Below are 144,179 nucleotides of genomic sequence, written 5' to 3'. Positions count from 1 at the left end.
TAAATTTGACCCACGGTCCCCAAGTTTTAAATGAAAGAACTCAGGCTCTACACACCAATTCTGCCTTGTCATAGGTTCTGTGACTTGTTGAAGGGAGGCTTGCTATTGTGGGATGGGTCCCTCAGTGATCACCCCACCCCTGAAGGGTGGCCTGGCATTTGAGTACCAGCACCTTTTTCGCTAGAAAAAATGCACTGAATAACACACAAGTCTCCGAGGTGAAACAAATGGGAGAAAACTTAAAGAAACTAGAGACTCTAATCAAGTTGCCATTAAAGAAAGAAATTACACCTTAAGAAGAATGGAATATTTAGAGAATCAATCTAGGAGATTGAATTTACATTTTACTAGTTTTCCTAGATCCCCAATAATTTCGCCGGTGGAGATGGTTAAAAAATATTTGGTAGAGGTTCTTGGAATGTCAAGTGATCTACTACCTCCTATTGTGTAATACATTTTCAAAGTCAAAGTAATAGTGATAATGACTTAATTTCTCAAACACATAGGGGAGATGGTATGAACTTAACTTCCTTTATTGAATCCTCTTTGGAAGTGATTACTCAAAGAACTACTGTATTAGTAGCTTTTGCTTTAGAAATGGATCGTAACACCGTTTTGAGACTTTTCTTCAGACATTTAGATTCACTGTTTTTAGGATCAAAAATAAGAATATATCCTGATCTCGCAAGAGAAACTCAGAAAAGACACAAAGCCTTTTTAGGGCTGCGCCAAAGGACTTTAAGTTTAGGAGCTAATTTTGTGCTCAAATTTCCATGTATATGTCGAATACTATATCAATCAAAAAATTACGAATTTTTTGAACCTAAACAGTTAGAAGATTTTCTGACTTCTAAAGAAGTGGAGTATGTAAATGTGATAGTCTAGAATCAGAATGTAACACTGTATAAGACAGCTAGGAGGAAGTTAATGGGTCAGCAGCACTCCCAACTTGATTGGAATTTATTTAAAGTTACTTAGAAGTATTTTATTTCCTTTCTTGGATTGACATTTCAAATAATTTAGGACGAAAAAGATTAAGATATATTTCCATTTTGTCAAAAATAATTCTGATTAATTCATTGTATTTCAGTTTTCAATATTATATTGTTTTTGTGCTGTATAATGATATAATAATAAAGAAATTAAACATAAAAAAAAACTCCTGGTATCCTCCCCAAGAGTCACGCTTGAGCCAAGGGCCAGGTGGAAACTACTTCTCTGGGGAACTCGCTCAGATACTTCTCTGGGCTTTTCTTTCAATTAATTGAAAACTGGTTCATCAAGGTTGCTAACAGGCCCTGAGATTGCCCCTTTTCCACCCGGGCTAAAGCAGAAATATCCTTGGGCTCTACCTGCATCCCTTTACCAACCTCTTTAGCCTCCGTAATCACCTCCTCAGGCATCCATTCCATAGGCTCTATCTGTCTCTCCACCCTCTCCAGCTGCTCCCAATCTATCTTCAGCTCACTCAAAGGTTTCCTGTTCCTCTCCCCTAGGAACCTGGGAGTTGTAGTCTGGTTCACCCTCTCTAACAGAGTCTAGTGGCCTCCTCTGGTAGTTGGGGGCATTGCAGTGCTGGTTAGCCTTCCTAGAGGATTCAGGTGATCCCTCCCGAGGATGCTGGGATTGGTAGTCCCTCCATTGTTCCCACCCACGCCTGCCTCTCCAGTGCCCCGGTCTGGAGTTATGGCTCCTGGATCTGCCTAACCCTTCACATGTGTCACAACACTGAACACCAAAGTGAGGCTTGGAACATACTGAACACCAGAGTGAGGTTTGGAACACAAAGGAAGTTGTAGGAGAGGCAAAAATGCAAAGAAAAGAACAAACTGGAGCCACCTCTGAAGCTGACCACCGGAAGACAAGGTGAGACTGAAAGTGGAGTCACGACCACAGTCGTGACAATCGGCCGCCTAGAAGAACTCCGTATCGGTGTCAGCAAAAAATTCCTCATGGGAGGGCTGAAACCGAGCCTGCCTTAAGTATGAGGAACCTTGTCTTTGCCTGGAATGGTATCGAGATGCAAGCTTCACCCTAGACTCCTGCAAAGCTTCCTCCATCAATGTGGAGGGTACCCACATGAGCAGCTGTCAATGCCAGTACTGCATGCAGCACTGGCATCGGTGACCTCACCACAGTCTGAGGGCCCTGAGAGGCAGCAGGTAGAGGTATGACTGGTACAAGCACCCCTGATGCCAATGCACTGTGCTGTAGAACATGGCCAAGTTCTCCTGGAGCATGGCCTGAATGTGCTCATTGAAGTCTACATCAAGAAAGGCTGGGGTGTCATTTCAGAGACAGCCTGCTGATGTGCTGGTGCCGACTCAGATACCCATTCCCAGCTGTATGGAGACCCCTGCACCGGCACTCCTTGATAGACGGGGAGTGCTCCTCCTGGTGCCGCTTCTCAGGTACTGGATCCCTCGGTGCCCTGGCGCTTCCAGCACCACATGTCGACGGGGATCGATGCTTGTGTTTCTTGGGATTTACCTGGTGCCGAGCATTGACACACCTCCTCGGTGTGGGGTTCGATACTGACCAGTCCCAGGAGCCCTGCACAGTGGACGGCTCCGAGGCATGTGGAAACCTGCTTGTTGCAGCCCACTCCTAGTGTCAGACATGGGTTTAGCAGCCATGGGGACTTATCATGTATATATGCACATGATACATATTTATATCATGAACTGTTCCATGTATGTTATGATTCCATGTATGCTACCATATATGTATGCACCTTAATGCAATACCACTTGTAATTCCATGACCCAGAAATGGCAACCGCCATTACGGCAAATGTAAGCCACATTGAGCCTGCAAATAGGTGGGAAAATGTAGGATACAAATGCTACAAATAAGTACCTGATGCCAGTGCAAGCTCCAAAGCTGATGTCGATGGTGACGGACCAAACCTGGCTCCAAAAAGTTTCTCTTTCTGAGCCTCTGTAGATAACAGGGTTCTTTTTTGCATAAGTAAACAAAGAACACAGTAGAGTGATGATCTGGCCCCAAACACTGGAAGCACCATGAATGCAGTGTCGGTCCCAGAGACGGTCAGATTGCACCGAGCTCAGTGCTTGAAGCCACTGGGAACCTTTGAAAATATGGAAGGGAAAACAGCTGTGGCCAAATCAAATGATAGAAAAAGGGGCAGATCCCCAAGAAAAATGAAGGGAAAGCATCCTGATCAAAGCTCAGGCCTAAGAGGGCCTTGTGAGCCGGAGAAAAAGTAAGGAAACTTAAAAGTGGGGGAAAACTATCTAAAACCATAACGGGTACGGAAGAAACAATCCTGAAAAGGGAAAAATACAAAACAGGGCAAAAAACCCCCCCAAAAAAACAGAAGGGAAGGCACAAAAAAGCTGAAGAAGAACTGATGCACGAGATGCTGTGAGGAGCTGTGAGGAGCTGCGAGCAACGCGTTCTCTTTTCACTACAGATGAAGAGAGAGTTATGGTCTCACGCTCTCATGGCAGGTGGGAAGGCACTTGTGCATGTGTGGTGGTTGCGCTGGCGTGTGCTCTTAAAGATATAGTACACTATAAAAGCATTTGGCACTGGATGAGGTGGATGATATCACCCATATGTGAGAATTGTCTGGCCTCAGAGAAAATAATTTAACCCACCATTGTAAGCCTGCCAGGGACAGCAGAATACCTTCTGTATCTGACTATAACATGCCTTGAATTACTACTGAAAAGGCATGAGCTAAATCCTAATAATGAAACATTGTCAACCACTCTATTTCCTATTTTACTCAACTTCTTCCTTTTCAGGTTCTCTGCAAATAGGTGGGAAAATGTGGGATACAAATGTAATAAATAAATGAATAAAGACTGATCTCTCCACCTTCTCTTCTAGTGTCTCCATTCCTTGGCCCTCTTCATCTCCACTTATATTGTGTGATGTTTGTGAGCCCTTGGCCCAGAGGTGGCCGCGTGAGAATCACCCAACCACCTCTGGGTAGACCAAGTCCCCTCATAACTAAGAGTACTCCAAAGAACTGGACTGGATCACAAGTGGAGATGAACTGAGGCAGCTTTAATGGTAGCAAAAACACAAGGCTAAAAGGCTAAGGAGATATCGCACTCTCCAGTCACCCAGCTCTGAGCCACTTCTATCTGTTCAACTATTTCTCACCACTGCAATAAAGCTGCCTCTCTTCAGATTTCTACCTCCAACCACTGAAACAGCTCTCAGAATTACGGAGTCTCTGTGCCCTGGGGCAACACTTGTGAACATCTGACTGTGAATAAATTATCTGTAATTTACTCAATAAAAGAAACTTCAGAAAATAATAGAGACCAGGTGTGTACTGGTGTGCCAAGGTTATACTTCAAGATATTGAGGCTTTAAAGTTAAACAAGTCTTAAGAGGCTTGACAGACAAGCAGCCTAGCTACACAGTCTAACCTAGCTGAAGCAAGGCAAACATAAAGCATAAAATAAGGTAAAGTAGAACAGCCTAGCTGTATAGGGAAATCAAACATAAGCAGCCTAGTAGCGCCTCTCAATACTGGCTGCAGCAAAGCGTCACATAAAGTAGCAAGGCCTGAGCTGATGCTCCCAGGGCTGGTAAAGTAAAGTAGCAAAACCCAAGCCAGCGCTCCCAGGGCAGGCAAAGTGAAGTAGCAAAGCCTGAGCCAATGCGTCCAGGGCAGGCAAGGTAAAAAGTTGAAGACAAAGCTTTACTCCTCAGGACAACCCTGCTTGGAAGCAGACTTCCACTGGAACACAGCAAAGGTGAAAGCTGTAGGCAGAGCCTTACTCCTCAGGACTACCAGGCTTGGAAGCAGACTTCCACAGGAACACAGCATAAGAAGAAAGCTGAAGGCAAGGCTTCAGGCCATGGCCTCGCAAAGAAATAGTAGTTGGAACTAGCAGAGCCCCAGGCAGGCCTGGGCTCAATCAAGGAAAATTGCCAGAACCCTAAGCACACTCAGAAGCCAGCTTAAGAAGTGCTCAGTGCTGATGACATCACCAGGCAGTACTCCACTATTCACCCTCCTCCATTGAGAAAAATGGCCATTTAATCCTACTCTCTGTTTTCTGTCCAATAACCAATTTCTAATCCACAACAGAACATTGTCTCCAATGCCATGACTCTTTAATTTTCTCAGGAGTCTCTCATGATGAACTTTGTCAAAAGCAGTCTGAAAATCTAGGTATACTACATCAACTGGCTCACTTTTATCCACATATTTATTCAAGCCTTCAAAGAAATGAAGCAAATTGGTGAGGCGAGACCTCCCATTGCTGAATCCACGCTGACTCTGTCCCATTAAACTATGTTTGTCTATGTGTTCTGTAATTTTATTCTTTATAATAGTTTCCACTATTTTGCCTGGCACTGAAGTCAGGCTTACTGGTCTGTAATTACTTGGATCATCCATGGAACCTTTTTAAAAAATCAATGTCATATTGGCCACTCTCCAGACATCAAGTACTACAGACGACTTTAACGACAGGTTACAGATCACGAGCAGCAGATCAGCAATTTCATGTTTGAGTTCTTTCAGTACCCTGGGGTATATACCATCTGGTCCAGGTGATTTATCACTCTTTAACTTGTCAATTTGGCTCAGTACATCTTCCAAGTTCACTGAGATTTATTTCAGTTCCTCTGCATCATCACCCCTGAAAACCATTTCCGGTACAGGTAGATCTCTTATATTTTCTTCTGTAAAGACCAAAGCAAATAATTAATTCAGTCTCTCTGCTATGGCCTTGTGCTCCCTGAGCGCTCCTTTTACTCCTTCTTGATCTAATGGTCCCATTGATTCCCTCACAGGCTTCCTGCTTCTGATATATCTGAAAAATATTTTACTGTGAGTTTTCATCTCCGCGGCAAGTTTTTCTTCATATTCTTTTTTAGCCTTCTTTATCAGTGCTTTGCATCTGGCTTGACAGTGCTTATGTTGCTTCTTTTTTCATTCAGATCCTTTTTCTATTTTTTTGAAGGATGCTATTTTGGTTCTAATAGCCTCTTTCACCTCACCTTTTAACCACGCTGGCTGTCGTTTGCTCTTTTTCCTATGTGTCTTAATATGTGGTATACATCTAGTCATGGAGCACTTTTCTGTTCCAAATCCCCTCTCCTTTATCACTGGTATTGAACTTTTACTAGCAAGCTGACTTAGCAGCCAGATGAATCTCAAACAGCCACAGCTGCATGATATCTTCTTGTAACCTGATAAATATCATTTGTAGCCTACCCTTTGCCTTTGGAAATATTCTCTGCTTTGCAAGAGACATCCCATCATCCCATATAAAACTATGGCTCCTGAGCTTCACACTGACACTGCTTCTTTATATACTTATCTTGGATGACATCCTCTACCTATGCTTCTGCTTCTGACCTTTCCTTGTCTATACAGTCCCAGCTCTCTGTATGCCTTTTCTTTCTAGCTCTGTGACTCAATATCAATGGCAGAAAATAATCATATCTTCTATTCATTTTTCTTCCCCTTCTCCATTACTGAACAGTATATTGTTCTTACCCTGGGTCTATAACAACTTGTTGTTAAATTTTCTTCTTTCCTCTCCTTTACCCACTTTTTGCCATATGCCTAACTTACCAAACCCATATGACTTGGGTTAATCATGCGATGTAATCCTGTTTTGACCGGTTGTCTTACGTTTGTACAGCAGCATAATAAAAATATACAATTAAGGATAGAAAATAACTTGTCAATCAGACCCAAATTTATCATTTGGGCACCCATAAGTAGTATGGTGGGAATCCTCCAGCCCCCCAAAATCACTAGAAGTGCAGAGGGGAGTCCCCAGGCATCCCCCCTCACTTCAGAGTCAGCAATGCCACACCCACTGCAGCAGCAACTCAAATATAAAATTCACTGCAGGACCTAACAGGTTCTGTGCACTGATACCAGGCCTAGATTTACATATAAACTAGACAAACTATTGCTTAGAGCTTCATGTTACAAGGGGTCTCATGTTTCAATAGCATGGAAAACTATTAAACCTAAAATTTACTTCCTACTTAATTGAGGGGGCCTCTTAAACATTACAACTTGGGGACCCCAATGCACACAAATCCAGCCCTGAATGACAGGCCCTGTCAGTCAGCCCCTCACTGGGCTTTCTGTTACTATGGAAACCTAAGTAAAGGATGTAAGACACAGGAACCAACTCTGTGAGTGCCAATGAGTGCTGAGCACCCCCAATATCAAGCAAGCTCCTTAACTGTGTCAAGAGATGGGCCATTTGTATTGTGCATGGCACCCTCAATTATGTTGGCACCCGTAGCTCATGAGTTCTGGCAGGCCCTGGTTGAATTTTGTTTCAGGAATTACTGCTGTTGTGAGGCAGCACCACAACAAAAGATAGCAGCAATGCTACAGGCGAAGAAGGTGGCAGGGCCTCAATGGCTGCATTCCAATTCCTATAAAACTTTGGCACTGGAGGTAGTGGCCTATACCTAAATCTAGACCAGCTATCAAGTAACAAATTAATTGCTGCATATTTCTTATGTTAGACCAATAAATTACTATATTAAAATTTTCTACCAGAGTAATAAAACTAATAGCAGCTAAGGCAGAACTAACAGAAGCAGAATAAAGGACAAAAGCATAAAGGAATGAAATCAAGATTAGATAATTCTGTGCTGAGCAAGCATAATACACTAATATATGGCTGCAATTATGATAAGACAGTTCTGACAGATTCTTAGGAATTGCCCTCCAACTCTGTAGTGTTTTGGAACTATTTATGACTTCCAGCTAGCACCAAAAATAGTTCTTAACAACTGGTCTGAAGGTCAGCATTCACCTCAGGCTTCAGATAGATCAGTAGTTGTCAGCACATTTCCTGACACTATCCAGCATTTACTCAAGAAATGCTCCAGAACGAAGGTGTTCATTACCATAGTCACTCAGGGAAATGCATGTACCCATCACATGATATCTTTAATAATCATCATCTCCCTGAAAATTATATAAACGTGAACAAAGGCCCATACACAGATGACATGCAGCTACTCATACCCATTAAACCAGACTTACCTACAATTCTGATTGCCTGACTAACAGCAATTCAAGAATAGGCTAAAAATAGCGAAATTTGACTAAAGTCAAGTAAAAATGAGCTCCTGTGGGTTCCTAACACAAGTGGCTATACACCTAACATCAAGATCCATTTGAGAGGTAAGAATTCCCCCTTAAATCACAGATCAGGAATCTTGGGATACAACTGGACTCACACTAATGACACAAGTTCATAGAATCTTCAGGAGCTGCCTCTGTCAGGTGAAACAACTATGCTGTCTCTCTTCATACATGGATAAGGCAAATCTTGCCACAGTGATTCATGCTATGGTAGCATCAAGACTGGATTACTGAAATGTACTCTATATTGGTCTACCTACAAAGAATTTGTAACAGTGGTATAGCCTTGGATGGGCAGGGGCCCACACACTTAGGGATCAGGTCCACTGAAAACTTTTGTCTCCTTGCCATAGGTGCTCAGTATATGAAGCTTACCCTCAACTGTGACCTTTCCCACCTTATCAGAGTGGAGTAGCCTAGTGGTTAGTGCAGTAGACTTTGATCCTGGGGAACTTGGTTCGATTCCCAGTGCAGCTCCTCGTGACTCTGGGCAAGTTACCCAACCCTCCATTGCCCCTGGTACAAATAAATACCTGTATATAATATGTAAACAACTGCTTTCAATGTAATTGCAAAACCCACAGAAAGGCAGTATATTAAGTCTCATTTCCCTTTCCCTCCCACTGTCACCTCCACCATTGCTGCTGCTTCTCCAGACCAGCAGCTGCAGTGATGTCATCATTGGGTGTGTTCCACAGTCTCCTGTCGCTTGCCCTTTAAATCCCTGTGTGTGAATGTGCCTAGAGGAGCCAGCGCCAACCCACTCTCCCGACATCCAGATAGGGGAGCAGGCAGTCCTCCACACTAGGGCAGCAGCTTGGGATCCCTGGAGGAGCCATGAGACCAGACCCCAACATCCCCAATGCCACCAGTTGAAATAAGGCATGGAGCACTGCCATGGTCATGATAGGTGCATATAGAAGTTGTAGCCCTGTGACTGCTTTATGTTTTGTCACTGCTGGTCCTGAGAGGGAGTAGAAGATGCCGAGGGTAGACACAAGAGGGGAGAGAAAAGACACTCGATTGAAGGGGGAAAGAGAGAGAGAGAGAAGGGAGATGCTGGATCGGAGGAGGAGAGGAGAGACACTCATTGGAATGGGTGAGAGAGAAAGAGGGAAATACTGGATAGAAGGGGGAGAGTGAAAGAGGGGAGAGACTGGATAAAAAAGATGCTGGAATGAAGTGGGGAAGAGGACAAAGTTAGTGAAAAACTGGGGAATAAAAGGAAGGGGAATACAAGAGCCACGGAGAAGGAAAGAAGTGGAAAACTGTAAGTAGACACAGTAAAAAGAGGGAAATTTAAGACTAAAAAGTAAGAATTAATTAAATCTGGGCAGAGAAGCATTAAAATAAAGTGAAGAAAGCTGAAAGGAAAAGGAGGAGAGAGAAAAATGGCAAATGGGCAAGAGTTAAAAGATAGAGGAAAGCAGAAATGAGAGACTGGGACAAACACAATTAGAAAAAGTAAATGACTAGGCAACAAAGGTAGAAAAAAATAATTTTATTTTTAATATAGGATAAAGTAGTTGATACAGGTTAATAAATACTAATAAAACAACAAATAGAAAATAAGGTGATATCTTTTTATTGGACTTTACAAAATACAAAATATAAAAATATGAAACGCCCATGAACTTGGCCAACATTTTATCTTTACACCACACATACCTAGAACCCCCCAATCTCGCACCATCCCACCCCATCCTCCAACCCACTTCTCCCTTCCCCACCCCACATCCCTTCCACCAAAACAACCTCTATCTTATAAAAATTAGCAACTTAAAATCCTGCTACGAGCGAGTGGAGTGCCATCTGGGGCTAGCCAAGTGGGGATAAACGTTCTAGGAGACCATACCTTCATCACCCTAGAAAGTAACTTCCCTGTCCGGTTACCAAATTTATTATATTGTAAGCGTCTAAAAGAAAGGTGTTTTTTGGTATGCTCATGGAATAAAGAATTCAAGGCTGCAAACGTGGCCACCACCTGTTCATAATTAACCTTGGATGGATTTTTTTGATGGGCCTGTTTGGCTTGCTTATGACGACGTTCCAATAAAATAATTCCTTGAGCTAATCTTTTAGTACGGGCACTCATGTAACTAATTACCTCCCCACGCATCACTGCTTTTGATGCCTCCCAAAATAGTGTGGGAGTGTCTTGATGACTATTTGTTTCTGAGTAGCTGGTCCACTTCTGAATCAAGAAATTTCGAAAGTCCGAATTATCAGACATATAAGAAAGATATCTCCAGCGACCCAGAACTTTAGCAGGGGGTCCCAGTGTAAAATCCACCCAGAGTAAAGTGTGATCAGATACCACCATGGGGCCCACTATTCTAGAATTTACCTTTGAATATATAGAGGTGGAAACAAAAATGTAGTCTATACAGGACCACATTTGGTGAGCTCTGGACAAATGAGTATAATCCCATTGTGATGGATGCAGGAAGCGCCAGGGATCTACCAAGTCAAGCATTTTGCAAAGGTAGGGCAAACCTTTCCCCTTTCCAAAGGCACTACAAGCTTTGGGCGATGAGCGGTCCAAAGTTGAATCCAGGACCTGGTTGAAATCTCCCAGTATTATCCATGGGGCTGTATCATATTTAAGTCCCAGCTTAACCAGAGCATGAAAGAAACCCGCATCATATGCATTAGGTTCATAAACTGCAGAGATAACATTCTTGACCCATGTAATTTAAATGTACTTAAACATATCTACCCTCCGAGTCTTTTTCCACCAAACGTGACACACAGGGCAAGCCTCGCTTAATAAAAATAGCCACCCCTCCTCGCCGCCCAGTTGATGAGGAAAAATTACAATCCCCCACTCATTGCTGACATAATTTCTGATGCTCTACATCAGACAGCTTTGTCTCCTGCAAACAGGCAATGGACGCCTTATGATGTTTATGTAAAGATAAATTCTTAGTACGCTTAACAGATGTTATCCCCAAAACATTCCAGGATATCAGACGAAGTGCTGAGGTGCTAGCCATCCCCATTGAATAAGACCCGCGAGTCAGCCAAACCCAAAACAATAAGATGCCCCGGGTCTCCCAGCCCCAACCCAAAGGGCAACAGCAAAAGCCACAACAGTGTAGAGAATAAATCTAAATTGGAAGGATCCAAACCTTTAGCATCCCCATAACAGAAAATTAAACACAAACATACTCCACTTCTCATCTTCATATATACCCCAAGCATCTGGTGGAAACCCCAACCTGCCCCACCCCCTTCCCTCTACCTCTCCCACCCCCTCCCCCCATCCCTACGACACCCCATATCCTCCCACCCCAAACATTCATTATTGTACCTGATCTGTCTACGATGGACAGGGAAGTAGGTCCTTATAATTCAAAGGGGTCCCATCTCCAACCCCCCAAGCTTAGTGTTCATATGCCCAATCTTACATTTCCTTTCAAGGTACAGCGTAGCCACAACAGTCACCCCAGAGTACTTTGTTGTCGCAGCCCCCTCCAAGGGGCTTGCAGGTGTTTTCAGTGTCCAGGGCCTCCAGCAACTGTAAGCTTCTTGAGCATGAACTATAGTTCCCAGTGGATCAGAAGCTAATGTGAGGCCACACCACTGAATAATCCATAATAAAGTGAACTGTTGCCCTCGTAACTATATTGGTTATATAAGCTCAGCTCTCCTGTGAGATTATCCAACTTTAATGCATAATACAAGAACATTTCCCAGAACATACTGGAACCCAAACCCATAAATAACCAACAAACTGATAATTAGGTAGAAGTACCACCAAACTGAGTCTTTGTCATCCAGACCACCAGCCGACACCAGTCATCTGAAACTTCACGGCAGCTCTTACTTATGTAGTAGGACGATTGACCCAGTCCAATGCTGCTTCTGGCAAAGTAAAGGACTTCCATCCACTAGTTGTTTGCACTCTCAAGGTGGCTGGATACTGCAGGATGAAACACTGTTGTTTCTATACTAAGAGGGTGCAAGCTGAGGAGAACGCCCGCTGGCGGCCTGTTAAAAGACCGAGTAGTCCTGAAATATTTTAATCAAGCCTCCATCAAATTTTGTATCTTCCTTACAGCCCTTGTAGAGACGCAGTGCAGAGGCTTTTTGGGAGTAGCTATGGAATTTGGTAATTACCACCCGAGGCCGCAGATCTCTTGCTTGTTTCTGGCCCACGCGGTGCGCCCTATCCAGACGAATCGCTCCTCCGGCCTCAGGAAATGTCACCAGAAGCCATGTTTCAAGCGTTTGTTTTATGTTCGTTTCCGCTATGGATTCCGGAAAACCCACAAACCACTGAGTCTCACGGCGTGAACGATTTTCCAGATCATCTAATTTCTGTTGATATTCCTGGGTCAACTGTTCCAAACAAGCAACATACTCCGACTGAGCCTGCTGCGTGTCCTCCACTTCTGACACCCGTGTCCCCATCTCTCCTGTGCAGCGTGTCAATTCTGAAGTTAGTGCTGTCAGCCCAGACAGTTGCTCCGAGAGCTGTCAGGTCCGATATCATAGCATCTGCTGAGATCTGTGGCGGTGGGGCCGCGGAGGGTGAAGTCGCCATTTTGTTTTCTGTAACACGCTGCCACTCGTTCTTTCGTCGTGGAGCTTTTGGGGCCATCTCCATCGCAGAGCGTGTAAGAAATATGTCCATAGATCTCTAGGTCTACTTCAAAATTAAATTTCTCTCAGCTTCGGTCAGAGGGAATGTAAATATGCGTAGATTAGAAATGGGACCCCAAGCAGCTGGTGCAACACACATCCACCACTGCTCACTGCATCACGTGACCCCCTCATTGGACTATTTTTAATACATTTTACTAAATTTTGGAGACCAAAACCTCCTTGTTCAGTTCAGGATAGCTTACTGTAACAGCAGTATACTGTCCTGTCTCTGAGGAAGGAAGGTTTGGCCTCTGAAAGCAGAGTCTGGCTTCTTGGGGGTTCAATTTAATTTTGCCTACATACAGTATTTCTATTTTTAGTTTGTGATTACTTATTTTGTACTGGGTGAGGGTCTATCTGTGTTCTGTGCATGTGAAAGAGATCAGGTTTTCTGTTAGCACTGAATGTCCGTATAGGATTGGCTTGCTTAGTTTTCCAATAGGTGTACTGATACTTTAGTGCTCACCATATACTTATGGTCCTGCTTTTCTACATAGGCCCTTGATGTGCGACCCCTGGAAATTACTGCTATTATGCTATTCTAGAATTGCTCTGTACCCCCTAAGTGATACTATTTTGTATTATTTCACAATGTGCTTAGTACTGGATTTTGAATTTGGATTTAGATCATCCACCTTTCTCAGTAGTAGTAGATGGGCCCAATCAAAGTTTGGAAGGAAACCCAAGAAATTGACTGCTGATAACTTCCTGAAGGTCTTGTCCTACCCCCATGTGTATGGAAAGATGATGACAGTGTCAGAACAGGTTGATATCTGGAATGCATGCATAGCAATGGCATTAGAAAAAACGGTCCCTCCTACTCTTTACAAAAAAAAATGTTTCCCATTGTTCTCCCCAGAACTATGGGTCCTTAAGCATCAAGGACGTCAACTTGAAAGAAAATGACGAAAATCTCACTTAGAGGAAGAAAGGCTCAACTGTAAGAAACGCATGGCAATGTACCACCAGGCTTTAACAACAGCCAAAAAAACAATATTTCTCTCAACATACAGAACAAGCAGCAAATTCAACCAAGCAACTATTTAAAACAGTAAACGGACTACTGCAAACCCCACAACAGAACCAGCAATGATTTTGCCACGTACCAACAAAATTAAAGGTCTCCATCAAGGCCTATAGTCCCATCAAATTTCTCCCCAGCAAATGAAGAGAACACTCCTTCTTCCTTACCAGGCACATCCATCTGGGACTCATTCAACCAGGTCACAGAGGAAGTTCTTATAAACATCCTGAAAGGCCTACAATCTGTCCTCTTGATTCCTGCCCAGCAAAGATAGTACAACAAGCGCGAGCATAGGCCTCATTGAAGGGGGCCACAAAAATTGTTAACCCTCTCATGGAAGGGCAGCAGCCAACAATGCTAAAAAGATATGTTGGTGCAACCCCCTACTGAAAAAGAGCTCACTCAACCAGGACAAGCTCAAAAACTACCAACCAGTCTCTAACATTCCTTTCCTAGCAAAACTTACAGAAAAGACAGTCTGCATTCAACTCAATGACTGACTAATTGAAAGTAATTGGCTAGACCCATGTGAATCATACCTGGGTGCAGAATCAAGAAAGTTCTTGTGACCCTTCTGGATGATCTGCACAAAAATTGTGACAGGGGATCTGCCTCGATACTAGTGTTGCTGGATTTCTCAGCCACCTTCGACACTGTGGATCATAATAACAACATAAGACTATGGACTTTTCCTCCAGGAATTTGTCCAAACCTTTTTAAAACCCAGATACATTAACCGCTGTTACCACATCCTCCGGCAAGGAGTTCCAGAGCTTAACTATTCATTGAGTGAAAAAATATTTCCTCCTATTCATTTTAAACGTATTTCCATGTGACTTCTTCGAGTGTCCCCTAGTCTTTGTACTTTTGGAATGAGTAAAAAATTGATTTACTTCTACTCGTTCTAAACCATTCAGGTTTTGTAGATCTCAATCAAATCTCCCCTCATCCGCCTCTTTTCCAAGCTGAAGTGCCCTAACCTCTTTAGTCTCACCTCACATGAGAGGAGTTCCATCCCTGTATCATTTTGGTCACTTTTCTTTGAACATTTTCTAATTCCATATATATTTTTTGAGATACAGTGACCAGAACTGAACGCAATACTCAAGGTGCGGTTGCACCATGGAGCAATACAGAGGCATTATAGTATTTTCAGTCTTATTCACCATCCCTTTCCTAATAATTCCTAGCATCTTGTTTGCTTTTTTGGCCGCTGACATACACTGAGCAGAAGATTTCAGCGTATTATCTACAAAAACACCCAGATCTTTTTCTTGCGCGTTGACCCCCAAGGTGGACCCTAACATCAGGTAACTATGATTCGGATTATTCTTTCCAATGAGCATCACCTTGCATTTGTCCACATTAAATTTCATCTGCCATTTGAATGCCCAGTCTTCCAATTTCTTAAGGTCTTCCTGCAATATTTCACAGTCCGCACGTGTTTTAACAAGCTTGAATAGTTTTGTATCATCTGCAAATTTAATCACCTCACTCATCGTTCCGAGTTCAATATCATTTATAAATATGTTAAATAACACCGGTCCCAGTACAGATCCCCGCGGCACTCCACTGTTCACCCTCCTCCATTGAGAGAAATGAGGAACTTTTATCAAAAGCTTTCTGAAAATCTAGATACACTATATCAACAGGCTCACTCTTATCCACATGTGTATTCACGCCTTCAAAGAAATGAAGCAAATTGTTAAGGTAAGATTTCCCTCGGCTGAACCCATGCCGACTCTGTCCCATTAAACCATGTTTGTCTATGTGTTCTGTAATTTTATTCTTCATAATAGTTTCCACTATTTTGCCCAGCACCGACATCAGGCTTACCGATTATAATTTGTTTAGGCTTCTAGCATTTGTATACAGGCACTTAAAATTGTGTTTTTTCTTTTGATCTACAAGCTTCTTAGAAGCTGAAGGGGATAATGTGCATCCTTTATCATGCTCTTTCATTAAGCACACCTGGCTTACTTTCAGCATTGTTGAAACCTCTCTACTGGGGTTCCCTAAATGTCCTGTTTCCATAGTATCATTCAAGTATACTCCACACCAAAACATGCGCTCCTGGGTGACTGTCGGCTTTCTCCCTCCCATTCTAGTTTAAAAGCTGCTCTATCTCCTTTTTAAGTTAGCACCAGCAGCCTGGTTCCATCCTGGTGAAAGTGGAGTCCACCCTTTCGGAACAGTCTCCCCCTTTCCCAGAATGTCACCCAATTCCTAACAAATCTAAATCCCTCATCCCTGCACCATTGTCTCAACCACGCATTGAGACTTCGAAGCTCTACCTGCCTTCTGGGTCCTGCGTGTGGAACAGGAAGCATCTCAGAAAATGCTACCCTGGAGGATCTGGACTTCAGCTTTCTACTTAAAAGCCTAAATTTGTCTTCCAGAACCTCTCTCCCACATTTTCCTATGTGATTTGTACCCACATGTACCAAGACAGTCGTCTCCTCCTCAGCACTATCTAAGATCCTGTCTAGGTGATGCATGAGGTCTGCCACCTCCTCACGTTCACCAGTCACCCAGCTATATGCCTAATGATCAAATCACCAACTACAATAGCTGTCCTAATCCTTCTCACCTGGGCAGAAGTTCTTGGAAACATATCTTTGGTGCAAGAGGATAGTGTATCCCCTGGTGGGTAGGTCCTGGCTACAGGAGTAATTTCTACTTCACCAGGGTGATGCTCTCCTTTTAGGAGACCTCCCTCCTCCAAGGCAGCACAGGGGCTGCCAGACTGGACTTCTCTACAACGTCCCTGTAGGTCTCCTCTATGTGCCTCTCTAGCCTCAAGAGAACGGAACCGTTCTCTGACAGCTAGGAGCTCTTTGCATCGGGCACACATGTATAACCGCTCACCAAATGGGAGATAATCATACATGTGACACTCAGTGCAAAAGACTGGATAGCACCCCTCTCACTGCTGGACTGCTGTCTCCATCTTAGTATTTTTGAGCTTTTCAGTAATTTAAAACTTGCTAAGGTATTAAGGATATTAACCTAATATAAAAATGTATTTAGCTTATATGGTATATTGTGTGATTTATTTAGTGTTTTCTTCTTAGAAAATAATGAAATGTATTTAAAACTCTGTAAGAGCACTCCTTGCTTGTTATCCTAATTACAATAACTGACTATAAATGAAGAGTTGTGCTGGGGAAGGGTAGGTGGGATGAAGACTAAACTAGGTTCTTCTGTGCCTGCTAGAGGCTATCTGTTAATGCTGTGGTACAAAGTTCAAGTTTTAAAACTAGGAGAAAAAGAGTACGGAGATGGGTTCATAATGTTTGCTTTTTAAAATATTTTTATTCTGCCTATCACTAATCTACAATTCCTCCTTTAAAACCTAATCTTTAAGCTTCCAAAACACAAAGCAAAATAATGTTCACTTAACAGAGAAGAGTCCTCTTCTCTCAGAACTTCTCAAAGCACAATGCAAAATAACGTTCACTTGCCAGAGAAATGCCCTCTTCACTCAGAGCTTATCATACTTACAAGATCAGTGGCACAGTACTTACGGTTCAAATCCTTTTTGTCAAGCAGACAACAATCAATTCACTAACAGCAAATCATTACCTTGGACACTAAACTGTGGAGTGCCACAGGGATCCATACTGTCTCCCATATTATTTAATATCTACCTCAAGCCTCTGGCTGAGCTGCTTCATTCGATGGATACAAATATAAGTACAAAAGTACAAAAGTATTGCCATACTAGGAAAGACCAAAGGTCCATCGAGCCCAGCATCCTGTTTCCAACAGTGGCCAATCCAGGTCACAAATACCTGGCAAGATCCCCAAAATGTACAAAACATTTTATACTGCTTATCCCAGAAATAGTGGATTTTTCCCCAAGTCCTTTAATAATGGTCTATGGACTTTTCCTTTAGGAAGCCGTCCAAACCTTTTAAAACTCCGCTAAGCTAACCATTTTTACCACATTCTCTGGCAACAAATTCTAGAGTTTAATTACACGTTGAGTGAAGAAAAATTTTCTCCGATTCGTTTTAAATTTACTACATTGTAGCTTCATCACATGCCCCCTAGTCCTAGTATTTTTGGAAAGCGTGAACAGACGCTTCACAACTACCCGTTCAACTCCACTCATTATTTTATAGACCTCTATCATATCTCCCCTCAGCCGCCTTTTCTCCAAGCTGAAGAGCCCTAGCCGCTTTAGCCTTTCCTCATAGGGGAGTCATCCCATCCCCTTTATCATTTTCGTAGCCCTTCTCTGCACCTTTTCTAATTCCACTATATCTTTTTTGAGATGCGGCGACCAGAATTGAACACAATATTCGAGGTGCGGTCGCACCATGGAGCGATACAAAGGCATTATAACATCCTCATTTTTGTTTTCCATTCCTTTCCTAATAATACCTAACATTCTATTTGCTTTCTTAGCCGCAGTAGCACACTGAGCAGAAGGTTTCAACGTATCATCAACGACGCCACCTAGATCCCTTTCTTGGTCCGTGACTCCTAACGTGGAACCTTGCATGACGTAGCTATAATTTGGGTTCCTCTTTCCCACATGCATCACTTTGCACTTGCTCACATTAAACGTCATCTGCCATTTAGACGCCCAGTCTCCCAGTCTCGTAAGGTCCTCTTGTAATTTTTCACAATCCTCCCACGATTTAACGACTTTGAATAACTTTGTGTCATCAGCAAATTTAATTACCTCACTAGTGACTCCCATCTCTAGGTCATTTATAAATATGTTAAAAAGCAGCGGTCCCAGCACAGAGCCCTGGGGAACCCCACTAACTACCATTCTCCATTGAGAATACTGACCATTTAACCCTACTCTCTGTTTTCTATCTTTTAACCAGTTTTTAATCCACAATAGAAAGCTACCTCCTATCCCATGACTCTCCAATTTCCTCTGGAGTCTTTCATGAGGTACTTTGTCAAACGCCTTCTGAAAATCCAGATACACAAAATCAACCGGCTCCCCTTTATCCACATGTTTGTTCACCCCTTCAAAGAAATGTAGTAGATTGGTGAGGCAAGATTTCCCTTAACTAAATCCATGTTGACTTTGTCTCATTAATCCATGCTTTTGAATATTCTCTGTTATTTTGTTCTTAATAGTCTCTACCATTTTGCCTGGCACCAATATCAGACTCACGGGTCTATAATTTCCTGGATCTCCTCTGGAACCTTTTTAAAAAATTGGCATTACATTGGCCACCCTCCAATCTTCCGGTACCACGCTCGATTTTAAGGATAAATTATATATTTCTAACAATAGCTCCGCAAGCTCATTTTTCAGTTCTATCAATATTCTGGGATGAATACCATCCAGTCCAGGAGATTTGCTACTCTTCAGTTTGTAGAACTGCCCCATTACATCATCCAGGTTTACAGAGAATTCAATAATTTTCTCCTACTTGTCAGCTTCGAATACCATTTCCGGCACCGGTATCCCACCCAAATCTTCCTTGGTGAAGACCGAAGCAAAGAATTCATTTAATCTCTCTGCTACGGCGTCTTCCCTGATCGCCTCTTCTACTCCTCGGTCATCTAGCGGTCCAACTGATTCTTTTGCCGGCTTTCTGCTTTTAATATACCTAAAAAAAGTTTTACTATGTGTTTTTGCCTCCAACGCAATCTTTTTTTCGAAGTCCCTCTTAGCTTTCCTTATCAGCGCTTTGCATTTGACCTGACATTCCTTATGCCGTTTCTTATTATTTTCAGTCGGTTCCTTCTTCCATTTTCTGAAGGATTTTCTTTTAGCTCTAATAGCTTGCTTCACCTTACTATTTAACCACGCCTGCTGTCGTTTGGTCTTCCTTCCTCCTTTTTTAATACGCAGAATATATTTGGCCTGGGCTTCCAGGATGGTGTTTTTGAATAGCATCCACGCCTGATATAAATTTTTGACCCTCACAGTCGCTTCTCTAAGTTTTCTTTTCACCGTTCTTCTCATTTTATCATAGTTTCCTTTTTAAAAGTTAAACGCTACCGTATTTGATTTCCTATGTATACTTACTTCAAAGCTAATATCAAATCCAATCATATTATGATCACTGTTATCAAGCGGCCCCAGCACCATTACCTCCCGCACCAGATCATGCGCTCAACTAAGGACTAGGTCTAGAATTTTTCCTTCTCTCGTTGGTTCCTGTACCAGCTGCTCCATAAAGCTGTCCTTGATTTCATCAAGGAATTTTACCTCCCTAGCGTGTCCCTATGTTACATTTACCCAGTCAATATCGGGGTAATTGAAATCACCCATTATTATTGTGTTGCCCAGTTTGTTTGCGTCCCTAATTTCCTTTAACATTTCTGCATCCGTCTGTTCATCCTGGCCAGGTGGACGGTAGTACACTCCTATCATTATCCTTTTCTTCTTTACATATGGAATTTCAATCCACAGTGATTCCAAGATGTGTTTTGTTTCCTGCAGAATTTTCAATCTATTTGATTTAAGGCTCTCGTTAATATACAATGCTACCCCTCCACCAATTCGATCCACCCTATCACTACGATATAATTTGTACCCCGGTATGACAGTGTCCCACTGGTTATCCTCCTTCCACCAGGTCTCAGAGATGCCTATTATATCTAATTTTTCATTTAGTGCAATATATTCTAACTCTTCCATCTTATTTCTTAGGCTCCTGGCATTCGCATATCAACATTTCAAACTGTGTTTGTTGCTCCTATTTACATCATGCTTGACAGTACTAATTTGCAATCTTTTGTCTGATTTTTATTTAGGGACACCTGGAGGGGCATAATCGAACAGAAACGCCTATCTCCATGGGCGTTTATCTCCGAGAACGGGTCCGTGAAGGGGCGGACCGAATCGTATTTTCGAAAAAACATGGACGTTTATTTTTTTTTGAGCTGGGCGTTTTTGTTTTTCAGCGATAATGGAAACCGAAAACGCCCAGCTCAAAAACGAATAACTCCAAGACATTTATTCGTGGGAGGGGCCAGGATTCGTACTGCACCGGTCCACCTCACATGCCAGGACACCAACCGGGCACCCTAGGGGGCACTTTAAAAAAAAAAAAAAAAAAAAGGTAAAACAGCTCCCAGGTGCATAGCACCCTTTCCTTGGGTGTTGAGCCCCCAAAATCCCCCTCAAAACCCACTGCCCACAAGTCTACACCATTACTATAGCCCTAAGGGGTGAAGGGGGGCACCTACACGTGGGTACAGTGGGTTTGGGGGGCGGTTTGGAGGGCTCCCATTTACCAGCACAAGTGTAACAGGTGGGGGGGGGGGGATGAGCCTGGGTCCACCTGCCTGAAGTCCACTGCTCCAGTGACCTGCATACTGCTGCCAGGGAGGTGGGTATGACATTTGAGGGTGAAAATAAAAAGTTGTGAAACGGCATATTTTGTGGTGGGAGGGGGTTCGTGACCACTGGGGGAGTCAGGGGAGGTCATCCCTGATTCCCTCCAGTGGTCATCTGGTCATTTAGGGCACTTTTTGGGGCCTTATTCGTGGAAAAACAGGGTCCAGGAAAAGTGCCCTAAATTCTCGCTAAAAACGCATATTTTTTTTCCATTATCGGCGAAAGGCGCCCATCTCTGATCGGCAGATAACCACGCCCCAGTTCCACCTTCACCACGCGTTTGACACGCCCCCATCAACGTTGTCCGCATCCGCGACGGAGTGCAGTTGAAAACGTCCAAATTCGGCTTTTGATTATACCGCTTTATTCGTTTTTGGGAGATAAACGTCTATCTCCCGATTTGGGTCACAATATAGGCGTTTTTCTCTTTCGATTATAAGCAGGCTGATCTACTATGGTCTCTTTTGCAACCTCACTATCAGGATACCCTAACTTCCCTGTTTTGGTGATATCTTTGAAAGATACCTTATCCCCAAGCATTCGCTTTTGAGCGACTGTTGGCCTTTCACCCGTTTCTAGTTTAAAAGCTGCTCTATCTCCTTTTTAAATGCCGATGCCAGCAGCCTGGTCCCACCCTGGTTAAGGTGGAGCCCATCCTTTCGGAACAGGCTCCCCCCTCCCAGGGCCGTGCCAAGGGTCTGTGGTGCCCCCCTGCAGAAGATCAGTTGGCGCCCCCAGCGCCCCTCTGCAGACGAACAGTTGGCGCGCGCGCACCCCCTTCCCCCAGTGAAAATGATCGCTGCCCTGCCGTCCACGCTCCTCTCTCCCCTGCCCTCCCGCTCCCATGTCCCAACTGCCCGCCCTCTTCTCCCCCCCCCAAGATCCCTTTTAAATTTACCTCCGTCCAGCAGTGAAGGCGCAGCGTCAGTGAAGGAGGCGGCGCTCCCGTTGTCTCTACTAGTCTTCCCTTCGCTCAACGTCCCGCCTTCTTCTGACGTCATTTCCTTGACGTCAGAAGAAGGCAGAACACTGAGCGAAGGGAAGACTAGTAGAGACGTCGGGAGTGCCGCCTCCTTCACTGACGCTGCGCTTTTGCTGCCGGACGGAGGTAAATTTAAAAGGGATCTTGTTGGGGGGGAAAGAGGGCGGGCAGTTGGGACATGGGAGCGGGAGGGCGAGGTAAGCATGGTGCGGCGGGGCGCCCTCCTGTCGTGTTTACCTTGCTTACCGTGTTGACACGGCCCTGCCCCCTCCCCAGAATGTTGCCCAGTTCCTAACACATCTAAAATCCTCCTCCCTGTACCATCGTCTCATCCACGCATTGAGACTCTGGAGCTCTGCCTGTCACTTGGGCCCTGTGCGTGGAACAGGTAGCATTTCAGAAAATGCTACCCTAGAGGCTCTGGATTTGAGCTTTCTACCTAAGAGCCGGAGAGGAGTGTGGTAGCCGTGTTAGTCCACTCTTAAGGTTATCAATAGAAATCAAGCAAAATAAAACATGGAAAAGAAAATAAGATGATACCTTTTTTATTGGACATAACTTAATACATTTCTTGATTAGCTTTCGAAGGTTGCCCTTCTTCGTCAGATCGGAAATAAGCAAATGTGCTAGCTGACAGTGTATATAAGTGAAAACATTCAAGCATTACTATGACAGTCTGACAGGGTGGGAGGATGGGGGTGGGTCGGAGGTATGCATGGGGACATCAAAGCATATCATTGATATTCTAACAGGATGGGTGTGGATAGGTGAGGGGTGGGGTGATCAACAGAGACATACAGCTCTATGGTTTACAATACAGCCAGTAGGGCCCCCACCCCGGTGGGACAGCACTTCACAGAACCAGGACACTGTACCAGTGATTTCACAGTGAGAATACTGAAAGGTAACTTTAAAACCATACAAGAACGTAAGACCTTTGAAGTCAGAATGATTGAATATTTTAACACCCAACAGAAATGACTTAACAAGGATCTGGGGTTCCTAACCCATTATAAACCATAGAGCTGTATGTCTCTGTTGATCACCCCACCCCTCACCTATCCACACCCATCCTGTTAGAATATCAATGATATGCTTTGATGTCCCCATGCATACCTCCGATCTCAGACAGGGGAGGGGGAGGGGAGAAGGGGACTGGGGTGGGGATCTCAGAGGGGAGAAGGGGACTGGGATGGGGGTGTTCAGAGGAGAGAAGGGGACTGGGGTGGGGGTCTCAGACAGGGGAGGGGAGAAGGGGACTGGGGTGGGGATCTCAGAGGGGAGAAGGGAAGGGGAGGGGAGAAGGGGACTGGGGTGGGGGTGTTCAGAGGGGAGAAGGGGACTGGGCTGGGGGTCTCAGAGGGGAAAAGGGGAGGGGAGAAGGGGACTGGGGTGGGGGATCTCAGACAGGGGAGGGGGAGGGGAGAAGGGGACTGGGGTGGGGATCTCAGAGGGGAGAAGGGGAGGGGAGAAGGGGACTGGGATGGGGGTGTTCAGAGGAGAGAAGGGGACTGGGGTGGGGGTCTCAGACAGGGGAGGGGAGAAGGGGACTGGGGTGGGGATCTCAGAGGGGAGAAGGGAAGGGGAGGGGAGAAGGGGACTGGGGTGGGGGTGTTCAGAGGGGAGAAGGGGACTGGGGTGGGGGTCTCAGAGGGGAAAAGGGGAGGGGAGAAGGGGACTGGGGTGGGGGATCTCAGACAGGGGAGGGGGAGGGGAGAAGGGGACTGGGGTGGGGATCTCAGAGGGGAGAAGGGGACTGGGATGGGGGTGTTCAGAGGGGAGAAGGGGGCTGGAACTGGGGGCTGAAAAAAGGGGCAGAGAGAGAGAGAGGGGACAGATCCTAGATGGAAGGGGGAGCGAGAGGGAGGGCAGACCCTGGATGGATGGGAGAGGGAGGGCAAATGGTGGATTGAAGGGGCAGAGAGAAAGGGCAGGCAGTGGATGGAAGGGACGGCAGAGAGGGCAGACACTGGATGGCAGAGAGAGAGAGAGAGAGAGAGAGTGAAGACAGATGCTGGATGGAAGGAGGACGGTGAAAAGAAGATGAGGAAAGCAGAAACCAGAGACAACAAACTGTAAATAAAATATATTTTTTTTGCTTTAGGATAAAGTATTGTAGATGTGTTAAATGTTTATAATAGAACATGTAAATAAGGTAATCTTTTTATTGGACTAATTTTAATACATTTTGACTAACTTTCGGAGAACAAAACCCCCTTCCTCAGGTCAGGATAGGATACTGTAACAGCACTATACTGTACTGACCCAAGGACGGAGGTTTTGGCCTCTGAAAGCTAAATGTATTAGTCCAATAAAATGGTATTATTTTACTTTCTATATTTGTTTTATTTCTATTTGTTAATTTGTAAAGTGGTGATTGGTACTTGTTAGGTTTTTTTTTCAAATTTACATCTGCTGTCTTTATATTTTGCACAGTACTAGGGGACAGTTTCTGTTTCTGTGGTGTTGCATTGTATGCAGAGTCTGGCATTGGGGGTTCAGTTTAATTTTTGTCTAAATAGAAAGTTTATGATTACTTATTCTATAGTGGATTAGGGTGTATCTGTGTTTGTGAAAAAGACATGGCTTTCAGTTGGCATTGACTGTGCAGGATCTACGATCTGTACTATTCTGTCTGGTTTCATTTTACAATAGGTGAATTGATGTTCTAGTGCTCACTGTAGTGTTTAAGATGCTTTCCTTTTCCTTGTGTGACTCGTAGAAATGACTGCTTATGGTATGGTAGAATTGCTCTATAGGTCCTGAGTGTTTTGTATTCTCAGCATGCCTAGTACTGGATTTTGGGGGGGGGGGGGGGGGGTGTTAAAAAATGACCGGCCCCGGGTGTCAACTACCCTAGGTACGCCACTGGGTCAAACCACAAAGAGTTTGTATCAGCTCCAACTAATTCAGAATATTGCAAAACGACTGATAGAAGGCTGCAAACGGGGTGACCTGCAAAAACTACCACTGGCTACCAGTGCCTTGTGTTTGATTTTCAATGCCGTCAGACAAAATGGGCCAGAGTACTTAAAGAATAAGTTAGCTCTTTACACACCTTTTGAGACCGCTAAGATCCTCCTAAAGAGCATAACTATCTGTCCCCTCATCGAAGGAAATTGTTTGATGTGATACCTGTCAGAGAGACTACGTATAGTTCGAGACGACCTCTACTTTAGGAAGTAGGTAAAAGCCTGGTTCTTCCCTTAAGCCTTTAATACATAGGGTGACTGACTATACACCCATTATGCACCTGGACTAGCTTGCTACTCCCACTGTAGCTTAGACCAGTTCCTTATATCTTGATTAACTGTACAAAGAACTTGCCTTTAGTTTAGCCACCCATTTATTTATCCCAACTGACTCTGTACCGTGCATTTTGTCCCCATGTATATATCTGCATTTGGCCCCTCAGCTATATGGTAAACTATGTTGTGAAAAAGCATTAGTATCATAGCAATGTTTTGAATGTTCTAATCAGGGGGCATAGCCAAACCTTGCGGTGGAAGGTGACCAGAGCACAAGGTGGGGGGGGGGGGGCACATTTTAGTCTGCTGTCCCGCCGCCTCGCCCCCCCCCCACTGCCTTGCCGCTCCCCCTCACCTTCTCGCTACTTCCCCTCACCGCCTCGTTGCTCCCCCCCGAAAAAGCAAATACCTTTGCTGGCGGGGGTCCCCAACCCCCGCAAGTCAAAGCCTTCAGCGCCGGTCTCTGGTGCAGCCGCGTTCACTACCCTGCTGTTTCTTCTTGCTGATGTCCTGTGCACGCTCCTTTACGTGAAACGAGCATGCTCAGTTTCACTTAAAGGAATGTGCAGGACGTCAGGAGGAAGAAAGAGCACAGGGCAGGGAACGCGGCAAACCAGAGACCAGCGCTGAAGAAGGCTGCGGCTGGTGGGGGTTAGGGACCCCTGCCAGAAAAACCAGGGGCCCAAATGAAATTTGGGGGGCCCAGGCCCCCTTGGCCCCACCTAGCTACACCACTGGTTCTAATTGTGTGCTTATTAGATATTCCATCACTATTATGTTTACATCGTATTATATCTCTGTTATTGGAATTTCATTGCTGTTAAATATGTATATTTTTGATCCTGTTTCATGGTAGTCCTATTATTAGGTCTCAATTTGCTGCTTTCAAGTTTTCCTCTTTCAATCTGTCTATGTCTTTACTTGCTCATTCTACTATTGTTATGCTGTTAACAAAATTGTAAGTTTTATGTTAAACTGTACCTGCCATACACCTTGGTGAATCTCTTCATAAAGGCAGTTAATAAATCCCAATAAATAAAAGTAGTAGTTCAAGTACATTTGGGTATTTTCTTCTCCCTTACAATTTTGTTTATTCCTGAGGCAATGAAAGCTAAAGTGACTTGTCCAAGATCTCAAAGATGGCAGTGGGATTTGAACCCTAGCTTCCCTCGTTCTCATCCTGCTGCTCTAACTATTAGGTACACTGTCCATGGCCTACAAACTTAGATTATAAGATCTCTGGGGACAGTTAAAAAATACCTAGTGTACCTCAATATAATTGAACTGGAGCCTCACCCTATGCTTGGAACAACCTTCCTGAACCCTTACGCCAAGCCCCCTCCCTGCCCGTCTTCAAGTCTTTGCTTAAAGCCCACCTCTTCAATGCTGCGTTCGGCACCTAACCCTTACCGTTCAGTGAATCCAGACTGCCCCAATTTGACTGCCCCTATCGGACCAACCGTTCACTTGTCTATTAGATTGTAAGCTCTTTGAGCAGGGATTGTCTCTCTTTGTTAAATTGTACAGCGCTGCGTAACCCTTGTAGCGCTCTAGAAATGTTAAGTAGTAGTAGTAGTACTAAAAAGGTGTGAGGTTAATCTTTAAAAAAACATCTATCAATCGAGTGACAAAACTACAAAAACTTGTCACAATACAAAAAAAAAGAAAGAAAGAAAGCGATCGCCGGTCCTGTCAAAGTCAGTACATTTGGCGTGATTTCCCTCTATCCAGGATTAGTACTACTAGCACTGCAGACTACCGCTCCGCCCCTGGCGGGGGCGCTCGTGACGTAACGAGCCCTCCTCGCGACATCACGCCCCTCCTCCTCTCCCGATTCATTTCTATGACGTTGCTGCCAGGCGGGCTCTGTAGTTGTTCGTTTGTAAACACTTGTGGTCGAACACACAGCTGACTTAGGCGAGCGGAGATGGCCGACGGAGAATTTGTCAATTTCGTAGATGCTAACGGAGGGTGAGTTCTAGAGTAATGTATCAGATATGAAGGGAGAAGGAACGCAGGATGAACAGGGTGCTGTGCGGGGTCTAGAGCTGGCCCGCCACCTTTCAGATGCCGGCTTCAGCGGGCAGGAAGGCGCGCGCGGCGGACACCTACAGAGCCTCGGGCAGCGGTCGTTACCGGATTCCTTGTCCTCCGTCTGTGTGACTACTTCTTAGGTATTTAAGTGAAAGAAACTGCGAAGGGGCGCAGTCCCTTAGTTGCAATTTAGGATTGTTTGTGTTTTTCTACTCTATCTAAAACCGAGGCCAAGCGAGTCTACCTGATGCGACCTTGTGATATTCTGAATGGACGTGCTAAGTGTGAGAATTCGTTAGTGTATGGTTCATTGCGTTGTTTTTCATTGTGCTTTCCCTTCAAAGCGTGAAGGAGTGTATTTCAAGACTTCTGACTGTAAATAGATGGTTCAAAGCCATATTGATATTTATTAATGCAGCCGGAGGAACGCGTGAGAGGAAGGGGCGGGGCCAAAGATAGGTAAGTTATCGCGGAGGCTGGCTCGTGCACACGCAGGCGGGTATTGTTATGACAGTCAAGCACTGCACATGTGATGGTGTTTTACATAGTAAGGTCATGTCTCTTGTGGCTTCAGGTTTTGTCAGGTCATGCTATGCCACTTAAATATTTTCTTTTTATTGTCTGAAGAGCTAGCTTTCGAGAGTGTGTGGCTTTTAAGAGCCGTTAGATAATCGTAGTAATTTTCAGTAACTGTTCTGTGTGATGGTTTTATTTTTATTGTATCAATATGAATGAGTTAAAACGAATACACCATTAAACGTTGATGCCAGTGGGTGCAGAATTTGACTTTTTTTTTCGGTGTCTCGATCACTTTTTTTTTTTTTTTAAGGAGGTGATAAGTTTGGAATTAAGATTCGGCATGCGCCATAGGACCTTAAATAACAGCATTATATTTATACAGTGCAAGAGAATTCCAGGTTCTAGGAAATAATTTTTAATCACTATAGTGGTCTGGCACCTAGAAACTTTTGAGCCCTGATTTGTGATGCTTCTTTTTTTTTTTTATAACAGGCTTTTTCGGGATAGTGGTTTAGTTGTAGATTTTGAAGGCTTGATATTTATCATGATTTGTGTTTTAATGTTAAAAATAAGTTAATGTTTATATGATATATGTTTGGATGGATTTTTATGTGTAAATTTATGCTTATGGGCCTCTTTTACTAATTGTGTTAGTGATTCCCGATGAGAGAAATTTGCCAATGCTCAAAACTCCTGCGCTATTCTGAATAATGTAAAAATTATGGGGCAGAAGAACATCACCTTAATGCTGAACTCTAATGAGGCGCAAATATAGGCACGTTCACAACATTGAGCATTAGGGAATTCGGCAGGAGGCTTGTGCTTGGCGCATACGTAGAAGAGTTCCACAGTAAGCTTGGTTTCTATGTTCATGCGTCTGATAAAACCCGAACGTAATGCACATCGGCATCTGTTTTCTGTGGCCTAAATACAAGCGTTTTTATTTTTTTTTATAGCTTAGACACATATTATTTACACACAGGAAATAGGCGCCAATGTGTTTCTGTTTGGGTGTTTTTAAAAATTTATGTATTTTTAGCTTTTTTTTTTTTTTTATATTTAAATTTGTTTATTGAATTTTTTATAACAAGCAAAAACAAAAATCTTTCCTTGTAAAGAAACACAGAGCCACATTATTACAGGTATTAATACAGCAATTAAATATTCTCTCTTCCTTAGACCACAACATTGGTTGAGGGGGCGATAGGTAACAAAGGAGAATTTATAAGCATCTAGTACAAAAAAAAAACTCGGCTTAACCTGATAAACGTATATTTAAAACTGAAAGATATTGTTTCTCTAACGAACTGTTTAGTTTTTTCTGGTCCAAGAACAGCTGTAGCTGTGATGGTTCTAGGAAAATGTACTTATTCCCCAAGTATGTATGTGATCTTACATTTACAGGGATATGCCAACATAAATGTAGCTCCCAGATTTTTTAACTCATTGCGCAAGCTCAAAAACATCTTTCTTCTATCTTGGGTAGACCTGGAAACATCCGGATATACCCAGACTTTTTGCCCATAAAATAATTTAGAATTATTTTTAAAGTATAAATTCAGCACATGGTTCAAGTCCTGCTCAAAGACAAATTGAACTATCAGAGTTCCTCGGTCTTTAATCTCACAGGTAGAATTTTCCAAAAAGTCAGTTAAATTTTGTTCTGTTTCCATTTGACCTTTAAATTCTTGATTCTTAGCAGGTATATAAAAAACCTTATTGCACGGAGGAATACTGGTAACAGGAATCTGTAATATTTCATGCAAGAAACGTTTAAATAGGTCAGTTGGATTTAATAATGGAGAACGTGGAAAATTCAATAGTCTTAAATTCAATCTTCTAGTATGATTTTCCATTTGTTCAATCTTCCGTTGTATCTTAACCTTTTCTTCAATCAAGGCTCCTACTGAAACCTTAATTCCTTTCATTTCTATGTTGAACTGATTCACTTGGCTTGCGCAATCCATTTTTACCTGCTCCAATGAGGCATCTACTTTCTCAATCTTACTCACTATTTGGTGGATTTCAGTTGTAGAATTCTTTTACAGCCACAGTCAAATCTTGAACTGCTTTCCAAACAGCCGATAGGGTTGCCTCCTCCTGAGCTCTTTCGGGCCTCTCGGCCTCCCCAGCCTTCACAGCAGACAACTCGCCGAGAGGTAACGCCGCTTCAGCGCCTTCCGCATCAGTCGCGCTCCCATCATCCACTGCATCAGCCGGGCAAGGAGGAGGGTTCAGCTCCGGTGGTGTGAGCGATATCTCTAGTCCAGAAGGCCCGTGTGCTCCTTCACCTAGGCACTTCAACGGACTCACCAGTCCGGTATCAAACGGTATTTGATGTAGAAAGTTATCCAGCGTTTGCTGCGAGGGGGAAGATGTTCTAGCCAGCGGCAATTGGCTTCTTATCACCCCTTTTCGTTTAGTATGAGGCATATTTTCAGGAATTTAATAGCAGCGTTTCTGAGCAAACTCTCCACACCGTCAGGCCGCCATCTTGACACGCCCCCAATTTTCTATTTTTAGCTTTAAATTTAGACGCATATGTGTTTTTGCTTGGGTCAGCTGTTTCTCATGACCAGCGCTTAAGGGCTTTCACAGACTTCTGCTTCCAAAAGCAATCAAAACTGGCAGATTTTGCAGATAGAATCATGAGAAATTCTTTCTTCCAACACCCTAATGCCTGCTCCGATGTGGCTTTATTTTTTGCTTTGTAAGGCAATTTTTGTTTCGGGTGCTGTCTTCTGAGTATTGAGGAGGAATACAAAATGACCTAATTAACATGAGCTTGACTACATTAGCAAGCTACTTTCATTGTTCATTTGTGTGCTCGCTTGTTCCCACACTCTGAGTCTCTGAACATTGTGCGCAGGTAGATGAGGGTGCTAGTACAACGCTAATGGTGTCTAGCACCTGTGTTTACTTTTGAGCATTGGGGCTTATGTGAATTGTTAATTGCACTGTACACTTTGAGTAAAAAGGTGGAATACTAATGTTTAAATGACTATGAGGCGTATTTTCAAAGCACTTAGCCTTACCAAGTTCCATAGGTTACTATGGAACTTTGTAAGGCTAAGTGCTTTGAAAATGAGCACCTGTGTCTCATTAGAAAGGGTAGACAGAAATTGTCATAATACCAAATGAAAAATTTTTAAACTTTTATAAGGCAGTATAAATTACAAATAAAATGAATAATTTTCTAGCTCAAAAAAGTCATCTAGGAAGTGGTGCCAACACAGGTCTAGTTTAGGGTGAACATTGGTGAGCACTGCCCCTACCTCCCATAAATGTTATGTATTCTAATGCTACATTTGGTTTCCTCCCCCACTGCCAATGTGAATTTTAATTTTAATCCTCACCCCCCTACAAAGTAAACAGGCAAGCTATACCTATGGCCCTTCTGTAGACATTTTTTTTATTTATATTTAGTTCATGCTATTTCATTGGTATTCCAAAGTGAGTTATATATAAGTACAGCAGATATTTCCCATTCCTCAAAGGATTTAGAAATTCTAAAACTGTACCTGACAAAAATGGGCAGTAAAGTGAGTTGGCCAAGGTTACAAGGAGTGGAGGCAGGAATCCCCTGGTTATCAGCTGGCTGCTTCTTCACTTCTGGTGTTAATATCCTCCTTTGTACCTAAGACCCAAGCCACAAGGATTTATTCATTCTGACACACACCTACCTCATCTGACCACAATACAACCTTGTATTTGTTATCAGCTGACTGGCGAACGCCTTTACGGTATTATGTAAGCCACATTGAGCCTGCAAATAGGTGGGAAAATGTGGGGTACAAATGTAACAAATAAAATAAAAATTCATAGTTATTTACTGCTGGTAATAAACTTACACACATGTATCCTCCTGCAACACACACACCTCTGAGCTTGTGCTAATTGGCTCAAGAATTGGGGAAAGAATGCAGAGCACAGCTTGTGATATTCTTTTCTACTCCTGTGTGTGTGTGTCTATCTCTTTTGTGTGTTCAGTGTGTGTATTGCTTGTTTGTATTTGTGGGAGGTAGCCGGGGGTATTTTTGAGGAAGAAGCAATTTGTGGATTGGTGGTGCAGTTGAGTGGAAGTATTTTGGGGGTATTGCAGTTGTGGGCTAGGGTATTTATTTGGGGGTGGGGCATGTAGCAGGGGAGTATCTTTTTATGTGGGGCAGTCAGTAGGGTGGTGGAGCATTTGGGAGCGTTTTTAGTGGTAGAGCAGTTTGCCGGGTGGTGCTAGTAGTAGCAGCGTTTTTTAATGAGGTATAGGCAGTTTGCACAATGTGGGGCAGTTGTGGGGGAAGGGTGTTTTGGTGAGGGTATGAAGGCAGTTTTCAGGGTGGTGGAATAGTTTGGGGTGGGGCAGTTTACAGGGTGCTAGGGCAGTTGTGGGGGAGATTGCGTATGGGGTAGTTAGTGGGACATTGGAGCAATTGCAGGTGGGTGTTTTTTGTGGATGGGACAGTTTGATGAGTTGTATGGCAGTTGGAGGGTAGAGTTTGGGCTGTGGGGGAGTAGAGACGGGTTTAAAATGTGAAATTACTTACTTTTCCAAACTGCCTTGTCCTATTCGTCTTTTCCCTATAAATGCATTGGGCCATATTTTTTTTATTTGGGGGGGGGGGGGGGCTGTTTTTTTTGGATTGCCTAGTGTAGGGGTTCCTAAACCTGGTCCTGGAGGCACCCCAGCCAGTCAGGTTTTTAGGATATCCACAATGAATACTCATGAGAGAGATTTGCATTCAGTGGAGCATACCCATTCTTGGTGTCTAAAATGTCTTGGGGCCAACCATAGCCCCACTAACTATTCTCTGTCTTTGCATGAAGAAGAGGACCCAGATTTCCAGAGATAACTCCAAAAATCTCTTGTTGAGCAAGTCTGATCCTCCGGCATCAAGGTTGGAGGCTTCAGCATTGACGTTGAGTGTCGCACTGGGAGTGTCGGTAAGCATGGCTGATGCTAGACCCTTAGACACTGGGAGCAGTGAAGCATCAAGTAGGTCTCCACCTGCCTCAAGGCCTCCTGCTGTGCAGGGCCCCTGGGACCATCCATCATTGGATCCGACCCTGAGGCGACGTGTGGATTCAACGTCATCCTTGTCATCACTGAGGAGCCTCGGTGACACGCTTTGGGTGAAGGCCAAGAAGCATTGTTATCGGTTGCTCTCGACTCATGGTGCAGGGAGTTCTGGGGCTTTGAAAGATTCAGCACTCACGAAACATCGATGCCAGGAGGACCACTCCCCCTCCATACAGGAGGTGTCGATAAGTCTGTCTCTCAGCAGCCAAGATCCAGTTCCCGCACTGACTCCGGCGGCTCCTTAACCTGCGCTGGTGTTGGCCTTTGAGTGCATCCGGGCCTTGCTCCCTGAGCTGCTGGATGGCCTCATGCAATGCAATTGGCATTGGTGGTGCTTGTGCTTACCCTGCCTTCCCTTACGGCCCCCGCTTGGCCCTTAGCATGCAGTGCAATCTCGGACACCAATGCCGCATGCAGTTCCGGTGTCGACTGCCACCCAAGCCAGCACTTCCTAGATGTCGGTGAAGGAGGCTTCGCGGGAGTTGAGGCGGGAACTGACTTCTCAACACCGTTCTCGAGGACATGGTTCCTCCACGTCAAGGCAGGTTCGGTCTCAACACTCCCATCAGGAGGTATTGTCTGATACTGAAGAGGAGCACTCATGGGATTCAGAGGAAGATCCAAGGTACCTTTCCTCGCACGAGTCCTATGGATTTCCCTCTGAACCCTCCACTCCACCTGAAAGGAGAAAGTCTCCTCCAGAGAGCCTTTCATTCCCTTGTTAAGGAAATTGCTGATGCTATTCCCTTTCTTTTGGAAGTGGAGGATGAGCCTAGGGCCAAGATTCTTCAGGTCCTGGACTACTCGTCTCCTACTATGGAGGTTGTGACTATTCCTCTCCACGAGATACTGCAGAGAGTTCTCGTTAGGAACTTGTAGTCCCCTCAGTCGGTGCCGGTCATCCCCAAGAAGATCGACACCCAGTATCGGATCCACAGTGCACCTGGTTTTGATAAGCCTCAGTTGCCTCACAATTCCATGGTGGCGGAGTCCGCTCTCAAAAGAACCAGGAGTTCTAGGACTATTCCTCGGCGCACTCAGGTAGATAAGGTAGAACCCTGCATTCTTTTGAGAGAGAGATTTTCCAGTCCTCAGTGCTCATCTCCTGAATACAATCCTACCATCTTCGCTTGTGAAACTCGATGCACAAGTTGTCGGACCTGGCTGAGAGTCTCCCTCCTGAGCAGGCCGAGTCGCTTCGCAAGTTGGTCCAGCAGCAGAAGGCATGTCGAAAGTCATTGACCAAAGGCACACGTTTGATGTGGCATTCAGGATCATCTCTGCACAGAGTATAGCAATGCTCAGACTCTCTTAGCTGCGTGTTTCTGACCTGGAACATTCTGTTCATCAGAGGTTGGCAGATGTCCCATGCCAATGGGGTAACCTTTTTGGACAGAAGGTTGAGGAGGTCGCTAACCAAATCAAAAAACATACTGATACCATCTCTTCTCTCTCCCGCCAGGTGCCTTCTGTATCTACCTCCTCAACTAAGAGGACATTTGGCAAACCAAGGAGGAGTACCTGTTACTATGGGAGGCATAGGTACAACCCTTTGGCTCGCCAGCCTGTTCGGGTCAGCCCCAGCATGCTCGTTTACATCAACAGTGTGTGCCTAAGGCCTCTACTGCTCCCCAGTCAAAGCAAGGGATGAGCTTTTGACTGGCTCCAGCAGAGCATAGTGTCAGCATTCATTGTATAGGGTTGGTCCCAAGTCCAGCTCACAGAGGCAGTGGGTTCCCAAAGAATACAAAGAATCCACACGAGTTTGGATATATAAAGTATACTAGGAAAAAATGCCCGTTTCTGAGCGCAATGAAACGGGCACTAGCAAGGAGCCCCCTCCCTCCGTCCCTCCGAGCTACTTGCCTTGTTCGCTGTGGCGTTTCTGTTTCGGCCCTCGTCGAGTGTCATAGCTCCGCCCTCGACGTCATGACGTTTTGACGCGAGGGTGGTGCAGACACTCCAGTGCACACCGGATATCTCGGGCGCCTCAACTTCCGTGGAGGCTTCAGAACGTTGGGGTTGCCTTTTATATAGAGAGATTATATTTGCAGATATGTATAGGCTTACAGCACTTAGAACAGGTAACTGGTACAGGGCTGTATCTGTGTGTGTTTAGGGAGAGAAAGAAAGGGTAGGGTGTTTGTTCAGAGGAAGGGAGAAGCCTTGGGGTTGTGCTGCAGTCGGTATATATGTGTGCAGAGGGAAAGGAAGAGAGAGAAAGAAGTAGTGCATGCAGAGCCCGGTGTGCTCTGCTTGCAGGGAGAGAGGGCAGAGATGCCCTCCCCCCCCCCCCCCCCCCCCCCGACAGAGAGCAGTGCCCTGGACAGAGAAAGGGGGGGGGGAAGCTCCCCCCCCCTCCCCCCCCCCCCCCCCACCGGAGCACCATGTGCTCTGTTTTTATACCTCCAGAACAAAGAGATCATAAAACTTATCTTTCTTCCTAGCCCAAACTCCGTTTGCTTTCTTTGAAGTCAGGAGAGATGAGCAATTTCACTGGTTGTCCTTTTTGAAGTTACAAGCTATGGGAGCCTCTATGTCTGGCCTCCTTTGTTCTCAAAGAGAGCTCTGCTGATCAAGAGCAATTAAACCCAGGGCTATTTAGGCCATTTGGTCCATTTCATCCTCAATGATTCATGAGGGAGGGGGGAGAGTTCTCAGAGGTCAGAAGCTGGTTTAATATTAATATAAGTATGTCCAGCAGTAATTTTGACTTCCAGGAATCCTGACACATAGCTGCAGTAAAAGCATCCATCTCGGTCGATTTGCCGGTCAGGGGGAGGCTGAAATTTTTCCACGAAAGGTGGCGCCTTATAACCTCTGACCGGTGAGTTCTTCAAATTGTCCATCATGGATACGCAGTCAGTTGGTTTCAAAAACCGCCGTTGCCCACAGAGAGCTCATTCATTCAGCTCTCAGCACAGGCAGGTACTTGCAGAGGAACTCTCAGCCCATCTGAAGGCCCATGCGGTGGAGCCCGTTCCATGAGGGGAGGAAGGGTGGGGATTCTATTCCAGATACTTCCTTGTGCAAAAGAAAACAGGGGGGATGTGTTCCATCCTAGACCTTAGGGCTCTGAACAAATTCCTAGTCCAAGAAAAGTTCAGGATGGTTTCCCTGGGCACCCTTCTCCCAATGATTCTGAAAAACGATTGGCTATGCTCTCTGGAAAATGATGCATATACTCACATCCTGATACTTCCAGCCCACTGGTAATATCTTTGATTTCAGTTGGGTTCAGTACCGCATGTTGCCGTTTTGACCTCTCATCAGTTCCCAGGGTTTTCACCAAATGTCTAGCGGTAGTTGCAGCATCGCTACGCAGACTGGGAGTCCATGTGTTCCCATATCTCAACGATTGGCTAGTGGAGTACCTCTCTGGATGGTCCCAATGCAGATGACTGTTCGGGTGCTCGAACTATTAAGGTTCATTTTAAAGTACCCCAAGTCCCATCTTCGTCCTGTCCAGTGATTGGAATTCATAGGAACCCTGCTCGAAACACAGAAGCTTCGAGCCTACCTTTCAGCGATGAGAGCGGACAATCTTTTCCAAGGTTCGAGCGTCTCAGGAGGTCGCAGCTTGACTGATGTTGAGATTGTTGGGCCACATGGCTTCCACAGTTATATTACACCCATTACAAGTCTTCTCATGAGATCAGCTCAATGGACCCTGGCTTCTTAGTGGTATCAAGCCATGGGGAGCCTGAAAGATGTCATCCAAGTGTCCCCAGAGCTTGTGCACTTTCTTCAGTGGTGGACCATTCGATCCAATTTGATTCTGGGACACCCATTCCATATTCCTCAGCCACAAAAAGTGCTGACAATGCATGCTTCTCTCCTTGGATGGGGTGTTCCTGTAGATGGGCTTCACACCCAAGGTGTTTGGTCCTTACATGAAGCTAATCTTCAGATCAATCTCCTGGAGCTCTGGGTGATCTGGAATGCTCTAAAGGCTTTCAGGGATCAGCTGTCTCATCAAATTGTACTCATTCAAACAGGCAATCAGGTTGCAATGTATTATACTAAGCAGCAGAGGGCACCGGATCATGCCCTCTGTGTCAGGAGGCCATCCGAATGTGACATTGGGCTCGCCAACATGGCATGTTCCTTTGAGCCACTTATCTGGTGGGCAAAAACAACCTTTTGGCTGACAGATTGAGCAGGATAACGCAGCCACACAAGTGGTCTCTCAATATGGTCATAGCCTGTAAGGCAGCCGGCTCGATGGATCTTTTTGTCACTCAGATCAACTACAAGATCCCTCAGTTCTGTTTCAGCCTTCAGGACCATGACAGACTGGAAGCTCGTTTTCTTGGTGGCTGCTACTTCAGCTCGTAGACCCCCCAAAGTAAAAAAAATAAATAAATAACACCCCCCCCCCCAAAAAAAACAAAACGGAATTACTGATAATGTTATTGGAACATGTCTTACACAGTGATAGCATTGTGATTGAATTTGCAGCGTTATAGAGGCATGTATCATCTTGTTCAGGAAATGTTTGCCTATCGTCAGATACAATACTCTGTAAGGTCTTTGAGCCCCCTTCCCCCCAGACTTATGCTCAAATTTGGGTACTAAATTACAAGAATTCTTCGATATACTAGGGGAGTATGTATCCATAGCTGAGCTTCACTAGAGTATGCAGCTTATTGCCTCATTTAGAGATCTGGCTTCTTTGGGAACAATTTTTAAGAATTTGAATATCACCTACAGAATGTATGCAGATGATATTCAATCTTTTTTTCCACTGGACTATGGTTTTCTAAATCCTGTACCATGATTGTCACAATGTTTAGATTATGTTAATCAATAGATGAATCACAAATTATCCTTGAACTTAGCTAAAACAGAAGTCATGTATGTTGGGAGATCTATTTCAGCATTCTCTACCAGCTGTGCTATCTTATCAGGATGTTAAATTTTCTATAAAAACTTGTGTACGTAACTTGCGAGTACTACTACACTCAACATTGTGGGACCAGGCTGCTGGCATTGGCATTTAAAAAGCAGATAGAGCAGCTTTTAAACTAGAAACTGGGGGAAGGTTGATAGTCGCTCAAAAGTGCATGGTTCAGAATAAGGTATCTTTCAAGGATATCACCAAAACAGGGGAGATGGGGCATCCCGATAGCGAGGCTGCAGTAGAGACCATAGTAGGCAAGGGGGCTTATTTTCAAAACACTTAGACTTACAAAGTTCCATAGGTTAGTATGTAACTTTGTAAGTCTAAGGGCTTTGAAAATACACCTCAAGGTGTCTTTAAATATAAATCAAACTGATTTTCAAGATTGCACATTATCATTGTCAACTGCTGAAAAAGATGTAAATAGGAATAACAAACATAGTTTGAAATGTCTACATGCAAATGCCAGAAGCCTAAGAAATAAGGTGGGAGAGTTAGAATACATTGTACTAAATGGAAAAAATAGATATAAAAGGCATCTCCTGGTGCAAGGAGGATAAGCAGTACACTGTCATACCAGGATACAAATTATATCGAAGTGATAGGATAGACGAATTGGTGGAGGGGGTAGCGTTATATGTTAAGACTAAGCTTCAGGACATGAAATACATCTTGGAATCCCTATGAATTGAAATTCCATGTGTAAAGGGGAAAAGAATAGTGATAGGCGTGTACTACCATCCACCTGGTCAGGATGAACAGACAGATGTAGAAATGTTATCAGAAATTAGGAGGCTAGCAAACTGGGGAACACAATAATAACGGGTGATTTCAATTATCCCGAGTATTGACTGGGTAAATTTTAACATCATGGCATGCTAGAGAGGTGAAATTCCTTAATGAAATCAAGGACTGTTTCATGGAATAGCTGGTTCAGGAGCCAATAAGAGGAGGAACAATTCTAGACCTTAGTGGAGAACATGATCTGGTGCAGGAGGTAAAGGTGCAGGAGGTAAAGGTGCAGGGGCTGCTTGACAACAGGGATCATAGCAAGATCAAATATGATATAAGCTCTGGAGTAAGTACACACAGGAAATCCAATATGTTAGCATTTAATTTTCAAAAAAGGAGACTGTGATAAAATAAGAAGAACTGTTCAGCTGTAAAGGTCAAAAATTTAAATCTGGCATGGATGCTGTTCACAAATACCATCCTGGAAGCCTAGGCCAAATATATTCCATGTATTAAAAAAGGAGGAAGGAAGACCAAACGACAGCCAGCATGGTTAAAAAGTGAAGGAAGCTATTAGAGCTAAAAGAAAATCCTTCAGAATATGGATGAAAGATCTGACTGAAAATAATAGGAAACAGCATAAGGAATGGCAAGTCAAATGCAAAGCACTGATAAGGAAGGCAATGAGAGACTTTGAAAAGAAGATTGCATTGGAGGCGAAAACATATAGTAAAAACTTTTTTAGGTATATTAAAAGCAAAAAGCCGGCAAGGGAATCAATTGAACCTGCTGGATGACCGAGGAGTAAAGGGGGAACTCAGGGAAGACAAGGCCATAGCGGAGAGATTAAATGAATTCTTTGCTTTGGTCTTCACTGAGGAAGATGTGGGAGAGATACCGGTGCCAGAAATGGTATTCAATGCTAATGAGTCAGAGAAACAATCAAATCTTGGTAAATCTAGAAGATGTAATGGGGCAATTTGACAAATTAAAGAGTAGCAAATCGCCTGGACCGGATGGTATACATCCCAGAGTATTGATGGAATTGAAAAATGAACTTGCAGAACTATTGTTAGTAATATGTAAGTTTATCTTTAAAATCAAGCACGGTACTGTAAGATTGGAGGGTGGCCAGTGTAGTGTTGATTGTTAAAACATTTTCCAGAGGTGATCTGGGAAATTACAGACCTGTGAGCCTGACATTGGTGCTGGGCAAAACAGTACAAACTATTATTAAAAAAACAAAATTACAGAGCCATATACATACTCATTGATTAATGAGTCAAAGCCAACTAGATACGGGAATAACTAGTGAGGCAATTAAATTTGTTGATGACACAGTTATTCAGTGTTGTTAAATTGCAAGATAATTGTGAGAAATTGCAAGAGTACCTTTCAAGACTGGAAGACTGGGCATCTAAATGGCAGATGACGTTTAATGTGAGGAATTGCAGAGTGATGCATGTGGGGAAGAGGAACCCAAACTATAGCTACATGATGTAAGTTTCCACATTAGGAGTCACCGACCAGGAAAAGGATCTAGGTATCATCATTGATGATACATTGAAACCCTCTGCTCAGTGTTCGGCAGCAGCAAAGAAAGCAAATAGAATGTTAGGTATTATTAGAAAACAAATGGGAAATATATAAATGAGGATGTTATAATGCCTTTGTATCGCTCCTTGGTACGGCTGCACCTTGAATATTGTATGCAATCCTGGTCACCACATCTCAAAAAAGATACAGTGGAATTCTAAAAGGTACAGAGAAGGTTGACTCAAAGTGTGCATCAAAATTGGTTGCGACTCATCGGAACATATTTGGACCAATATTCAGACCGCAACAACTTCCATACAAACAAAGATACGGACTTGAAATTTTGAACAAGCATTTTGCATCCATAATGTTAAAATGTATTTCATCGGAATTAGCATCAAAAAGTGTACAGGATTTGAATTTTTTAGCCATTCTTATAAATGTGTTTGGATTTTATTAGACCCCCAAAATGGCATTTTAGTAAATGTCGCGCGCTCATGGACTGACAACCTTTCAGAAAAGGGGGTCTAGATCTGCAACTATTGCAGTTAGAGACCTCAAATTTTGGGAAACTTCGTTTAACATCTGACTTGCGCAACAGATAAAATTTGAACAAAATTGGAGAACAAGATGGTGGGAACTTTTTTAAATTTTAGACCACTTGGCATGGAATGTTAGTCCTCCGCATGCACCTTAAGTTTCTACCTAAGATGGTGTCAGAGTTCCATCTCAACCAGTCGATTTGTCTTGCCAACATTCTTTCCCTGACCTCATGCCCATCCTGGTGAGAGTGCACTGCACACCTTGGACTGCATGCAAGCATTGGCCTTTTGCTTGGAATGGGCTAGTCTCCACAGACAGCGCACCCAACATTTTGTTTCTTTTGATCCCAACAGGATGGGGGTTGCCATTGGGAAACGCACTAATTGGCTGTCAGATTGCATTTCTTTCACTTAAACGCAGGCTGGGCTGACCCTTGAGGTTTACGTCAAGCCTCACAATGTCAGAGCCGTGGCTGAGTCGGTAGCCTTCTTGAGGTCAGCCTCCATTGAAGAAATTTGCAAGGCTGCAATGTGGTCTTCCTTTTCGTCAGTACCAGAGCAGTCCAGACTAATGGTTTATGTCCATCCACCAGCAGAAGGAGACAGAGAAAATAGTTCCTTGCCCCTTGTGCAGCCTGAAATGTTCAGTATTTTCTCTGTCTCCTAGCAGATGTTGGACAGTTTGTGTAGCTCCTCTTAGTGCTGATTGACTCCTGTCCAAGATTTGGTCAGTGACGTTAAGAAAGGGGTGTGCTGATGTTCGGTTTTGGTTTTTTAAGGTTACACCCAATGGTCTTAGGTTCCTCATCTGCCAGTTAGGGTGACACCTGATGGTACTGGATCCCTCCACTCCCCTGCTTGTGGCTTCTTAGGCTTTGGGGGGGGGGGGGGGGGGGCTGAGAGAGTGGCTTGTGGCAGATTGTCCTTCTGGAATGGTGTCATGCAGAGCAAGTACGTGTTCTTTCTGGCTGTCAGATAACCTGGGTTTCTATTTTTTTTATGGCTGAGTGGCCTTGGATCCTTTTGATAAAAACAAACCAACCAACCGGCATTGGTTTCTGCTTTCTTCGTTTACCATGTGTTTCTGTTGGACTGCTGGGGCTTTGCAGCGTTCTTGATTTCGTCAAAGCAGCGGTTTGTTTTTGGCAGGCTTTTTCAGCACTTTGTTCTGGGGCCTGCGAATGTTGCTTCCCTGCTTTCCTCAGGCTTTGGCTGTCTGGGTTATTGTCTTGATGCATGGGTTCTCCACAGGGCTGTTTTACTGTCTGCTGGTGCTGGTCCTGCCTTGGGATAGATCGCTGCTTCACCACGCCTCCTTGTCTGAAGCAGGGGTTTTGCTAAGTTTGCTCTCGCAGTTTTTCACCCTTCTTCTCTCCTGGCGCCTTCCTTTTTTGGTAGTAGCATTTACCCATGCAGCTCCATTTGAGAAGTTTGGAATCTTCACTGGTGCTTGAGTGCAGATGCTGACTGGATGTTGGAAGCAGTTTTTTTAGGTAAGCTGGTGGTTTTTGGGCTGTGGGGTCCCGTTTCAGTGATTCCACCCATAGGAGAGTACAGCAGTGCTCTCATTGCTTGACAGTTGTGGTGGTCTCCTCTCATGGTGGAGCTTTTTTGGCCTGGTGTGCCCCGGCTCCAGTGGAACTTTTGTCCCATCCAGGCGCCTGTCTGGTGAATCTTGGCAGTGACTATTCGGCCTTGTGAGGGGAGTGTGTATTCCTTTCTTCACTTCCGGTTCTTTGCTCCCTGCTAGTTTCCAGCCCCTTGGGGCTCTGTGTACCAGTGTCTAGGTTCTTGGGGTTTGGCTCAGTTCGCCATGTTCTCAGAGGATGGGGGCCGTGGCCTCAGTTTCTTCCCCTCTTACTTTGCCTTTCTCCGGTTGGGTGCAGTTTTCTACTGCAGACACTTTCTCTTCTTCTTCAAGTTTGCAGCTCCCTTGGTGTCTGCAGGGCAAAGGAGAAATTAGATATTACCTGCTAATTTGCTTTCCTTTAGTCCCTCTGGACCAGCCCAGCTGAACTGATGGGTTGTGCAAGCTTTCCAGCAGATGGAGACAGAGAATAATGTTTCTTGAGAGAGCCAATATGACTGGCTGCCCTCTCAAGTCTCAGTATATCAGGAACAAAGCAAAAGAAAGAAAGAAAGAAGCCATCTGTGCCCTGCTGGGTTCTACAGCCACCCATACACAAAGAGCAAGAATCATGCTGGCAAGTGACCATCAAAATAGAGCAATTAAATGTAGCTTTGTGTATTTTTATTTTTTGTTACATTTGTACCCCACGCTTTCCCACTCATGGCAGGTACTTATTTGTACCTGGGGCAATGGAGGGTTAAGTGACTTGCCCAGAGTCACAAGGAGCTGCCTGTGCCTGAAGTGGGAATCGAACTCAGTTCCCCAGGACCAAAGTCCACCATCCTAACCACTAGGCCACTTCTCCTATTTTTTGCTTTTCTTTTTTTTTTTTTTTAATAAAGTACTACCATTCCCCAAAGAGAGAGAGAGCAACAAACTGCCGAACCAACTACAAGCTGCCTAGAGTGGGAGCTAGGCCGGTCTGGAGGGACTAAGGGAAAGCAAGTTAGCAGGTAGGACCTAATTTTTCCTTCCTTAGCATCTCTCCGGACCTGCCCAGCTGAACTGATGGGAAGTACCAAAGCAGTGAATTAAGGGAGGGACCCTAACAGCCCCGCTGTGAACACTCGCTGACCAAACATCGTGTCCCGACATGCCTAGATATCCACTCTGTTATGTCTGACAAAGGAATGCAAAGAGGACCACGTGGCTGCCTTGCAAAGATCCACCGGAGCCACCTAAGAAAACTCCACCCAAGACGCCGCCTGTCCCCTCTTAGAATGAACTTTAATGCCATCTGTAATGGGTCTGTTCAGAATGTAAGCCGAGGTAATCACTTCCTTAATCCATCTGGCCAGCGTAACCTTAGATGCCGCCAAATCTCTACGACCACCGCCAAGCAGAACAAACAGTCGGTTCAATCGGAGAAAGTCCTCTGTTCGTCATACATATTCTTTCAACACTCTTCGGACATCTAGTTTACACAAAGATCTCTGCTCCTCTGATACTCTGGATGCCCCCAGGGTTGGCAGGACCAGAGACTGATTGACATGAAAGGCTGTCAAGACCTTCGGAAGAAACGAGGGAACCGGTCTCAAAAACCACATGATCCGCCAAGAACTCTCAAAAGGACACTCTAGAGGACAAAGCCTGCAATTCCGACACTCGCCTCGCCGATGATATCGCCATGAGAAACACTGCCTTTAAGGTAAGATCCTTTATGGAACTAGAGACTAATGATTCAAAAGGAGAATGAATGAGCGCTGAGATTACCATATTAAGATCCCAAGAAGGAAAAGAAGGACGCCTGGGCAGACGCAAAACATTTGCACCTCTTAGAAATCGAAGGACATCCAGATGATTACTCAAGGGCTTGCCCTTCACTTGCCCCCGAAAAGGAGTCAAAGCTGCTAGCTGAACTTTAAGGGAAGCCAAGGCCAAATCTTTATCTAAGCCATCCTGAAGAAAATCCAGAACCTGTGGCTTGGAAGCACGCAAAGGAGGAACTCCTTGATCATTGCACCAGGCCTCAAAAATCCTCCAGACTCGAACATAAGCCAGAGAAGTAGGTGAGAATGTAGCATTGTACCAATCATGTCCACTGAGTAGCCATGCTTTCTTAACTTAGCCCTCTCGAACCAAACTGTAAGATAAAATCGTGCCAGATTTGGGATGACCATTGGCTCTTGGAACAGGAGTTCTGACCGCCTCTGGAAGCTGAAGCTCGGGCTCTACAAGAAGGCGCCTTAGATCTGCATACCAGGGCTGCCTTGGCCAATCCGGAGCTACTAGAATTACCAGGCCTGCATTCTCTATCCTTTGCATGATGCGGCTGATCAATGGCCAGTGAGAAAACATATACAGAAGGTCTGCTGGCTACTGGCACAATAGTGCATCCAAGCCTTCCGAGTCCTGTTCCTTTCGGCGACTGAAGAAACACGGTACCTTGAGATTCTGCTGTGTCGCCTCAAATCTGTCACCGGTCGGCCCCACTTTTGAGTTATTGTTTCGAACGCCTCTGAGCTGAGAGACCATACCCCTGGTTCCAGGGTTTGGTGACTGAGGAAATCCACCTGCACATTGAGGACTTCTGTTACGTGCAAGGCTGACAGATCCACTGGGTGTTCCTCCACCCATTGCATGAGCGCCAGTGCCTCTCGTGCCATCCTGGGACTCCTTATACTGCTCTGATGGTTGATGTACGCCACTGCCATAGCATTGTCTGTCAAGACCTGCACTGCATTGTCCTCGATGAGGCTGTGAAATTCGTTCAGAGCCAAACTGAACAACTCGCCTCCTCCATGGACCACAAACTCTGTGCCAGGTGGCCCAAGTAAAGAGCTCCCCAGTTCCTGAGGTTGGCATCCGTGGTTAACTCCATCCAGTGAGGAGACTGCAACATCTGTGCCACTGACAAATTGCTTGACCAGAGCCACCAGCAGAGATCATGACGCACCGCCACTGGTAAGGGTGACTTGATGTCCAATGAGCCTCTCTGAGGTGACCATTGGGATAGCAGCGAATGCTGAAGACTCCCCATATGAGCCCTGGCCTGCTGCACTGCCTCTATGGTTGCCACCATTGACCCCAGAATTTGAAGATAATGTCGAGCACATGGGACCTTTTTACTGTGGAAATTCCTTACCTGCTCCTGGAGTTTGAGAATATGCAGCTCCAGAAGAAACACTTGTCCCCGAAGCGTGTCAAAAGTGACTCCTAGGTAGTTCAAGGTATGTGAAGGCACCAAATGGCTCTTGAGCAGATTGATCACCCAACCTAGGGATTCTAAGAACTGAACCACCTGGTTAGTCACCTGACAACATTCCTGATGTGACTTTGCTCAAATCAACCAACTGTCCTGCGAAGAGCCACCGCTACCACAACCATTACTTTGGTGAACGTCCAAGGAGCTGTTGCATGGCGGAACGGCATCGCACAAAACAAAGTGCCGACGCAACATTGCAAAACGGAGGAAGCGTTGGTGTGCCTGCCGAATGGGAATGTGGAGATAAGCCTCTGTGAAGGATTCTCCTGAGTGAATGGCCATGATAACCGACCTTAGGGTTTACATATAGAACAGTCACCCGAAGAGCCTGGTTGATTCGCTTGAGGTCCAAAGAAGGACACAAAGAATCTTCCTTCTTTTGAAGGACTACAAAATAGTTGGAATATCTGCCTGTGCCCTGCTCCTGAGTTGGCACTGGAGAAATTGCTTGTAAAGAGATCAATCTGGCCAGAGTGTCCCTGACTGCCTGAGCCTTAACCCAAGACCGACGGGGATTCCAGGAAAGTGTCCGGCAGAGTGTGAGCGAATTTGAGAGTGTACCCGTCCCAACTAACCTCGAGAACCCATTGATCTGAAGTAATTTGGGTCCACCTCCAGTAAAACTCTTTCAAGTGACCGCTGTCGGAGGATGGACCTCTACACTTTCATCGTGCTGCATGACCAGAAGTCTTGGAGGAGAATGCACTGTCCAGACCTCTCCTCCATTCCCCATGAAAGGGCTGGGTATGTGGAAAATAACAGGACCTTTGGAAAGGGGATCTTCAGCCTGGCCGGAAACACGCCTATGCCACCAGTGCTCTAGAGATGGCCGCTTGTACAGCTAAGGCCAAAGCATCAAAGGCACGCTTTAAGAGCGTCTCCAGACGACAGTCCTGCAGGTCCTTGAGGGCCGTACCCCCATCCACTGGTACCGTATTTTTCTTAGTCGCTACCAACACCACAACATTCACTGCTGGGGGCTTGTGCCAATCTTTGTCCTGCTCTGGTACTGGATAGAGGTGAACCATGGAGCGAGCCAGCCGAAAGGAGGTGTCCGGGACGTACTACTGCACCTGAACTTTACGACCCCTTTCACCAAAGGATCCACTTTGTGAAGAACGGCAGGCCTCTGCTCCTTCTCAAAATTTAACGTGGATGACACCAGAACAGTTAAGTCTTGTAAGTCCTCCTTGTGGAAGACTCGAGTCACCGACGTATCCTCCCCCGGATGCAGGTCCTCTGCTGAAGGGAAGGTGTCGTCCTCTTCCTCGTAGGCCTCCGTATCTAGCAATAAATGATCTCTATCCCTCAGGGACTCTGATTCCATCCATATAGCTACTTCCTGACCCTCCCAAGAGATCCGTGGTCGTTTACAGCCAGGCAGTGGCCCTGGGCATACTTGGCAACTAAATAGGGCTCAGGAGAAAAATGCCTAAGCAATAAGCATTATACATTGCCAAACAAAGTCTAGATGGAAACTCCCATGAGTTCATCCGACAGCTGGGCCTGCTTAACACGAGCCACAAGCTGCTCCAATGCAGGCTGTGATTCAAAAATGGCGTTTCTTCCAAAACTGGTCCCACTGTACCGCTCGGTCCAGGAAGAGAAGAAAAGCCAAACTGCTCGCAACCACATCTGAAGACACTGCCAGAAATTCTGACACTGATGTGGTGGAAACCTTACATATCCCGTCCGCCGAGACTCCCTGGTTCTGACAAATGGCAAATCACCGAAGCTTGTGCGACATAGCTGTGCCAAGTGGTCGCCGCTCCAAACTCTCGGGGGAACAGCCACACAGAAACTAAGCAGGGAGAGAAAAGTAAGTGGTGTCACACTGGTCTGTTTTTTTTGTTTTTTTTTTGTCAGGAAAAAAAACCTGCCACACTGCTGAGTTTCAAAAAGTCTACCTGTACGCCGTCTCTTTTTTTTTTCCTCATCCAAAGAGGTTAACGTGGCCGATCCCTGTGGCTGTGCAACACCCTTCCCCCCGAAGGGGTGTAGACCAGCCTTCAAATTATTATCTTTGCCAGTTCAAGCATATAAGGAAAGCAGAAGAAACCCCCTCGGGTCTCTGACGCGGCCAGCAATCACCACAAGCAGCGCACAGAGAAGGAGAAGAAAATATACAGATTTTTAGACGGCGCAAATAAAGAATGAGTCTGAAGGGCTTTCACCTGCTTGAGACTGAAAATACAAAGACGAGATAGGGCTGAGCTGGGCTTTTATTAGCTCTACACTAAAAATAAAAAACCGTGCAGTTGATGTAGTGTGAAAATATGGTAAATCAATACTAGTACTAAATGACACTAGCTGCTTGACAATCTACTGAAGGATTAGAACATATTCATTTGTTTGACTAAGTAACAGGAGAAAGATCCTCAAAAACCATCTGGGTTTATAAATCCTGGGTCTCGGCCTTGGCCAGCAATCACCTCCAGCAGTTCACAGAGAAGGAAAAGAAAATATATACATGCCCACTCCCAAACATAATCTACAGGACAACGTTAATTGCCAGTAAATCAGAATCGAGCTACCATGATTCAGTAATACATAATTTATCCAATTTTTCATATACTAATACATCATAAATCAGCATAGTTTTCTCCCATACTGATCTTGCATTAATTAATCCAAAACGTGTTAACTATTTTTCTACAAATTTCGAGTCATTACAACAGATGGGTCTTAAAGATGTTTTTAATGGCATCAATCCAAGATGCTTCATAAACAAACAGGTATTGATAACAGGAATAGATACCATAACAAAATGTGTACAACATTTATGTACCAGAAAAATTGCCCTTCTCTTAGACTTCCCATTCCAACCACACATTCTTGCGTAATCCCCCAAAGTCTGCCCGAAGGTGTGCCCTCCTTAGGGCACTTCCTTTCAGCATGTGTGTCTTGCCAGGCATGTGGCACCTCCAGTGTGAGCCCTGCTATAAAAATCCTCTTGCCCTGTTATGTTACAGGGACCGGAAACAATAGTCCTGGTCAGGGCTCAGCAGATAGACAAGGAAGAGCTGCAAGAGATGTCAAAGGCCAGTCCTTGATCTTTTTGCTTTCGCAGGTACAGTAAGGCAGTCTGTCCAACGAAATCACATAGCTAAGGTAATCCCGGCTACCACACTACATCACATGATCACAGACTTAACCTTACCAGACTAACAATGACCCTCCACAATTTAATACTTGTATAACTAATTGTAAGCCACATTGAACTTACCAATATGTTGGAAAATGTGGGGTAGAAATGCAGAAAATAAATAAAATACAAATCTCAGGAGGAGCAGTCTTTCCCCGGAGTGAGTGTTGAAAAACCTGCACCAACCCTGTGAGGTGATATTTAGTTTAGTCTATTTGGTTTCTTTATATACCGTTTTTCTGCCAATAGAGGATATAACAAAGCAGTTAATAATAAAATGTTATAAATCATAAGCAATATATACAAAAGTAATAAAATTAAAAGGGAAAAAGAGATATTAGAGTAATATACAAGTAATTAAATCAACTACATGTATACAAATTAACACAAATACAACAACCCAAGACAGATGTAATAAGACAAGATAACTGCAAACAACATAGCTTGACACATCTAGATCTTACTCTTCTCCAAAATAGAGAGCTGCACGGGAATGGGTATCGTGGGAATCCTGCAGGAATGGGCAATGTTGCTGTGGGCTTCCCATAGTACTTCTGACTTTGGTGCCACATTGAGTGAGACTGTTGGAGTACCTAAATGAGGCTTGTGAGAGAGGCTGTGGGAGCACCAAAGTGATGCTTGGAGTGCACCAAGAGGCTATTGAAGCACCACCATCCAAACATGAAGGGGGGAGTAAGAGAAGAATATTTCAGAAAAATCTTCAGCAGAAAGGGATTTAGCCATAGGAAGATGTGCAAAAAGCGAGCACAGCACCGACGAATGTGTACACGGGTGGAGATGGGTGAGCACAAAAATGAAAGGGGGTTAGCAGGTGGCTCACTGTTTGCAAGGCATTTGTACAGTTTTTGATCTATTTTGTGTTAGTATTTATTATTCCAATCAACATTTTATTTTATCACTTTTCCTCTCCTCACTTACTACACCATGTTATTGACATTTTAGCCTCTTCCTCTCCCTCCCCAATGTTAGTTTCACCATGTTTTTTAAAACATGTTTTAATTTCTAAAGTTAATTTTTCTCTCATCCTGCTTCTGCACCCCAACCGCGCCTCGCTTCACTGGAGTGGGTTTTATTTTTATTTTTTGTAGGACTTTGCAACCTTCTTTCCCCAAGTTAGGAAAGTTTGGGTGGGGTATTGAAGGAAGTACCTGCGAGTACGGGTAGGAATGGAGGAGAATAATTGTGGGGATGGACTAGAATCCAGTGGGGATGAGCAGGGTTGGTTAAAATTTCTGTCTCCGTCCAGCTCTCTACTGTAAAAGCAAGCTTAAAACTGCTAACTTTTGCTGTTACTAGGTAAACCTGTCCCTCAATGAGCAGCATAGATAAACATTTATCTCCTTTTCTAGGTCATTTATTAACACCTGGGCCACAGTTAGATCTGTGAAATGACATAAAATAGTTTTATATCTGTTTTCTAGAATATTAGATGAGAAATATATTCTTGTAAATATTCTTCCTAATTTTTTTTTCCTCCTAGCTATCTTTGTGTTTCAAGAAAAGCCTGTGGAAAAAATAAATATTTGGAAATAAACACCTTTGTTCATATACTCTTAAAATGTAAGTTCACACTGTAGATTTGAATTAATAGATTCTGTGCTAAGTTTTTATTATTTCTATTATTTCTTATTTCTTTGGCTGGTACATCAGATCAGTGCAGTTTTACAATCTGCTCATATCTGCAAATTGGCCAAGGAACCACAGTCTTAAATAATCCCATTTCTGAAAAAGAGAGTCATCATAGTCAGTGGTAAATTGAACAATATAGAGGCTGCCTTTGTAGCTTCATAGGGCATCTAAAGGTTCTCAAGTACCCTTCATTGTCAACAGAAAATGGCCACTAGCAATGAAACAGAATCTTACTCACCATGGTAATTAAGGAACTGGATTTGCTAAAGATGTTAATGATGGAAACTTGTTCTAACAAAAGATGTTAAGATGGCAGTATTTCCCATACAGCACAAGGACTCTGAAAGGATAATGGCACCTGATTTAAAATGGTAAATAGATGTCTACTTGGGTGCTATTTTATGAAGGCAAGCAGAGCTTAACAAAAAAGAAATGGAACTGTGAATCCTGGGTAGGGGGCAGGAGCAGAGTGCCTGTTGCAGTCTCATCCCTTCCCTTCCTTTTCACTACAGACTGCCTGGAGAAAGGGGTGGGGGTGGGGGGGGGGGAGGTAGAGTAGAACAAAACATGTTTTTCTGGCATTAGGAAAAAGTGGTGTAACTGCATTCCAGGCCAAACCCCAAGAAATTAAGCCCTGAAGGCCTACTTGCCTTTCTAAAATACCAGAGTAGTGACAGAAATCGCACCTACCTTGCAGGTACAGACATTTATGCTGGAACAGGTGTAAGTATCTGCATCTATAATTTTTAAGTAATCATGCATATTCCATAGCGTCCCCAGATCAATCCAGAGACTTGTGGGTTATGTCCCCCCCTCTAGCAGGTTAGATAGAGAGAACTCAGAAGTTTCCCTCTAGAGGGCATGTGCAGCCATCTGAACTTCAGTATTCTCTCTATCTAGCAGGTAGAAAGAAGCATACTGTGCAGCTCTGTGTCTAAGCTCCTATCCCGTTCCCTCGGGTGTATTGAGCTCTTGGTGGGGTTGAGGTGCTGGCGCACATTTTGGGATACACCTGGTGGTGCCAGGTCCCTACCCTTCTCCCCCTATCAGCCTGAGGAATTCTCAGGAACTGACTGTGTAGTCTCCTGCCTCTTAAAAAAAAAATTTCAATTTGCGACGGAACTCGCCCACAGCACTGAAATTTAATTAGTGCTGAGAAGCTTTCCGTTCAGGGTACCTGGAACATGAGCAGGGCTGGGACTGAGGACGTAAGTAAGGCTGTTAAGCCATGTCCGTTCCATCGGAGTTGGTGAAGCGCTATTCGCTCTGCGGGGCACGTAGGTCAGCGTCGGGGGTCTGCAAGGCTTGTTCAGCGGGATTGAGTAAGTCCGGTTCGGATATGGAGGACCGTGAGTTGGGCGTCAAGGCCACGGAGGGAGCCGATGCGGGCTTGGCGGGAAAAGTTAGTCTGGGGTCGGCGCGTTCCTTCGCCAGTGCCATTTTCTCTCTGGGGCCTTCAGTGCAAGAGAGCGTAGCAGCGGGGACAGCTGCGGTCGCGGAAGCCGAATTTGGCGCGCTTGCGTGTCCGGAACTGTCACGCTTGGCGGGGTTTTCCCCAGAGTTCGTGTTGCTCATGCACGACGCGTTTTTGCTTCGCTCTGAGGGTGAATGGCAGCCGGCGGCCATTTTAGGTACTCCTGTGGCTTCGTGCTCGCAGTTGGTTCAGAAGCCTTCCAAGAGGGCTCGTGTGGAGTTGGATGACCCCATAGGTGATGATTCGGGGCGCTCGGGAGAGTCATGTCTAGGGACCCTGGAGGACAGAGAGCTCCCCGCGGGTGAGGGGGATGATCCCACCGCGGCTAGACTGTTTCAGAGAGAGGAGCTTCATGCTCTTATAGTGCATGCTTTACAAGTTTTAAATTTGTCGGCTCCGGAATCCTCGATCCCGGTCGCGATTAGTTCTTTCATAATGTCGGGCACGAGGGCCCCACCGAAAGCTTTTTATATTCATGATGCTATGCAGGTCCTCATTCGGGCTCAATGGGATTTCCCTGAGGCTAGTCTGAGAGTGGCTCGAGCTATGGGTAAGCTTTGTCCATTTGAGACAGGAAGCTTTGGAGTCCTTGCGGCTGCTGGTGGTGGATTCCTTGATTTCGGCAGTTGCCAAGAAGACCGCATTACCCGTAGAGGGTGGTGCGGCTCTCAGGGACCCTCAGGAGAAAAGCTTGAAGCCGCGGTGAAGTCTTCGTTTGAAGTGGCCGCTTTGACCTTGCTAGCCTCGGTCTGCGGCTCTTATGCGGCTAGAGCGCGCCTGTCTTGGGTGCAGAAGGCGGCATCCCCGGATGAGCTGATTGAGGTTCTTCCTCTTCTGGAGTTGGGGTTGGCATATTTGGCTGATCTCTTATATGAGCCTCTGCTAAGGGAGTGTCTTTGGTGGTTTTGGCTAGGCGTTGGATTTGGTTGGAGCATTGGGCTGCTGATCTGCCTTCTAAGTCCCGGTTAGCACGGTTGCCTTTTAAAGGTAGACTTCTGTTTGGGCAAGAACTAGAACAGATTGTGAAGGACCTTGGGGAGTCTAAGGGTCGTCTACCTGAGGATAAAGCTAAGACTCAGGCGAGGACTTTTCGTCTGCGTTTTAAGGAGGCAAAGAGGTATAGGCCTGGTAGAGTCGGAGGCTTCCCAAAGTCCTGGTTTTCTCAGAAACAGCAGCAGCCCTTTCGTCAGGAACTCATGAAGGCTACCTTGGCAGAATTACTTTGTCTGGAAGCAGTGGTATCGGTACCGGCGGATGAGGTGGGTCGAGGTAGCTACTCTATTTACTTTGTAGTGCCAAAGAAAGGAGAAGCCTTACTACTACTACTACTTGACATTTCCGCCCAGTGTTAGATATCAAGGCGGTCAACAAGGCTCTGGCTGTGCATCACTTCAGGATGGAAACTCTTCGCTCGGTGCTGGCAGCGGTGCAGCCCGGGGAATTCTTGACAGCTGTCGACCTAAAAGAGGCCTACTTGCACATTCCCATCTGGCCCCCTCATCAGAAATTTCTTCGTTTCGTGGTGTTGGGGCAGCATTTTCAATTCAGGGCCATGCCTTTCGGGCTGACAACGGCCCCTCGCACGTTTTCCAAGGTGATGGTGGTCGTGGCGGCTTGCCTGCGTACCAGGGGGTTGCAGGTTCACCCTTATCTCGACCATTGGTTTATCCGAGCTCCGTCCTACGCAGAGTGTGTAAAGGCCACTCAGGAGGGCCGTCGTTTGCCGGAGGAGAGGCCTAGGGCGGTATTTTGTGCGGGTTCCTCTCGGGCCCGGTTTTGTGAGGCAAGACGTTATCGCCCTGGCAGATTGGTGGCCTTCTCTAAACCCCGCTTTCCTCAGAAGCCGCAGCTGTTTCGGGGGGAGCACCGTCCAGGCGGTGTGGCCTCCAGACCTGCCACGGGGTCTTGTTCCCAATGATGAGGCCTTGGTCCATCTTCCAGGGTCGATAGGGGGATTGCTGTCCCTTTTTCTGGAAGAGTGGGCCAGGGTTACTTCAGACGAGTGGGTTTTGGAGGTGATAAGAGACGTTTAAAAGCTGGAATTGATTCGAAACCTGTCAGATTTTTTCGTGGAGTCTCCTTGCAAGTCCCCAAAGAAGAGAGCGGCGGTCAGGGACACGTTGGAGAATTTAATTCGCATGGAAGCTCTTTGGGCCGTCATAGCCGCAGTTCAGCCCGGGGAGTTTCTTACTTTCCTCGATCTCAAAGAAGCTTACTTGCATATTCCCATTTGGCCACCTCATCACCGGTTTCTCCAGTTTGCGGTCCTGGGTCAACACTTTCAGTTCCAGGTGCTTCCCTTCGGTCTAGCTACGGCTCCTCGGACGTTTTCCAAAATCATGGTGGTAGTCGCATCGTTTCTGCGACAGGAAGGGGTGGAAGTGCATCCTTATCTCGATGACTGGTTGATACGGGCTCCGTCCTTTCAGGACAGCGTTCAGGCGACAGACAAGGTGGTCAGGCTGCTGAAGTCGTTGGGATGGATTGTCAACTTGCAGAAGAGTCATTTGGTTCCTTCTCAGTCCTTGGAATACCTTGGGGTGCTGTTCGACACCCGTATGGGCAGAGTTTTCTTGCCAGACAACCGGAGGTTGAAACTGCAGGCACAAGTCCAGAGTCTTCTGAGCAGTCCAGCACCCAAGACCTGGGACTATGTTCGGGTGTTGGGATCCATGGCAGCTACGCTGGAGGTGGTTCCGTGGGCCAGGAGTCACATGAGGCCTCTTCAGAGATCCCTGTTGAGCCGCTGGTCTCCGGTGTCTGAGGATTACTCGGTTCAATTGTCATGGGAACCCGTGGTATGGATGGAAATGCATTGGTGGCTCCACACAGACAAGTTGAATCTGGGGATGCCCCTGGCGGTGCCGGACTGGGTAGTGGTTACTATGGATGCCAGTCTTTCAGGGATGGGGGCACCCATTGCGGGGCCTCACAGCACAGGGTTCTTGGTCGCTGGAGGAGGCTTCTTGGTCCATCAATCAGTTGGAACTGAGAGCGGTGCGGCTAACATTACAGGCCTTTCATGCGGATCTGAGAGGGAGGCCGGTTCGTGTTCTCTCAGACCATGCGGTAGCCTATGTCAATCAGCAGGGGGGCACTAGGAGTGTTCCTCTGGCAAAGGAGGCAACGTGTCTATGCCAATGGACGGAAGAACGTACGGCTCAGCTATCGGCAGCGCACATAGCGGGGACACTGAATAGCGAAGCGGATTTTCTGAGTCATATGTTGGATCTGGGGGAGTGGGAGCTCTCCGCACAGGCGTTTTCGTTGATCACGAGCCGGTGGGGAGTTCCGGCTATGGACCTGATGGCGCGAGCGGAAAATGCCAAAGTGTCGCAATTTTTTCAGCCACGACAGGGACCCCCAGTCTCGGGGAATCGATGCACTTATTCAGCCTTGGCCTCAAACAGCGCTTCTGTATGTTTTTCCGCCGTGGCCCATGATAGGCAGGATATTGGGACGGGTGGTGAGTCACCCAGATCAAGTGATCTTTGTGGGGCTGGATTGGCCCCGGCGTCCATGGTATGCAGATCTGGCGTGCCTTCGAGTCGGCAGTCCGTTACGCTTGCCCGTACGTCGGGGTCTGTTGCGTCAAGGTCCTATCCTAATGAAGGATCCCTCCCCATTTGGTCTTGCAGCCTGGCTCTTGAGAGGGCGACTTTAAGTAGGAAAGGTTATCCGAAAAAGGTGATTGCCACTATGTTGCGGGCTAGGAAGCGTTCCACCTTGACAACGTATGCTAGAGTGTGGCGGACCTTTGAAGCATGGTGTGCGGCAGTAGGTCTGACAGCTTTTTCGGCTTCGGTATCCTCGTTCTTGGCCTTTTTGCAGGATGGTCTTGACAAATGTCTGTCGTTGAACTCCTTGAAGATTCAAGTGGTGGCCTTGGCCTACTTTCGGGGTCGTTTACGAGGCTCTTCCTTAGCCTCTCACCCTGATATTGTTCGTTTCTTGCATTTTTTTCATAACCACTGAAACTGCTAATTTTTGCATCACATGCTTTTTCACCATCATCATCTTCTATAATACACTGACATACATAATGTTTCCCATCTGTTGATATTGTAAAGTGTTCATAAACAGCAGACTTTGTAATGTTTCCTGACATTCTTTTTGCCATTGTGAATGGTGTGCCACTTCCACTAAAATATAAAGCTCTTCTTGCAGAGAGAGAGGAAGTTGGGTGGAGTCTCTCTGCTGCCTTATCTGTGTGTGCTGAATGATCTTCTCTTGGAGCTTAAGTTCACTGTGGGGTCAGAGAGGAGGTGCTCTACAGCAGGTCAGTAAATGCAAAGGGAGACTGAGCAGAGGGAAGCTCTCCAGCAAAATAGTTCAGCTGGACTTCACACTAGTGAAACAACTAGGTACTAAGCTTTATTCACAGCAGAAAAGTACTTTATTCAAATGTATGAGGAGTCGGTACATTTTTGCCGACTCCAACTCCGACTCAATGTACCCAAAATTGCTTCCGACTCCGCAGCCCTGCTCCCAGTCCACAGGGGACCCTGAATCTGAGGCTCCCCCATATGAAGAAGCAGAGGAAGAGCAGTTCCATGTGATCTGCCTCTTTCAGCAAGAGAAGCTGTCTCATCTTATTGACAAGGTTAATAGGGCCCTTTCTATGCTTTGGACTCCAGCTGGTATCCTATTGAGGGGGAACCACTGCTGGAGGGGTTCGATGGGACCTCCTAAGCATTTTCCTCTTCACAAGGCTCTCTTCCGCATGATGATGCGGAGTGGGAAAATCCAGATGGCAACCTTAGGGGTGCCAAGGCTCTGGATCACCTTTATACATTTGCTCCGGAGGAGGTTGAAAAGTATTGGTCCTTTCCTAAGGTGGGTGCTCTGGTCACAGATGTCATTAAAGCGACTGCTGTGCTGATCCTAGGAGACTTGGCTTTGAAGAAGCTTCATGACAAGAAGGTGGAGCAGCAGCTCCGCCTGGCGTTTTCTGTGGGCATATCTCACATTCAGGCTGCCATTTCTGGTGGTTATGTGGCAAGGGCTATATTTCGGTGGTTTCAGCGGCTCCCAGAGTCTTCAAAGGTGGCTCGCTTGGAGTCTGGGATAGCCTTTTTGGTGGATGTTCTGTATGATCTGGTCCACTTGGCTTCCCGCTCAGTGGCCGTTTCGGTAGTTGTGGCTTCACCACTGGGTGACGGATACAGCCTTCAAAAAGCTGTTGAGTCAACTACTCTCTAGGGGACGGTTGCTCTTTGGGGAGGACCTAAATAAGCTGGTTAAGGATATGAGGAAGGAATGGTTTCTTCGGCTCCCTAAATTGTGGCAAAAAAGCTCTCAGCATTTCTCGGCTTCCAGGGGGCATGCTAGAGGGTCAGGGCGACTTCGGCCTGCCTGTCGCTGTGTCTCAGCAGCAAAGCACAAATTGGGATGTTACTCCACATATTATTTTGTGATCCTGAAGAAAGGTGGCTCCTTTTGTCCCATCTTGGACTTCAAGGGGCCAACTCTCGTCTCAGGGTCCAACACTTTGGAATGGACACATTGCACTCAGTCATAGTATTGGGGTGGCCAGGGGGAGTTCCTGGTTTCTCTGGACCTCATGGAGGCTTATCTATGTATTCCCATTGTGGATCATCACAGGAGATCTGCGCTTCTGTGTGCTGGGTAAGCATATTCAGTTTCAGGGCTGGCCCTTTGGCCTGACTAATGGCACCATGCACTTTTTCCAAGGTGATAGTGGTGGTGGCAGTGGAACATCTTCAAGACTAGGGGATTCAGGTTCATCCATACCTGGACGACTGATTCGGGCAGACTCTGCAGTCGAGGCCAGTCAGGCCACAGATCGGGTCATTTCTCTCCTGGAGTCCCTGAGCTGGGTTGTGAATTCTCCCAAGAGTCATCTGTCTTTGTTTCAGGTTCTGGTGTACCTGGCTATTCACTTCGATACGAGCCGGGAAATGGTGTTTCTCCTAGAGGAGCGGGCAGAGAAGCTGAGAGCACAGAAATGCCAGTTGTGTGAGCTTCCATGGTCTGGCACTACGTGCAACTCTTGGGCTCCATGGTAACTACTCTAAAGGTGGTACCTTGGGTGAGGTCTATTGTGAGTCCTCTGCACGGGCTCTTTTGTCCTGGTGGGCTGTGGCCTTTCAGGACTTCATTTCTGCTGCTGCTCATGCCTAAGGCCAGGCTCAGTCTGGCCTGGCGGGACAGTCGGTGAACCTTTTGAGAGGGTCCCTCTGGATCCTCCTCAGTGGGTGCTCTTCACCACGGATGCAGGTCTCCTTGGCTGTAGAGCTCACTTCCTGGGGCGAGTAGCAAAGGGCACCTGGTCCAGCCAGGGGGCGTCCTGGTTCATCAACCTTCTGGAGACCTGGGTGGTCTGTTTGGCTCTGCTGGAGTTTCAACCATTCCTGGAAGGGAAATCAGTCAGAGTGATGTCGGCCACTGTGATGGTCGTTGTGTACATCAATAGGGTGAGACCTGAAGTCAGGAGGTGGCCCTTGAGGCGACGGGCCTCTGCTGCTGGGTAAAAGTGTATATGCAGGCTCTTTCAGCAGACTTTCTGTTGCTCTCTGCTGAATCTGGGAGAGTGGGAGGTAGGGTAGCAGGTCTGTCAGCTCATAGTGGACCACTGGGGGTATTTTCGGTTCGACCTAATGGCTTCTTGAGCCAGTGCAAAGGTGGAGTGCTTCTTTAGTTGATGTAGGGACCCAACTTCTCAAGGGATAGATGCCCTGTCTTGGCTGTTGACAGAGCTGCTCTGTGTTCCCTCCATGGCCTTTGGTGGGCTGAGTGTTGTGCAGGATTGCGCGTCATCCTTATTTGGTCTTGCTGTTGGCGCCAAACTGGCCCTGCAGACCTTGGTATGTGAATCTCCAGTGCCTGCTGGTAGTTGACTGTCTTCTTCTGCCCAGGGGTCAAGGGCTCCTTCGGCAGTGGCCAGTAGACATGGAGTATTCGATCCCTTCTGGCTTACAGTGTGGCCTTTGAAAGGCAGCATTTAGAGAGGCATGGGTTTTTTGCCTCGCAGTGATTTCTATTCTGCTGCAGTCCAGGAAGACCTCCACGTTCCTGTCTTATGTCAGGGTCTTGGCAGGTTTTTGAATCCTTGAGCTGGGAATGGTCCCTATCCCCCTGGAGAGCTTAGGTTCCTGATATCTTGGGGTTCTGCAGCAAGGACTGGAGCAGGGGCTAGCATTGAAACTCCCTGAGAGTTCAAGTGGCTGTGCTTTCCAACTTTCGGGGAAATGTGAGAGCCATCTCTGACTCTTGAGACAGGGAGATGCCTCAATTCTTGAAGGGGGGTGGTGTACTTGCGCCTTCTGCTTCGTCCTTCCTTGCCTTCATGGGACCTCAGTTTGATTCTCCAGGCATTGATGGGGACTCAGTTTGAGCCCTTGCACTCGGCTTCTATCAAGGACCTTGTGCTCAAGACGGTTTTTCTGGTGGCGATCATCTCTGCTTGAAGGGTCTCGGGGCTTCAGGCCCTGTTGTGCTGGGGGCCTGTATCTTTACTTTAATTCACTTTACTTCTTATATTCCATAACTACCCAGAAGAGTTTAGGGCAGATCACAACAAGAAGCAACAGGCAGATCCTCCGAATTAACAGCTAATTGGTTAATACATATTATAAAGAAAGAAAAACATGTTTTAATCATAACTTCTTAAAGAAAATTTTTAAGGCTTTTTGAAAAGTAGGTAAACTCTGCATTTTTCTTAATCGTACAGGAAGAGAATTCTATAGCAACGGGGCTTGAAACATAAGGTTCGCAGAATAAATAGTCTTATTTTTCAGATTGGTAGGACTAGGATAATGAAGTAAAAAATTATCTTGAAGGCCTCTGTCTTAACCATTTGGACCCAACCAAGCAAATACTCTGGTGATAGTCCAAAAAGAATTTAATGAACTATAATACATACCTTAAATTGCACCAACAATTTGGTGTCCTTGTGTATGGTCCCGTCCTTGCATATAATCCTGTCCTTTATGCAGAAGGTGGTTCCATTCTATGTGAATCAGGAGGTGTGGTTTGCCCGCCTTTGTGGCGGGGGGCTCGTCCCCTGCGGCCCAGAGACGCCACAGATTGGTTTTCCAGAGGGCGCTTCTATACCTGAGAGAGATTAGAGTTTTGTGTCTCTGATCAACTCTTTGGGCTCTTTTATGACCCTCGGAAGGGCCAGGTGACTGTAATGATTCTAAAGTGAGTTGGATTGAGTTGGCTATTGAATCCGCCTATGTTGATTTGAGTGCCTTAAAGACTGAGAGCCCATGCGACCAAGTTGGTCATGTTGGCTAGGGTCCGTTCTGTCTTTGGCAGAATGGTCATTCAGGGGGCTTTGTCTTCCCCCCTCCCATTAGGACTGCTTTGGTACATCCCGCTGGTTCAGAACAGTGTTAACTGACACTAAGAAAGGAGAAATTATATCTGTCTTGATAATGTTCTTTACTTTAGTCAACGTGACTGTCCTGAAATACTGCCTGGGGTTCTGGGTATGCTTTGTCTTTTTTTCTTTTTTATTTATTATCCTTTCAAAATATTTAACAAGAATAAACTTGTCAAAGCAATACAGCATAAATCATAATAACGAAAAAAATGATTTCACCCAAACTTAATTTAGATCAAGATATCTCAATCATTAGGAAATACCATGAAAAAACCCCCATTCATATCCTAAGTTCAATTTTTTGCTTCCTTAGACCCCAATACTCAGGGGGGGGCTTAATGAATAGAGAAGATTATATAAGATAAACAATTACTAATTAACAATGCAGCAATTCCTCGAATATTTTTTGAATGATGTTATTTTTGCAGTTGTTTCAAGTCCAGAAAAGATTTTAGCTGTTCTGGTGAATAGAATATATATTTTGTTTCACCCAGCTTTACTGCACACTTACATGGGTATGCTAGAAGAAAAGAATCCCCCCCCCCCCCCCCAAAAAAAAAAAACTCCACAGTTCTTTTCCTCATAGCTAAGAATATTTTCCTTTTTTGCTGTGTTTGTTTTCTAACGTCAGGGAAAATCCACACTTTCTCACCTCCGAAGAGGGTTTTAGCGTTCTTAAAATAAAATCTCATGACTGAATTAAGATCCTGTTCGAATACAAATGAAACAATAAGTGTAGACCTTTCAGTTGTTCCGTCTATAGATTGTTTCAATAGTTCTGAAATATTACTCAAATCTACGTTTGCTTTTGCTGCTACTCCCATCCCTCCTTCTTCCTTTCTGATACTCTGAATATAATACAGTTTGTTTATAGGAGGTATTGCATCTAAAGGAAACTTAAAATTTTCGTTCAAATATCTTTTAAACAATTCCATTGCGGTACATCCAGGAAGTTTAGGAAAATTTAAGAGGCGCAAATTCAAACGTCGATTAAAGTTTTCTAATTGTTCGATCTTTCAACGTATATCTGTACTATCTTTTACTACCGTGTCTCTAAATACTTGCAATGATTCGACATCTTGTTGTAAATCTGTAACTTTAGACACCAGTTCTTGTTTTACCGAATCTACCGTTATCTTCAGCTCTTCAAATTTGAGATTAAAAGTTGCTACTTCATCTGATGTTTTTTTGCAATATTACATCCATTCTATTCAACATCGGCCATATTTTCTCCAGACTGACCTCCAACACTTTCTCACGGGGCACAGCCTCGGAGCTCGGCGTTTCTTGCTGTGCTAGTCCCTTGCATGGCAATCCTTTCACCGCACTTCCTGCGGTTTCATGGTTCATCCCCAACGCTGCCTTCGATGCCGGACATGGAGGTAACAACACTGATGGTGGTGAGAGGGAAATTTCTTCTCCCTGTGGGGGTTCCTCTTCTCCAGTCCTCCCCGCTATGGGATCCGTTTCCCTCAATTTCAACGAGGAAGCGGTGAGGAAGCGCTCTATGTTCGGCTGGGTCGGCGTGGAGGTTGAGGAGGGCGGGGGCACCACTCTCACATCCCTTTACGCTTAGTATGGGGCATTTTAATAAGGAAAAATCAAATTCTGTCTCCAGCTTCTCAGGAGCATTTCACTCAACATCCGACTACGCCACCATCTTGACACGCCCCCTGAACCCTGTTATTTCACCTGGCTGTTTTTCTTATTAGAAGTAATTGAAAAAGAGAGAGAGAGTGGTTAATGATTGGCAGCCATATGGGGTTCCTGTGAGATGGCTATTTCCTGGTATATGTAGGGTAGTGAGTGCCACTCTGTGGTGTTTTTCTCACTTGTTCATCATTGCAGCTGCAGTGGTTGATGGGGCTGGATGCATTACATAAAGGGACCTTATGCTGCTTGGGCAGATGCATACTGGATTGTTCCAGAGAGCAGCACACATAGCCAGTGATGCTACTGGTTGAATTTGAGTTTCTCTACCTCCATCTGCTGGGGATAACACTTGCTTGCCATACTAATATCATGCTTTTTACTGTCATGCTACCCAAGATCCTTCTGTAATACTAAATGTTTATTTCTTATACTTCTCCACCATTCATTATGTATTTTAAGCCACATTGAGCCTGCAAAGAGGTGGGAAAATGTGGGATACAAATGCAATAAATAAAATAAATAACACCCACTGGTTCTGAACAGTGACACTGACTAAAGGAAAGAAAGGAATAACTCAGTCATAAGTCTCCTTGTCATATGTCTTACATGGCCGTCATTCCCATCAAATTTCCCAACTGCTCTGGGGCCTCCAGAAATTCTTCAATGCTGTGATATAACCCCCATGGGTTCTGCCTCGGTGTCCTGCAGGCTTGCCAATCCCCATTATCACTACTGCAGTTAGCAGAAAGGAGCTAGCTGCTGTTGACTACTCATGCAGAGCAGATACTTCCTTCCTCTATCAGGCACAGAGATCATATTTCAATATACAGGAAGGATGGGGTAGGAGAGAATCCATTCATCCATGCTGGCCCAAATCAAATCTTTCACTTCAGTACTAGTAAAGCTATGACTAGCCACACTATGAAAAGGAGAAATTTGTCTTGCCTGATAATTTTCTTTCCCCAGAAGTGTCATCTGATTTCCCTAAACTGGTCCTAGAGTGCCTATGCCCCAGCATAATTATGGAAGTGATCTTCCTTTGCAGTTCTTCTCTGCTGATTTCATCCTGATGCTCCATAACACTTAGGTTAGTCACTCACAAGTACCACAGATCCGCTGCACAATCTAAACACAAATGCCAAGCTCTCTCCTAAACAGCTCTGAATGCTGCCATAAGAGCGGTATATCAAACCTTATTAAAATTGAAACTTGAACTGTATGGGGAACTCCAGTGACTAAGGCATGGGTGTCGCAGGATTGATGGAAGATTCCTGGAAGCTGGGGAGTTTCCTTCACAGGAATAAATATATAACTATTACCATACTGGGACAGACCAAAGGCCCATCTACTACTACTACTTAACATTTCTAAAGCGCTACTCAAATCCAGTATCCTGTTTCCAGCAGTGACCAATCTAGGTCACAAGTACCAGGTGATTAAAAAACAGTAAAATAGATCTCTTGCAGCTTATCTCAGGAATAAACAGTGGATTTCTCCAAGTCCACCTTAGTAATAGCTTATGGACTTCATTTAGGAGCTTGTTCAAACTTTTTTTTTTTTTTAATGCTGCTGTGCTAACTGGTTTTATCACATTCTCTGGCAGCAAATTCCAGAACTTAATTATAGGTTGACTGAAGAAATGTTTTCTCTGATTTGTTCTAAATGTACTACTTAGTAACTTCAAGGACTAGGGGGCATACAGTGTATTTTTCAAAAGAGTAAACAAGCAATTAACTACTAGACAACGACCTTGATGGTGAGATCACATCCACAGAGGAGAAAAATGTCTCAGTAGTCAGACTTTAAAAAGAAGAGGGTTTCTCTTGATCTCCCATTCCAGAGGTACTATAAAAAAATGAAAAGAAAAAGGCAAACCCTTGATTACTTTGTCTTGGTGGGTCTCTTTCCCCCCCCCCCCCCCCCCCGCCAGGATAGGAAAATTTAGGAACTGTTAATGTAGTTGTTTGATGTTTCCACTTTCTTACTGGCTAAGTGGCATGAGCTCTCTGCTATGCATACCATCTCCCAAAAGGGTCTGAAAGGTGAGCTGCTATCAAGTACCAGAAACATCATAGCTGTGGAGTTAGGAATGACCAGTATGACTCATCAGGGGATTTGCAAAAATATGGTTATGGTGGTGGCAGCTAGCAAACTCCTTTTGGCTGTAATACCAGGCTTCTGATTTAGCCTCAAAGTATGTGTAAGCAAGCTCCCCTTTAAGAGCACACAGGAGAAGAGAGAAACTGGCTAAGAACATATATGAGATGAAACTGCAGGGACAAACTTGGGAGGGCTAACAGTGCACTTCAGGGTGAAACTGTGCCTAGGCAGAAAGGAGGCTCAGGGCAAGCTGATTAATTTTCTTTGCAGAGGGTAGACCATTCAACAAGGAGGCATACTTTTTTTTTTTTTTTTTTTGGAAAGGGTTCCAAAGAGATGTCCGGAGGCCTACACTGAAGGTTGACATGTCTCGTCTTTGACTCTGGTGAGTGTTCATCTTTGCTGGTTTTACCAAGAGTGATCCTGCATAATTTTGGACTTGTAGGGCATGGGCTTTGCCAGTTTCATGGTGTCCCCTTGTCCTCAGCCACAAAAGTGGCTTGTCCTTCGAGGCGGCTGCTTTAAGTTTGCAGGCCTCAGTTTGCGGCTCCTCAATTGTTGCTACCTCCACAGTGTGCAGAAAGCAGTCTTTTTGGTGGCTATCACTTCAGCCAGAAGAGTTTCCGAGCTCCAGGCGCTATCATGTCGAGAGCCCTTTCTGCAGTTCACTGAGGCAGGAGTGTCTATTCGCACAGTGCCTTCCTTCCTGCTCAAGATTGTTAATCCAGTTTGTGTCAGTCACTTAAGTCCTGGAGTCCCAACACTTCAGGGGTTGTAAACTCCATTTTACTTCATGGTACCCAAATAGGAGAGAAAGTTTCAAGCCAATAAGATGTTAAGTATGCCATACTTTTGTGTGGAGACTTTGTGGTTAGTCATAATGACAGTAAGAAAAGGACTTTCCTGCATCGAGGGAGACCTGTCTGCAATAGGTTTGTGGTCCTGGGGCATCATTATCTGTCCAGGGCCATAAATGATTTTGCCAAGGACCTTCTCCAGGACTGTGGTGGTGGTAGCCACTTTTCCTTACAAACAGGGGACCTTTGAGCGTCATATCTTGATGACTGTTTGAGAGCCAAATTGGAGCAGTAGAGTCTCTTCGTGGCCAACTGGGTGATGTGGTTGTTGGTATCCTAGGCTGGTGGGACAATTTCTAAAAGAGCAAGCTAGTTCCCTCACAGACTGTGTAATATGAGGACTTGCTTTGACAGAAGATTGTTTAAGATGCTTATGGCATAGGAAGCGATTTCCAGATGGATCATCAACCTGGAAGATATCTCCAAATGCATGGAACTAAAGGTATCTTCCAGGTTGATGATAACCACCATAAAACTGGAACAGTTAAGGGCCAACATGTGTCTCTTGTAGAGAAGAACTCTGTACTCCATGTAATCTCCACATATTTAAGGACTACAGTAGACACACCACCCCTTTCTGAAGTAGTCAAGTGAAGCATTGCCTGGATGGTTTACCACAGAAAATACTTGAGAGGCAATGGAGCTGGCCCTTCAAAGCAGAGTCTGGTCATGATAAATGTAGGTCTGATGGAATGGGGATTCATTGCCAATACCAGGTGGCTGTAGGGCCTTTGGTCAAAGGCAAGTTTTAAGCTGGTCTCTACACAGACTGGAGACTGTGGCTATTCATTCTCCAGCACTCTCTGCCCATAATTCAAGGGGCAGAGGTTCAAATCCTGTTGGATAATTCCACAGTGGTGACAGATTGGTGGGGGGGCACCAGAGACCCATAAATGGCTTGGGAGGCAAGCCTTCTATTCTCCTGGTTGGAGTAGCATCTAAGATACATATTGACTGCCCATATTGCAGGTGTAGGCAATGTACAGGCTGACTTCAAATCTATACACTGTTGACTCGAAGAAGTTGAAGCCTACATCATCGCAGATATTGGACAAATTGAGCAGTCCCTAGATGGACATTATAAGAACCAAACAAAATGTAAAAGCTGTACATCTCTTCAACCAGGAGGGATTTTGGTATCCATGAGTTTGAATGCCCTAGTATAGCCAACTTTAATGAGACTTAAAGATCTGGATTTCTCATTATTTGCAAAGCATTTTGGGGTCTACAGCACTGCATCAGTGATCATATGGTCAGAATACTAAGAAGAAATTTTAAAACAATCCAGGAACTTAAGATGTTTTGAAGCAACATACTTTGCAGCTGACGAGAGAGACTTACTTAAGATCTGGGTTTCCTATATAAGCCGTAAATACTGCGTTGTCATCTTCTGATCCATCTCCCCCTTTATTCCACCTTCATCCCCCAACTACCTTTCCCCTTAAGACTGTCATTGGATTTCTTTTATGTTCAACTTATATATTCTGATATTATCTTTTGCTTATACTATCCTTATATGAGAAGGTTTTGGTCTCTGAAAGCTAGTCCAATAGAAAGGTGATATCTCTTATTCTACAGTTTTTGTTTTATTTTTTTCTTAAACTATAGAAATAGTAAGTAGTAGCAATATTGTATGTATATCAGGTACTGTCTAGAGATGCTTCCCTTCAGGGCCTTATAGGGAATGTTGCTTGGGGCAGTAGGTGGGATAATCACTTGTGATCAGATTTATTCCTTCCTTTGGAACATGTTTCTGCATACTGACTGGCTTTTTGTTTCCTCCCAGATAAATGCTGCATATCTCTTACTTTTGAAATGTAGGCCCTAAACTGTTTGGAGGTAATGAAAATGATAATGAAGTTTTATAGCTTGAGCTATGGACTTTGCCATTCTGGTATGCCAGCGTGGTCAAAGTGGACTTGGTTCACTGACTGTTAACTCACCAACTCTTGGTTTACTAAAGACCAGTTGAAGGAATTTAGTTTTAGTTTCTGTTAAGCGGTCTATGGTTTTTGTTAATAGGCATATGATCTTAAGTTTAACTGTGTCATTCTCTGAGCATCGTTGATCTGTTTAAATATGTTGCAAGGATTAACAGTTTGGACTAAAATGGTGACAGAAGCAGTGGTGGTTATATCGAGGTATTTTTCAAAGTTTGTATATTGAAAGTGTAAAATAAGTTTGCTTGAATAGATGCTCTCTATATAAAATGTTTTTCTTGCTGATGGTTTTCTCAAGAAAATGTTTTCTTTTCAGTAAATAGCTCCATTTTAATTTAACCAGTTTTTAAGACTTATAGATCTGTAAATTCAGCAATCTTCATTGGTCTTGTTGTTTTGTTCTACACTGTGTAAGTATATGCTAATGATTGTGTTAATTTGCCATGTAAACCATATAATGCCTACATACTGACTTGCCTCTTTTATTAAACTGTATTCACGCAGTGCTTTCTCCTTCATATGGTATGTACATTCAGAATGGGAACTAAGGGGTCATTTTACCAAGCTGCGGTAAAAGGGGCCCTGCAGTGGCATTGATGTGTGGATTTTATTTGCACTGAGGCCGCTTTTTACCGCAGTAGGTAAAAGGAGTTAAAAAAGAGGAAAAAAAAGGAAATGACTGTGTGGTATATTAAGCACTTGCCGTGTGCCCATTTCCTGGGGGAGCCCTTACAACTACCTATTTAGAAGGCGGTAAGGGCGCTAGCTCTAACCCTTTTTTCTTTTTTGTAGTTTCGGACATGGTGCATGGCACACACCGGAACTACTGCTGGGCTCCTGCGGTAGGGCCAATTTGCCATGCGTCATTGCCGCAGTAGCCCTACTGCGGCTTTGTGAAAGGGCTTCTAAGTGTTATGAAGTATATTCTTTCAGATTTCTAGCTCATACAACACAGGATAATGCACCACATCTATCCAGTTGTCATAGACAGCAGTATGGGGTAGGCCATGAAGACCATAACCCAATCAGTATTTACTCCCATGCAGTGTCAAAACTAGCAAGCTTGCTGGGGCAGGGGTAGAGGTTGTTTTGTTTTTGTTTAAGAAAGAGAGGACAGCAATGTTATACTATTCCTGCCAAGTTTCATTTGAAAATTGACCTGCTAGGTTGAATACCATTGAAATATGAAAAAGCAGTTTCAAAAATTGAGATCTCTCTTTTAACCTAAAGCAGTAACCTGGAAAGTGTCAAAATAACTTGCAGTGTGGGAATGTACCTATGACTGTGCTTGGAATGTTTAGACTTTTTTTCTTTTTTTTATAATCTTGGAACATGTTTCACTGTAGGGCTTTCTCAGTGGGACACACCCTTCTCTCTTGACAGAAGCTCAGCACATGATACTTGCAGTAGGGGTCAGAAATCTTACCCATCCCCACCCGTCCTCACAAGAATTTAACCCGTCCCTGCAAGACTTTAACCTGTCCCCACTCAGTCCTGCAAGAATTTAATGGTACATAAAAAGAAATTATGGTCAGCTCTCTGTCTCTCTCTGGGTTTGAGCTGCAGCACTGCAGGCAAGGACAGAACAGAAGTTGGGACTTAGAACACTCTGTTCCTTGTCCTCAAGCAGATGAATCCATTACGAATGGGTTGTGTCCACCTACCAGCAGGGGGAGATAGAGAGAGAGCACTGAAACCATAGTGTCTCTTGGCCAGCTAGCTCCATCTGCCTCTCAGTATTCTCTATCTCCCCAGCAGGGTTGGACGCAGCTTATTCAGCTCCTTCAGAAATCTGCCTGGGGTGGCTCCTGTGCTTTTGCCAGTTGTAGCAGGGGCGTTGTGGCTGGTGGTGCCCACTTTAAAGGCACATAGGTTCGCCCTTTCCCTGCCTTACTCGGCCCCCGATGTGGATGCAGGCATATAGGTTTGCCCTATCCCTGCCTTTCCCACACTCTTTTGTGTGGATGCAGGCACATTGGTTTGTCCTTTCCCTGCCTTTCCCACTCTCCTGAACCTCCGGAGTGCCTCTGTAGCTGTTGCCTCTAACTTTCCTCACAGCGTTAAAAAAAAAAAAAAAACGTGATGCGCTTTTTAGCGCTGCGATTCTGAGGCTTTCTTTTGTCTGTTCAGCGTGACCGGAGCTCTGGGACTCGATCTGGTGAGGTAAGAGAGTCTTGTAGCTCCTCTAGGGAGGGCCCACGATTGGGACGTTTTTTGGCGTGAATCCGCCATTTTGAATTTTCCGCCGTTTTCGGCGATCGCTGTCTGACTCCTCCTGATGTTACGCTTTATGTTTTTTGTTCTGGATTCAAAGTACTGGTAATTATAACTTATATTTACCAGTACTTTAGATCAGGAATGAAGATATAAAATGATAACTTTACAATATATTATAGTAAGTTTTTATTTTGAAGCTGGAGTCTGAATCAGTTTGAAGAAGAGTGACCAGAATGATAAAGGGGATGGAACTCCAATCATATGAAGAAAGGCTGAAGAGGTTACTCTTCAGCTTGAAAAAGAGATGGCCGAGGGGGGGATGTAGTAGAGGTCTGCAAAATCCTGAGTGGTGTAGAATGGGTAAAAATGAATTGATTGTTTTCACTCTTTCAAAAAGTACAAAGACTAGGGGACACTCAATGAAATTTCATGGAAATACTTTTAAAACAGGAGGAAATATTTTTCACTCAATGAATGGTTAAGCTCTGGAACTCATTGCTGGAGAATTTTGTAACAGTGGTTGTATCTGGGTTTAAAAAAGGTTTGGACAAGTTTCTAGAGGAAAAGTCCATAGTCTGCTATTGAGATAGACATGGGGAAACCACTGCTTGCCCTTTGATTGGTAGCATGGAATGTTGCTACTATTTGGGTTTCTGCCAGGTACTCGTGACCACTGTTGGAAGCAGGCCGCTGAGCTAGATGGACCATTGGTCTGACCCAGTATGGCTGTTCTTATGACTCTGACTGCGCCCAAAATTACTTCCGACTCCACGACTCTTACTGAGGCTTCATAGCCCCTTCAGGCTAGTTTATAAAACTCTCTCATGTGTATTCATTCTGGTAATCCTGAAAACTCAGCTGATTAAGTGTGCCTCCAGGAGACGATTGAAAAGCACCGTTTCAGTTTGTGGATTGAGTTTGTGGTATGGATTTTTGGGCTGAATTACCCTGGGTGATATAACGTCAATGACTCTTTAGCACAAATTTTACTTCCCTGCGTATGTTGGGGGCTTTCTTTTATAATAGTTTGGCAGGAGTTCTTCCACTTATGGAAGAGACCCACCTACTAATTATTAGGAAAATTGGTTCATGGAGAAGGTTTTTTTCTCCAGGCATAAGTAACAGTAAGAGCTGCCTTACATTAGTGAAATATGCTTGAAAATGAGTATGTTCTCATTGAGAAAATTATTTTCTAGCAATAATATTTTGAATGGTTATTCTCAAAGCTCTACATATTTGTCTTGTATTTATTTTCCTGGTAATATCCCTTACAAGAATAAAAATGGGGGAAAAACTGGCATTTTTCTGGGTAGGTAAACGTGCTGCTATTTTATAAGTGTGAACTGCTGCCCAACCTCTTCCTGTACAGTGGAGTAAACAAGGGTGTGAAATGAGGACCGCAGATTATACTGAGTTTATTCTGTAATAGATGGAAGTTCACACTGGTCACAAATTAAAACAATATTCTGTGGGTTAGGAAATAAGAGGTAACATCAGTAAAAGCAAGGATTTTTTTTTTTTGGGGGGGGGGAGTGGGAAAATGATTGAAATAGAAAATGAAAAGCCTTATTGACGCTGTACTGTTGCTAGTGTCTGCTTTCAGCTCATTTTTAAGAGGGTTGAAGTAGAATTTTCCAAGTTTGTAACTTTGCATAATTTGACAGATAACTTCAGGGTTTTTGTTTTTAAAGATATTTACCTGAGTAATGTTTCTACATTTTATAACTCTTGTGTTTTGTTAATAACTGAAGTATGCATTTCATTTTCTTATTGTATTATAGGTCTGGGTGGCTATCCAGCTGGCTTCCTGCGTGGTGTCCCACATCCATGCCATTACTTAAAGAAGCTGAAGAAAGAATTTTGAAACGTACGTATTTTTTTTCCCTAGTTTTATGATTTGAATCAACAGAAAGTGACTGTACATGAATTAAGCAGTAGCATCATACATAAGATATCTAGGAATTTGAAAAGCCTTCAATGACTTACTCATCAGGAAAAAAAAATGCACTCACCACTTTCCTTTTCCAAATACATTTCTTTCACTTCCCATTTTCCTCCTACATGCAACCCCTCACTAGAGCCTGACTGAACCCAGGATCTTTGATTTCTGCTGAAACCGAATCACCGACCGAAATTGGCTATTCAGTTTTAGTAGAAACCAAAATCGCAAGCAAAACTCCCCCCACTATGAACAAAAAAGCCCTCCCTGGGCCTACCATAGGAAGGCTTAGTGGTCTAGTGGTGTCTTTCGGGGGCAGGAACAAACCCCACACACTCCTGTCCCGTACCACTGCTCGCTGCTGTCTCTGCTGGTTCCAATCATAAAATGGCTGTTGGGACCTCACTCTGCAGCCATTGCAATGGAGCAGTGGCACAGGGGAGGAATAAGTGAGATTCGTTCCTGCCCTCAAAGAGGCTACTAGACCCCCAGGCTCAGGGAAGGCCTGTGAGTGGGATGGGGGAGAAGGGGTAGTGATTGTGAAGAGGGGAGGAGTGAGTTTTGGGTTTCAGCCAAAAATGCACATGCATTTTCAGCCAAAGCCCAAACCTGGATTTTGGTCTGGTTTCAGTGCCGAATCTGAAACCGAAATTCGGTCGGCCTCCACCCTATGCAGTCCCCTTCAGTCTTCTGTCTTTACTGCCTCTCCCCCTGCAGTAGTCCTTATTTCTCTCTCCACTGCCATGCATTGTTGTTGCCTTCTGGTTTGAACTCTAATTTTACTCCTGAAGGAATTCTGTACACAATTCTGCTTGGTATATTTGTTAAAATACAATAATATTACCTTCTCTGAGTAATAATTATAAACGGAACAGTTCTTAGTAAAAGATGCAAAATTTTAAAACTTTTTGATACTGATTCCCCCAGGACTACTATAGAGCTTAGAGGGCTTCTGGCTTTCAATAATTTGTTTCAGTAATCCACTGAATCAAAGGGGAGCTCTGCCTGCACCAACTTTGTGTAGCTGCCAGTAATTGCAGCAATACAGTAGAGTTAATAGTAATTGCTACAAATAGCAGCAGCTGAAAGTGCTACCTGCAATTCCTCTTGGGCTCCACAGATTGCTAGATGAAAATACTTTTGCTTGCTTGCCCAGCTTATCTCCCTTCCCACACATGTAACTTTATCCACCGCTTCTCTCCCAGAATTCCATCTCTCCATCTACCTCCAACGCTGTTGTCATTACATTGCACAGCTTTCCAAGTGTACAGTCGTGGTTGAAATGCTACTAGTGTCGCTTCTTTCCTATACTACACGGATCTTGTAAAGTGCCATCAGCATGGTACATAAAATCCTGTAATGTTCTCTCTCATGGTCTTGTGACCTTGGACTTAGGCACAATGTAAGAACTGCATAGTTCAGGAAGGTGGTGGTATCACCATTTCAGCCACAGCTCTTATCTCCTACCAGATTGGAGCAAATTCTGAACAACTACAGTTAAACTCTGTGCCCCAGGGGAATGTTGCCTATGTTCTGCAACGCACAGTTGTGTAAAATTCCCTCAGGAATACTAATCACAGCTATAGATATTTTCTTCCAGTCCTATTTTACTTTCTCACAAGCGGTGAAAATCTGGCAAGTGGATTTTCAATATCCTACTGATGGTAATCCTTTTGAATCACTCATTTGAACAATTCAAATCAAACTTGTAGGAAATATTGCATAAAGGTGTCTTTTTTTTTTTTTTTTTTTTTTTTTAGAACTTTAAGAATTTGCATTTGGTCTTAGAACTTAGTGATGCAGCAACTCTTAGATGGCAATAGGATTTGTGTTGCTAGTTCTGAGTTGAAGTCTGTGTTCCATAAAAGGATTTTCTATTTATCTCTTAATTTAGTTTAAGATTTCTTTACAGTATGTAGAATTTCTTATGTACTTGACCTTATCCACCTGTGACCTTACCTACCTGCATTATTATTTATCCTCCGTTTACTTATCATATGGTAAATGGTCTATGTATGCTGCCATTTAGAGAATACACATATAAAAATACTACCTTATAATTATGGAAAAGCTAGATCTAGCTGTACAAAACTTTGAGGTAGGTTCTTGGACAGTGCATCTGACTTTCTAATGTTGTTGAAAGGTTCAGGGAATGCAAGAGAGCCAAATGTTGGCAGTACTGTTGAGAAATGCATATGTATGTATATTTTTATTTGTTTTATTTTTGTTACATTTGTACCCCGCGCTTTCCCACTCATGGCAGGCTCAATGCGGCTTACATATTGTACACAGGTACTTATTTGTACCTGGGGCAATGGAGGGTTAAGTGACTTGCCCAGAGTCACAAGGAGCTGCCTGTGCCTGAAGTGGGAATCGAACTCAGTTCCTCAGTTCCCCAAGACCAAAGTCCGCCACCCTAACCACTAGGCCACTCCTCCACTATATATGTGTGTGTGCCCCCTTTTAACTTAACAGACTGAATTTATCTAACTTTGTGTGAGAGGCTACCCATTGGAGTGCTGTGCATTGCCAAAAGGAACAGTCCGAGAGTTCAGCCCATAGGCTGAGTCTTTGCATTAGAAGGGGACACTGCAGAAGCAACATCTGAGGAGGAGGGAATGGTGGTCTTTAAGGTGACACCTGTTAACCTTTCATGACCCATATTTGCAGGGTTTGAGAAGGGACCTGAGTGTATGGCCCTAGCCCAGGACTCACTCTAGTGACAGGACTAAACATAATTTGGGAGGGAATGCAAAATAGAAAAGTATTGGGTAGTAAATGAAGGCTCATAGATCCCAGCCCTGGTTCTGATTTGAGCTTGAAGTAGAAAGGAACAGGAGGATACTTCTGGATCAAAAAACACAAAACCTATGTGTGGAAAAGTTCTTGTAGGGTGGCATCAAAAGTTTTTCACTTTTCAAACTGGGTGAGTGGTTCAGGGGTAGAGTCATAGGATGGGGGTAAAGTTGTCATATTTTAAAAGTAAATATGAAGATGACACCTTAGAGAGAAGATTCTCAGCCGCTCCTTTTGTATTGCCTTTGATAATGCCTAAGAAGTGTTGTGAGAGGGTTTTTCCTGCAGCTTCAGCGGCTTCTAACCTAACCCCGAAACTTGTTCAAACTACACTTGAGACTTTTGTGACAATAAAATCTACCGGGGATCCATTGCAAGTGCAGGAGACAGGAGCGTCTGGTTCCCCACTTCTGGATAGCAGTGTTTCGCTGTCCCCCGATGTTTGAGAACTGCCGATGGATCCAGCTGGTCTGAGGGAGAAGGCCATCGAGGGAATCTTGTTGAGGCCAGAGGCAGTTGTTTCATCGATTTGCCTGCCAGCAGCTGATGCTCCTGTGGGAACCAGCACGCTCCAAAGAATCAGGAAGCTTATCCGTCATTGCAATTTTACAACCATCAGCTATTGCAGCCAGAGAAGAGGTAGAAATCCGTTCTAGCACGTTTGAAGCCAGAGCCAGTAATGTAGAGTTGTTTTCTCCAGTAAGACCTGCTGAGTTCACATTAGAAGAGACTAGTAAAAAAGCCCCGTTTCTGATGCAAATGAAACGGGGGGCTAGCAAGGTTTTCTTCTGTGTGCATGTGGGAGTGTGTGTGTCCCTGCCCTCTGCCCTCTCTCCCCTCCCCCCTCTGAGTCCTTCACTGCTTTGCTGTGTTTTCCTTCACTGACTGTTTGTGTTACAGAGAGGGCGGGGCAGACACTCATGGGGAAACCGGATATCTCTCCCCCTTCACACTTCCGGCTGGAGGCTTCATAGAACGTTGGTGTTGCCTTTTATATAGAAAGATTTGGAACACTATAGTGGTGCTAGGTAAATTACTCACAGTAAACAGTCTTTGGACCACGCTAAAATAATGGCTTTAGATTGGATTTATAAGAATCGCAACTATCTGTGCTACAAAATACTGTTCAAACTTTGGATACTGAGGTAAAATCTATGTCTGTCCTCTCAACTTCTTTAGTTAAAGGTATGCTAACTGTGGAATTAAAATTAGAAAATTTGGAGAACACAGTATGTAGGAGTAACTTACGTTTGATTAATTTCCCTAAAATTCCAGGAATCTCAGCTGAGGAGGTGTTTGAAAAATATATGTTAGAAACTTTGAAAGTACTTTCTCAATCATTACCTCCGATTTTCAAGATTTTTAAAAATTTACCTTCAGTAAAAAAGAAAGAGACGTGGGAGCAGCAGATGGCAAGATAGTTTGTACTTAAGAGCTTTTCTTGAATCCTCTAAGGAAGGGGCAGGAATACCCTCTACACTATTGGTTGCTTTGATCTTGGACTATGATAGAGACTGGTTGCTTAAATTATATTTCAAGTATTTTATGTTAACTTTTTGTTCTTTGAAAGTCCAAATCTTCCCGGGTGTTACTAAAGTTACACAGAAAAGAAGACAGTTCCTATTGATGCGCCCCAGGTTTTTGACCTTGGGAGGGTTGTTCTTGAAATGTCCTTGTAAATATGCAATAAAGTACCAATCTCGTGGAGAGGTCACGTGACGCTATGCTCAGGAGCAGCAGCTAGTTTCTCTGCTCATGCCACCTGTCCATAAAACCTCTAATTTTAACATTGCAGACCTCAGATTTTTTTTGTTTTTCTTGCTCTACTAAAGGCTCTGTGGGAAGTGTTGCAAGGAATTGGCGATTAACAACTAATGGCGACTAAAAACCCTTGGAAAAAGAAAGACAAACAGAAATTACATGGTGACAAGATGGTGGCACCTGCTAGTCTGCCCAACTCTACTGTTAGCTCTGCGTGGGTAGTGGAGGTAACAACAGAAGTAATTGGGGCAATGGAGCATGTTTTGGATACCCGGCTAAGCCACATAGACTCGAAGTTAGACAACTTCAAAGCAATCTTGATCGCATCGCTGTGGAGTTAGCGACCTACCGACAACGCACTGGGGAGCTGGAAGACAAGATGGCGAAAGTGGAGGAGGCCCAGATTCATATGCAAAAAGTGTTGGATACTTACGAAGACAAATTGGAGGACCTGGAAAATAGATCACGCAGAAATAACTTGCTGTTTGTGGGGTTGGCAGAATCAGTGGATGAGAGAGATCTTTGGGGCTTTTTGGAATGCTGGCTACCAAAGCAATTATCACTATCAGAGTTGGCGGACCCACTGGTAGTGGAGCGGGCCCATTGGATAGGCTTACGACAAGGGGGCTTCCAGGCCTAGGGTAGTGATCTGTCGTCTCCTTAATTTTGCTCATAAAACTGCAATCTTACAAGCGATGCGCAGTGGCAAAGAGTTGCGCCACGAGAGTAAAAAATATATTGTGTTTTCAAGATTACTCCTCAGCTGTGGCCATGCTAAGAAGGAATTTTTTGCCAGTTTTTGCAGTTATACAATCGGAAGATCAAATTTGCTCTCCTATATCCTGCTAAACTGCGCATCTCACATCAAGGAGAGACAAAACTTTGTCTCTCGGTGGCAGGTGCCCAGGATTTTCTCCAACTACTGGGCTCCCCAGAGCAGAATGGTAGAAGCCCTAAACAATGATTTATCTTCTGAAAATGTGCTGAAAAGGACATTGTTGGCAGTTAACCTGACAATGGAGCCCTTGACTGTTGTCGCTGACTATTATGCTGCTGATTTGGGCCTGATTATCATCTACTGTGGTGCTTCAGATCCAGCGCTGGGCCTCAGGACGCTTTGAGCATTTCCAAACAGATTGGTGGTGTTATCGGAGTTTGTCTTATGACTAATGGAATATAACTTTCAGCTTTGGAATTATTATTCTTTTTTCTTCTTTCTCTTTCTCTCTTCTTACATCAAACGTACATGTGTGCATCAGATAATGTTCTTAGGGCAGGAGTTTGGGTGGAGGAAGTGTGAGTGGGTTTAATGTTATTTTCATTAGCCTATTATGTTCTACAGCCGAATGCTCCCAAGGCAAGCAAATCAATAACGGTCTCTGAAGTACCTGAGCCGAAAGCTCCCAAGGCTTGGAAGCAGGCTTCACTGGAACAGAGCTCTCAGGACTTCAAGGCTTGGAAGCGGGCTTCACTGGAACAGAGCTTTTAGGACTCCAAGGCTTGGAAGCAGGCTTCAGTGGAACAGAGCAAGAAGGAGAAAGCTGCAGCAATGCTTCAGGCAACGGCCTGACAATGAAACAGCAGATGCAACTAGCAGAGCCTCAGGCAGGCCTGAACTAAATCTGGGAATATTGCCAGAACACTGAATGCACACAGAGGCCAGCTTAAGAAGGGCTCAGCACTGACAACATCACCAGCTTGGCTTTCACCACACTTACAGTGACCCCATAGGTCACAAGCTAGAACTGCAGGTAACGCTAATGGGTCTAGATGGAATAGGGCACTAACGAGCTAGGCACGGACGTTGACGACTATGACAACAAGTAGCTGGCAAGATCCCAAAAGAGTAAAACAGATTTTATGCTGCTTATCCTAGAAATAAGCAGTGGATTTTCCCAGGTTCATCTAAATAATGGCTTGTGGACTTTTCTTTTAAAAACCCTGCTAAGCTAACTGCTAACCTCATTCTCTGGCAATGAATGCTAGAGTTTAATTACATGTTAAGTGAAGAAATATTTTCTCTGATTTGTTTTAAATTTACTACTTAATAGCGTCATTGAAAGCCCCATAGTCCTTGTATTTTTGGAAAGAGTAAACCAGTGATTCACATCTCCTCGTTCCACTCCATTCAGTATTTTATAGACCTCTATCAATCTCCCCTCAGCAGTCTCTTGTCCAAGCTGAAGAACCCTAGCCTCTTTAGCCTTTCCTCATAGGGAAATTTTCCCATGCCCTTTATCAGCCCACTTGAAATGGTACAAAAAGCACAAAGCAACTGCAAGCAAGTAAGATTGCATCAGACAAGGATACTTCTGAGATATTTTCCACCAAGCTTTCTCAATTTCATTGTCTTCATGGATGAAAAAATATTCATTGCTACTGATTCGCCAAAATGATCAAATTTACACTAGTACATCAGAGAAACATTCTGGCTAGTCACTTTCTTCATACTTCTGCAGTTCAGTCATGGTGTCTGGTGGAGTGTTGGTGTTCCTCACAACATCCGTTCACTTCGTTGAACCATGCGCAAAAGTAGACATAGATATTAATCAAGATGATGTGCTGCTATTGCTGGACCTGCATCCAGATATTCGTAAGCTTGTGAGTATTTGATCTTTCTTCAAGAAAGTGCATAGGCCCACTGAACTTGAGAAATCGTGAAGGTACATGACAAATGCTGGACTGCATCCTGCCAACACTCTAGTCATTCAACAGCCCAGATTTAAATCCAGTGGATTACAAAGTCTGGACAGCAATGCAGGAAATAGTGCACAAGATAAAGATTAGAAATGTTTAAAAAACTCCTTGATCACATGGGAAGGACTTGATCAAAAGACAGTGGCATACGTCTTCACTCTTTTGTGTCTGCTCAGAGAGGATATTTTGAACAAATTCTGTGAGTGGAATTAACATTATTTACTTTGCAGAAGTGACTTTGTGTTATCTAAAAAGGTTTTAGTTAATGCTTGCAGTACAACTTAGGTTTTGTTCCAATTTTTGAGTCTTGTATTTTACAAGGGATGTGACACAGCATTAAAGTATGGTAACACATATTACTGCCTTGTTTTCAATATATTTCTGCATGTTTACTGAACATTAAGTAGGTGACAGTAACTCATGTTATGAGGTAAAGTGCTTGGATTCTCTCTCCCCCCACCAAAAAAAAAAAAAATTTTGGACAGCCTCTGTGGCAATTTACAGTAATGTCCAGAGGGTACAATGAAATTTGTAAACTCAAAAATCAAAAACACTGTAAGAGTGCAGATATTCAATAGAAACTATGCTCAAACCAACACTCTGTCTCTGTATCTTAGACTGGGCACTTTGATCAAAAATGTATAGATATATTATTATATATAAAAAAAAATAGCCTCAAAAGTCCAGGGTACCTTTTAAATTAGGACACCACTGTATTGGCTAACATCATAGGCTCCTCCTCCTTCCGAAAAAACCAACAGAATAAAAACTTCCAAAATCAATTTCAAATGGAAGAAAAAATCTGTAGTTAAAAAACAGAAGAAAGGGTGATAACTTTTAATTTATTAATCAAAGTGCTCAAATCTAAACTCTATTGCTCAGAACTTGAAAAACTTAAGTCCATAAAACAGGATTATAACTTCAGCCCGTCAGGGAACCCCACGTTTCTAACTCAGTCTCTAAGAGAAAAAAATCAGCTGTTTAATATATCCTTAATTTCTCTGATCCACCAACAGTTATGTAGTCATCATATCTCAAATTATTCTCTGTATTCTTTCATCATAACCAGCTTAGTGTCTCTTAAATCTACATTCAACTTAGCTTTCGATGACTAAGTAGGACGCGATGACTCCATTATTTCCACTACTGTTTCTGGCCATGGGTGCTCCTTATGTATGACGGTCCTGAAGAAGTCATAAATCTCCCGACCGGATCACTGACACTTTATCGTGTACTGAAAATCTTCAAATTCTGTGTCCTTTCCAAATCAGGCTTTTAATGTCTCTCAATTTCTCGACAGAAAAGGGACCCATCTGTTTCGCGATATACTTAGTCATCGAAAGCTAAGTTGAATGTAGATTTAAGAGACATTAAACTGGGGGGTCCTGGGGAAAAAAGCGTTCCAGACTGGATTGTATCGCTGAGGTAGGCGGGGGAACTAACCTCAGCGTCCATTTTCGTTTTGAATGAGGCATAGTTTGGAGGAAAAATAGGAAAGTTTTGATCTATCTAGCTGTAGCGTCTTACAAATCACCCATTCTCGACGCCATCTTGACATGCCCCCTACACGGACATCAAATTGCACATTTTACTTATTCCCAAGCTGACTGACTGTTGAGGGTCATTTCAAGGCTCACAGTGTCAGAGCCATGGTGACGTTAGTAGCTCACTTGAGCTCAGCCTCTTACTGAGATTTACAAGTTCAATGTGGTCTTTAGGGCATACATTCACATCTCACTATTGCCTTGAACAAAACGCCCAACACGACAGTTGGTTTGGACAGACAGTCTTGCAGAATTTGTTTGGGATATAGAATCCAAGTCTACCTTCCTAGTTTTTTTTTTTTTCAATTCCAGGCTGCACTCTCATAACCAGCATTTGTGCAGTTTCAGGTTAATTGACTTCTTTGACCTCGCTGTTATCAGTTCATATTGTCCTAATGTTGTTTTCTGTGAGTCTGGTAATTAAGAATTCCCACATGTGAGAATTAGCTGGCCTGCTTGTCTTTGGAGAAAGCAAAGTTACTTACCTGTGGCAGGTATTCTCTGAGGACAGCAGGCCACTTATTTTCTCATACACTACAACCTTCCCTTGGAGTTGTCTCATTTAGCTATGTTATTATAATAATTGGTCCCATGTTCACTAGTTGGGTTGGACGGCACCCATGAATGCGTGCGTGGTGGGAACTCTGCCTTGAGCTCTTAAAGATACAGTACATTGAGCAGCGTTTCTGCGCCTTGAATGACGTCAACCACATGTGAGAATAAGTGGCCTCTTGTCCTCTGAGAATACCTGCCACAGGTAAGTAACTTTACTTTATTAAAAGTGCAGTATTTCTTGTGGTTCAGAGAGAGAGAGCTTGAGATAATTATGTAGGATCTCTGAGGGAGAGGAATAGATAATAGGTAGCATGCATGGGTATAATTTATACGCCATTATGGGCCTTTATCTGCCTTTATTCTATGTAAAGCAATTCAGCTCCTGCTTAAAAATGCAACTGAGTTATGCTGATAAGCTCCCAAGGTTTCTCATGTTGGTCTTTTTTTTCTCTCTCTCATTCTATTCCAAACAGTTCATTCAAAACTCTTACAGTGTAACCATTCAGTTCATTTTTATATAAATATCCTTATCTCCAGTATCATACTAGGCAATTCATAACCACTTAGATTATACTTTGTACTTTTTCTTTTGTCCTGCCTTTGGTTCCATACCACAATACAAACACGTACACAAACTCTCACCAACACCCCCCATCCCCCAAGCATGCATGCACGCACATGTAGATGAGGTTGGAAAGAATTCCATAAGCCAATCTTCCCATGCCGCCTTCACTTGTGGTTTGAAAACTATTTTAGTTGTATCTATTTCATTAATTCTTTAGAAAGTTATGGAACTAGAGGTCAACAGGAGTAAAACTACATTCCTTTTTTTAGAATTTTATTCTACTGGAAATGATGAACTGAAGTAGAATGAAGTTGTCTGATGATCAGAACTAACTTACTGTTTCTCAGCATCTTATGAACTTAAAACTCTGAAAACATGCTGTACAATGTAAACTTGTAGACTGCTCATGATGTGTTGTGTACAACTAGGTAAAATGTACTTTTTCCTCTTCCTATAGGTATCACAAGTCCTTACAGTAAACAGCATGTTCTGATATCAGGTGGCAATAAAATTTGGACATTGATATTCACTCAAACCTTTTCAAACAAAACACCACTTGTTCTCCTGCATGGGTTTGGAGGGGGAGTTGGACTTTGGGCTCTCAATTTTGAAGAACTTTGCCAAAACAGGGCTGTGTATGCATTTGACCTTCTGGGCTTTGGACGCAGCAGCAGACCAGAGTTCCACACTGATGCAGAAAAGGCAGAAAACCAGTTTGTGGAAGCAATAGAAGAATGGAGGGTGAAGATGGGTTTGAAGAAAATGATTTTACTTGGGCACAACCTTGGTGGATTCCTGGCTTCTTCTTATACGCTGAAATTTCCTTCTCGGTAAGTATAGATAATGTATGTGAATAAGTATTGCTTTTGTTTTGTTAAATATGTAGGGTCGTCATATTCACTGAAGATTTTTTTTTTTTTTTTTTTTGCATTAGGGAGTGTAGTAGAAACATCTCTAAACGTATAACAAACTGGGCTCAGTTTGGATGAAAATTAGGTCCATAAGCAGAAATTCCCAGCCCACTAAAACTGGAAACATTGATCTAACCCTGATTTGTTACTATATGCAATACATGATACTTAAAAGTAGTAGTTCATTCTGCATCACAGGGTCTTTCTATACAGCGTGAGTAGAGAGCTGCTTTTAAAAAAGCCTTTCCCTTCCTTTCAGCTGGTTAGGCGTTTGCCATTCTACTTTGCAACCTGTTTCTCCAGTGTCCTTATGCATAAAACTTCTAAAGGAGTGGAAGGAGTAGCCTAATGGTCCGTGTACTGTACTGGCTTGAGAACCAGGGGGACTGGGGTCAGTTCCCACTGCAGTAACTTGTGACTCTGGGCAAGTCACTTAACCCTCCATTGCCCCAGTTACAAAATAAGTACCTGTATATAATATGTAAACTACTTTGATTGTAACCACAAAGGCCTATCCCCTTTCCTTTCCCCTGTCCCCATTCAGGTATGTATAGTTCATAAAAACTCACAGATGGTTGGATTGGCCGTTCAGGCTTCATCATTGATTATTTGCCTAGTATGTGGCCACTTAATAGCTGCATAAGTTTTGAATAGTCTTCATTGAATGTGGATTTTCTTGTTCATTCTCAACATTTATTTACAATTAAAGTTTAGGGCAGGGAAGACTAAGTTAAGGGTTAAGTTTTTTTGTAAGCAGCCTTTTCAAAATGTTGCTTCCTTGTCATCAAGCAGATGAAGCCATTACATATGGGTTATGTCCATCAACCAGCAGGGGAGATAGAGAGCACTCAAACTTTCACAGTGCCCTCTTGGCCAGCTAGCTCCACTGCCTCTTCAGTATTCTCTATCTCCCTTAGCAGGGTGGCTGCAGCTTGTTCGAGCTCCAGAAAAATCTGCCGGGAGGTGGTTCCTGGCTTGCCAGTTGTTAACCGGGGTGTTGGAGGCTATAGCAGCTTCACTTTAAAGGCACATAGGTTAGCCCTTTCCCTGCCTTACCCATACCTCTGTGGATGTGGACATATTGCCTTGCTTTCCCTGTCCTTACCCACCCACAGTGGATGCAGGCATATAGGTTCGCCCTTTCCCTGCCTTTCCCACTCATCTGAGCCTCCGGAGTCTTCAATACCTCTGCTTTCCTCACAGCTTAAAAAAAAAAAAAAAGTCGCGTCTCGTTTTTAAACGCAGAGACGCTGGAACAGAGGTTTTTGACCTGATTTTCAGCAGGATCGTAGTTGTACACTAGATCCTTTGAGTTAAGAGTGTTTTCCAACTCCTCCGGGGTGGGCCCGCGATCGGGGCGATTTTGGCGCGAAACCGCCATTTTGGATTTTACCGCCGTTTTTCGGCGATGGCTGCGGACAATGTAAAGCGCTGTTCCACTTGTGGCAAGCGCAAATCAGCAGCAGGGCTCTGTAAATCGTGCTGTATTGGTGTAGGAGCCGGCCCGAGCATGGCGAGCGATGTTTCTTCCCGCTCTGAGCTGGCAGAGGGCGCCATTTTGCTTACACCGCATGGCGCGGCCTCCGTGGACACGGAGAGACCTGAGCCGGGTGGGGCACCTCGAGATGAGGTTATTTCAGGAGTGGCTAGCACCGGACAGGATTTGGGTGCCCAGGGTGAGATTTTCTCCCCGGATTTTGTGCTTTTGCTGCATAAAGCATACATGATGAAAAGAGCCCTTCCTCAAGGGTCGCCTGAGGCTCCTCTGATTGCCCCCCCGATGGATTCTGGCCTGGGACTGCCCAGTGAGGCTTTTTTCCCGGATGCTTGGCCTAAAGATAAGCGCAGAAGGGTTAATTCCCCTTCAGATTGTGGTGCACCTTCCCCCCCCCGTGGTCGGGGTGTGAGGATTCGGAGAACTCTGACAGACGTTCTTGGTCTGAGGAACCAGAGTCAGGTGCGGATTTACCACAGGATCTGGATGATCCCTCCGCGGTGAGGATTTTCCACCGTGATGAGCTGCCAGCGCTTATTTCAGATACCCTGCAGGCCCTCTCGATTGAAGATCCTGACAGTGGCATGGCCTCCTCGCGTAATCCCAGGATGGCTAGTACCAAGAAAGCTGCTCGGGCCTTCCCTTTGCATGACTCCATCCTAGAGCTTGTTTCGGCTCAGTGGGCTGACCCCGAGGGACCTTTGAGAGTTTCCAGGGCTATGGGGCAGTTATACCCTCTGCGTGAGGGACATATGGCTCGTTTTCAAATGCCTAGAGTGGATGCCCTAGTCACTGCGGTGACAAAGAGAACTACCCTCCCTGTTGAAGGAGGTGTTGCCCTGAAGGATGTTCAAGACCGTAGGCTGGAAACAGCGTTGAAACGGTCCTTTGAAATTGCAGGTCTCACTGTTCGGGCGTCTGCATGCAGCTGTTATGCTGTGAGAGCCTGCCTAGCTTGGCTGCAACAGGCAGTGGCTCAGCCCGGAGATGGAGCAGAGCCCTTCTTGGATGTGGCTCCGCGGATGGAGGTGGCCTTGTCCTTTCTGGCTGATGCCCTTTATGACCTTGTCAGAGCTTCGGCTAAACAAATGGCAGTAGCAGTGGCGGCTCGCCGTCGTCTGTGGCTACGACACTGGGCAGCGGACATGGCCTCTAAGCAAAGGTTGGTGAAGTTGCCTTTTCAAGGACTTCTCCTATTTGGTGAGGAGTTAGAGAAAATTGTGAAAGGCCTGGGTGATCCAAAACCCCAGCGCTTGCCCGAAGATCGGCAGAGACCTTCCTCTAAGGGCCAGGCGGTCCACTCCTCGTACAGACCTCGCTTCCGTGAAGCTAGAAGGTACCGCCCGTGGCGTTCTGCTGGGTTCACTTCACGTGCCCGTGGTCAGCAGAGGAACTCCTTTCGCTCGGACAAGCGTTCCGCAGCCGGTGGCTCAAGACCAGGAGTTCAGGGGCGACCCTCTCAATGATGGTGCGCCGGCCCTCTCCTCGATGCCTGTCATCGGAGGACGGCTTTCCCTCTTTGTCGAGGAGTGGGCCAAGATTTCCTCAGATCAGTGGGTTCTGGACCTGATCAGAGATGGATTCAGAATAGAATTCAACGCCCCAGTAAGAGACGTGTTTGTGGAGTCCCGATGCGGTTCTGCCGTCAAACGGGCGGCGGTGGAGGAGACTTTACAAGGTCTGATTCAGTTAGGGGCAGTGACCCCGGTGCCTCCCGCCGAGCAAGGCTGCGGCCGATACTCCATCTACTTTGTGGTGCCGCGAAAAGGTGGGTCCTTTCGCCCTATTCTGGACTTAAAAGAAGTGAACAAGTCCCTGAGAGTGCGGCATTTCCACATGGAATCCCTGCGCTCCGTCATTGCGGCGGTTCAGCCAGGAGAGTTTCTCACGTCTCTAGACCTGAAAGAAGCTTACTTGCACATACCGATTTGGCCCCCGCACCAGAAGTTTCTGAGGTTTGCGGTGTTGGGAAAACATTTCCAGTTCAGGGCCTTGCCTTTTGGCCTCGCCACAGCTCCCCGAACCTTTTCGAAGGTAATGGTGGTAGTAGCTGCTTTTCTCAGGCGAGAAGGTATCAGGGTTCACCCGTACCTAGACGACTGGTTCATCAGAGCAGACTCTGCAACAGAGAGCTTACAAGCTACAGCCAGAGTGGTCTCAGTACTGCAATCTCTAGGCTGGGTCGTCAATATGGCCAAAAGTCACCTGTCCCCTTCACAATCTCTAGAGTTTTTGGGGGCCAGGTTCGACACAGTCTCGGGCTATGTGTTCCTACCCGAGCTAAGGCGGTGCAAGGTTCAGAATCAGGTCCGTCTGCTCCTGAGGATGCCCCGCCCGCGAGCTTGGGACATTGTCCAGCTGCTGGGATCGATGACAGCCACGATGGAAGTGGTACCCTGGGCGAGAGCGCACCTGAGACCTCTACAGTATTCCCTACTCCGGAGATGGTCTCCTATTTCTCAGGATTACCAATGCAGACTTACTTGGCTCCCTGCGGCCCGTCTCAGCATGGAGTGGTGGCTCTCGGACAGCATGCTGCGGCGAGGAATGCCGCTGACGCTCCCCGTTTGGTGCCTAGTGGTAACAGATGCCAGCCTGAAGGGCTGGGGCGCACACTGCAAGGGGAAGCATGCCCAGGGTCTATGGACACTCGAGGAGTCGGAGTGGTCCATCAACCGCCTAGAGTTGAAAGCGGTGTTTCAGGCGCTTCTGGCCTTTCAAGTGACCCTGGAAGGATTGGCTGTCAGAGTGATGTCGGACAACACGACAACGGTGGCCTATATAAATCGACAAGGCGGAACAAGGTGCAGAGCACTAGCCGCGCAGGCCGAACTGATTTGCCACTGGGCCGAGCTGCATCTTCAGTGTCTGTCGGCAGCTCATATTGCAGGTCAGAGCAATGTGCAGGCCGATTATCTGAGCAGGCATCAGATCAATCCAGCAGAATGGAATCTGGCAGACGAAGTTTTCCTGCAGATCTGTGCCAAATGGGGCAAGCCCGTGATGGATCTAATGGCGACAAGTGCCAATACCAAAGTCCCGTGCTTCTTCAGCAGATGGAGAGATCCTCGCTCGGCGGGGTTGGATGCCTTGGCTCAACCCTGGCCTCCAGGTCTACTTTATGTGTTTCCCCCATGGCCCTTGATAGGGCGCCTGCTCTTGCGGATTCGGCTGCACCCAGGAGAAGTGGTCCTCATCGCCCCGGATTGGCCAAGGAGACCTTGGTATGCAGACCTCCGACAGATGCTCCTGGAGGCTCCTCTGCCGTTACCTCTGGTACCGAACCTGTTGACTCAGGGACCGGTAGCCATGGAGGACGCCGGCCGCTTTGGTCTTACGGCATGGCTATTGAGAGGGCGCAATTGAGGGATAAAGGTTATTCCAATAAAGTTATTTCCACTCTCCTGCAAGCCCGCAAGCGGTCCACTTCCGTGGCTTATGCCAGGATTTGGTGCCTGTTTGAGTCTTGGTGTGCTTCCAGAGCCATTGCTCCAATGCGGGCTCCTGTCTCGCCGATTCTGGACTTTTTGCAGGAAGGTGTACAAAAAGGCTTGGCCTATAATTCCCTGCGGGTGCAGGTGGCAGCGTTGGCCTCCCTTCGTGGTAAGGTGGAAGGCGTGTCTTTGGCTGCTCACCCAGATGTGGCACGGTTTCTTAGAGGGGTGCTTCGGCTCCGACCTCCAGTGCGAGCACCCTGTCCAGCTTGGAACCTGGGGCTAGTTTTGAAAACCCTGCAGGTATCTCCTTTTGAGCCGCTTTGGCGAGCATCGGAGAAAGATTTGACACTGAAGGCCGTTTTTCTGGTGGCCATTACCTCGGCGAGACTGGTGTCAGAGCTCCAGGCGCTGTCCTGTAGAGACCCATTTCTGCAATTTTTAGAGTCCAGAGTCACGGTTCGGACCGTGCCTTCCTTTATGCCTAAGGTGGTTTCAGCCTTTCACCTACACCAGCCTATTTTCTTGCCCTCTTTTTCAGAGGAAGAGTTTCCAGAATCTTTTGGGCAGCTGCACCTTTTGGATGTGCGCAAGACTCTGCTGCAGTATCTGCGAGTTACTAACTCTTTCAGGACTTCTGATCATCTGTTTGTTTTGCTATCCGGTTCTCGCAGAGGGTCTCCAGCGTCTAAAGCCACTATTGCCCGCTGGCTCAAAGAAACTATCTTTTCAGCTTATCTGCTGGCCGGCAGGGTTCCGCCTGTAGCCTTTAAGGCACATTCTACTAGAGCGATTTCTTCCTCTTGGGCTGAAACTGGAGCACTATCTCTTCAAGAGATATGCAGTGTAGCAACATGGGCTTCTAAGCTCTCCTTTGCCCGACATTACAGGCTGGATGTGGCTGCCAGGAGGGATGCGCGTTTTGGTGCACAAGTGCTAGCGCGTGGTGTGGCTTGTTCCCACCCTATCTAGGGATTGCTTTGTTACATCCCATACGTAATGGCTTCATCTGCTTGATGACAAGGAAGGGAAAATTAGGTTCTTACCTTGGTAATTTTCTTTCCTTTAGTCATAGCAGATGAAGCCATGAGCCCTCCCTGTATGATTGTCTGTATGCTGTGAATCTGTTTTTCAGGTTCTGTTCTAATTTCCTGAAGTTCCTTCCTTGGGAGAAAGTTGGAAAACAATCTTCAGGATTCATGTTCAGTTTAAATTTAGGAGGATGTGTTCATTCCCTCCAGCATGTTTTTTTTTGGAGGATGTGTTGATTCTCTCCAGGAGGCGTGTGTGTTCCCCTCCAGTTCTATAAATAGGAGGATGAGTTCATTCCCTCCAGTGTGTTGGGAGGATGTGTGATTCCCTCCAGGAGGCGCGTGTGTTCCCCTCCACTTATACAATAAGGAGGATGAGTTTATTCCCTCCAGGAGGATGTGCATTCCCTCCTTTATGAGTTCATGCCCTTGTGATGGGCCATCGTTCGCTGTGAGGAAAGCTCTTGTGATTCCCATTGCGGTTTGCCATACTGCTTTAGAAGCTTCAAATACTGAAGAGGCAGTGGAGCTAGCTGGCCAAGAGGGCACTGTGAAAGTTTGAGTGCTCTCTATCTCCCCTGCTGGTTGATGGACATAACCCATACGTAATGGCTTCATCTGCTATGACTAAAGGAAAGAAAATTACCATGGTAAGAACCTAATTTTCCCTTGAAGGCTGCATAGTCTCCTTTATAATCTTCATTAAGTAGAAGAGCTTTTAGGTGCTTTCTAAAAGTACAACAATTTTCCTGCAACCTGAGCTCCTTGGGTAAATTATTCCATTCAACAATACTTGCCACTGAAAATTATCTTTTGTAAGTTGTGAACAAGGTGATATTGCGAAACATGAACCATGTTGAGAACGAGAAACCAAAGAAAGAGAAGAAAAGCAATAAGAATTGCATTTGTGGAGAGTTTTAATTATGGTGGGAGTTTTCATCACAGAAAAGTGTTGGATCGGTACCAGTACCAATTGGGAACATTTTACCACAGCGCCGGGGATAAATTGCCATTCCAAGTTAAGTGAAATCAATAATAAATAAGGAGTGTCATAATGTTGAGAGTTGCATACTTAAATAGAGTGTGTTAAAGGATAACAATTAATAGAGGGAGGTAGGAATGGATAATGGTGCGCTGATGACGGTGATATTACAAACAAATGACTCTGGTCGAAGTAATGCACCAAAAACTGAGCACTTATCACTAAATTTAGAAGATATTATAATTTAATTTTGTATGAAATATATATGAGAAATTTTAGGGTTTCTTTATTGGCTAATAGTTAAAATTTAATGCCAAGAAGTGCAGAAACCCTAAAGAGATATACTGGATAGAAGGGGTAAGATTGGTAAACTTGACTTGGGAGAGGGACCTTGGGATGATGGTGTCCAAGGATTTGAAGGTGAAGAAACAATGCGACAAGGCGGTGGCCGTGGCTAGAAGGATGCTAGGCTGCATAGAGAGGGGTATAACTAGCAGAAGAAAGGAGGTGTAACTCCTCTACAAGTCGTTAGTGAGGTCCCACTTGGAGTATTGTGGTTAGTTTTGGAGGCTAAGTATGTAAAAAGACGTGAAGTGGTGCAAAGAAAAGTTACAAAAATGTTAGGGATTTGTGTTGCAAGACGTACGAGGAAAGACTTACTGACCTGAATATGTATCCTGGAGGAAAGGAGAAATGGGTGATGTGATACAGAGGTTCAGATATTTGAAAGGTATTAATCCGCAAACAAACTTTTTCCAGAGACAGATAGGTGGTAGAACTAGAGGACATGAATTGCAGTTGAAGGGGGGCATACTCAGGAATAATGTCAGAAAGCATTTTTCACGGAGAGAGTGGTAGATACTTGGAATGCCCTCCTGAGGGAGGTGGTGGAGATGAAAATGGTAACGGAATTCAAAAATGCGTGGGATAAGCACAAAGGAATCCTGTTTAGAAGGAATGAATCCACAGAAGCTTAGTGGAGATTATGCAGCAACACTGGTAATTGGGAAGCAAAGCCAGTGCTGGGCAGACTTCTATGGTCTGTGCCCTGAAAATGGCAAGGACAGGTATACATATCACATACAATGAGTTTATATTGTTGGGCAGATTGGATGGACCATACATATCTTTATCTGCCATCATCTACTATGTTACTATAAGATTGGATAGCTTAAATCTTTTATATTGTGTGTTAGTCTTATGAGTAGTATAAAATCGAGAGCATTATTAAAACATTTTTTCTATATAGTAAAAGGTAGAAACCCATAGGAAACTTTGCTAAAATATAGAGAGTATTAAAGAATTATTTGTTTGTTACTTTTGTATCCCACATTTTCCCACTTATTTGTAGGCTCAATGAAGAACAGCTTTTTAAGTTAAGTAATCTATTTTTGAAAGATATGGCTTTCTGATAAAAAGTGATCTGTGGTCAAGAAAAAAAAAAAGTAATAAAAAAAAAAACTTGGATCAATGATGAATACATGCCTACTCTGTTATGTTTGGCTTGATAAATTGAGCCATAGTGGTGGAGTGATGCGCATCTGATAGATCTAATAGTGCTACTAAAAATAATTGTATTGTTTAAAGAATTTTTTAACTTGATAGGAGCTGGGTATTCTGATTGGGATTTATATGAGCCCCCTCCTTTGAAGAAAGTTAGTGATACTGCTATTAAAAAGAGGCATGGCATCAGAAAAGTTGCAATTTCTGGTGAAGTTCGATCACCTGACACTCAAGCGGCTGATGATTATCCACAAAAGTTAAGTTATCATCGGTGAAGGAGGTTATGTTCCAGAGCAAATTTACAATTACGAGTCAGAACTTTGCTATTGCATGCTTCCTGAGCAGACAGTAAATCTGAGGGAAAAAAAAGGCACAGGGTTTCAAATTGATGAAAGACAGAGTGACTTTGCTGTTTTGTGTCAATAAGACTGGCACACAAAAAGTAAAACTTTTGTGCATAGGGAAATCTAGGTCTCCCCAGACCACCAAAACTTACAAATGCTAGCATTTTCTTACCGTCGCAGTAAAAATGCGTGGTTGACTGCTGACATTTTTGAGGAGTGGTTTCACAAACTTTGTGCCATCCGTGCATGCACATTTAAGGAAGAAAAAGTTGGAACCTAAAGCACTTCTGCTACTGGACAACTGCCCAGCCTATCCCTTGGGAGAATACCTTATCTGCCGTGATTGGAAAATTAAGGTCAGTTACATCCCAAAAACCACCACCTCCAAGATTCAACCTTTGTACCAAGGTGCCATTTCAACATTCAAGATGTATTATTGCAGAAATTTAATAAAACTGATCATTGATGAGGAAAAATTACCATAACTGAATGTCTTTTGATCTAGCAGTAAAGGCATGGGATGTAATAACAATCTACAATTGAAAAGTGCTGGGAGAGAGGGTTATATGAAACATTTGCACCGGAAACATGGGAACCAGAAGACAAGTTGGACTCTGAAGAGAAGACGGAAGTTGTATGTCAAGAACTGTTCGCGCAGTGTGATATTGAGGACACTGTGGAATGGATTCATATCAATGATGAGTGCCCTACATATGATCGTCTAAATGGCTAGACAATTGCAGCAAATGCTTTGTCGTCATGCACATACTAAAAATCAATTTCAGGACAGCAGTGATGAAGATGACTCTCCACCTCCACCACCAAAAATTACATTGGCTTTAGTGGCAATGGATACTGTTCTTCAATGGCTGCATTCTGAAAATGTGGACATGATTCATATTCTGCATTTGAAATCGATTATTGAAACTTCAAAACGGTCAACTCTGGACTCATTTACTAAACCAGGATGTTAATTTTAGCCTGTATTTTCTGTGTTGTGACCACATTCACTTTTAATGAAACTTGCAGCCTTTTACTGAACTGGAGTGCGGATGCCAGTGTGGGTAACAGACCCGATATAAAACATAGTAACATAGTAACATAGTAGATGACGGCAGAAAAAGACCTGCATGGTCCATCCAGTCTGCCCAAGACAAACTCATATGTGTATACCTTACCTTAAATTTGTACCTGTCCTTTTCAGGGCACAGACCATATAAGTCTGCCCAGCAGTATTTCCCGCCTCCCAACCACCAGTCCCGCCTCCCATCACCGGCTCTGGTACAGGCCGTATAAGTCTGCCCTCCCCTATCCTCGCCTCCCAACCACCACCCCCTCTTCCCCCCAACTGCTCCGCCACCCAATTTCAGCTAAGCTTCTGAGGATCTATTCCTTCTGCACAGGATTCCTCTATGCATATCCCACGCATGTTTGAACTCCGTTACTGTTTTCATCTCCACCACCTCCCGCGGGAGGGCATTCCAAGCGTCCACCACCCTCTCCGTGAAAAAATACTTCCTGATATCTTTCCTGAGTCTGCCCCCCTTCAATCTCATTTCATGTCCTCTCGTTCTACCGCCTTCCCATCTCCGGAAAAGATTCATTTGCGGATTAATACCTTTCAAATATTTGAACGTCTGTATCATATCACCCCTGTTCCTCCTTTCCTCCAGGGTGTACATGTTCAGGTCAGCAAGCCTCTCTTCATACGTCTTGGAACGTAAATCCCATACCATCCTCGTAGCTTTCATTTGCACCGCTTCCATTTTTTTAACATCCTTCGCAAGATACGGCCTCCAAAACTGAACACAATACTCCAGGTGGGGCCTCACCAACGTCTTATACAGGGGCATTAAAACCTCCTTTCTTCTGCTGGTCACTCCTCTCTCTATACAGCCTAGCAATCTTCTAGCTACTGCCACCGCCTTGTCGCACTGTTTCGTCGCCTTCAGGTCCTCAGATACTATCATCCCAAGATCCCTCTCCCCGTCCGTGCCTATCAGACTCTCCCCGCCTAACACATACGTCTCCCTTGGATTTCTACTCCCTAAGTGCATCACTTTGCATTTCTTCCCATTGAATTTTAATTGCCAAACGTTAGACCATTCTTCTAGCTTCTTCAGATCTTTTTTCATGTTTTCCACACCCTCTGGGGTGTCCACTCTTTTGGAAATCTTGGTGTCATCCGCAAAAAGGCAAACTTTACCTTGTAACCCTTCGGCAATGTCACTCACAAATATATTGAACAGAATGGGCCCCAGCACCGATCCCTGAGGCACTCCACTACTCACCTTTCCCTCCTCCGAGCGAACTCCATTCACCACCACCCTCTGGCGTCTGTCCGTCAACCAGTTCCTAATCCAGTTCACCACTTCGGGTCCTATCTTCAGCCCTTCTAGTTTATTCAAGAGCCTCCTGTGGGGAACCGTGTCGAAAGCCTTGCTGAAATCTAAGTAGATGACGTCCATAGCATGTCCTTGATTTAATTCTCCTGTCACCCAGTCAAAGAATTCAATGAGATTCGTTTGGCACGATTTCCCTTTGGTGAAACCATGTTGTCTCGGATCTTGCAACTTATTGGCTTCCAGGAAATTCACTATCCTTTCCTTCAGCATGGCTTCCATTACTTTTCCAATAACTGAAGTGAGGCTTACCGGCCTGTAGTTTCCAGCTTCTTCCCTATCCCCACTTTTGTGAAGAGGGACCACCTCCGCCGTTCTCCAATCCCTCGTAACCTCTCCCGTCTCCAAGGATTTATTAAACAAATCTTTAAGAGGACCCGCCAGGACCTCTCTGAGCTCCCTCAATATTCTGGGGTGGATCCCGTCCGGTCCCATGGCTTTGTCCACCTTTAGCTTTCCAAGTTGTTGATACACACTCTCTTCCGTGAACGGTGCTATATCCATTCCATTCTCAGGTGTACTTTTGCCAGTCCCTCGCGGTCCTTCTCCAGGATTTTCTTCAGTGAAAACCGAACAAAAGTAGCTATTTAGTAAATTGGATTTTTCTTCATCATTATCTACATAGCGGTTCGCTGTATCTTTTAGTCTCACAATTCCCTTTTTAGTCCTTCTTCTTTCACTGATATACCTGAAGAAATTTTTGTCGCCCCTCCTTACATTTCTAGCCATTTGTTCTTCCGCTTGCGCCTTCGCCAGACGTACCTCTCTCTTGGCTTCTTTCAGTTTCATCCGGTATTCCTCCCCGTGTTCCTCTTCTTGAGATTTTCTATATTTCTGGAATGCCAACTCTTTAGCCTTTATTTTCTCAGCCACTTGCTTGGAGAACCATATCGGTTTCCTTTTCCTCTTGCTTTTATTTACTCTCCTTACATAAAGGTCTGTGGCCCTATTTATTGCTTCTTTCAGCCTGGACCACTGCCCTTCCACTTCCTGTTTGTCCTCCCAGCCCATCATCTCCTTACTCAGGTATTCCCCCATTTTACTAAAGTCAGCACGCTTGAAATCCAGGACTTTGAGTTTAGAGTGGCCGCCCTCCACTTCAGCCGTTATATCAAACCAAACCGTTTGATGGTCACTGTTTCCCAGATGTGCACACACTTGCACATTTGACACACTATCCCCATTTGTGAGCACCAGATCCAGCATCGCTCCCTCCCTCGTGGGTTCCGTCACCATCTGTCTGAGCAGAGCACTTTGGAAAGCATCCACGATCTCTCTACTTCTTTCCGATTTGGCAGACGGAACCTTCCAATCTACATCCGGCAGATTGAAATCTCCCATCAACAGAACCTCTTTTTTCTTTCCTAATTTTTGAATATCTGCAATCAGATCTTTATCTAGTTCCTCTAATTGTGTGGGGGGTCTGTAGACAACACCCACGTGGACTGAAGTTCTATCCTCTCTTTTTAAGGTGATCCATATCGCTTCTTCTTTTCACAACGTGGAGTAAAAAATATGGACCCCGTCTTCTACATTATATCGGGTCAATGGTGTGTGAGTGTTAGTGGATTTCAGCCTTGATCATGTTACCAAGGGGCCTTAAGCAGTCCTGGGATTTGAGGAATGCATCCATCTTGGACTCTCCCTTGGTGATTGTCTTACGCCAGTGTAACCCAAGGATTGGCTTTTCATATTCCTCACAACCAAACTATATTAAGAAGAGCCTCCATTGTGAAGTTTAGCAAGGCTACAGTTTGGCGTTCAGTCCAAACATTTATCCCCCTGATGTGGCAGTATTTGGTCATCCTGCTCAGGTTCTTTTTGATCCTCCTGATGTGGCAGTATTTGGTCATCCTGCCTTTCAGATTCTTTTTGAGGGGTGGAACCCAGTTCCACACGCATTATAGTATTTTTGGTCTTTATTATAGTTGCCCTTTCGAAAATTAAATGCAGCTACAGTAGATTTCTTTTGTAGGTTCATTCCAGATAGTAGCTCAAACTTGATCATGTTAGGATCACTGTTTCCCAGGGTACCCAACATCGCCATCTCTCGCACTATGCCCTGTATGCCACCAAGAACCAGATCCAAAATGGCTCCCCTCTCTACTGGGATTCCCTAAATGTCCAGTTTCAATAGTATCCTTCAAGGATACTCCACTCTGAACCATGCACTCCTGGGCGACTGTCTCCTTTCCCCTCCATTCTAGTAATGTTTTGTCACAGTTCGAGGACTTTTTAACTTCTAGAACTTATTGTGTTACATTTTTGGGAAATTTATCAGAAAGTTGGTCATTACCTTCAGGTGTACCTCAAGGTTCACCCCTGTCACCGATTATGTTTAATGTTCGGATATCTTCATTGGGCAGGCTCCTGGAGAAAGAAGGATATTAGAACTACATATATGCGGATGACATTACTATTATATTTCCTGTTTTCACTGATTTACAAGATGTGTATACTGCAATTTCCTGCTGTTTTTCACTTATTTCCAATTGTATGTCTTCCCATTATTTGAAATTCTCTTGTTAAGAATTCTTTTTATATTATGAGAAGTTAAGGGCTGTTCGCAAAGTTTTATCAGTTGATCAGTTCAGACTTGTAGTTCAGTCCCTAATTCTTAGTAGACTGGACTACTGTAATATTATTTTTTTGGGACTGCCAAACTATCTATTGAAAAAAACTACAAAGAAACCAGAATGTGGCGATTCGTTTGATTTATTCCCTTAGAAAATCAGACAGAATTACAACTTATTACAGAAAACTACATTGGCTTCCAGTTGAGGCCAGGATAACTTTTAAACTAGGATGTATGTTGTGGAAAATTGCACAGGAATTACTACAGCAATATTTAATATCTCTTGTACACTGTACGTTAGGAAGAAAGTTATATACCTCTTCTGTTTGATTTTCCAAGTCCCGAGGGTATCCCCGGGAAGAAATGTTTTATATGTCTGTTTGCGTATCAGGCAGCCAAACTTTGGAAATCTTTGCCTATCAATTTACGGTTTTTATTATCTTACTAGTAAAAAGGCCCATTTCTGACACAAATGAAACGGGCACTAGCAAGGTTTTCCTCGGAGTGTGTATGTTTGAGAGAGTGTGTGTGAGAGTGACTGTGTGAGAGAGAGTGAATGTGTGTGTGTGTGTGTGTGACAGAGAGATAGTGAGTGTGGGTGCGAGTGTGTTTGTGAGAGATTGTGTGTGCGAGTGCGTATGTGAGCCACAGTGAGTGTGAGAGAGTGTGTTTCACACAGATACAGTGTGTGTGAGACAGAGTGTGAGAGAGTATATGTACGATACACAGACTCTTTGTGAGAGCGAGAGTGTATGAGATCCAGGGAGTGTTTGAGAGTGACTGTGTGACACATAGTGAACGTGATACAGTGTGAGACAGAGTGTGTGGTAGACAGTGTATGAGAGTGAGAGAGACGCTGACTGAGAGAGAGAGTGTGTGTGTGACAGAGATACCTCCCCCTCCCTCTCTGTGGTGTCAGGACCCCCCTCCCCCCTCCGTCTCTGCTCCCCTCCCCCTCCTCTCAGGTCTCTGGACCCCCTCCCCTCTGCGTCTCTGGTCTCAGGACCCCCCTCCCCTTTGGCCTCAGGACCCCACCCCCTCCGTGGTCTCAGGCCCCGCCCCTGCCGCCACACCACCCCTGAGGTTGCAGCCACTCGCCCCTCCACTCCCCCCAGGGTGCCACCGCTCTTCCCCTCCCCCCCGAGGTTGCCGCAGCCACTGCTCCCCCCCCCCCCCCCCCAATGTTGTTGCCGCTCCCCCCCTCCATCCGATGTCAGCTCAGCTGCCATTTCTGGCCACTGCTGCTTCTCCTGTGGAGCAGCAGCAGCCGGTACAAAAACAAAAAAAAAACAAATTAAACCTGCAAAATGCTTTTAAAAAGGAAGCGGGGCATCGCAGGCAGCCATAGGCTGTCAGCTCTGGATCCACTCCTCCTTTCACCTCTCACATCACTGTCCCTGGAGTTAGAACCCCGGAGGAGCACAGCGACGTGAGAAGAGGAGCGGCTGCAGAGCTGACAGCCAATGCCTGATGGCTGCCTGCGGTGCCCTGCTTCCTTTTTGAAAGCATTTTTTCGGGTTTAAGTTACTTTTTTTTGTTTTTGTACCGGCCGCTGCTGCTCAACAAGAGAAGCAGCAGTGGCCGGAAATGGCAGCTGAGGGCGGACGGAGAGGGGGACCGGCTGCAACCTCGGGAGGGGGGGGGAGTGGTGGCACCCTGGGGGGGGAGGGGGGGCAGCGACCTCGGGGGGGGGGGGCGTGGCGAAGGGCTGAAACTGCTCCTCCAATGTTCCAATGTTAGGAATGCCGCCAGAGACATTGGAACGTTGGGAGTGCAAGATGAACGCTCAATGAAGCTGCCTGGGGCCGGGCCCGCACTGCTGTTGCTTAGGCTCTCTGGATGACGTCATCCGAGGTTTCAGTCCCAGGCACAGCCAATCAGAATGGAGGCACGGGCCCAGGCAGCTTCATGGAACGTTCATGGTGCAAATTATTATATAGGATGATATGTTTAAGAAGGGCCTTAAGACTTTGTTTTCTAAATATATGGATAGGAAATAGTGAGTTTCAGTTTTGTTATATTTTCTTTAAGTATGTTACATTCTAGGTGTTTTGTGGTCTCGAGTCTCTGTAATCCACTATGAACTATGCAAATGGAATTAGTGGAATATAAGAAAAACAACTGTATATTGATCTAAAAGCTGCATTTGTGCCTACACTGTATCTGCCATCTACTTTGAAATTTAACTTACAGGAAGGTGTAGACAGTTGTTTATTGTTTTACAGTGTGTTGCTGCCTACTGTTATAAATTAAGGAAATTGATCATTTAGTGGAGATTGGAACTAAATGGTATCATTCAGGGTTAAGGAGGCAAATGCGCCAGCTTGAGCGGAAGTGGCGGAAGAATCCCTCCCAGCAGTTGAGAGAGATGTAAAGCTGCGAGAAACTTTTACTATGCTGAAGTGTTGCACAGCAAGAGAGGTTGTATTAATAAGAAATTAGATCAGGTTGACAATAATCCTCATCATTTTGTCAAAGTTGTAAATTAATTGACATCACTTGGGTTCCCTTCTTGTAATGAGTCTTTGAATTCTTTTGGGTTTGTGGACTATTTTAATAGCAAAATAGATGAGTTGATTGCCACTAGGTGTATACTAAGAACTAGCAGTGTTGATTTAGAGATTTACACATAGTTTAATCTCGTGTTAGAATCTGTTGAGGCCCTTTTGTCTCAGTTCCACTCAGTTAGACTTTGAGGTAGTTAAATATTTTAGGAGTTTGCATTCCTCAGCTTTAGTTTTGTTTTCAGTTTTGGTAGCTTTGATAAATGTTTCTCTTCATACTGGGATTGTTCCTGATGATTTGAAAAAAGCTGTCGTCATGATGGTCTGGAAAATCTGTCTGAGAATAGAGACCCCTGGGCCCAGGATGAGAATGATTATTTTATTTATTTGTTGCATTTGTATCCCATATTTTCCCACCTATTTGCAGGCTCAATGTGGCTTACATAGTGCCGTAGAGGCGTTTGCCAGTACTGTTGTTAGCAGATACAAAGTTATATTGTGGTCAGATGAGGTGGGGTCAAAGGAGTGAAGATTATAGGTTGTCCAGTACGATCATTAGTTACTCTGTGTTGCTTGGTGCAGGGATCTGTGTTGGATCAGTGGAATAGGCCTTTTTGAAGAGGTGAGTTTTGAGTGATTTCCTGAAGTTTAAGTGGTTATGGATTGTTCTCACAGCATTTGGGAGTCCGTTCCATAGTTGTGCGCTTATGTAAGAGAAGCTGGATGTGTAAGTTATTTTGTATCTTAGTCCTTTACAGTTTGAATAGTGTAGGTTTAGGTATGATCGTGATGTTCTGATTCTGTTTCTGGTTAGTAAGTCTACTAGGGCTGTCATGTATTCAGGTACTATGCAGTAGATAATTTTGTGTACCAAATTTTGAAGATGGTCCGTTCTTTGATTGGGAGCCAATGCAGCTTTTCTCATAGGGGTATGGCACTTTCAAATCGTGTTTTGCCATATATCAGTCTGGCTGCTGTATTTTGGGCGGTCTGCAGTTTTTTTGTGAGTTGTACTTTACATCCTGCGTAAATTATGAGGAGCTGCCCTGTAATTTAATATAACAGTTAAATCAGAGGAGACAAAAGCTTGCAGTTAGATGAAGTTTACAGCAACTAAAATAATAATTACTGGAAATTAAACCAGTAACTGGAAATAGAAGCTAGAAATAACACACATTTCTAAATCAACAGCTGATGAAGAACACGGAACTAGGTCATGTCCCTGATCAGTAAATTTAATTATAGCCTGTTTTTAGGAAATCATAGCTTTGTCAGCATTAAGTGACCAAAGATCCGCTGCCTGAGCAGATAGTTGACACGTGAATTGGAAAGATAAATACGGGTGGTGGTCAGACTTGTTGCTAATAGGCTGGATGGACAACTGTTGATACATCCTGATATTTGAACAGTTTTGCATGATTCTGCTGAACTTTCATAAGAATGAGTAATGCTTTCTGCATGATGCTGATAACATGTGATTGGTTTCTGAAAGTAATGATGATGTGGCATTGATTGCTTACCAATAAAAAGAAGAGGGCTGAAGTGTATCTCGGCTAGTATCCTGAGGACCCTTCGCGCTCTATGTGACATGCCGCCACCCCACCCACTTTGCAGGGGAAGCCAATGGAAGGGGCGTGATTTTTGTGCCCCAGCTTCCCTTACCCTGTACAGCTGCAACATCCACACATAGTTTGCTTTGGCCCTGTTTGGTACATGCTTCTGTGACCAGCAGGCTTGATTATTATAGTTCATTATATCAAGGTCTTTCAAAGACTTCAGTTGGTTCAGAACACAGCAGCTTATTTTGTGACATAGGACAAGAAGTTTGATCATATAACACCTGTTTTGAAAGGATTGTATTGGCTGCCAGTTTCAACCACGATTACATTTAAGATGCTGTGTTTGGTGTGGGGTTTTTTTTTAAGCTTTTTATCTAGAAACCCCAGTGTATTTAAGGGACAAATTATCCAAGCAACAGTACTTTTGATTGCTGTGTTAATTTTCGCTGTTTATTTTAACTTCCATTGCTCCAAGTTGTGAAATTAACTTCCACAAGAAACAGAACTTTTTTGTTGCATTGGTCCTTTCTTAATGGAGCTCTTTACCTGCAGAAGTGAGCATTTTAACAAGTTACCTTCGATTTCATAAGGTTCTCAAAACATGGATTTTCGAGAATGGCTTTGCTGGATCATAAACACATTAAGTCAGTTTCTGACTGTGATGATTTCTGATGATTTATTTTGATTTTGGTTAAGCAATTATATTGTTTGGTTTTACTTGTTAGAACATTCATTCTACTTTTTCCTCTTTTACTGTAAACCACTTTAAAACTTAACTGTATTAAGTGGTATATTAAGTAATCAAATCAAATCCCAAATCACATCGTCAACCTTTTCAGACCTTTAGAGCTCATCGGTTGCTCTCCTGAACACTACTGAGAGTCTAGCCTTCCTCCCTCAACCAAGAGCAAACAACATAATGTATCTCTACTCAGGTTTCCAAATCTACCTAGGTATCTGCTCATCAGATGTTTCGCCTACTCTGTCACATAGCATCAACAGGCCATGTAACACCATTTGCTCATCTCCAATTCCAAATTTGTCAGTGGACACTCTCCTGTCAGTTGACCCAAGCCATGGGATTGCTCTCAGTTCATATTCAAGTTACTCCTTAGCTGCACCACTCTTTACAGTGGTGGATGGTGACCCAGAATCTCACCAGGGGACTTCCGTTTCAGCCTCTTCCACATCACAATTCCTCACCATAGAAGTCTCCATGGTGATCTCCACATACAGGTTTCTTGGTCCCCATAGGAGAAATGACATCATATCAATCTTTTGGAATTATGTGCAGTTTGGAACACCCTCAGAACCTTCTAGGACCGCATACTCTATCAGATTATAGTCGTTGTCACAGACAACCAGGTTGTGATGTATTTACATGAACAAACAAGGAGGAACAGGTTCTTACCACCTCTGTAGACAAGCAATACAGATATGGACTTGGGCAACTTCTCAAAAAACTGCTCTTACAGAGATGTTATCTAGCCAATTTATCCTTAAAATCGAGCGTGGTACCGGAAGATTGGAGGGTGGCCAATGTAATGCCGATTTTTAAAAAAGGTTCCATGGGAGATCCGGGAAATTATAGACCAGTGAGTCTGATGTCGGTGCCGGGGAAAATGGTAGAGGCTATTATTAAAAACAAAATTACAGAGCACATCCAAGGACATGGATTACTGAGACCAAGTCAGCACGGCTTTTGTGTGGGGAAATATTGCCTGACCAATTTACTTCAATTCTTTGAAGGAGTAAACAAACATTACTACTACTATAAATCACTTCTATAGCGCTACCAGTCGTACGCAGCGCTTTACAATTGAACATGAAGAAGACAGTCCTTGCTCAAAAGAGCTTACAATCTAAATCAGGACAAACAGACAGGACCAAAAAGGAGACGGGAAGGACAGACAGAAGGACACATAAGGATAAGATAAAAGTTACAAGTCAGGAGTCGAAAGCAGCATCAAACAGGTAGGCCTTTAGCCCGGATTTGAAGGCAGCCAGGGATGGAGCTAGACGTAATGGCTCAGGAAGCCTATTCCAGGCATAAGGTGCGGCGAGATAGAAGGAGCGGAATCTGGAGTTAGCGATGGAGGGGAAGGGTGCAATTAGGAGAGATTTGCCTAGTGAACGGAGTTCTAGGGAAGGAGTATAGGGAGAGACGAGGGTGGAGAGGTAGTGAGGGGCTGCAGAGTGAATGCATGTGGACAAAGGGGAGCCGGTTGATATTGTGTATCTGGATTTTCAAAAGGCGTTTGACAAGGTACCTAATGAAAGGAAATTGGAGGGTCATGGGATTGGAGGGTCATGGGATAGGAGGAAATGTCCTATTGTAGATTGAAAACTGGTTGATGGATAGGAAACAGAGAGTGGGGTTAAATGGGCAGTATTCACAATGGAGAAGGGTAGTTAGTGGGGTTCCTCAGGGGTCTGTGCTAGGACCGCTGCGTTTTAATATATTTATAAATGATTTAGAGATGGGAATAACTAGCGAGGTAATTAAATTTGCTGATGACACAAAGTTATTCAAAGTCGTTAACTTGCGACATGATTGTGAAAAATTACAGAAGGACCTTACGAGACTGGGAGACTGAGCGGCTAAATGGCAGATGACGTTTAATGTGAGCAAGTGCAAGGTGATGCATGTGGGGGAAAAAGAACCCGAATTATAGCTACGTCATGCAAGGTTCCACGTTAGGAGTTACGGACCAAGAAAGGGATCTGGGTGTCGTCGTCGATAATACACTGAAACCTTCTGCTCAGTGTGCTGCTGCGGCTAGGAAAGTGAATAGATTGTTGGGTATTATTAGGAAAGGTATGGAAAACAGGTGTGAGGATGTCATAATGCTGTTATATCGCTCCATGGTGCAACTGCACCTTGAGTATTGTGTTCAATTCTGGTCGCCGCATCTCAAGAAAGATATAGCAGAATTGGAAAAGGTGTAGCGAAGGGCGACTAAAATGATAGTGGGGATGGAACGACTTCCCTATGAAGAAAGACTAAGGAGGCTAGGGCTTTTCAGCTTGGAGAAGAGACGGCTGAGGGGAGACATGATAGAGGTATATAAAATAATGAGTGGAGTGGAACAGGTGGATGTGAAGTGTCTGTTCACGCTTTTCAAAAATACTAGGACTAGGGGGCATGCGATGAAACTACAGTGTAATAAATTTAAAACAAATAGGAGAAATGTTTTCTTCACCCAACGCATAATTAAACTCTGGAATTCATTGCCGGAGAACGTGGTGAAGGCGGTTAGCTTGACAGACTTTAAAAAGGGGTTAGACGGTTTCCTAAAGGACAAGTCCATAAACCGCTACTAAATGGACTTGGGAAAAGTCCACAATTCCAGGAATAACATGTATAGAATGTTTGTACGTTTGGGAACCTTGACAGGTGCCCTTGGCCTGGATTGGCTGCTGTCGTGGACAGAATGCTGGGCTAGATGGACCCTTGGTCTATTCCCAGTGTGGCATTACTTATGTACATCAAACAAAATGCTGTGGCAGAGAAATTGAGCAAAGTCCTCCAACCTCATGAATGGTTCCAAAGCATGCCTGTAGTTCGTCAAATATTCGAGCAGTGGGGAACCCTAGTGATAGACCTCTTCGCTTCTCCTCAGAACAAGCTTCCCTGTTTTTGTTCCAGACTCTGTGCTTCAAATCATGTAGCCCTGGATGCCTTCTTGCTCCACTGGGGAACGGACCTTCTATACACTTTTCCCTCACTGCCTTTCATAGGGAAAAGCTTCTCAAACTTCATTGAGTCCAAGGGACCGTGATTCTAATTGCTCCCTACTGGATACATCAAATCTGGTTCTCTCTTCTCCTAGAGTTATCGTCCAAAGAACCATTTGAGGTTGGATCTCTTTCCAATCCTAATAAAACAAAATGAGGGGTCCCTCCACTATCCAGACCCCTACTCTCTGGCCTAATGCTTCATTCCTGATGACAGATTTAGGTTCATTAAACCTTCCAGAAGGAGTCTGTAAGATACTCCTAGCCACAAGGAAACCACCGATACAGAAATGGTACTGTTTTCAAGGGGAATAGATTTTCCCTCTGGTGTGCAGCCAGAGCACTTGACCCTACTAGGTGTGCTTTCTGATTTCTGATCTCAAAACTAACACAGTCAGAGTACACTTGAGTGCCATTAGAGCTTTTTTACTCTAGAGTTGATAACATGCCAATTTCTGTTCATCCCCTGATAGTTAGATTCATGAAAGACATATTTCATAACAAGCATCCTATCAGGCTACCTCTGGTGGCGTGTTCTTTGAATTTCTTCACATTTAAGGCAGTGTTCTTAATAGCACTTCTGCCAAAAGAGTCGGCGAACTTCAAGCCCTTGTGGCCCTTTTTTCCCCACATGCATCACCTTGCACTTGCTCACATTAAACGACATCTGCCATTTAGCCGCTCAGTCTCCCAGTCTCGTAAGGTCCTTCTGTAATTTTTCACAATCATGTCGCAAGTTAACGACAGATCGATCCAGCGGAGTGGGAACTAGCAGATGATGTATTCCTGCAGATATGTGCCAAATGGGGCAAGCCAGTGATGGATCTTATGGCGACCAGTTCCAATGCCAAAGTCCCGTGCTTCTTCAGCAGACGGAGGGATCCTCGCTCGGCGGGGTTGGATGCCTTGGCTCAACCCTGGCCCCTGGGCTTGCTGTATGTCTTCCCTCCGTGGCCTTTGGTAGGGCGAGTGCTCCTGCGGATTCAGCTGTATCCAGGAGAAGTGGTGCTCATCGCCCCGGATTGGCCCAGGAGGGCTTGGTATGCGGACCTCCGACAGATGCTGTTGGAGGCTCCCTTTCCGTTACCTCTGGTTCCGCACCTGTTGTCACAGGGTCCGGTGGCCATGGAGGACGCCTGCCGCTTTGGTCTTATGGCATGGCGATTGAGAGGGCGCAATTGAGAGATAAAGGTTACTCAAATAAGGTAATTTCCACTCTCCTGCAGGCCTGTAAGCGTTCCACTTCCGTGGCTTATGCCAGGATTTGGCGCCGGTTTGAAGTCTGGTGTTTCAAGAGCGCTTTCTCCGTTGCGGGCTCCTGTCTCGCCGATTCTGGACTTTTTGCAGGATGGTGTACACAAAGGCTTGGCCTATAATTCCCTGCGGGTGCAAGTGGCAGCATTGGCCTCCCTGCGTGGCAAGGTTGAAGGCGTGTCCTTAGCTTCTCATCCAGATGTGGCACGGTTTCTTAGAGGGGTGCTTCGGCTCTGTCCTCCCGTGCGGGCACCTTGTCCAGCTTGGAACCTGGGGTTAGTATTGAAGGCCCTTCAGGGGGCTCCCTTTGAGCGGCTTCGGCGTGCTTCAGAGAAAGATTTGACACTGAAGGCCGTCTTTTTAGTGGCCATTACTTCGGCGAGACGGGTGTCAGAGCTCCAGGCGCTGTCCTGTAGAGACCCTTTTCTGCAATTCTCAGAGTCAGGGGTCACGGTTTGGACCGTGCCTTCCTTCATGCCTAAGGTGGTTTCAGCGTTTCACTTAAACCAGCCTGTTTTTCTTCCCTCCTTTGTTGAGCAGTTTCCAGATTCATTTGGGCAGTTGCACCTTTTGGATGTGCGCAGGACTCTGTTGCAGTATCTGCGAATTACAAATTCTTTCAGGACCTCTGATCATCTTTTTGTGCTGTTTGCAGGTCCTCGCAGAGGGTCTTCAGTGTCTAAAGCCACTATTGCCCGTTGGCTCAAAGAAGCTATCTTTTCAGCATATCTGCTGTCTGGCCGGGCTCCGCCTGAAGCCTTTAAGGCACATTCCACAAGAGTGATTTCCTCTTCCTGGGCGGAAACTGGAGCACTATCTCTTCATGAGATTTGCAGTGCTGCAACATGGGCTTCTAAGCTCTCTTTCGCCCGACATTACAGGCTGGATGTGGCTGCTAGGAGGGATGCGCGTTTTGGAGCACAGGTGCTAGCACGTGGTGTGGCTTGTTCCCACCCTATTTAGGGATTGCTTTGTTACATCCCATACTTAATGGCTTCATCTGCTTGATGACAAGGAAGGGAAAATTAGGTTCTTACCCTGATAATTTTCTTTCCTTTAGTCATAGCAGATGAAGCCATGAGCCCTCCCTGTATGATTGTCTGTATTGCAGTGATTCTGATTTTAGGTGCTGTTCTTGTTTCCTGAAGTTATATTCCTTCCTTGGGGAGTCGGAAAACAGTCTTCAGGATTCTTGTTACAGTTATAGGAGGATGAGTTCATTCCCTCCAGTTCATGTTTTAGGAGGATAAGTTAATTCCCTCCAGGAGGATGCAAGTATTCCCTCCGTTTATACAAAGTGGAGGATGAGTTTATTCCCTCCAGGAGGATGAGTTGATTGTTAAGGGGCCATCGTTCGCTGTGAGGGAAGTTCATGTTATTCCCATTGCGGTTTGCCATACTGCTTTGGAAGCTTCAAATACTGAAGAGGCAGTGGAGCTGGCTGGCCATGCGGCACTGTGAAAAGTTGAGTGCTCTCTATCTCCCCCTGCTGGTTGATGGACACAACCCATACGTAATGGCTTCATCTGCTATGACTAAAGGAAAGAAAATTATCATGGTAAGAACCAGGGCCGGTCTTAGCAAGTGCGGGGCCCTATGCAGACCAAATTGGTGAGGCCCCATCCTAGCCCCGCCCCAACCCTAGCTCCACCCCATTGATAAGATTATTCCATTTTTAGAACATTTTTTATTTATGAAATTTCAAATAAAGACAAATGAAGCTAAACTTGTACAAAAAAACTGATTGAAATAATAAGCACAATGCTATCATGAAACCTCCCCTCCCCAGAAATTATTCAGTTCAAGTCCACTACAATTAGTAGCGGGCCCAAGCCGGGGGTGGATGCCTTGTCGGTGGTGGCGGGAGCGGAGTGGCCGAGCCGCGGGAATGGGGATCATCTCAGGCGACTAAGGCAAGCAGCGGCGGAGGTCGGAGAGGAGGCATGAGCGAGGCAGAGTTGAGGTGCCGTGCGGGGCCCCCTTAGGTGCTTGGCCCTATGCGGTCGCCTTGGTCGCCTCTGCCTAAGACCTGCCCTGGTAAGAACCTAATTTTCCCATTTTAGCATTGCCCAATTTGCCAGCTTTCCTAATCTCTCTAAACATTTCTTCATCTGTCTGTTCGTTCTGTTCCGGCAGATGGTAGTACATCCCTGCAAGAATACTCCTTCCCTTCACACATGGAATTTCTATCCATAATGATTTTACACTACTATCTGTTTCATGTGGAATGTTTATTTTATTTGACTCAATTCCCTCTTTAACATAAAGCACAACCCCCCTCCAATTTGATCCTATCATTGCGATACAGTTTGTATCCTGTTAACACAGTGTCCCATTAATTGTCCTCTTTCCACCAAGTCTCTGAGATGCCTGTTATATCTACCTCATCATTTAGAGCTATATATTCTAACTCTTCCATCTTATTTTTTAAGCGTCTAGCATTTGTATACAGGCACTTCAAATTGTGTTTTTGCTTTTGATCTACAAGCTTCGTAGAAGTTGAAGGGGATTGTGTGCATCCTTTATCCTGCTCTCTCATTAAGCACACCTGGCTTACTTTTCAGCATTGTTGAAACCTCTCTACTAGGGTTCCCCTAAGTGTCCTGTTTCCATAGTATCCTTCAAGGATTCTCTACACCGAACCATGCGCTCCTGGGCGACTGTCAGCTTCCCCCCCACCCCCAATTGTAGTTTAAAAACTGCTCTATCTGCTTTTTAAAAGTTAACGCCAGCAGCCTGGTTCCATCCTGGTTAATGTGGAGTCCATCCTTTCGGAGCAGTCTCCCCCTTTCCCAGAATTTCACACAGTTCCTAACAACTCTAAATCCCTCATCCCTGCTCCATCGTCTCAACCATGCATTGAGACTTCGGAGCTCTGCCTGCCTTTTGGGTCCTGCGTGTGGAATGGGGAGCATCTCTGAAAATGTGACCCTGGAGGATCTGGACTTCAGCTTTCTACCTAAGAGCCTAAATTTGGCTTCCAGAACCTCCCTCCCACGTTTTCCAATGTCATTGGTACCCATGTGTACCAAGACAGCCGGCTCCTCCCCAGCACTATCTTAGATCCTGTCTAGGTGATGCTAGAGGTCCGCCACCTTCGCACCAGGCTAGCAAGTGACCAGATAATCCTCACGTCCACCAGCCACCCAGCTATCCATATGCCTAATGATCGAATCACCAGCTACAACAGCTGTCCTAACCCTTCCTGCCTGGGTAGAAGTTCTTGGAGACATACCTTTGGTGCGAGAGGATAGTGTATCTCCAGGTGGGCAGGTCCTGTCTACAGGAGTACTTCCTACTTCTCCAGGGTGGTTCTCTCCTTCTAGAGACCTCCCTCCTCCAAGGCGCACAGGGGCTGCCAGACTGGAGGTGGTATTTCTGTACAACATCCCTGTAGGTCTCTATTTACCTCTCTGTCTCCCTCAGCTCCACCAAATATTCTACTCTAGCCTCAAGAGAATGGACCCGTTCTCTGAGAGCTAGGAGCTCTTTGTATCGAGCATACACATATAACCGCTTACCAACTGGGAAGATAATCATACATGTGACACTTATGCAAAAGACTGGATAGCACCTCTCTCGATGCTGGACTGCTGACTCCATCTTAGTATTTTTGAGTTGATCAATAATTTAAAACCTGCTAAGGCATTAAGGATATTAGCCTAAAATAAAAATATTTCTAGTTTATATGGTATTTTGTGTGATTTATTTAGTGTTTTCTTTTAGGAAGTAATGAAATGTAATTAAAACTCTGTAAGAGCACTCCTTGCATGTTATCCAGATTACAATAACTGACTATAAATGAAGAGTTGTGCTAGGGGTGGGTGGGACGAAGACTAAACTAGGTCCTGCAGTGCGCTAGAGGCTATCTGTTAAAGCTGTGGTACAAAGTTCAAGTTTTAAAACTATGGGGAAAAGAATGTGGAGATTAGTTGATGAAGTTTGCTTTTTTATATTTTTATTCTGCCTATCAATGATCTACAATTTCTCCTTTAAACCCCAACCTTTAAGTTCCCAAAGCACAAGGCAAAATAATGTTCACTTAAGAGAAATGTTTTCTTCTCTCAGGACTTCTCATTATTGGCGCACTGAATGCGAAGACAACCAAGGGAATAGAATGGGCTTCTTTGCATTTAGTATGCTGCTGATCAGTAGCACAACTTTTGCTAAGTTCATTTTTTTGTACTTGACTTACTTGGTATGTAAACCATTGTAAATGATTTTGATCAGAAAAATGACATAAACACCTATAAATAAATCAAAATACTTATGTATGTGTATGCAGTATAAAATACATTTTGCATTCATATTGTCGATGTTAAATCCCTTCAATTAAAAAAAAAATTCAACTTGTATTAGATGTAAATATATTAGATGTAAATATCTAATCTCACACCTTTTCAGCAACTACTTCAAGACAAGCTATATTAAAGTACACTAATATTTCCCTGTCCCTGGGGGGCTTACAGTCCAAGGGCTTGATTTTTGTAAAGGCACTACTGCATTAGCATGTCATGTACTGCAACTCCTATGTTATTCAGTGGGATTTATTTATTAATAATATGCGTTAAGTGTTAGAACCCGCTGACAGAGTAGCACAGTTTAGTAAATCTAGTCTTAAGTTTTTATACCAGAGTGTTAAGTGACTTGCATAATAAGTATTAGTGGGGGGTACATCCTGGCTTCCCTGATTCTTAGTGCACTGCTCTAATCACTAGGCCAGTGGTTCTCAAACCTGGTCCTGGAGGCATCCCAGCCAGTCAGGTTTTTAAGATATTGAATATTCATGACAGAGATTTGCATGCACTTCCTCCACCACATGCAAATCTCTGTCATGAGTATTCATTGTGGGTATCCTAAACACTTAACTGGCTGGGGTGCCTCTAGGACCAGGTTTGGGTACCAAATCTCTAGGCTATTCCTTCACTCCACATTCTTGTAGTCACCCATTTTGAGATCAGAAAAGGGAATAGAATGAAAAGGCTAGCCAAGCAGGCCAATGAATACAATTATTTGCTATTCAGAGCTGGAGCAGGGCTATACAGAGGCTAATAAAAGTAGAATGTAATGAATGTTGATATATCATATGCCATTTCAGGACTATGCTTGTCTAAGTAGCAGAATGCATTAGCTGCTTAATATGTCTTTGTATAAGGCTTATTACTCCTTTATGGTTGCTGCTACTAAAATGTAATTTTACAAAGTAATATATGCCCATCACATTATTTATTTATTTATTGCATGAAAGCATTCTTCAGATTCAAGCTGTCAGTGTCTGTCACATTTGATCATTATTTGGTGTCAGTTTTTAAGTTTTGACTGAATTATGCAGTCAGGGGAACATGTCTGCTAATCATCAGTTTGAGCCCAGCTTTGACGTTACTATTGCATCCACTGTGAGGTGATCCAGTAGGTTTTTGTCAGACTTTATCACCACATAGATGATAAAATTGTCTTTGCTCTTTTATTTGTGAATAGCTGGTTGGAGAATATGACATAATATTGATTTCTTCATTTTTAAGCCTTAAATAGTATCTAATTACTTTTACTTCTTGGTGTTACTAGAAATTAAGTGACAGAAAGTTTGCACAGGTTAATTAATGGTTGCTAAAACCAAGTCTCAATGTGCTCTTAATTTTAGAAATAGATACTGAATATATGTATATATATATTTTTTTCTCTTCTATATTTTAAATATATTTTTATGAACAGGGTAAGCCACCTTATACTAGTAGAACCCTGGGGGTTCCCAGAGAGGCCGAGCAATGCAGATGAGCAAAGACCAGTTCCCGTATGGATTAAAGCAGTTGGAGCCATGCTGAGTCCGTTCAACCCTTTAGCGGGGCTCAGGCTTGCTGGTCCTTTCGGTGAGTATTAATGGCTTTATGAAATTATCAATTACACATCACTTAAAAAAAGCTCTTGTTGGATAATTCTGTGTATGTTATAAATTTAAAATATATTACTAATGGACTTTCTTCCATTTTGAATCATCTGAGGTTGTGGAAGGAATACAGACCTAGAGAGATCTGAAACAGCAGTAACTTTCTTTACTCCTGTTCCCCCACCATATCGAAACACCTTAAATGCTATCCGATAATAAGCTGAGAAAATTGTGATCCAAAATAATGAGCTAAAAACGTCAACAGCCTTTTGGATATTGATTTCTAAACCTATGAACTTGGGAAAAATGTAGTTTTCTATTTAAAATTGGTTGGATTACTTATATGAGAGAATAAAGTAGGTTATAAGTAATAAATCCAATCCAATATATGGAATGTTTTTATCTGTGTGACTTAAAAGTTCATAGACATTAAGAACAGTTCAGTAATAGGGCATTTGCACTTACCTGCCACTTGTGTGTAAGTGTACAGAATACTCTTCCACGGACAAGTGTACAGTTATGCACATAAGTGGCTAGAAACACCTAAGTGCTGGTCTGTAAGGGTATGTGCAAGAGGCGTAGTGTGTAAATGCACGAGGGGCATTCACAAGGGGGAGGCTGCCACTTGTGTATATATCTTATAGATTACAGTAGGTTACATGCACCCTTGCTAAATTTGGGAGCTTGCAGTTACACTAGGTGTATGGCTGTGGGTGCCTAAATGTAAACATGCCAATATTAGGTTATGCTAGTAGTCTATAATGGAATCAGAGCACCACTGTTCAGCATAAGGGCACCTAAAAGGGAGGTCCTCATTGTGTTTAATCATTTGAATTTGTCTACAGTTGACTGTTTCATAAGAAAAGTGTTGTTTGCGCATCTGATCTGGAAGGCAAACATCTCAACTAAATTATCAAGAATGGTGCCATTTTCAAGGAATGAAATGCATTGAAAGCCTTTCAGATTGCAAGGCATGAAAATAAAAATCCTTTCCTAGTTTTTTGAGCAACTCAACTGTTTTGGTGTTTTGATTTCATTGTTTGATTTAAAAGAAATGGGGAAAGTATATAGAAACTTCATGAATGTTTTCCAACATAGATTTGTGGGAGTGATAGCATATATTCCATATAAAATTTAAGAATGTTACACTTCACTATGGGGTCCTTTTACCAAGCTGCAGTAAGAAGGGCCCTGCGGTAGCAGTGGGGGCTTTTTTGTTGCACGCTAGGGCCCTTTTTACTGCAGCGGGTGAAAAGCTCCTAAAAAAGACATGGTCATGTGGTAAGATTATTCTTACCATGTGGCCATGTGGGGGGAAGCACTTACCACCACCCATTGAGGTGGTGTTAAGGACTTCCGTGGTAACCGCGCTGGAAATTACAGAATTATTTTCCATAGCACTGGAAATGGCGCACACCCGAGGCAGAACTACTGCTGGTGGCCACGTTGGGCTGGCGGTAGTTCCGGTTTGCTGCGCAGCAACCCTTTAGTAAAAGGGCCCTTGTGGGTCGTCTCTTCCCCCCCCCCCCCCCCCCATTTTTTGAATTGACTTCTTTAGATTTACCTCATGTCTTCATTTGTAGCTCAAGACAAGTGAGATTTATGTAGGTAGAGTGGGCTTACAATCTAAGGGACCCTTGTACTAAGCTGTATGTTAGGTGCTGTCATGCACCTAATGCAGCTTAAAATGGAGTACTGTGAGATGTGCTCAGGTGTCCTATGGTAATTGCTAAATGTGTACACATTAAGAGATTTTTTTTTTTTTGAGGGGACCTGTTGGGGCGTAGAGTGGGCATTCCTACGCTAACCAGTCGATGCATCTACATTATAGCATACTAACTGGTCAGCACAGGGATAATGCGTGAGCCTTTTATCACCTACAAAATGGGTGGCAGTGCATATGTGATAATTTTTTAAAATAGATGCATGAGGAAGACCATTAATACAAAAAAAAAGCCATTATTACAGCAGTGGTAAAAATGGGCTTAGCATGCAGGAAAGACCCGCAAAATGATAAGTAGATAGATAGTAGATAGAAAAGGGTGCGCTATGGCCAATTTTACTACAGCTTAGTGAAAGGACCCTTAAGTTGATACCTAAAGGCTCCTTGTACTAAACTGCGCTAATGATTTCTGGCGCAGCAAATGTGACGCAGCCCATTCAATTTGCATCGCATTTGTTTCGTGAGATTCGCTAGTGCTATTTAGTAAAAGGGGCCTTAAGTCAATAGACGGTGAATTAACTTCCTAAAGTCTCATGGATTGTTAGTGAGGATTTGAATTCTGCCATTCATGTTTCTCAAGTCTGCTCCATCACTAGGCAGCTACTCTAGCAAAATGCAGTAAATTCCAATGCATGTAAAGAAGAATAAACAGCTAAGTGGAAATCTTCATTTTATATTGGCTATCTTTAACCTCAAATTTGCATCTTTAACTTTGAATCGGAGGAGTGATTTGCCTGAATATTACAGACAGTTGAGCTAATCTATATTGTGTTGTCATTTTGATCTGCAGAACAATACAAAAAGGCATGACCAAATAGCTTTCATTCCAACCGTTTGTAAAATCCACATTTCCAATCCAGAACATAGAAAAATGTGGGCAAAGACCATATGGTCTATCCAGTCTGCCCATCCATGCCATCTATTCTCCCTATCATTCCCTTAGAGATCCTATGTACTTTTCTCCACCACTTCTCCCAGGAAGCCATTGCATGAATTTACCACCCTTGCCATGAAGTAATTTCTTATGTTACTTCTCAGTTTATCCCCTTTCATCTTTATCCTGTGCCCCCTCATTCCAGAGCTTTCTTTCACTTGAAAGTGACTTGCCTCCTGTGCATTTATGCTGCATAAGTATTTAAATGTTTTGATTACATCTCCGCTCTCCAGTCTTTCTTCCAAAGTAAATGTATTGAGATTTTTAAGTCTGTCTCCATACGCTTTAGATACTGACCATTTTAGTATCCGCCCTCTGGACCGACTCCATAGTTTTTTTTATAGCTTTTTAAAGGTGCGGTCTCCAGAATTGTACACAATATTCTAAATGAGGTCTCACCAGAGTCTTACACAGGCATAGGCACGACACAAATGAGTGGCAAGTGCCACCCCCCAAAAAACAGCTTGCCACCCCAGTTCACGCTGATCCCCTTTCCCTCACGCTTTCCTTGAAAGATGAAAAAAAATCTTTTCAGAGTGCAAAGATCAATTCAATGTATAATTCAATTATCTTTGGTATCCTAGTATTCTAAATTGTTGAAGATGTGTAGTGCAAATCTTTGCTTGGTGTTTTTATTTTGCATTGTTCATAGCTGTAATTTTCTCTCATTTTAGTTTCATAACTATATCAAAATAACTTTAAAAATGTTTTGCTAAGCATTCTTACATTTTGTTTTTTTCAGGAAAATGTTGTTAATCTATTTTATACATGATCTCTCCTGATCTTACTTTTTAAATTGAACACTGGAACACTAAAATAAATGATCTCCCCCCCCCCCCCCCCAAAAAAAAAAATGAAATTAAGTTAGACACAGGCGGTATTTAATTTGACAAAAAGAGCTGAGTTAGAATGGCAAGATAGTCGCCACTAGATGTCACTGTTTTGGGAATAGTGAGACTGCTGCCTCCCAGGAGCTGTCAGAGCTACCTCCACAGCATTCCTAGCACTGGCTGGCACAGAGAACCAAAACCCAACCTGGAAACTGAACTCGGGCCTTTTATATAGCAATGACACCTAATGACCTGACGGTTCAGTTAATTCTAAATGGTTGGGGGGGGGGGGGGGGAGGGTTGTATGATACCCAAACAGTTGCAGTTGAAGTTTCATGGCTTTGTTACTCCATAGATCCCAGTTCTAACTGAGCTGGAAGCCCAAAGCAGGAAGAAACTGTCAGACCAAAAAATATTAAAGGGTGAGTGAACTAAATCATTGACTATCCATTTTTGATTTCTAGCAAAATTTTGGGACTTAGATAATTTTAAAACAAAAGTGAAAAATATAATTTCTCATAACTTTGATGCTTGGAATATGAATCATTATAATTTGCATACCGGTATTGTGTGTACAGAACTGCTTTATTACAATTCACTTAGAAGTCTTCTAGGACCCACAGTTGGAACTCAGCATTGATGATGGCCTAAAATATGTACAAAACATGTTATGATTCTGGTATTTTAGGATTCTTGATTCTAAAGATTTTGTGAAATAACTTTTGGGTCATGTTTTTGGATTGCAAGACAGTGTTCATGAGGCTTGCAGGTCTGGTACAAATTTGTGTTGCTTGCCATGATAGACCTTTCATAAGCTATCGCTTTTGAATGAATGCAATAACCAACTATTGGAAATTAATTTTTCCCCTCTCTCTTTTCTTTAGGCCTCAGCCTTGTACAGCGTTTGCGGCCAGATTTCAGACGAAAATACTCTTCTATGTTTGATGATGAAACTGTGACAGAATATATTTATCACTGTAATGTTCAGTCACCCAGGTATGCTAAGACTTTCTTAAAGTACTTCAATGGCTTCTGTTCATGTAATTTTGATTTCTTGTCCTGATGTACTTAATGGTATTAAGTCCTAGTCTGAATGAACAATTAATGCCAGTGTGATTCAGTGGCAATTCAACAAAAAATAAAATTAGAAAGAAAAACCCACCATGCCAAAGCTTTTTTTCAAAACTGTTTTTTTTTTTCATTAACTTTTTCTGGCAATGCACGTTTAAGGTTCAGTGGCAACCATAATCACTTATTTGCTCTCTTTGCCAGATGAGATTATCAACAAGATCCAGAGGTTTATTTCAGTGATGTACCAGATTTGATGTTCAATTTCCATCTGATAATATTTGGAAACTGATGCTTTTCTGAAGTCCAAATTAAGCACAGGAAGCTGAAAAGTATTTTGAAATGAGTTGGAAAGGGGAATTATAGATGCAGGCTGGATTCTTATGCAGTTCATTGCTTCCTTCCATTCCCCAACAATCAGCACTTCTTCCTTCTCTCTCCATAGCTTATGTTATCTCCCTCCCTTCGTATCCCCCTTTCTGCTTTTTGATTCTCTCATGTGTACAAAGCTGTTTACCCTCTCTTTTTTTCCTTTGCCATCTGTACTTCTCTCTCCTTCAGGGTTTCAGCCTTCTTTTGAAGGGGGAAGAGGGAGACATTCTGTTGCTGCCTTTTTGTTTATGAGGACAGTGAACCCCTTGTTTCAGTGGTGTTGGCATTTACTCTTGTGTCTTCTGTTAGCAAAAAGATTGCACTGTATTCTGACAAGGTATTAGAAAGTGGAAAAAGATTGCATTGTGATTTTTTTTGCAATGTACAGCTAGAAACTTTCTCCCTTTCTGGCAACAATACAGACACCAATTTGATAAAGGGCACCATTTTTTTGATAAAGGGCATATTTTTTTGCCAGCATATATGCCGACATCTTTTCTGTGATGGAAACAAATGTGCTCCACAGAACAATTTAGTCACGGAACTTAAAAATTATAATATAAGGCTAAAATGTCTTAAAGCAGTGTGGCTCATTGGCAGTGTTGTTGTGCATCACTATGTGAAGGACTTGAGTTTGATTACTGAATCAGGTCAGCTGGGACTGGGATGCTGCAGAGGAAGTATTCTCAACTGCTAAGAGGAGGGAGGTCTTGCTTCTCATGCAAGAAAGACACATGGGCGCCCCTTTCAATTATGCCCCTCCAAGTTTTCCTGAGAATGTCCTTGCGGGACTTCCCAGCGAAGGGGTGGGGAAACCCATATTATCGAAACATGGAGCTGTTTCCACCACAAGTGTAACAGGTGGGAGGGGGATGGGCCTGGGTCCGCCTGCCTGAAGTGCCTCGCACCCACTAAAACTGCTCCAGGGACCTGCATACCGCTGTCATGGAGCTGAGTATGATATTTAAGGCTAGATGTAACAAATAATTTTTATCCTTCAATTATCTTGGACCAAATCCTGTTAAGCTATATGAAGTAATATGCACATGCAACATAATTGTCAATCAGTGTAGTGAATATAAAATTAGCATACCACTCCTCCACACTAATTATTACTACCCTAGACCCATTTTTGTTCTGTTCCAGGCTGCACTCTCAGTTGTTTCTTTGTAGGTCAATCTTTATGTCCTTGCCGTTGCAAGGCCCAATTGACCTTCTTTGTTGTTTTGAGTGAGCCTGGGGGCTAGAGATACCCCATCAGTGAGAACAAGCAGCCTGCTTGTCCTCGGAGAAAGCGAAGATACCTGTAGCAGGTATTGTCCGAGGACAGCAGGCTGATTGTTCTCACCAATCCGCCCACCTCCCCTTTGGAGTTGTTGTTGTTCTTTATTTGCTTTTTGACATAACTGAGGTGGGAACGGACACGCGCGGGCGGGAAGATGGCTGCGCATGCGAGTGCGTCTGTCCCGCACTCCGGAAGCTGTCATAAAGTTTGTTTGATTTTTACTGGAAAAATCTCCGTTCCTGGGCCGCCGTGGACGCCGACCCATCAGTGAGAACAATCAGCCTGCTGTCCTCGGAGAATAACTGCTACAGGTAAGTGTCTTCGCTTTCTGGACCCTCCTTGGAGGTTCAGGGTGTGTGTACATCATTAGTGGAGGGGAGAAAGGGATCAGGATTAGGGATCTAGGTTTTTCACTCTTTCCCTCTTCCCCTTTCTCAGAGCATGGCAGTACAGTTTGTTTAGTCAGTCAGGCTTAGGGCTGTTGACTCCATGTTTCTGTGAGAAATGTTACATTTTGAGGCTAGTGCAGGCCTCTCAGGTTTCTCTCGGTTTCCATGGTAATCCTGCACCCTCTGTGCTGCCCTGGTGGCATTTGCTCTGTGTGTACTGTAGGTTACAGGTTCAAGGCTGGTTTTATCCATCCTATTAGAAACTGTGGGCTCAGCTAGGTTTCCAATGGGACATACTATATTTCCTTCTCTCTTACATTCTTGCATGACTGGAACAGTTATCAGTACTCTACTGTACTAAAGATTTCCCTTCTTTCTCTCTTTGCACACTGATACTGGCCACATAGCCTCAGCTACCCCAGTATCTGCAGGGTACCCGGTACCTCTAATTGCTTCTATGGCATTTTTGGCATCTTTTCATGGTATGGGGTACCTAAATTTCATGAGGAGTGGTCCAGGAACTACTTTAGTGTAGAGGTAGCTTAATGTTGCAATCAGCTGAGAGTAAGCACAGAGCTCTAGGGGTGCTGCTTCATGACCCACTGTAGCTTGCTATCTGTAGGGTGCAATGGTGCAACAGCCATATTCTGCTACATCATCTGGTTCTGGTTCTCTTCCGCACTTGTTAGCTTTGATGCGCAGCAGTTATAATGCACAGTCACACCAGCCAATTCTTGTCCCTATCTGCAAGAAGTTAGCGCTGGCTTAGGCATCAGACCACTGATGTGGCTTCCAAATCACATTTGGCAATCTGCCTTTTGGAAGTAATCTTGGGACAGGAGAATATCTAGGGCAGTTGGGTAAAGACCTGAGGGGCTTCCAAGTCTCGGAGATTGGTAGGGGATGAGTTTAAGGATGATTTTTAATCCTCTAGGTTTTGTGGGGCCAGGAAAACCACTTTCTGGTTTCCACTTCCACTACAACAAGCCACCTGGCTGCTGGTAGAATGAGCTCTGTTTCAATTCTAGATCGGCAAGTCTCAGTTTACTCCTTAGGCAGGACTCCTGTACTGGTTTCAGGAAGGAATGGACCAAGATTACCTCAACTCAAGTGTCTTAGTTTTTCTATCGCACAGTTATAACCTGGACTTCACTACAGATTTTTCTTGGAGTCTACATGCAAGCTCAAACACTGTCAGGCAGTTCTTGCCACCTTGCCAATGTTTCTTCCTTTAGGCACAGTCGAGTCTGTCCCCAGTTGCAATTGGGGAATGGGAAGTTGTTCCCTTTGCTTTGTAGTTCCAACCAGGGAGCTTCCTTCCAGCTGAGTTTGGATGTCATAAGAGTCTAGGGTGTTTATGGTTCAACTTTTCACAATGGGAACCTTGCAGTGTGTAATAGTTTTGTCTGGTGGGGAGAGTTTTTAGCCTCCCTCTACCTCAAGGAAACGTACTTTCATATTCCTAGAGCTCCTTCAGAGGGATCTTAGCGATTTATGACCATGTCATTCAGCCTTTCCACTTTGCCGAATATATTTTTGCAAGGTCATGGTGGTAGTGGCAGCTTTCCTTCATGAGGATGGATTGCAGGTTCATCCATACCTCGTGACTGGTTGATTTGTGGCTCTCTCTATCGAGACTCTGCACATTTTAACCAAAATACCTACTCATCTTCAGTCCTTAGGATTGGTAATCAGTGCCACCAAGAGTCAGTTGTTTCCAGCACAAATCTGGGCTTAACGGGGAGTGCTGTTCCATATAGGCTTGGGAAGTCCTTTCTTCCTTTTGCTCCTCAGCAACAGGTGCCAACCCAAGTCAGGTTTTACTTTCCTTACCGGGTCCAGGATATGGGAATAGGTTCAAGTTATGGGCACAAAGTTCTCTTTCTTGGACATTCCCCCATGGGCCTGATTCCGTATCAGACCACTTTGGGGGTTCCTCCTCTGCTTTGGTACCCATCTCTATGGTTCCCTTCAAGCCAATTTAGTCTCAGTGGGTGATTTCAACACAGCCTTCCACTGATATTTCAGAACTTCTCTCTCCCTGGAGGTGGCTATCTGCAGCTTGTAGGCTGCTAGGGTGTTCCTTAGCTGGCGGCAACAGATTTCGGATCCCTTCCAGAAAGGCAGACAGTCGACTGCCTCCTCACTTGCTAGATGTAGAGTCGAGGCAGGCTTAGTTACCAGTTTTCTTCTATGATTTGTTTCGGGCGTCAAATAAGCAGATGTTTTGGGCGTTCACAGCCTGTCGTTTGATGTGGTTGTGCTGCTGGGCGGTTAATGCAGCATCTAATGGTGGCTGGTTCAGCTCCCTTTTCAGGGCAAGCTATTGTTTGAGGACTCCATGAAGTTGGTGGAAGATCTGGGTGACTTATAGACTCAGCGTCTTCCTGAGGACATGTCTACAAATTCTTTTCGGTCAGATCAGGCTTGCCCTTATCTTTACGACACCAGGACTATCGTCTGGGGCAGCCTAGTTTTCTTTAGCAATCCAGCCCAGGCAGGTTCTCAGAACTCCCGACTTCATCCATTTGACATACTCTGAATTTCTACTGGTGACAGGGCACACAGTCCTGTCTTTTTTGCATATGGTGGTTTCTGCCTTCCATCTCATTCCACCTTTGTCTCTTTTCTCTTTTTGGACATTCACCATATACTCCTATATGGTTTGGAAGTGACCAGCGAGTTCTGTTGGTCAACTCTTTGCTTCTTGCTTTGCTCGTGACCAAAGGAAGGTAATGCTCTTTCCAAAGCCACGCTGGCTCGCCATTTTTAGATTGGCAGATGCTGGCATAGCGGTTTTGATGTCAGGAGGAGCAGACCTTTTGTAGAATAGGCGTCAGTGTGAAGCTGAAGAGCTGTTCAACATAAGCGCCATTTTATTCAAAATCCTTTAAAGGGAGCAGCTGCTCCCCTTGCACCCCACCTAGCTACTCATCTGCATAATGGGGCAGGGCCTGGGATGACCCACTGAGCAGAAGTGCCTTCCTACATAGCCTTATGCACTGCTAAAGACTGTAGCGGTCTTCTAGTGCTCACCATTTTAAGATTAGCAGATGCAGCGGTGGCAGGATCAGAAGCAGACATATTCAGAACCTGGAGAGCCTTAGGTATATAGGAAGATGGCAACTCCTTACGAAACACCCACACTGTGGTAGGATAATCAGATTCCTGACCTGCTGCATACCCTCATGCTGTCCTGTGGCTGGTCACAAGAAAGGGGATCTGGCTTCAAGAGCCGCAGTGGCCGTTGGCTGAGAGAAGCAGTTTCTTCAGCTGGCCTCTGTATGGAACAGTCTCTCCAGTTGCGGGTGGCAGCGCTTTCTTCCAGAGCACAGTTGACTTCCTTTTCTGAGTCCTGTCTGGCTTCCATGGCTGCCCTTTGCAGTTCGGCTACTTGGTCCTCTGTCCTGCCATGGATGACTTTTGCAGATTGCCCACTTGATCTGTTGTCCTTCCCTTGCCAGGTTTTGCAGGCTTGGTGTGGCAGCACTAGGCATTCCAGATTTGACGTGGCAGCGCATGTAACCACGGCCTGTAGATCATTGCTCCAGTCTGTTGAGGTTGGTAGTACTCCACCCCACTTGAGGACTGCTTTGGTACATCCCACAAGTCTCTGGATTGATCTGTGGGACGCTATGGAAGGTAAAATTAGTCCTTACCTGATAATTTTCTTTCCATTAGTCCCAACAGATCAATCCAGAGGCCCACCCTTTGTTGTTCTGGGTTGAGTGTTTTCTTCTAGTTGCCTCAGCTTCATCAGATTCCTTCATTTGATTTTTGGCTACAACAACAACAAAAAATAGGCAAAACAAATCAAAACATAAAGGAAACCTTCTGTTACCCTCCCGCAGGAGCGGTTGAGGAGCTTACATGGGCTTTATGTAGACAGGAGAGGACTTTCTCTTTCGTCTTCCACTGCTTTGGTATCGACAATACTGAAGTTAAGGTGACTGCACATGACCACATATAGTAAACCTCTGAAGTTCTCTCTATCTCCACCTGCTGGTAGATGGACATAACCCACAAATCTCTGGATTGATCTGTTGGGACTAATGGAAAGAAAATTATCAGGTAAGGAAAAATTTTACCTTTAATTTGGAAATCATTATATGGCTTAAATTCTGAGGGACTTGTGGATTTGTTAATGGTATCGTCTGAAAGTCGTAAGTTAGGCTTTCCTAGAGCTTTATGTCTAGGTTTTCCTTCATCTAAAAATGTACTTATAATTCTCCAAGGACAAGCAGGCTGCTTGTTCTCACTGATGGGTGACGTCCTCGGCAGCCCCTCCAATCGGAATCTTCCTAGCAAAGACCTTTGCTAGCTCTCGCGCACCGCGCATGCGCGGCCGTCTTCCCGCCCGAAACCGGCTCGAGCCGGCCAGTCTTCTTTCGTCCGCACTCGGTACGGCTGTGTTTTTGTCGTGTCGAGCCCCGGAGAGTCGACTTCGCGCGTCCATTATCTTAATCGACGTGTTTTTCTTCGGAAAAGTTGTATTTTCGTTCGGAAAGTGCTCCGAAAACCCCCTTGGGTTTCGTTTGCCCCTTCCCGTATTTCCAGTTTTGCCCCGGTAAGTTTTCTTTCGTCGTCGGGGTAGGCCTCTTTTCGGCCTCGGTCGAGATTTTTTCTCCCTTAAAGTTTTGGTGCTCCAAATTCGTCATTTCGGATTTTGACTTCGCCGGCGTGATTTTTCCGCCCATGACATCGAAGCCTTCCAGCGGCTTCAAGAAGTGCACCCAGTGCGCCCGGGTAATCTCGCTCACTGATAGGCACTCTTCGTGTCTTCAGTGTCTGGGGGCTGAGCACCGTCCCTCAGGACTGTAGTCTGTGTTCCCTTGTTACAAAGGCGGACTCAAGGTAGCGAGATTAGCCCAGTGGAACATTTTGTTCTCGGGCTCTTCGTCGGCATCGGCACCGGGGTCATCGTGTGCATCGACGTCATCAGCGTCCAGACCTTCATCCTTGGCTGCCAGTGCATCGAGTGCATCGAGGCATCGGCCCTCTGCATCGGCGCCGAGACATCGGACGACTGCATCGACGTCGGTGGTACCGGGACCTCGTCTGCCTGATGTCGTCGGACGGTGGTGCATCGTAGTGGAGTGCAGGTGAGGGCTGTCCATTCCCCTGCTGGTGGCGGTGATCCTCGGGTGGGTCTCCTCCTACCCTGAGGGCTCCTGCGGTACAGCCCCCCCGAGATCGACCCTCTTCGGTCTCGGCCCCGAGGAAGCGACGGATGGATTCTACGTCCTCCTCGTCGGTGCCGGGGAGCTCCGGTGACATGCTTCGGAAGAAGTCGAAGAAGCATCGACACCGGTCCCCTCCCCGCGTCGGCACCGAGAGCTCTGGGTCGCCGAGGGATTCGGCACCCAGCAGGCATCGGCACCGAGAGGACCGCTCACCCTCTGTTCAAGAGGTGTCGATGCGCTCCACTCTGGACAGCCCGGAACAGCCTCCACGCCCGGAACAGGTTCTGACGTCGACGCCTGCATCGACCTCTATGCCTTTCTCTGCAGCCGCTCTGAACGAGAGCCTCCGGGCCGTTCTCCCAGAGATTCTGGGAGAGCTGTTGCGCCCTACCCCTCCGGTACCGGCGGTGCTTGCGCCTCCGGTACCGTCGAGCGTGGCGCCGGCTGGCCCATCGCCCGGGGTGAGGTCCCCGACGTCGGTACCGCGTGCGGTGCCGACTGCGGCCACCTCCCAGGAAGGCTCCCCGACTACGTCGGCGGAGGGAGCTTCGCCGATGCGGGCGAGGGAGTCTACCTCTCGACGCCCCCATCGTGGACGTGGCTCCACGGAGTCGAGCCGGGCGCGGTTGCAGACGCAGGTCCGTGAACTTGTGTCTGACACCGAGGGTGAGGCCTCGTGGGAAGAAGAAGAAGATCCCAGATATTTCTCTGACGAGGAGTCTGAGGGTCTTCCTTCTGATCCCACTCCCTCTCCTGAAAGACAGCTTTCTCCTCCCGAGAGTCTGTCTTTTGCTTCCTTTGTCCGGGAGATGTCTACGGCCATCCCCTTCCCGGTGGTTGTGGAGGACGAGCCCAGGGCTGAAATGTTTGAGCTCCTGGACTATCCTTCTCCACCTAAGGAAGCGTCCACTGTTCCCCTGCACCATGTCCTCAAAAAGACATTGCTGGCGAACTGGACCAAGCCTTTAACTAATCCCCACATCCCCAAGAAGATCGAGTCCCAGTACCGGATCCATGGGGACCCAGAGCTGATGCGCACTCAGTTGCCTCACGACTCTGGAGTTGTGGATCTGGCCCTAAAGAAGGCTAAGAGTTCTAGGGAGCATGCTTCGGCGCCCCCGGGCAAGACTCTAGAACCTTAGACTCCTTTGGGAGGAAGGCCTACCATTCCTCTATGCTCGTGGCCAAAATTCAGTCTTACCAGCTCTACACGAGCATACACATGCGGAATAATGTGCGACAGTTGGCGGGCTTGGTTGATGCTCTTCCCCCTGAGCAAGCCAAGCCTTTTCAGGAGGTGGTCAGGCAGCTGAAGGCGTGCAGAAAATTCCTGGCCAGAGGAGTTTATGACACTTTGATGTTGCGTCCAGGGCCGCTGCTCAAGGTGTGGTGATGCGCAGGCTCTCATGGCTGCGTGCCGCCGACCTGGAGAATAGAATCCAGCAGCGGATTGCGGACTCGCCTTGCCGTGCGGACAACATTTTTGGAGAGAAAAGTCGAGCAGGTGGTAGAGTCATCTCCACCAGCGGGACACCGCATTCGACAAGTTCTCCCGCCGGCAGCCTTCAGCTTCTACCTCTACAGGTAGACGATTTTTCGGGGGAAGGAAGACTGTTCCCTATACTTCTGGTAAGCGTAGGTACAATCCTCCTTCCCGACAGCCTGCGGCCCAGGCTAAGCCCCAGCGCGCTCGCTCTCGTCAGCAGCGTGCGCCTCAGCAAGGCCCCGCGGCTCCCCAGCAAAAGCAAGGGCGAGCTTTTGACTGGCTCCAGCAGAGCATAGCCGACATCCAAGTGTCAGTGTCGGGCGACCTGCCAGTCGGAGGGAGGTTGAAAGCTTTTCACCAAAGGTGGCCTCTCATAACCTCCGATCAGTGGGTTCTGCAAATAGTCCGGCAAGGATACACCCTCAATTTGGCCTCCAAACCTCCAAATTGTCCCACCGGGAGCTCAGTCTTACAGCTTCCAGCACAAGCAGGTACTTGCAGAGGAACTCTCCGCCCTTCTCAGCGCCAATGCGGTCGAGCCCGTGCCATCCGGGCAAGAAGGGCTGGGATTCTATTCCAGGTACTTCCTTGTGGAAAAGAAAACAGGGGGGATGCGTCCCATCCTAGACCTAAGGGCCCTGAACAAATACTCTGGCCAAAGAAAAGTTCAGGATGCTTTCCATGGGCACCCTTCTTCCCCATGATTCAGGCAAAACGATTGGCTATGCTCTCTGGACTTGAAGGATGCCTACACACACATCCCGATACTGCCAGCTCACAGACAGTATCTGCGATTTCAGCTGGGCACACGTCACTTCCAGTACTGTGTGCTACCCTTTGGGCTCGCCTCTGCGCCCAGGGTGTTCACAAAGTGCTTGTCTGTAGTAGCAGCAGCACTTCGCAGGCTGGGGGTGTACGTGTTCCCATATCTCGACGATTGGCTGGTGAAGAACACTTCCGAGGCAGGAGCCCTGCAGTCCATGCAGATGACTATTCGCCTCCTGGAGCTACTGGGGTTTGTGATAAATTATCCAAAGTCCCATCTTCTCCCAGTGCAGAAACTCGAGTTCATAGGAGCTCTGCTGGATTCCCGGACGGCTCGCGCCTATCTCCCAGAGGCGAGAGCCAACAACTTGTTGTCCCTCGTCTCGCGGGTGCGAGCGTCACAGGCAGATCACAGCTCGGCAGATGTTGAGATTGCTGGGCCACATGGCCTCCACAGTTCATGTGACTCCCATGGCCCGTCTTCACATGAGATCTGCTCAATGGACCCTAGCCTTCCCAGTGGTATCAGGCTGCTGGGGATCTAGAAGACGTGATCCACCTGTCCACGAGTTTTCTCGAATCCCTGTATTGGTGGACAATCTGGTCCAATTTGACTCTGGGACGTCCTTTCCAAATTCCTCAGCCACAAAAAGTGCTGACCACGGATGCGTCTCTCCTGGGATGGGGAGCTCATGTCGATGGGCTTCACACCCAAGGAAGCTGGTCCCTCCAGGAACGAGGATCTGCAGATCAATCTCCTGGAGTTGCGAGCGATCTGGAACGCTCTGAAGGCTTTCAGAGATCGGCTGTCCCATCAAATTATCCAAATTCAGACAGACAACCAGGTTGCCATGTACTATGTCAACAAGCAGGGGGGCACCGGATCTCGCCCCCTGTGTCAGGAAGCCGTCAGCATGTGGCTTTGGGCTCGCCGTCTCGGCATGGTACTCCAAGCCACATATCTGGCAGGCGTAAACAACAGTCTGGCCGACAGACTGAGCCGGATTATGCAACCTCACGAGTGGTCGCTCAACTCCAGAGTGGTGCGCCAGATCTTCCAAGCGTGGGGCACCCCCTTGGTGGATCTCTTCGCATCTCGAGTGAACCACAAAGTCCCTCAGTTCTGTTCCAGGCTTCAGGCCCCCGGCAGACTAGCATCGGATGCCTTCCTCCTGGATTGGGGGGAGGGCCTGCTGTATGCTTATCCTCCCATCCCTCTGGTGGGGAAGACTTTGTTGAAACTCAAGCAAGACCGAGGCACCATGATTCTGATTGCTCCTTTTTGGCCGCGTCAGATCTGGTTCCCCTCTTCTTCTGGAGTTATCCTCCGAAGAACCGTGGAGATTGGAGTGTTTTCCGACCCTCATCACGCAGGACGAAGGGGCTCTTCTGCATCCCAGCCTCCGGTCCCTGGCTCTCACGGCCTGGATGTTGAGAGCGTAGACTTTGCCTCTTTGGGTCTGTCAGAGGGTGTCTCCCGCGTCTTGCTTGCTTCCAGGAAAGATTCCACTAAGAGGAGTTACTTCTTTCTATGGAGGAGGTTTGCCGTCTGGTGTGACAGCAAGGCCCTAGCTCCTCGCTCTTGTCCTACACAGACCCTGCTTGAATACCTTCTGCACTTGTCTGAGTCTGGTCTCAAGACCAACTCTGTAAGAGTTCACCTTAGTGCAATCAGTGCATACCATTACCAGTGTGGAAGGTAAGCCGATCTCAGGACAGCCTTTAGTTGTTCGCTTCATGAGAGGTTTGCTTTTGTCAAAGCCCCCTGTCAAGCCTCCTACAGTGTCATTGGATCTCAATGTCGTTCTCACCCAGCTGATGAAACCTCCTTTTGAGCCACTGAACTCCTGCCATCTGAAGTACTTGACCTGGAAGGTCATTTTCTTGGTGGCAGTTACTTCAGCTCGTAGAGTCAGTGAGCTTCAGGCCCTGGTAGCCCAGGCCCCTTACACTAAATTTCATCATAACAGAGTAGTCCTCCGCACTCACCCTAAGTTCTTGCCAAAGGTTGTGTCGGAGTTCCATCTGAACCAGTCAGTTGTCTTGCCAACATTCTTTCCCCGTCCTCATTCCTGCCCTGCTGAACGTCAGCTGCACACATTGGACTGCAAGAGAGCATTGGCCTTCTATCTGGAGCAGACACAGCCCAATAGACAGTCCGCCCAATTGTTTGTTTCTTTTGATCCCAATAGGAGGGGAGTGGCTGTGGGGAAACGCACCATATCCAATTGGCTAGCAGATTGCATTTCCTTCACTTACGCCCAGGCTGGGCTGGCTCTTGAGGGTCATGTCACGGCTCATAATGTTAGAGCCATGGCAGCGTCGGTAGCCCACTTGAAGTCAGCCTCTATTGAAGAAATTTGCAAAGCTGCGACGTGGTCATCTGTCCACACATTCACATCTCATTACTGCCTGCAGCAGGATACCCGACGCGACAGTCGGTTCGGGCAGTCAGTTCTTCAGAACCTGTTTGGGCTTTAGGATCCAACTCCACCCCCCGAGGGCCCTGTTTGTTCTGTTCCAGGCTGCACTCTCAGTTAGTTGGTAAATTTTTTAGGTCAATCTCAGTTATGTCCTCGCCGTTGCGAGGCCCAATTGACCATGGTTGTTGTTTTGCGTGAGCCTGGGGGCTAGGGATACCCCATCAGTGAGAACAAGCAGCCTGCTTGTCCTCGGAGAAAGCGAATGCTACATACCTGTAGAAGGTATTCTCCGAGGACAGCAGGCTGATTGTTCTCACAAACCCGCCCGCCTCCCCTTTGGAGTTGTGTCTTCCCTTCTCTTTGCCTTGCTACATATGAGACTGGCCGGCACAAGCCGGTTTCGGGCGGGAAGATGGCCGCACATGCGCATCGGCGCGCGAGGGCTAGCAAAGGCTTTTGCTAGTGAAGATTCCGATTGGAGGGGCTGCCATGGACGTCACCCATCAGTGAGAACAATCAGCCTGCTGTCCTCGGAGAATACCTTCTACAGGTATGTAGCATTCGCTTTATTCTCAGTTCAAGGGGCTAGACTGGAATTCACTGCCTTTGGACTTAAAGCAGATGCTGTCTTTTCCTCATTTTCAGACATTTCTAAACCTACCTTTTTGAACCTTAATTTTGTAATGCTTGGTTATTAAGGGGTTTGATAGAAATATATTAAATGTAATATGTCATTTTTATTTTGTATATCACTCTTTTAAGAGAAGGGTTTTTCATTAGAATCTTGTAAACTGCCTAGAAGTCCATCGAGGATAATATGAGCGGTATATAAGACATAATAGTATAGCTTAGCATTATTCATTTTGACTTAGTGTGGAAGAGGAAAATGTATATAAACTGATCATTCAAAACATCATTTTTATGTTCTAGTGGAGAAACGGCTTTTAGAAATATGACCATTCCCTTTGGATGGGCACAAAGACCAATGCTGCAGAGGATTGATCAGGTGCATCCAGACATTCCAATCACTGTGATTTATGGAGCACGTTCCTGTATAGATGGCAATTCTGGTAGTACTGTCCAGTCACTGCGACCAACATCATATGTGAAAACAATAGTAAGTATTTTTGCAGAAATAGTAGTAATATGGTGCTGCTATACAGGTTCTTTTGGTTTAGCTATAGTCTTAACCAGATAAATCTGTTTAAAGAATGGATCCACAGAGAAAATAGTCAAACAAATGAAAGCTGACTTTAAACATTGAGAACATGTGGTTGGAACATAATATTTTCACAAGTATCAAGGGTTTGAAATAATGCCTTCCAAACAATTATGTTTTAAGTAACATAAGAACATATGCATTACCATACTGGGACAGACTGAAGGTCCATCAAGCCCAGCATACTGTTTCCAGCAGTGGCTAATCCAGGTTACAAGTACCTGGCATGATCCCAAAACAGTATAATACATGTTATGCTGCTTATCCTAGAAATAAGCAGTAGATTTGCACGCAGTGCAGCCAAATCTCTCTCATGCATATTCATTGTTGGTATTCTGAAAACCTGACTGGCTAGGGTGCTTCCAGGACCAGGCTTGGGAACCACTGACTTATGGACTTTTCTTTTAGGAAGTTATCCAAACCTTTTTTAAACCCCTGCTAAGCTAACTGCTTTTACCACATTCTCTGGCAACGAATTCCAGAGTTTAATTACACTTTGAGCGAAGAAATATTTTCTCTGATTTGTTTTAAATTTACTATTCCATATCATCATGCTGATCAATCCATAGACTGGTGGGTTGTGTCCATCTACCAGCAGGTGGAGATAGAGAGCAATCCTTTTGCCTCCCTATATGTGGTCATGTGCTGCCGGAAACTCCCCAGTATGTTCTCTATCTCAGCAGGTGGTGGTCACACACAGCAGCAGCTCTGGCTAGGTCTCCAAGCCTAATTTTTAGGTTTTGTTGAGTACCTGGGGTTGAGGGCTCTTCTTGAGCAAGTGCAAACCTGGTGGTGCCAGGTCCCTCCTTTTCTCCCCCCTCCCGCTGGATCCGTTGAAAAAAAAAAAAAAAAAAAAGTTTTGGACGTCCTTAAGGGCGTTTATTTCAACGTTTATTTAAACGTTTATTGCAGCTACTCACTGGGACACCAGTTGTTACAGCTCGGAGCGAGAAGCAGGTAATTTTTACCTTTTTTATAGCGGGCAGGGGGTTCCCCGATCGATCTCCACGTGGCCTATGGCGTCAGAGGGCGCGAAGAATCGCTCCCCGGACCGCGTGTGCGCTTCTAGAGGGGATGCGGGGGTCTTAAAGTCTGATTCGCCCTTGTTGGGTGTCAGTTTGGAGGCCGGTCAGTGTCCCGGTTCTTCCTCCGGTGCGGCGGTTTTTCCTGCCATAAACACCCATCCCCCGCTGCTCGCCTCCGCCATCTTGGCCGGCCACTCTGCTCGGACGGCTTCTTCTTGGGCCGCCCTTGAGCTGGGAGACGTTAATGCCATGGCCGCCCTTGATTTGGGCGACGGCAAAAAAGCGGCTAAAGTTAAGCGCCGTTCTTCCCGCGCGGCTCCCTCACGGAGTGTCGCGCCGGACGCCATCTTGGATGCGCAGCATGTTTCTCCCCCGCTCTTGCGAGCGCCGGTTGAGGGTGCGTCTAGGGCTGTGCCCCAGGCTGCTGAAGTGCACAGTCTGGGGGGTTTCTCCCCCGAGTTTATTTTGCTGCTGCATCAGGCCTTCCTTATGCAAAACGCTGCCCCTGCTCCCTTGTCCGATAAAGGGGTTGAGGCCCCCGGAAGTAAACGCCCTCGGGTGGATTCCCAGGCCTTAGAGGACTCTGTCTCCTCTGATGTAGATGAGGGCAGCGTATCTGAGTTCTCCCAACGGTCCTTTGGGGATTCCTTGGAGGAGACGGATTCCCGCTCGGATGGAGCGGATGACCCCTCTGCAGCGCGGATCTTTCGCTCAGAGGATTTGCCCAACCTGTTAGCGCAGGCCATGAGCATTTTGAAGATTCCCTCTCCAGAGGACGTCTCTCCCTCAGCCCCTGTTAGCTCCGCCCTTAATGCTGGGGACGAAGCGCCCGCCTAGAACCTTCCAGGTGCATGATGCCATGCACACCTTAATTTCGGCTCAATGGGATGTCCCGGAAGCGAGCCTCAAAGTGGCTAGGGCTATGTCCCGCCTCTATCCTTTGCCTGAAAGTGAACGGGAGGCCTTTCTTTGCCCTACTGTGGATTCTTTAATCACTGCGGTGACTAAGAAAACGGCGTTGCCAGTGGAAGGTGGCACGGCCCTAAAGGACGCCCAAGACAGAAGATTGGAGGCGGCCTTAAGGTCGTCCTTCGAGGCGGCTGCCTTAAGTTTGCAGGCCTCAGTTTGCGGCTCCTATGTGGCCAGGGCGTGCCTGACGATTGTGCAGCGGGCTTCCCCCTCGGATCCTTCCTTGAGGGCTGATTGGCCGGCCCTGGAATCGGGCTTGGCTTATTTGACAGACTTACTGTATGATGTCTTGAGAGCCTCAGCTAAAGGTATGGCTCAGACAGTCTCTGCGCAGCGGTGGCTTTGGCTGAAGCATTGGTCTGCTGACCACGCCTCTAAGTCCCGCCTGGCTAAGTTGCCTTTTAAAGGCAAGCTGCTCTTTGGGGTCGAGCTGGACAAAATTGTGACCGATCTCGGCACGTCTAAGGGCAAGAGGTTACCAGAGGTCAGGGCTCGGGCCAGTGCTCGCCCCGGTAACTCCAGAGGACGGTTTCAGGAAGCCCGTCGGTACCGCCCGGGCAAGTCGGGCCCCTCTGCCCCCTCTTCCTTCAAGAGGAACTTCTCCCCCAAGCTGCATTCCTTTCGCAGAGACCGCCGTCCCGGAGGTGCGCCCTCCGGTCCTCCCCCAGGGTCTCGTACCCAATGACGGGGTCCTGGTCCATGGCCCAGTGCAGATTGGAGGACGCCTGTCCTCGTTTCTGGGCGAGTGGACCAGGGTAACTTCAGACGCTTGGGTGCTGGAAGTCATCAGAGACGGCTACAAGCTAGAGTTCTGCCGACCCTTAAGAGACGGGTTTGTACTCTCCCTGCAAGTCTCCGGTCAAAGCTGTGGCAGTGCAGCAGACCTTGGACAATCTGATCCGCCTGGGTGCGGTCGTTCCGGTGCCAGAAAATCAGCTTGGCAAGGGACGTTACTCCATTTACTTTGTGGTACCAAAGAAAGGAGGTTCTGTACGGCCTATCCTCGACCTCAAAGGGGTCAATCGGGCCTTGAAAGTGCGGCACTTTCGCATGGAGACTCTCCGCTCTGTTATAGCGGCAGTGAAGTAGGGGAGTTCTTGGCATCCTTGGACATCAAGGAAGCGTACTTGCATATTCCCATCTGGCCTCCTCATCAACGCTTTCTGCGTTTTGCAGTCCTGGGCCGACACTTCCAGTTCAGAGCCCTGCCGTTCGGGTTGGCTACTGCTCCGCGGACCTTCTCCAAAGTAATGGTGGTCATCGCGGCCTTCCTGCGAAAGGAAGGAGTACAAGTCTATCCTTATCTGGACGACTGGTTGATCCGAGCCCCCTCTTACGCAGAGTGCGGCAAAGCTGTGGACTGGGTGATTGCTCTTTTGAGCTCCCTGGGGTGGATCATCAACTGGGAGAAAAGCCAGCTGCGCCCGACTCAGTCCCTGGAGTATCTGGGAGTTCAATTCGACACCCAAGAGGGCAGAGTGTTCCTGCCGGACAATCGGATTGTCAAGCTTCAGGCTCAGGTGGACCAGTTCCTAGTAGCCTCTCCTCTTCGGGCTTGGGACTATGTGCAGCTGTTGGGCTCTATGACGGCCACGATGGAAGTAGTGCCCTGGGCCAGGGCTCATATGAGACCACTACAACACTCTCTGCTGCAGCGCTGGACTCCAGTGTCGGAGGATTATGCTGTGCGCCTTCCCTTGGACCCAGCAGTGCGCAAGGCGCTGAGCTGATGGCTGAGGACAGACAAGTTGTCTGCAGGAATGCCTCTTGTGACCTCGGAGTGGATTGTCGTCACGACGGACGCCTCTTTGACGGGCTGGGGAGCCCACTGCTTGGGAAGGACAGCGCAGGGGCTCTGGTCTCCTGCAGAGGCAAAGTGGTCTATCAACCTCCTGGAACTCAGAGCCATTCGGTTGGCGCTTTTGGAGTTCCTCCCGGTACTGGCGTTGAAGCCAGTACGGGTCCTGTCGGACAATGCCACGGCTGTGGCCTATGTCAACCGCCAGGGAGGTACCAAGAGCGCCCCTCTAGCCAAGGAGGCCATGAACCTATGCCAGTGGGAGGAAGCGAACCTGGAACAGCTGTCAGCGGCCCACATTGCCGGAGTCATGAATGTCAAGGCGGACTTTCTCAGTCGCCATACCTTGGATCCCGGAGAGTGGCAGTTATCGGCTCAGGCGTTCTTGGACATCACGAAGCGCTGGGGCCAGCCGAGCCTAGATCTGATGGCGTCATCGGCCAATTGGCAAGTGCCACGCTTTTTCAGCAGAGGACGGGACCCTCGATCTCTGGGAGTAGATGCTCTTCTCCAACAGTGGCCGACACAGGAGCTTCTCTATGTGTTGCCGCCCTGGCCCATGTTGGGCAGGGTGCTAGACTGGGTGGCAAAGCATCCGGGCCGGATAATCCTGGTGGGTCCAGACTGGCCCAGACGTCCCTGGTATGCGGACTTGATCAGGCTCTCAGTGGACGACCCTCTGCGACTGCCAGTGGAGCAGGGCCTGTTGCATCAGGGTCCCGTGGTGATGGAGGATCCCTCCCCCTTTGGTCTTACGGCCTGGCTATTGAGCGGCAGTGTCTGAGGAAGAAGGGCTTCTCAGACAAGGTCATCGCCACTATGCTGAGAGCGAGGAAGCGCTCTACTTCTACTGCTTACGCCAGGGTTTGGCGTACCTTTGCAGCGTGGTGTGAAGCAGGCTCACTTTCTCCCTTCACTGCTCCAATTTCTTCAGTGTTGGCGTTCCTGCAAGAAGGTCTGGAGAAAGGCCTGTCGCTCAGTTCCCTTAAAGTCCAGGTAGCGGCTCTGGCTTGCTTCAGGGGCCGCCTGAAGGGTGCTTCCCTGGCTTCGCAGCCAGATGTGGTGCGTTTTCTCAAGGGAGTTAATCACCTGCGCCCTCCTCTGCACTCAGTGGTGCCTGCGTGGAATCTCAACCTGGTGCTAAGAGCCTTGCAGAAACCGCCTTTTGAACCCTTGTTGAGGGCATCTCTGAAAGACCTGACGTTGAAAGCAGTCTTTTTGGTGGCTATCACTTCAGCCAGAAGAGTTTCCGAGCTCCAGGCACTCTCATGTCGAGAGCCTTTTCTGCAGTTCACTGAGGCAGGAGTGTCTATTCGCACAGTGCCTTCCTTCCTGCCCAAGATTGTTTCTCGCTTCCATGTGAATCAGCAGCTCTGTCTCCCTTCCTTTCGTAGGGAGGACTACCCAGAGGAATACTCTGCTCTCAAATATCTGGATGTGAGACGAGTCATCATCAGATACTTGGAGGTGACCAATGATTTCCGGAAGTTGGATCATCTGTTTGTCCTGTTTGCAGGTCCTCGTAAGGGTCTGCAGGCTGCTAAGCCTACAGTGGCAAGATGGGTCAGGGAAGCCATTGCAGCGGCTTATGTGGCCGCGGGGAAGGTGCCGCCTATCCAGCTGAAGGCTCACTCCACTAGAGCTCAGGCGGCCTCGATGGCAGAGGCCGGGTCCGTCTCCTTGGAAGAGATATGCAAGGCGGCAACTTGGGCATCGACCCATACCTTCTCCAGGCATTACCGCTTGACTGTGGCTGCTCGGGCAGAGGCCCGGTTTGGAGCTTCAGTGTTGCGGTCAGGGATTTCAATGTCCCGCCCTGGGTGAGTACTGCTTCGGTACATCCCACCAGTCTATGGATTGATCAGCATGATGATATGGAAGGTAAAATTATGTATCATACCTGATAATTTTCTTTCCATTAATCATAGCTGATCAATCCATAGCCCCTCCCAGATATCTGTACTGTTTATATTCTGGTTGCATTTCAGGTTCAAGTTTAGTCTTCAGTTCCTGTTCAGGAGGACTTCGTGTTCAAGTTTTTTCAATTGGATTCTTCAAGAGTTGAGACGAGTTTGTGTTACAGTGAGCTGCTGCATTCCTCTCCCCTCCGTTTTACGGGGCTGGATTGAGACCTAAATTCTGCCGGCGCTCCCTCCCGCTTCGTGCGGCTGTAGGGCAGCTTTGTACCCCTCCCGCTTCGGCGGTGTTAGGGTCAGTCAGCTCCTCCCGCGGTTGCGGTTGCAGGATAAGCCAGATCCCCCCGCATCGACGGGGTGGTGTCCCTCCCCCGCTCCGCGGGGATGAGCTGGACGGATTCCCCTCCCCCACTTGTGTGGGGATGAGCTGGGTTAATTCCCCTCCCCCGTTTCGGCGGTGGTGAGCTGGGCAGAGTGTCCCTTGGTGGGTGTAATTCTCTAAGTGCTGAGTCCTGCGGATGGAGCTTGGATATCGACATATAGGGAGGCAAAAGGATTGCTCTCTATCTCCACCTGCTGGTAGATGGACACAACCCACCAGTCTATGGATTGATCAGCTATGATTAATGGAAAGAAAATTATCAGGTATGATACATAATTTTACCTTTTGTAGCTTCATTACATGTCCCCTAGTCCTAGTATTTTTGGAAAGAGTAAACAAGTGATTCATGTTTACCTGTTCCACTCCGCTCATTATTTTATAGACCTCTTATCATATGTCCCCTCAGCTGTCTTTTTTTCCAAGCTGAAGAGCCCTAACCGCTTTAGCCTTTCATCATAGGGAAGTCGTCCTACTACTACTACTATTTAGCATTTTTATAGCGCTACAAAGCATACGCAGCGCTGCACAAACATAGAAGAAGAAAGACAGTCCCTGCTCAAAGAGCTTACAATCTAATAGACAAAAAATAAAGCAAGCAAATCAATTAATGTGTAGAGGAGAGGAGGGTAGGTGGAGGCGAGTGGATACAAGTCAAAAGCAATGTTAAAGAGGTGGGCTTTCAATCTAGATTTAAAGATGGTCAAGGATGGGGCAAGACGTAGGGGCTCAGGAAGTCTATTCCAGGCGTAGGGTGCAGCGAGACAGAAGGAGCAAAGTCTGGAGTTGGCAGTAGTGGAGAAGGGAACAGATAAGAAGGATTTATCCATGGAATGGAGTGCACAGAAAGGGGTGTAGGGAAGGACGAGTGTGGAGAGATACTGGGGAGCAGCAGAGTGAGTACATTTATAGGTTAGTAGAGGAAGTTTGAACAGGATGCGAAAACGGATAGGGAGCCAGTGAAGCGACCTGAGGAGAGTTGTAGTATGAGTAAAGCGACTGGAGAGGGGAGAGGTGACTAAGTGGGAGGCCAGCAAGAAGTAGATTGCAGTAGTCTAAACGAGAGGTGACAAGGGTGTGGATGAGGGTTCTGGTAGAGTCTTCGGAAAGAAAGGGGCGGATTTTACGGATGTTATAAAGAAAGAAACGACAGGTCTTGGCGATCTGCTGGATATGAGTAGAGAAGGAGAGAGAGGAGTCAAAGATGACCCCAAGGTTACGAGCTGAAGAGATAGGGAGAATGAGAGAGCCATCAACAGAAATAGAAAACGGGGGGAGTGGGGAGGTGGGTTTGGGGGGAAAAATGAGAAGCTCGGTTTTGGTCATGTTTAATTTCAGGTGGCGTTGAGACATCCAGACAGCAGTGTCAGACAAGCACGCTGAAACTTTGGTTTGGATGCAAGGTGAGATATCAGGGGTAGAAAGGTAGATTTGGGAGTCATCAGCATAGAGATGGTAGAAAAAGCCATGGGATGAGATTAATGAACCAAGGGAAGAAGTGTAGATAGAAAAGAGGAGGGGACCAAGAACAGAACCCTGCGGTACGCCGACAGGCAGAGGGATAGAAGTAGAAGAGGATCCACCAGAGTGAACACTGAAGGTGCGGAGGGAGAGGTAGGAAGAGAACCAGGAAAGGACAGAGCCCTGGAATCCAAGTGAGGACAGGGTATTGAGGAGTATGCTGTGATCGACAGTGTCAAAAGCGGCGGAAAGATCAAGAAGAATGAGGATGGAATAGAGACCTCTGGAGTTAGCCTTAGTTATGCTGTTGCTGTTTGCACCCTTGTGTAAGTGTTCAGAGTGTTTAAAAGTGGATCAACACTCTGAGCAGTTACACAAGGGTGCAAACAGCAACAGCACAAGACCCTGCATTGTACAGAAAACGCCTAAGAGATAAGTGTCACACTTTTTCATAAGAATTTTAAGGTGATATTCATCTATATCGAATAAGAGACAGGCAGGTAGGCAGGAACAGTGCTGTGATGGTCTAGGGTTGTTATGCTGCATGCTGTTACCGCGTATCGTGGTAATTAGGCACAATAGCAAACACTGAGCACTGCATATTAAAAAAACCAAAAATATTAATAAATGATAAAAGTGAATATTTGAAGTGTAGTAGGTGAATTACACACTGGTTTGAAGAGTAAATCCATATTACAACATCTTAACACCAGTTTCTATTTCATTGAACCCTAAGAGGAGTAGTGGCAAACCCTTTGTAGTCAGACCAGTGTAGATTGTATTACAGTAATCCAGTCTTGATGTTATGCCATTCATAACTGAGACGAGGCTTGCCTTCTCAATGTAAGGAGACAAGCAGCGTAGTTGTTGAAAGTGGTAGAAGCTGCTCTTGAAGGTTCCTTGGATTTAGTTCATATTTCCCAAAAGAGGTTTTGATATATTTTTTGAGATGCAGTGACCAGAATTGCACACAGTATTCGAGGTACAATCGCACCATGGAGCGATACAAAGGTATTATAACGTCCTTGTTTTTGTTTTCCATTCCTTTTCTAATAATACCTAATGTTCTATTTGCTTTCTTAGCTGCCGCCGTCGCCACACACTGATCAGAGAGTTTCAAAGTATCATCAACGATAACACTTACATCCCTTTCCTTGTTGGTGACTCCTAATGTGGAACCTTGCATCACGTACCTATAGTTTGGGTTCCTTTTTCCCACATGCATCACTTTGCACTTGCTCACATTAAATGTCATCTGCCATTTGGATGCCCAGTCTCCCGGTCTTGTAAGGTCCTCTTGTAGTTTTTCAAAATTCTCTTGCAATTTAACAACTTTGAATAACTTTGTTTCATCAGCAAATTTAATTACCTCACTAGTTACTCCCATTTCTAGATCACTTATGAATATGTTAAAAAGCAGCAGTCACAGCACAGACCCCTGCGGAACCCCACTGAACCCTTCTTCATTGAGAATACTGACCATTTCACCTACTCTCTGATTTATATCCTAACAAGTTTTTAATCCACACTAGAACACTACCTCCTATCCCATGACTCTCCAATTTCCTCTGCAGTCTTTCATGAGGTACTTTGTTAAATTTCTTTTGAAAATCCAGGTGCACAGTATCAATCGGCTCACCTTTATGCACGTTCACTCCTTCAAGAAAATGTACTAGATTGGTGAGGCAAGATTTCTCTTCACTAAATCCATGTTGGCTTTGTCTCATTAATCCATGCTTTTGAATATGCTCTGTAATTTTGTTCTGTATAATAGTCTGTATCATTTTGCCCAGCACCGACATCATGCTCACCAGTCTATAATTTCCCACATCACCTCTGGAACCTTTTTTGAAAATCAGCATTACATGGCCATCCTCCAATCTTCCGGTACTTTGCTTGATTTTAAAGATGGATTACATATTACTAACAATAGCTTTGCAAGTTCATTTTTCAATTCTATCACTACTCTAGAAATATAGAATCATGACTGCAGATAAGGGCCAAATGGCCTATCCAGTCTGCCCTTCCTCAATAACCACTAGCTCCTCATTTTCCTAGGGGATTCCATGTGCCTGTCCCACTCTTTCTTAAGTTCCGATACAGTCTTCATCTCCACAGCCTCCATGCCACGCATCCACCACCCTTTCCGTGAAATAGTATTTTCTTAGAGCTTATTTCATCTTAACTTCATTCAATGCCCTCTCATTCCAGAGTTCTCCTCCATTTGAAAAAGGCTCACCTCCTGTGTGTTAACACCACTGAGGTATTTAAACGTCTCTATCATATCCCCTCTCTTCCAGAGTATACATGTTGAGGTCCTTGAGCCTGTCCCCATATGTTTTATCACAGAGACCATTTACCAATGTGGTAGCCTCCTCTGGACTGACTCCATCCTGTTTATATTTTTCCGTGGGTGCAGCCTCCAAAATTGCACGCAGTACTCCAAATGAGTCCTCACCAAAGACTGTCATCTGTTTTTACCTGCTGGTCATCCCTCTCCTTATGCACCCAAGCATCCTTCTGGCTTTGACTGTCACTTTTTCTACCTGCTTGGCACCATCCGCGCAGCCACACATTTAGCTCCAGGATGCGAGCTTCCCTCATTCGGCCTTTACTTTTGACAGGAAGAATCAATGAGAACATCACCTGTGCACCTAGGTACTTTACCTTCTGACCCAGAGCCATGAAGTCACGTTTGAAATGTTCAGTAGGATACCTAGCAGTATCATTTGTGTCCACATGGATTAGCAGCATAGGATAGTGGTCAGTAGGCTTGATGAGTCTAGGCAATCTTTCCGCTACATCCCGAATCTTGGCACCAAGCAGAAAGCACACCTCCTTGGACATCATATCAGGTCGGCAGTTGGGCACCTCTGGGATGAATACCATCCAGTCCAGGCAATTTTCTATTCTTCAGTTTGTCAGATTTCCCCATTACGTCTTCCAGGTTTACAGAGATTTGATTCAGTTTCTCTGACTCGTCAGCTTTGAATACTATTTCTGGCACCGGTATCTCTCCCAAATCTTCCTCGGTGAAGACCAAAGCAAAGAATTCATTTAATCTCTCCACTATGGCTTTGTCTTCCCTGAGTGCACCTTCGGTCACCTAGCAGTCCAACTGATTCTTTTTCCGGCTTCTTGCTTCTAATATACCTAGAAAAGTTTTTACTATGTGTTTTTGCCTTCAACACAATCTTTTTTGTATTCTCTCTTTGCCTTTCTTATCAACGCATTGCATTTGAAAATAATAAGAAACAGCATAAGGAATGGCAAGTCAGTCAGATCCTTCCATTTTCTGAAGGATTTTCTTTTAGCTCTGATAACTTCCTTCACCTCACTTTTTAACCATGCTGGCTGCTGTTTGGCCTTCCTTCCTTCTTTTTTAATACATGGAATTTAACTGGCCTGGGTTTTCAGGGTGGTATTTTTGAACAGCATTAATACCTGATGTAAATTTTTGACCTTCACAGCTGCTCCGTTTTTTATTTTTCACTATTGTTCTCATTTTATCATAGTCTCCTTTTTAGAAGTTAAATGTTAAGTACATTTGATTCTTTAATTGTTTATTCTTTGCATGGATGCCACAATAAAAACTTTATTACTCAATATATGGAATGAGTATGAAGTGCTCATAATTTCACATTTATATCAGAAGAGCAGATGATATGAATACTCCACTTGTGCCTTTTATATTGTAACCTACTTTAATACTGCATGATTGTATGGTTCTCACATGTTTGATTATTGTATTGATCCACTTTTCAGACATAACATTGATCAAGGCTGTTTGTTGAAAATTTCAACTATCAGATTCTCCATTATGTAGAAAGGACCCTGCAACGGTCGCATCAGCTGGCACTGAAAAAAGGGCCCTGTAGCTTGGGGCCAGCAGCTAGAGAAGACCTTAGGGTTGACCTCATAGCTCACCTTTCTTCTTTACAGCAGCTCTACTCCAAAGCAGGTCACTTGTGGGACCAGTTGCTAGGAATCCACAGTGGCGGCAGGCTGGCTGTCATTGTGGTGCTTATGAAAAGCCCTGAACTTTATTGCTACCTAATAGCCCGTTTCCAGCCCCAAAACAGCTCTGCCATTAATATTGCATACCAAAAGTTTGATTCCTCTATTAAAGTACCAGGTAGCATTAGTTTAATAATCTATTTCTCTGTTTGTTCATAGTTTTTAACTGGTATGTTTTGCTCATTTCATAATGATAGGCCAGTTCAGTAGCATCTTTTTCTATGAAATAGTCTTTGTCAGAATGCCTGACCCAATAGAAGAATTATCAAAAGTAAAAATCATTGTGACTAACTTTTAATATTTATTTTAGGCCATTCGTGGTGCGGGTCATTATGTGTATGCTGATCAGCCAGATGATTTCAACCAGAAAGTACTAGAGATCTGTCATACTGTGGATTGAATACATTGGTCTTTCTCTGGAAACATCTTCTTGCTGGCAAGTTTGAGACAGCAGTATCCTGTGATAGGAGGAAACTATGATACAAGACAAGAAGAGGAGCTTGCCCTGTCTACACTGTTTTGCACATCTGGTGCTTCAAACAAGAAGTTACTTGTACTCTTCAACCACAGTGCCTTTTTTAGGAACAGATTTTAGCAGAAACATTTTGTACAGCATTGCATCTCCTGTTTTTAGATTCATCTTTATATTTATATACTTAGATTGAACAAAAAGAAACTATTTACATACCTGATATTAACAGATACAAATTGTATTTTTTTTAACAGGAAGATTTTTCTCTTACGATTTACTCTGCAAAGTTGAGCAAATGCACCTTAATTGCATTTAGGGCCCTGTTTATTAAGCTGCGCTAGCGTTTTTAGCGCGCGCTAAACTCTAGAATCGCCCATATGTTCCTTTGGGCGACTTACATTTAGTGCATGCTAATTATTAGTGTGTGCTAAAAAAAATGCTAACCCGCCCTTAGCGCTGCTTAGTAACAGGGCCCTCAGTGAAAAACTTTCTATTGTCTACCATTTTTATATATATATATATATATATATATATATATATATATATATATATATATATATATATATAATTAGGATATGTGTTCCTACTGTAGTATCGTTTGTAATAGTGGTGAATAGTATTATACCAGGATAAACAGATTTCACCAGAGGTTTTTTTTTTTTTTTCTTAGTGCTAGAGAAAAGGGATAGGAATTTAGATCATGTACTCACCACAAAAGAGGCTTTGAAAAACTTTTTTTTTTTTTTAACATTTATGTGAATCAGCAGTTTTAAAAAAATATTTATTGAGAAACTTGTAGAAAACAAATAATGCAGCATGGAATAGAACAAAACAACCTGGAAAAAAAAAAACAATTTTTAAAACATGCATGATCAGCCAAAGACCTCCAAGATAAGTATTTTTCTCTTAGAAATGTGCATGAAAAACACAAGGTAAAAATACTAAGGGGCCCTTTTACTAAAAGTTAGCACATACTAAAGGCCGTGAGCTCTATTTTATAGCTGTGGGCCAGCTAACAGATATTAGCGTGCACTAAGGTTTAGTAAAAGGGTCCCTAAGTTATCCTTTAAGTTGATGAAAAGCTTCCAGCTCACATAACATCAGGACATCTGCCTTTAACGTTATAGGTAAGTTCTATTTGTGGACATCACACATGTTTTGAAAATACCAGTCAGTAGAGGGTTAATTGGATGAATTCCAGTGATTTATAGATTAACTGAAATCCCTTGTTAATGCTAAGTAAATTAATGTTTAACTGAGATCGCAATAATACAACTTCTGATCACATAAATCCAAGTTTATTTCAGCTCAGTAGACATTAATTATCTGTCATCATTATCGAACATTTATTTTTCTCATTTCATTTATTGTTGTATGGACAGTTCATAATGTGGGAGTTCATCACTGCTGAAAGCAGTGCAGTGGTGAATTAGCTCCAAAATCAGCGCATAACAATACATTTTATGTGGCCCTTTCTGAACACTAATAGTGCTCAACAGATATTGGTCCCCTTCTGAGAAAATGTGTATGTGACACTTTCTGAGAAAATCTTATGCAACACAAAGACATAGGAAATATGCGGCACTTATTTGGTGTGGGGAAAAAATGCAACTCTTTGGTGATCTTTTACTAAGGTTTAGTGCATGCCATCTGCGACAGTGCCCATAGGAATATAAAGGTAGATAACTATCATTATATACTAGATTAATACTGCTGAATAACACATTTTAGTTAGAATTAGGGCTGAATTTTGGTTAAATTTTTTAATCGTGATGAATTGCACAATTAAAGGTATTTTATTTATTTGGGGCCCGATCTTCAGACCATGAGAGTTAGCCTGGCTAACTCCCGTGGTCAGTGCAGAACCCGGATATTCAATGCCGACCTGTTTTCGGTAACCGGCATTGAACATCCGGGTTATTTTTGGCTGATTCAAACTTAACTGGCGAAGCTGATATTCAGCACTGGCCGGATAAGTAGGCCTGGTATTCACATGGCCAAATATGGCTGCCAAACTTAAGCTGAAAATCGTCAGCTGCTAACTGAATTTTCAGCAGGTCATGGCTGGCCATGTCCCACTGAAAATTTGTGGATAGCCAGTTAATGGGGCTTTTAACCAACCATGTGATACTGGCCAGTTAAATGCTTTTGAATATTGGAGGTTTTTTGTTTATTTCCCGCTGCAGCTCCTCATGACTCTGGGCAAGTCACTTAACCCTCCATTACCTGAGGTACAAAATAAGTACCTGTATATAATATGTAAACCACTTTGATTGTAACCACAGAAAGGCAGAATATCAAATCCCATTCCCCTTGCCTAAAGGACTGATAATCTCCCTCCCTCCTACCCCCAGATCCAGCATCTCTCCCTTTCTCTTCCTTCCCAATCTTTCCTTTTCACCCTGTTCTATTATCTGTTTCTTTCCACCGGTTGCCCCTCCAGTTCTGCTCGTGGGTCTACAACTCACTCCCCTCCCCCCACTGATGATTCGGCATCTGCCTCAATCTCAATTCCCCCTGCCAGTCTACCTTAAAGGTTGTCTTCTATTGGTCCTTGACACATACATGGCCTGCTCCAAACCTTTCCCTCTGGCCTTTCCTGCCTCTTCTGACATCACTTCCTATTTGCATGGGCAGGACACGTCAGAGGGAAAGCTTCAGAGCAGGCAGCGTATGTGCAATGCTGCTGGGACCAACAGAAGACCACCTTTAATGTGGGTGTGGTGGGGGAGGAGAAAGACAGGGGTTGGGAATGGAAGAGAGAAGAGATGGTTGGAAGAGACAGTTGATACAGCAACATGAATCTTTTTAAAATCATGATTAATAATGCATTAATTGCAGAATTAGCTGCGATTTAATTTGCAGCCCTAGTTGGAATATAATTAAACGTGTTCATGCTTTTGAGAAAATGTTATGCCAGACTAATTGCACTCAACAAGAGCTTTTATTCACAATACAATCAATTTTTTATAATAATAAAAAAAAGCTTTAATGTGAAAGGAATGCAATACTGCACAAGTAATTTAGAATGTCACTTGCATCATACAAGCTTACAGCATTTATAATTGGCTGGAGGAAAGGGTAGTGATAGCACGTTGGAGACCTGTGTTAATTTTTCCTATTTTATTATTAGGGATACATGATAACTGAAATTTGGGAAGCTAATAAATTTGGCAGCACAATAATAATGGGAGAATCTCAATTACTTATCCAATACTGACAATAAATATCATATCAGAACATGCTACAGAGATCAAGTTTATTCATTTGGGGAGGGGGAGTGGTGACTGCTTTATAGAGAAGTTAGTCCAGGAACAAGCTAGAAGAGGGAAGCTATATTAAGCATGGTCCCAAAATATGGAAATAGTGAAACTTGGAATTATGCAAGTGTTAGTTGCAGTGCAGGTTATCATGAGCATATTAAAAATCATACCCACATACCTATAGGGGTATCTGTATAGCTTTTTATGCAGCCTTTTTAGTATAATCAAATTGGCTCTGAAAACATCACATAATGTATGCACTAGAGAGTATGTGACACTCTTGTGAGTGATTGATTTCATCATAATTTTGTTATGAGTTGAAGTGTTGCATTTTTTCTTACGCTAGATGAGTGCTGCATTTAAGATTCTCTCAAAAAGAGCCAGATATGTGGTGTGAGAAAAAAAACATTTAAGTGTCACCTAAATCTCGCACAGTTGCTATGTGCTGGTTTCTGAGTCACTATATCTGGTGATGATGAAGTCTCACTGAACTCATTTGGAGGTTTTGGCTGCCCTTACAAAAAATTCTCAGGGCAAGAGAACATTCATAAAAGCATATATAAAAATAGCATGAACAAAACAATTTAAAATGCAAAAGTAAAATACCAACAGTAGTGAGAGTAGCATGTAAAATACTTTTTTTTTTTATATAGCTTTACTGACAAGTTTTGATGTGATTCCCATCTTCTCTGTCTATGAGTACCATGAGTAAAAGATTTTAGATACTGCATTTCTTTTCCCAAACTATTTTTTAAAATATATTTAACCTAAAACCAGTATTGGCTTTCCAGGTAGATTTATATTTCCCCAGGGTATCC

At 45.0% G+C, this 144,179-nt stretch overlaps 1 protein-coding gene across 1 annotated transcript; it reads left to right on the top strand.

The window, feature by feature from the left end:
- Positions 1-27,242: 27,242 nt before the first annotated feature.
- Positions 27,243-140,564, top strand: ABHD5 (abhydrolase domain containing 5). Its single transcript, XM_030190025.1, has 7 exons — positions 27,243-27,321; positions 70,693-70,778; positions 81,226-81,598; positions 110,213-110,367; positions 114,756-114,867; positions 127,773-127,959; positions 139,937-140,564. The coding sequence occupies exons 1-7, from the start codon at positions 27,278-27,280 to the stop codon at positions 140,024-140,026; spliced, it is 1,047 nt and encodes a 348-aa protein (XP_030045885.1). The 5' UTR covers positions 27,243-27,277; the 3' UTR covers positions 140,027-140,564.
- Positions 140,565-144,179: the final 3,615 nt, after the last annotated feature.

The sequence above is a fragment of the Microcaecilia unicolor genome, chromosome 1 (assembly GCF_901765095.1).
Source record: "Microcaecilia unicolor chromosome 1, aMicUni1.1, whole genome shotgun sequence".
Lineage (NCBI taxonomy): Eukaryota > Metazoa > Chordata > Amphibia > Gymnophiona > Siphonopidae > Microcaecilia > Microcaecilia unicolor.
The sequence above is the reverse complement of the archived record's forward strand: the minus strand, read 5'-3'. Positions and strand labels throughout refer to the sequence as shown.

Bases quoted from the DNA above. Each gene is read 5' to 3' on its own strand.
- ABHD5 (XM_030190025.1), top strand. From the start codon at position 27,278: ATGGCCGACGGAGAATTTGTCAATTTCGTAGATGCTAACGGAGG. The intron at 110,368-114,755 runs GTGAGTATTAAT...TCTTTTCTTTAG, and splicing joins CAGGCTTGCTGGTCCTTTCG to GCCTCAGCCTTGTACAGCGT. The intron at 127,960-139,936 runs GTAAGTATTTTT...TATTTATTTTAG, and splicing joins CATCATATGTGAAAACAATA to GCCATTCGTGGTGCGGGTCA.